This window comes from Dioscorea cayenensis, chromosome 10 (assembly GCF_009730915.1).
Source record: "Dioscorea cayenensis subsp. rotundata cultivar TDr96_F1 chromosome 10, TDr96_F1_v2_PseudoChromosome.rev07_lg8_w22 25.fasta, whole genome shotgun sequence".
Classification (NCBI taxonomy): Eukaryota; Viridiplantae; Streptophyta; class Magnoliopsida; order Dioscoreales; family Dioscoreaceae; genus Dioscorea; species Dioscorea cayenensis.
In genome coordinates this window covers 272,542-410,523 of record NC_052480.1, presented here as the reverse complement: position 1 = coordinate 410,523, position 137,982 = coordinate 272,542, and the positions used below count along the sequence as shown (strand labels likewise).

At 36.8% G+C, this 137,982-nt stretch overlaps 19 protein-coding genes across 23 annotated transcripts in view; 10 read left to right on the top strand and 9 right to left on the bottom strand.

Moving 5' to 3' along the window:
- Positions 1-1,340: 1,340 nt before the first annotated feature.
- LOC120269964 (protein LITTLE ZIPPER 4-like) lies at positions 1,341-2,597 on the bottom strand. Its single transcript, XM_039276947.1, has 2 exons — positions 2,465-2,597; positions 1,341-1,831 (listed from the first exon to the last, which is right to left on the bottom strand). Exons 1-2 carry the CDS (start codon positions 2,546-2,548, stop codon positions 1,583-1,585), a joined length of 333 nt encoding a protein of 110 aa, XP_039132881.1. The 5' UTR covers positions 2,549-2,597; the 3' UTR covers positions 1,341-1,582.
- Positions 2,598-8,437: 5,840 nt separating this feature from the next.
- On the top strand, positions 8,438-18,236 carry LOC120270713. The gene is made up of 29 exons (XM_039277787.1): positions 8,438-8,698; positions 8,809-8,920; positions 9,179-9,291; positions 9,380-9,502; positions 9,586-9,755; positions 9,936-10,011; positions 10,186-10,272; positions 10,479-10,559; positions 10,658-10,690; positions 10,760-10,813; positions 10,972-11,013; positions 11,165-11,243; positions 11,333-11,403; positions 11,488-11,597; positions 13,426-13,459; positions 15,060-15,254; positions 15,366-15,477; positions 15,717-15,829; positions 15,924-16,046; positions 16,124-16,296; positions 16,482-16,557; positions 16,713-16,799; positions 16,966-17,046; positions 17,133-17,165; positions 17,236-17,289; positions 17,452-17,493; positions 17,643-17,721; positions 17,804-17,874; positions 17,959-18,236. The coding sequence occupies exons 1-29, from the start codon at positions 8,519-8,521 to the stop codon at positions 18,073-18,075; spliced, it is 2,721 nt and encodes a 906-aa protein (XP_039133721.1). The 5' UTR covers positions 8,438-8,518; the 3' UTR covers positions 18,076-18,236.
- A 381-nt stretch (positions 18,237-18,617) lies between these two features.
- LOC120270172 (probable purple acid phosphatase 20) lies at positions 18,618-21,314 on the bottom strand. The gene is made up of 3 exons (XM_039277199.1): positions 21,174-21,314; positions 19,059-19,925; positions 18,618-18,964 (listed from the first exon to the last, which is right to left on the bottom strand). Exons 1-3 carry the CDS (start codon positions 21,306-21,308, stop codon positions 18,692-18,694), a joined length of 1,275 nt encoding a protein of 424 aa, XP_039133133.1. The 5' UTR covers positions 21,309-21,314; the 3' UTR covers positions 18,618-18,691.
- A 4,488-nt stretch (positions 21,315-25,802) lies between these two features.
- LOC120270013 (zinc finger A20 and AN1 domain-containing stress-associated protein 4-like) lies at positions 25,803-26,994 on the bottom strand. The gene is made up of 2 exons (XM_039277021.1): positions 26,788-26,994; positions 25,803-26,575 (listed from the first exon to the last, which is right to left on the bottom strand). Exon 2 carries the CDS (start codon positions 26,564-26,566, stop codon positions 26,084-26,086), a length of 483 nt encoding a protein of 160 aa, XP_039132955.1. The 5' UTR covers positions 26,567-26,575; positions 26,788-26,994; the 3' UTR covers positions 25,803-26,083.
- A 1,113-nt stretch (positions 26,995-28,107) lies between these two features.
- On the bottom strand, positions 28,108-32,326 carry LOC120270045 (proteinaceous RNase P 2). Of its 2 annotated transcripts, XM_039277045.1 has the most exons (7): positions 31,273-32,326; positions 30,879-30,980; positions 30,594-30,769; positions 29,913-30,033; positions 29,793-29,810; positions 29,475-29,543; positions 28,108-28,751 (listed from the first exon to the last, which is right to left on the bottom strand). In XM_039277045.1, the coding sequence occupies exons 1-7, from the start codon at positions 32,197-32,199 to the stop codon at positions 28,491-28,493; spliced, it is 1,674 nt and encodes a 557-aa protein (XP_039132979.1). In that variant the 5' UTR covers positions 32,200-32,326; the 3' UTR covers positions 28,108-28,490. The 2 variants fall into 2 exon arrangements, with proteins under 2 accessions (XP_039132979.1, XP_039132981.1); XM_039277047.1 differs by lacking the exon at positions 29,793-29,810.
- An 18,045-nt stretch (positions 32,327-50,371) lies between these two features.
- On the top strand, positions 50,372-52,279 carry LOC120270920 (cytochrome P450 94C1). Its single transcript, XM_039278000.1, has one exon. The coding sequence runs from the start codon at positions 50,529-50,531 to the stop codon at positions 52,071-52,073; it is 1,545 nt and encodes a 514-aa protein (XP_039133934.1). The 5' UTR covers positions 50,372-50,528; the 3' UTR covers positions 52,074-52,279.
- Positions 52,280-58,933: 6,654 nt separating this feature from the next.
- On the bottom strand, positions 58,934-60,371 carry LOC120270711. The gene is made up of 2 exons (XM_039277785.1): positions 59,975-60,371; positions 58,934-59,820 (listed from the first exon to the last, which is right to left on the bottom strand). The coding sequence occupies exons 1-2, from the start codon at positions 60,369-60,371 to the stop codon at positions 59,045-59,047; spliced, it is 1,173 nt and encodes a 390-aa protein (XP_039133719.1). The 3' UTR covers positions 58,934-59,044.
- Positions 60,372-64,244: 3,873 nt separating this feature from the next.
- Positions 64,245-65,493, bottom strand: LOC120270970. The gene is made up of 2 exons (XM_039278062.1): positions 65,276-65,493; positions 64,245-65,150 (listed from the first exon to the last, which is right to left on the bottom strand). Exons 1-2 carry the CDS (start codon positions 65,475-65,477, stop codon positions 64,384-64,386), a joined length of 969 nt encoding a protein of 322 aa, XP_039133996.1. The 5' UTR covers positions 65,478-65,493; the 3' UTR covers positions 64,245-64,383.
- Positions 65,494-70,335: 4,842 nt separating this feature from the next.
- On the top strand, positions 70,336-73,907 carry LOC120269945 (histidine-containing phosphotransfer protein 2-like). 2 transcript variants are annotated; one of them, XM_039276930.1, is made up of 7 exons: positions 70,336-70,674; positions 70,816-70,946; positions 71,049-71,117; positions 71,913-71,984; positions 72,878-72,950; positions 73,334-73,386; positions 73,641-73,907. In XM_039276930.1, the coding sequence occupies exons 1-6, from the start codon at positions 70,615-70,617 to the stop codon at positions 73,373-73,375; spliced, it is 447 nt and encodes a 148-aa protein (XP_039132864.1). In that variant the 5' UTR covers positions 70,336-70,614; the 3' UTR covers positions 73,376-73,386; positions 73,641-73,907. The 2 variants fall into 2 exon arrangements, with proteins under 2 accessions (XP_039132864.1, XP_039132863.1); XM_039276929.1 differs by lacking the exon at positions 73,641-73,907 and having other exon boundaries at positions 70,338-70,674; positions 73,334-73,621.
- Positions 73,623-91,350, bottom strand: LOC120269944 (DNA polymerase epsilon catalytic subunit A-like). Its single transcript, XM_039276928.1, is given in 50 exon segments — positions 73,623-74,511; positions 74,735-74,841; positions 74,956-75,168; positions 75,249-75,419; positions 75,538-75,663; positions 75,839-75,905; positions 75,992-76,152; positions 76,494-76,542; positions 76,615-76,871; positions 76,968-77,027; positions 77,148-77,222; positions 77,340-77,423; positions 77,512-77,613; positions 77,715-77,847; positions 78,227-78,291; positions 78,366-78,549; positions 79,078-79,268; positions 79,685-79,759; positions 79,863-80,060; positions 80,156-80,303; positions 80,393-80,469; positions 80,471-80,842; positions 80,928-81,070; positions 81,213-81,267; positions 81,817-82,017; positions 82,113-82,208; positions 82,559-82,702; positions 82,787-82,867; positions 82,951-83,038; positions 83,738-83,914; positions 84,041-84,120; positions 84,200-84,305; positions 84,516-84,610; positions 84,684-84,825; positions 84,911-85,029; positions 85,704-85,808; positions 86,091-86,204; positions 86,424-86,600; positions 86,721-86,885; positions 87,156-87,239; positions 88,121-88,243; positions 89,125-89,259; positions 89,355-89,441; positions 89,654-89,871; positions 89,963-90,051; positions 90,299-90,459; positions 90,574-90,669; positions 90,776-90,835; positions 90,930-90,995; positions 91,095-91,350. Coding segments are annotated over 50 exon segments (6,639 nt in total). The 5' UTR covers positions 91,254-91,350; the 3' UTR covers positions 73,623-74,153.
- Positions 91,351-91,585: 235 nt separating this feature from the next.
- On the top strand, positions 91,586-93,343 carry LOC120270627 (60S acidic ribosomal protein P2-2-like). The gene is made up of 4 exons (XM_039277682.1): positions 91,586-91,667; positions 91,824-91,912; positions 92,653-92,888; positions 93,091-93,343. The coding sequence occupies exons 2-4, from the start codon at positions 91,825-91,827 to the stop codon at positions 93,115-93,117; spliced, it is 351 nt and encodes a 116-aa protein (XP_039133616.1). The 5' UTR covers positions 91,586-91,667; position 91,824; the 3' UTR covers positions 93,118-93,343.
- Positions 93,344-94,465: 1,122 nt separating this feature from the next.
- Positions 94,466-98,018, bottom strand: LOC120270625 (serine/threonine-protein kinase D6PKL2). The gene is made up of 2 exons (XM_039277679.1): positions 97,102-98,018; positions 94,466-95,598 (listed from the first exon to the last, which is right to left on the bottom strand). Exons 1-2 carry the CDS (start codon positions 97,767-97,769, stop codon positions 94,785-94,787), a joined length of 1,482 nt encoding a protein of 493 aa, XP_039133613.1. The 5' UTR covers positions 97,770-98,018; the 3' UTR covers positions 94,466-94,784.
- Positions 98,019-100,553: 2,535 nt separating this feature from the next.
- Positions 100,554-107,741, top strand: LOC120270624 (BTB/POZ domain-containing protein FBL11). Of its 2 annotated transcripts, none has more exons than XM_039277678.1 (19): positions 100,554-100,787; positions 100,871-100,921; positions 101,154-101,274; positions 101,645-101,786; positions 101,898-101,947; positions 102,350-102,438; positions 102,524-102,632; positions 102,870-102,906; positions 103,012-103,157; positions 103,348-103,885; positions 104,186-104,464; positions 104,704-104,849; positions 105,247-105,585; positions 105,661-105,904; positions 106,005-106,060; positions 106,954-107,035; positions 107,128-107,172; positions 107,249-107,317; positions 107,393-107,741. In XM_039277678.1, the coding sequence occupies exons 1-18, from the start codon at positions 100,579-100,581 to the stop codon at positions 107,263-107,265; spliced, it is 2,700 nt and encodes an 899-aa protein (XP_039133612.1). In that variant the 5' UTR covers positions 100,554-100,578; the 3' UTR covers positions 107,266-107,317; positions 107,393-107,741. The 2 variants fall into 2 exon arrangements, with proteins under 2 accessions (XP_039133612.1, XP_039133610.1); XM_039277676.1 differs by having other exon boundaries at positions 105,658-105,904.
- Positions 107,742-108,025: 284 nt separating this feature from the next.
- LOC120270626 (tyrosine-protein phosphatase RLPH2-like) lies at positions 108,026-112,909 on the top strand. Of its 2 annotated transcripts, none has more exons than XM_039277681.1 (5): positions 108,026-108,136; positions 111,031-111,538; positions 112,075-112,142; positions 112,246-112,425; positions 112,609-112,909. In XM_039277681.1, the coding sequence occupies exons 1-5, from the start codon at positions 108,113-108,115 to the stop codon at positions 112,789-112,791; spliced, it is 963 nt and encodes a 320-aa protein (XP_039133615.1). In that variant the 5' UTR covers positions 108,026-108,112; the 3' UTR covers positions 112,792-112,909. The 2 variants fall into 2 exon arrangements, with proteins under 2 accessions (XP_039133615.1, XP_039133614.1); XM_039277680.1 differs by having other exon boundaries at positions 108,072-108,112; positions 111,007-111,538.
- Positions 112,910-113,191: 282 nt separating this feature from the next.
- On the bottom strand, positions 113,192-118,349 carry LOC120270623. Its single transcript, XM_039277675.1, has 3 exons — positions 115,863-118,349; positions 114,114-114,409; positions 113,192-113,700 (listed from the first exon to the last, which is right to left on the bottom strand). The coding sequence occupies exons 1-3, from the start codon at positions 117,929-117,931 to the stop codon at positions 113,345-113,347; spliced, it is 2,721 nt and encodes a 906-aa protein (XP_039133609.1). The 5' UTR covers positions 117,932-118,349; the 3' UTR covers positions 113,192-113,344.
- Positions 118,350-119,870: 1,521 nt separating this feature from the next.
- On the top strand, positions 119,871-120,955 carry LOC120270073. Its single transcript, XM_039277071.1, has 4 exons — positions 119,871-120,267; positions 120,384-120,494; positions 120,610-120,690; positions 120,804-120,955. Exons 1-4 carry the CDS (start codon positions 120,028-120,030, stop codon positions 120,876-120,878), a joined length of 507 nt encoding a protein of 168 aa, XP_039133005.1. The 5' UTR covers positions 119,871-120,027; the 3' UTR covers positions 120,879-120,955.
- Positions 120,956-122,155: 1,200 nt separating this feature from the next.
- On the top strand, positions 122,156-124,427 carry LOC120270170. Its single transcript, XM_039277197.1, has 3 exons — positions 122,156-123,208; positions 123,605-123,755; positions 123,920-124,427. Exons 1-3 carry the CDS (start codon positions 122,552-122,554, stop codon positions 124,300-124,302), a joined length of 1,191 nt encoding a protein of 396 aa, XP_039133131.1. The 5' UTR covers positions 122,156-122,551; the 3' UTR covers positions 124,303-124,427.
- Positions 124,428-132,881: 8,454 nt separating this feature from the next.
- Positions 132,882-136,026, top strand: LOC120270892 (tRNA dimethylallyltransferase 2). Its single transcript, XM_039277964.1, has 10 exons — positions 132,882-133,223; positions 133,307-133,386; positions 133,476-133,544; positions 133,660-133,732; positions 133,852-133,946; positions 134,017-134,091; positions 134,634-135,071; positions 135,201-135,276; positions 135,382-135,551; positions 135,798-136,026. The coding sequence occupies exons 1-10, from the start codon at positions 133,043-133,045 to the stop codon at positions 135,963-135,965; spliced, it is 1,425 nt and encodes a 474-aa protein (XP_039133898.1). The 5' UTR covers positions 132,882-133,042; the 3' UTR covers positions 135,966-136,026.
- Positions 136,027-137,825: 1,799 nt separating this feature from the next.
- Positions 137,826-137,982, top strand: part of LOC120270752 (dehydration-responsive element-binding protein 1F-like) — a 1,026-nt gene continuing 869 nt past the window's right edge. The window contains exon 1 of the mRNA XM_039277826.1: positions 137,826-137,982. This exon is cut by the window's right edge and continues 869 nt beyond it. Within this exon, the coding sequence (XP_039133760.1) occupies positions 137,900-137,982 (83 nt within the window). The 5' untranslated portion in view covers positions 137,826-137,899.

Sequence of the window (137,982 nt, the reverse complement as noted above, 5' to 3'; positions counted from 1 at the left end):
TAGTATCCATATCAAAACTCATTAACATATTTTTAGTTCAAGGTGATTACCCTTGGTTCAACATACAGAAGATGAACCAGGTCATATATAAAAGCCCATTAACTTTATTTGAGTATGAGTAGTGTGGAATCTTAAGACCATTTCATTCTCAGTATCCAAGTATCTGGGCATGGTATCTAGTGTGGTTGTATTTTATTTAGTTGCTTAGTTGTTGAATATGAAGCGATGGGATAAGGAATTCTCAACCTTATATATATATATATATATATGAGCTAATAATGTACATTCTGAGCTTTTTGGTCCAGAAATTATGACCCTTGTGCTTGAATCTTATCCGTTTTCTTTGGGGATATGGTTTTTTAGTTGTCTGGTTCTCCACTCCTATTTGACTAGTTTTACTGGATTTCCAGTGACACTTAAATATAACTAGTATAAGGACACATTGGTCTTAGATAATATGATGAGATTATGACAAATGGGGCTGAAAAGAGACATTGATTGGACTTCTAACTCAAGAGCACATGACGTATGTTGTCTTCTGGTCAACCACTATGTACTACAGAGCAGATGTCTTGTCTGATTGATATTATAGATTTCTAGTTGGACCCTTTGTTTCTCTTCTTTACAATCCTTCCTCTCTGTACCCCACCTCAAGACTCTAGTCCTTCTTCCATTTATAAATCCCATTGACTTACACCAAGTGCCTGACATGTTTCTTTGACCCTACATCCCTGCCATCAAGTATAACCCCTTTTAAACTCGGACATAATAATCTCATCAAAGCTTCCATATTCTTTTAGGATCAATATTAAAAGGCTATGATCATAACTTTGGAAGCTTTAGGAGCATATAAGTATTCTTTTTGTATTTCGCAAATACTCTGCTTTCTGTGTCACACTGTTAGTCTATTACTCCTTTCCAAACGTTGTATATAGCTCAGGTCTAAAGCTTGGGACGTTTCTCTCGTGACTTTGATTTGGTACCCTTTTTGTGGAATTACATGCAGCTGGTCTATTATATATATATATATATATATATTTATTTATTTTAAGACTTTTTCTCTCTTGTATTTTTCAATAAAAATAGTTTAATTGCGTTTGTTAATTGGCTGGGTTACCTTTTTCCCAAAGGCTTTTTCTGTCTTTTTCAACGCTTAATTAACATCTTGTGTAAGCTGTGTTTTAGGCAGGGAAACACTTAATCGTTATGAGTTTCAAGTTATGATATCAGGCAGAAGATAAATATGGACACATTGCACGCCTGGGTTTCTTATGATACGCCTCATGTGTAAAAGTCTTAGATTTTCTAGCTTCACAGATTGTAAGTTTTTCTCTTGCTATATTTATTCTGAAGACCAAGACCAAGACCAGTAGAATTTTAGTCTAGTCGGTGTGGTCCAGTTATAAGAAGACAGAATAGTCTCTTCTGAAAGATATCAGATATACTAAATTAACTGGCCTCCAGAGCCAAATACATAAGAGTCAAGACTGACATTGAAAGTCGAGACTCAAACTATTACACCTGAACATTCAAAACGAGTGCGATAAAGACATCATTCCTTGAAACATATATCAGTGCATGCCTATTTGTTTGCATTCGGAGCCTTGTTTGCAGCTGGGCTGAGGTTGAGGTCTGGGATTGAATTTGGGTTGGGACTGGCACTAGACTTGGTCAGTTTCTGTTTGAGCTCGGACAGAAGAGCCTGGTTCTCCTGGTTTAGTAGTTGTGCCTTCTTCCTAAGCCTTTCATTCTCCTTCATTATGTAACAGTTCTGCAAGTACAGCTTGGAGTTGAGCCTTTCCATGACTTGCTGGCAGGAATATATAGTACCCTGGAAACAAATATACTAAATATCAGACAAAGAGGGGGTATCTTGGGAATAATATTAAAAGGTCAAAAGACCTGATAACTGGTAGATAGACAATACATGAGTTAAGACTGGAAGTGATGGTGTAGTGGTTACAACTTACAACACAAAGTTCTATGTGAGAGCCGGATAGAAACCTTGGTTTTCCCAAAATCCAGAAAAGATAATTAGAATGATCTGAAACCTCGAAAGTGTCTGTAACTAACTAAAACCAAGGGACTTTAAAATCAAAACGTCAAAAACACAAGCTTAATTAATAGACTACCCAAAACAACATGCATGACTGGGTCAAAGTTGTGGGCTCAAAGGCTGGGTCCACTACAAGTTGCAGCCTTTGTTATTTGAATCGAGTTCGTCTTTCTACCCTATAAAAACCATGAAAACAGAAAACTATAAGGAAGAAGAGATAACCAGCTATAAGAATTAATATACCACCTTCCAGTATGCTATCTTCAAAGAAACTTCCAGCTAGAAATGAGGATAAATTAAAGAGGCTTAAGTAGGAAAAATAAATAAAGCAACTATTTATGAACCAAAGAGGAAGAACAACAAACACTCTTATCTTTATTCAAAAAAAAAACAAACACTCTTATCCACCTTGGCACATTCAAACAATGTGGAAACCCAAACAAGCACAAACATGATAGAGAAGAAAACAAGTACACGACACCCTCCCTTCATACTTAATTCTAAAGTAGCAGTCAAAAGAGGAAGCTACAAGAGTTTATTTCTCTTTGCAAAGTATATCACCTTTTAGTTGGTTGGCCCTCTTAGAAGAAAGCAAGGAAGATATGGATAGAGAGAGAGAGAGAGAGAGAGAGAGAGAGAGAGAGAGAGAGAGAGTTAATTGAAGGAGATGAGATGGTTGTGGCCTGTGGGTAGGGGGGGATGCATATATAGAGAGAAGAAAGGAAGTGAAGGTGGGGTTATAGTTTGTACTAGGGGTTTTGAAGAAGGGGGTGGGGGGGACATGCACCCTCATGGCGCTGCCACAGGAATCATGCATGTGTTGGGTGTAAGCAAGGCGGCCGGTAGGGGGCGGGTTTTTGGTGTGTGTGAGCACATGATGATGCGAGAGAGGAGGGTTGGAAAGATGTGATGCCGTCACGTGATGATGGGGCTTCAAGGGGGTATTCTTGGTATTCTAATAATGCCCAGTTAACACCCCCCTTCCCTTTCTTTGGGGCCCCTCAAATGATGATGAGTTTCGGCCGGCCCAAGATTCGCAATGATGGCCCTTCCATCCTCCATCATCACCCCACCCACATCGATGCTCTTTTGTTTTTTCTTATTATTACCATTATTCTTTTTACTCCACTTCTCATTAAATGGTCTTAATTTTCATTCAAATCCCTCCGCTCTAATTTCTCCTTTCTATCACTATGTATGTTTGTTTTTTTTTTTTAATAGTATACTATTCTTTTCTCTCCCACGCTGCGCATACAGTGTATTTCAATTATTTCTGTATTAAATGTTTGAAATGACTTATTTACCCCTCTTTTTTTTCTTTTCCCCTAAACTGAAGAATTAGATGGAGAAATATATATAGCAGTTAATTATGAAGAATTGGTGACAATTTCTATTTGTTGAGGATTGGGCCTAGTGCCAGGGTGGCAACGAATGCTCAACGGCCCAACATAAAATTTTTACAGTTTAGACCAAGTTGGTTAACGGTACCGTGGACAATGTTCTTTCCTGGGGCTCCAAACTCGTGGGGCTCGTTGGCTTTTGCTCTTAATTTGGTTTTTGGTAAGGCACCAGCTAGGACATGGCTTTCCTTAACCCATGGGTTTTGATACCAGTTAGGTTCTAAGTGAAAAGTATACTCATCCGAATTCATGCATGTGTGGTGTGTTGTTAGTGTAGACTCAGTTTAATGATAGCAAGTGTAGTAAGTAGTGGGCACTGTAGTCACAGGATGGATGAATAGAAAGGATGATGAATTAGAGTGAGATAGAATCAATGGAGTGTAGACTTGAGGCAGCACTCTTCACTCATTCCGTCCGAACTATTATAACTACGCTGGTTTTGGTCTGCAATAACATGATGGCAAAAACCTAGCATGTAATGATATTTGCTTCTCTCTCTCTCTTTCTCTTTCATATTCACTCTCACGAAGGAATCCTTACATTGCTCTGAGGGACATTATTTGCTGGGTAGGGTGCAGTAATGTCTGCTGAGCATATTTGGCTGGATGGGTGTGTGTTCATGACCATCTACCACAACAAGGATGGTGTTAGCGTTTCAATCAATGTGGCCTTCTCCTTATTCCACCGAAGGATTTTTGCATGGATCCGGGAACATAATGAATAGCATTCAATTCACCTCTTTATTTGACGAATTTGTCCCCTCCTCTATTTAGCAACTACTCTTTGTTTTTCCCTTTTAATTTATTTATTTATTGCAATGGTTATTATCTTCGGAAATATGCCTATAAAAATTCTAACAACTGTGTTTGTTTTTTTATTGATGTTTTCTTCCGAGAGTAAGGTTTGTACATACAGGCTTCAGGGTTTGCAGAGGCATATATGCACAATTTGTATTATTACCAAATGCCTTAGTTTTGAAATTTTTTATTTTTTTTTTACTTTATCCCACAGAAATCATATTATATTCTGATTTTATATATGCGTTGGAAGATGTATGTTTTTTTTTTGTTAGCTGCTGCGTGACTAGGCAATACTTTCAGTGGTGGACCTTATTCGAAAAGGCAAGTGAAGAGTTCATATGAAATGTCTGATCTGATAATAAAAGAAAAGGAACTAGTGATGAGTAATTTAATTTCCCTTTATTCTATGTTTCCTTCCTTGTACCTTGTCATGCTCATGATAACAGGGTAAAATTTGATTGGTCTGGTTTCCAATGCAAGTACATGGATTTGGTAACACAGCAAGGAAAGTAAGGGAGCAATATGTTATTTTTTGGATGGGTTTGAGAGAAGGTGGCCATCCCTAGATTTGGCAGGGTTTAGAAAATAGAAAGTGCAGATAGATCTCCACCTCTGCAAACTTTGCTTGCAAAGGAACTACATCTCTATCTGAAACTCTCCTATGCTATGATGATACTTTAGTGCAAGAAACTTCATTAGTGGAAACTCTTTAAAAGACGGAATATAATCATCTTAACTCATAGAGGTAAGATTGCATGGTCAGGTGTCAATGGGTTCAGATCACTAAATGCTTCCACATGCCTTGTCCATTATGAGCTTCATACAGGTCCTCTTCCTAGCTGTGCTTGTTTCTGCTCACTGTCCTTGGGTTTTTCATGATTTTGTGGGTAATGGCCCACTTGGTGAGTCCATTGGGCTGAAGGGAATATTCCAGCCCATTCCTTGTTTACGCAAACGAAATATTATTTAGAAGTGCAATTGTTTCTGGTTTTACACATGGTCAGGAAGATGTTCTTTGATGCATGTCTGACTATACATGGATATGATGGAGAGCCATTCATGGGTTTAGTAACGTCTATGAGAAATAGAAATGCATTAAATACTATTTTAGATTACAAAATCCGGAAAAAAGGTATTTTTGCTATATATGAAGGATGTTGAATCGATTTGTCTTGTATTGGGTTAAGGTCAGCAGATTGTTGTAGGAATGGGTTATGTGAAACAGACAACCAGTCATAATAAAATATCTCTGTGAATGTGGGGTATCTACTTTCATTGAAAACAAATTATATATTAAGATGTTTTAGAAAGTGATTGTCTTTTTTCTTGGCAGGGTTCAGGGGAAAGAATAAGAAAGAAGATTTAAAAGATTTGCGGCAAGGAGAGGGATACACCACAAGAATATTTTATTTTACTTGAGGTACTTTCTTGATTGTTTAATTGAACTGAATTGAAGCATCACATTTATTTAGACTTGTATTGATATTTGTTGAATAGATTTACCTTGTTTGCATTCGGTAGATATGTTATACCTGAAAATATTGTTGCCTTATTTAGATCACACACCACTAGAATGAATTGACTGGCTTGTGAGATTTTTGAAAAAAATGGATAAACCAATTCAATTAAAAAGACAACAGTACAACAATACTTTACTGAAAAGGAGTAGAGCAGGGAACTATAATGATTGCAAATGAATTAACCCCTTTAGTCCCACATCGGTTATGAGATGAACCCATTGTGTGCATATAAATGGGGGGCAACCTTCCCTACTAGGCCGGTCTTTTGGGGTCAACTCTCTCCTCCACTTGTGTGCATTACATTGGTGCTTTCATTGAGAGTCGATGTGGGGCACGACTCGTCAGGTTTGGTCGGGTGCGTTTGCCACAGAGGGTTCTGACCAGGCTAGCTGGCTGCGCGCTGGGGTCTGAGTGAAGTGCCCTGAGTGAAGTACTGTTGGTCAGGCGCCCAGATTAACCGGACTGACGAGGGCGTCAGTGTCTTGATCGGTGGGGTAATGTAATGATTGCAAATGAACTAACCCCTTTAGTCCCACATCGGCTATGAGATGAACCCATTGTGTGCATATAAGTGGGGGGCAACTTTTCCTACTAGGCCGGTTTTTTGGGGTCAATTCTCCCCTCTACTTGTGTGCATTACAAGAACAAAGAGAGAATAAAGCCCACAAGCTGTGAGAATTGAGAAAAAGGTAATGGACCTTACGAACTGCTATTGAGAAAATGGTAGTCTTGAACTAACTAAAGTGACTTGGGACATCACCACAAATTTCAATCCCTGTATTCTGCTTCTCTCTGCTCTCACATCTTGCTGAAAAATTCTCTTAACTCTGAGCTCTCTAAACTCCATAAGACTTTGTAAGACGTTAGAATTTGTGAAATCATCATTGTCCCAGCTCTCTTCTTCCACTCATAATATTATTCTAGCATTCATATCATATGTTACTAAATTGAACTAGTGATCCAGTGATCTGGTCAAGATCGTTGAATTTCAGTTGACATGGTTCACTTCCTTCCGACAGCCATAAGAACAACATTTATGAAAGATGGCATTCTGGCTATTGTACTAACAATGCTAGACGTCCGCTTACAAACTCACTAACTTGGTCACAGATCCCACTGCAGAGTTAAGGTGGATGATGAGGCCGTGGCAATCGATAATAAGCACACCATGGTTGGAGTTCGGTAAAATGCATGGTGCTAGGATATAGCTGAACTTGTGGTTTGACATTGGGCTTGATGACGTGGACCAGATCGAACATGATACTTGGGATGTTAGAGGTTGTCATTGCCCGTGTAGATGAATGGTGACAATGTTGACGAGATGAGTAGAGTGGTTTCTCTCGAAGACGGCTTTCCTAATACAAGGTTTTTGAATCAATTTTCTAACAATGAGACTCGGGATACCCACATGTAGTTCTACGATTTAAGGAGAGAAATGAACTTGATCAAGAAGTTTTTGTGTAAATTAGTGAAATACACATATAGGTAGGCAGTAGGCAGTAGGCAGTAGGCAGTAGAATCCTACGAAGACTAGTTAGCCATTAACTATTGAAGTATTCCATTCAATGATGATTCCCTCGTAAGATCCCTTAGCCATGATATGGAGGAAATTATCAAGTCAGGCTCCTCCAATAGACCTTCAACTAGACTGGGAGGCATCCGAAAGTATAAATTCCTTCATGCATCATATGGCCACCTGGAAGCTTGCCAAGAGATCCTAGCTAAGAATCTCGTCTAACTACCGTACACGGTACACCTTAACATTCCATGATGAGATCTTCAAAAGAAATGGGTTCAAGGCAGATTATGAAGTTATGAAGAGATCTCCACTGCTCCTTATGGGCCTCCTACTCTCTTGGATTTGATCCAACAAGAATGTTAGTAAAGCATGTTTGTAATCTTTGTTATCCTCAAACTCCATATCATATGTCAGATAGTATTTATAGATTTTTTTTTTCAATAAAGTGGACAAGTCATTTATTTTAATTAATATTATGAGAGGGAGTTGATCTTTCAATCTCTCATTTGGTAAGGGAAAGAGATATCATCTTTCTTATTTGAAGATGGTTATTAAGTTTAATTACTTTTTGAAAAATATATCTATTTTTAATGTCATCAATGTTATGAGAGGGAGTTAATCTTTTAATCTCTCATTTGGTGAGGAAAAAATTATCATCTTTCATATTTGAAAATAGTAATTAAATTTAATTATCTTTTAAAAAAATATATCTATTTAATGTCAGAGGGAATTGATCTTTCAGTCTTTCAATGTAGATAAGTCATTAATTTAATGTCATCACGGCAATAGCCTAATAATTAAGATATTTGACTTAAGAAAATTTGCCTCATTACTATGTAGAAAGAATACAATTCCGTGGACCATCAACCCTTTAGCATTGAAACTTTGAAAGGCAAGAGACGATGGAAAGGTTTGTGTAGCGACATCACGCCAGAAATTCTCCCACGGCCAAACGTGGTTTAATGAACACCCTCCATTCATCCTCAGATCCGAGTCGTTCATTATCAAGATCTCACTCCCACGATGCTCCACGTCAGCATAACAAATCGGTCCAGATCACTGCCACCGCGTGCTCACTGTCGGGCCCGCGCGTTTTGTCGTCAGCCGCATAATGTCTTCCGGCAACCAACTACTCTCAGGACTAAAATAAATAAACAAGAATGATAGATTTCTTTTTTATATTTTTTTGAGTGATTTTGTGATCGATAGAGCAAAAGGGAGCTATGAAGGTTACCGATCTTAGAGTTCTAAGGCCACTGGTTCACTTGCTAGTGCCTCTTTCCTTGCACTGGATTGGCTATGACATGGCTTTGCCAGTGCTTGTTGATGTCATCACTGGAGCTCTCTGCCCTGGCCAGAATTCTTGCCCGGAAGCCATTTATCTCACTGGTATCCGCCAGACGGTATGTTATGTGTGTTTACTATACTGTTGTTGTTCTTTCTTTGAGTGCTGAGAAGAATTCAGTGGTCTTGGCTGGCTGTATACTTACTTGTTACCATCTTCTGGTTTTAGATCGTTGGGATTTTCAAAATTGTGGTGGATATTTTGTTGGGTCAGCTTGCAGATGAATATGGGCGCAAACCTTTGCTTCTACTAACTCTATCTGCACACGTAGTGCCATTTGGTATCACTCTTCTCTGATTAATTTCAGTAATTGACTAGCGCGGGTGACATTGCCATGTCTGAAAATTAATCACTGTCTACTGTCATTAATTCCTGTCTGACTAGTGTAATGTGTTTGAAAAAAATTCATCATTTGGTTTCTATTTTGTTTTTGGTATAAGTGGGCTTGCAACAAAATGAGAATTTACATCATATTGTAAGGCTGAAGTTGAGTTCTATTAGTTCTGAAAATTTGCTCCTTGTGTGGTTTATTTTTCAGCGGTACTTGCATGGGATCAGTCCAGGCCATTTGTTTATGCTTATTTCATTCTTCACACAATTACAATGATTATTAGCCAAGGAAGCATATTTACCATAGCTGTTGCTTATGCTGTGAGTTTCATTTCTTTTTAATTTTTTAGTTTTGTTCCTGGTGGCGAAAATGGCATGCATCAATGTTGTATACTATGATTTCTTTCAGGCTGATGTTGTGGAAACTAATAAAAGAGCAGCAGCTTTTGGGTTAATGACAGGACTTTTTTCTGCTACTCATGTTCTAGCAAATCTATTGGCGCGTTTTCTCCCAGCGGAATGGATTTTTGGGGCATGTTTTCCATAGCTTTAGTTTGCAATTTTGGCAAGATTTTGCTTTTGCTACTTGTATTGTTTTCTTATCTGCATTTCCAGGTTTCTATAACTTTGTTGATCTGCTGCGCAATTTACGCTAAAATATTACTGCCTGAGACGCTAAGTGGATCTCCAAGACCACAGCATTTTGGTCCTTCAACTGTGTTTTTTAAGATACTCCAGGAGAGATGGTATTCAATGAAGGACACTCTAACTCTGATCAGGAGTAGGTATGTCATACTCTTTGAAATTACCCTTTTGGAGTACATTCCTGCCATTCTCTTGGTGCATTTTGGAAGTTTATCTCTAATCTAATAGGTGAAGCTTATTTACCTACATATTTCTGCCAATATTATTAGTTGTGTTGAACGCTCTTTTTCCTAGCTGAATCACCATTGTTTACTTTGCAGTGTAACACTGAGAGGCATCACATACATTACATTCTTCTACAAATTGGGAATGACAGGTATCAGCAGTGTCTTGCTGGTACGCCACTCTCTTTTATCATCATATTGGATGGTTTCCAGTCAGGGGTTATCTGGTCCTATGTTTGAATGGTTACACTTTACATTATAAAATATGCAGATTCATGTCATCTTACTAATTTTATTTGCAGTATTACCTACACAAATAACTTGACACATGTATTTTTATTTGCAGTATTACCTAAAGGCAGTTTTCGGTTTCAACAAAAACCAATTCTCTGAAATTCAATTGGTGGTTGACATAGGTTCCACATTCTCCCAGGTTGCTAATTCTAATTGAACGTGATAAATTTCTGTGGATTTTTCCTTGTTCTGATTTTTTTTTTTTTTTGAAAAAGTGGATGAACTACACTTTTGATGTTGATTTTTCCTATTTGATGGAGCTATTTGTTTATTTAAGATCATGCAATCTAGGTGGTATGCAAGGATATGATTTATTAAAGTGTTGTAATTTTGGTATTATATCAGGCTTTACTGTTCCCACTTATCAATCCTTTGGTTGGAGAAAAATTGATACTATGCCTGGCTTTGCTGGCTTCCATTGCTTACGTAAGTGCATCACTTAGAATTTTTTTCTTTCACACTGTACTTTTACATTTGTGACTTTTATTCATGGGAAAATTTTCTTGTACTCATTTCCCTTGCAGGCTTTGTTTTATGGATTAGCATGGGCGCCTTGGGTATGCATTTTTCACCAAAAGAGAAAGAATGAAAAAAACATTTTTAAGTGAATGGCCTCTCTTTTGCAGGTTCCTTATCTTAGTGCCTCATTTGGAGTCATATACATCCTTGAGAAAGCATCTGTAAGTAGTTCCCAACTGCTGATTTAGTTGGGGAGATAATTTTCGCGCTTTTATTAAGTGGAACTTAAGCTGAAAACATGAATTGAATTTCTCAATTATTGATGTTTGTTCCTTTTATAATGAGCATTGAGCCAAAACTAATATCTCAACCTCCACAGACTTATGCAATTATTTCGAAAGCTTCAAGTTCGAATAGTCAGGTGCTCTTCTTAAGCTGAGTAACTATTGTTCATCACATATTACATTACAATGTTAGGCTATAGAAACTTTCATATGAAAGAGAGCAAAAGCATGATTATTTTTTCATTATCTACAACCATTTCATATCTCATCAAATGAAGGATTTTGCAGGGAAAAGTACAAGGCTTTTTTGCAGGTGTTGATGCGTTGGCCACCTTTTTATCACCACTTGTAATGAGCCCACTCACATGTTAGTGACTAAATCCACCTCTAGTTACACAATCACTCTTCATTATTATCTTATGAGTTTCATCTTGCAATTGACCCTTTTCGTTTCAGCCGTCTTTATTTCAAGCGAGGCACCTTTCAACTGCAAAGGCTTCAGCATATTATTAGCTTCTGTTTCTTTGGTATTCCTCTTTGTTTATTATATATATTTATACATGTTTAACATTCAATAATTATCTAAGCAATTATTACTATTTTAATTTTAGATGATCGCTTTGGGACATGCTTTCTTGCTGAATTCTGAAGATAATGAGAGAAATGGTGAAAATGGAGATGCCACGGATGAATCCCTTGAGGCACCACTGGTCACCCCACAGTCTTGATCATCCGGTGGATCTTTAACACTAGTTAGTGCCGGTTCCCTTGGATGCTGTTCCTTGGATATATAATGTGAAATCATGATGAATGATTATCCGAAATATCTCTCATTAATGATAATCATGTAAATGCGCCCCATTATTATATATTCTACTTAAATGAGCAATCAAACATCCATAGTTTGTATTTACATTCCTTCATACACTTATCCCCGACCAAGTTTTGAACTCTCAACTTTTGAGCATGAAAAGAAATGAATAAATTACAAATTATTTTATTGCAGGGTTAGTAAAAATTAACGGTTGGTCAAAATTAACGAGTCAATATATGTATTCTTTTTCTATGCGCCATTTCATCTTGCAGAAAAAACCTATATAAACTTCGATGTTTCTTAACTTCATTAATTAGACTTTAAAAAATGTTAGAATTTGTAAAATGATCATTTTTCCAAGCACTCTTAAACTAAAATCTTAGCCTAGCATTGATATATTTTTAAATTGATTTAGTGATCCAGTGATCCGGTCATGAGGTGGTTCACTTCGGCAGGCATAAGATCAATGTTTAGGAAAGATGATATTTTTAACCATAATAAAGCGAACCATCATGAATCTTTCTATTACCTATAATTCTCATGAGGCAAAAGAATCACGAGACTTTCAAGGTCAAGGCTATTAAAGAATATACTTGATATATAAATTCCACAGGCACAAAAATCAGGTTTTTTTTTTTTTTTTTACAAAGTTTATAGACGAAAAAACAAAGGATAAATGAGTTCAGATCCCTTAGTCATTATTTTGTTAACTAATATCTTCCGTATGCACTAACTCTCAAATATCTTCCATCATAATAAAATTACTAAACTTGGTTAATATTGTCGACTGTTTTAGGCGCTGCATCATATTCAATCATGAAAAGAAGAACGAGAGGTATTCTTTAGACAGAATTTTTTTTTTTACAGAGAACTCTCACAAGAAACCCAGAAAATGAATTATAATCTGAGAGACTCGAACTTAATACCTCTCAATCATAAACACGGATAGTTATTGTTAGACTAGTACACAGTTCTTAAAAAATAAAGTTACTCATATAAAAAAAAAAGATAAGAGGATGGTAGAACAGCATTAATTTCCAACTACAAAAACAAAGCGTCGAAAAAAATCACAGCATTTATTTCCACACTAGTCATAACCAAACAAGAAAGACGGAGAAGCTAATGGGAAATAGTATATATATATCTGTCTTGGTTGAAGGTTTTTTTTATCCCATTTTATTGTACATCCACTTTCTTTTCTACGCTTCTTTTCTCACCCTGCTTTAGTGATCACCCAGTAAAGCTGCAGGTACGTGATCTTCAAGCCCTGGTTTTGTTTTTGTTTATTTTAATGAGGGTAGTATTAATTATGCTTTGCTTAGTTGGTTCCCGTATATTATGATTTATTTATTTAGTTTATAAATTTTTATGTATCAACCCCACTCAGAGGGCATGAGTAAAGCATTAGCTTTACTCCATTTATATCCCGGTGAAGTTAAATTACTAATTAAATTACTGAAATAAAAAGTCAAGTACAAGATTAATAAGTTTGAGAATATAAAAGAAAGTGACACTACAAAAGAAGGGGTACAAAAGTCCACTAACAACAAAAGAGAGGATGAAAATAAATGAAATAGAAGAAGCTACAAAACTTATCTAAGGTGATCAAGCATCCTCAGTATCACTTGACTCGTTGAGATCGAAATTTTAATGTCGATTTATATTGTTGATCGGAAACAGTGGAACACTTGTTTCTTGATTGTAAATTTTCAAAGCGTATTTGGTTCTTTTTCAGACAAATTCTTGATATTGAGTCTTACCCATCCTCAGTATCCAATATTTGGACCAATTGGATCCCCTCTTTAACTTCTACTCTACGGAACCGGTTTGATATCTGTTCTAGAGCCATCATCTGAAATATCTGGCTCGAACGAAACAATCGCATTTTTAACTTTACTTGTTCACCTACTTTTTCAATATTATATAAATATGCTAATATGCTGCTCTCTTGACTTTCAACAAATTCTGAGTCTCATTAGTAGAAAACCTCTGAGACCTCTCAAAGGATTAAGCGTTCCCTCAACTTCCTGAGCACTAGACCTACAGACTTAATCGGCGATTCGGCGCACACTACTGATTCGGAGTAGTATTCTTCTTCTTGTTGCTGGGCAGGCCTGTGTCTCCAGACGGTAGCTTTCGCCAGTCCAGCTTGTTTTCTTTACTCTTTTATTTGTCTTGATGTTGTTCCGTATCACATATTGTTTTTCTCATCTCTTGTGAGGATTTCAGGCAATTCTTTCTTTCTTAGTTCTTCTTGTTCGCTGTCACTTCTCCGTTGTATTTCCCTGTACTTCTCTTATTTCAATAAATTTATGGTTTATCCACTTTATTCAAATATATATATATATATATATTGTTGATCGGTTCGCAAACAAATGGACTTATAAAATTAAGACTTCTTCTAATTATCAAAATTAACCCATTCATTTTGGTTTTTTTTTTCCACATTTGGAGATACAAGAATTGAAGAATGAAGCATATAATTAATTTTAATAATAACAAATGAAATATTACTATAATACAGATGAAAATACGGTTGTTTTATTCCAACAAAAAATTCTAACAAATAACCCAAATAAAAAATTCTTTGCGTTACGAAGGCTAGAGTTCTACTCCCATCTTTAGGAAGACCAAACAACAATCGCATGGCAAGGGAGATTAAAAATGAAGTGAAAATAATTCCAAATCAGAAAGACGAGGGGCACTTGAGGAACATGCTACTTTATGGTGAATATCACCGACTCACTACGTCTTAGTTATTTTTATGCTATTTCTAGTGACTACTTTGTTCTTTTGTTTTATGTTTTGTTGTGTTTATGTTTTATATTTTTTTATTAGTATTATTTTAGTTCCTTTGCTATGGTTTTTTGTGATATTGTTTTTATTTTTTAATAAATTAATGGTTTATGTATTTCATTTAAAAAAATCTCGATTTTTTAAATTATTTTTTGAAAATATCTCCATTTTATAAAACTATTGAATATCGACACATGACAACGTCAATTGAGTAAACCATCCAAAGACTAACATCCAAAAGCAAGATACTGTGGAAAAGGTTGTATGGGGAGGACATCACGCCAAATAAAAAGTAAAAAAAAAAAAAACTCTCTCTTTCTCTTCGAAAAGCGGGTCACAACGGTCACCATCCTTGGATCTCAGTCGTTCACTATATCAAGATCTCACTCCCACGATGCTCCACATCATCAGTTCCATATCAAAGCCACGCGCGTGCTCACCCTGCAACCTCACGTGCTCATTGTCGGACCCGCGCGTTTTGGCCTTAACCGCATACCAACTCCCCCCGCCACCAAAAACAACAGAGCAAGAAGCAGAGACCATAATTCCAGTGATTTTCTCATATATCGATAGAGAAAAATGGCAGCTATGAAGGTCACCGATCTTAGAGTTCTAAGGCCATTGGTTCACTTGCTAGTCCCCCTTTCCATGCACTGGATTGCCTATGAGATGACTGTGCCAGTCCTTGTCGATGTCATCACTGGAGCTCTCTGCCCCGGCCAGAAGTCTTGCCCGGAAGCCATCTATCTCACCGGTGTCCGGCAGACGGTATGTTATGTGTGTTTACTATACAGTTGTTGTTCTTTCTTTGAATGTTGAGAATTAATTCAGTGGTTTTGTCTGCCTGTGTACTTACTTGTTACCATCTTCTGGTTTTAGATTGTTGGGATTTTCAAAATTGTGGTGGATATTTTGTTGGGTCAGCTTGCAGATGAATATGGGCGCAAACCTTTGCTTCTACTAACTCTACCTGCATCCATAGTACCATTTGGTATTGCTCTTCTCTCTGATTTATTTATTTCTGTGATTACCACTTCTGGCTTGTTATACTTATATCTGAAAAGTAATCATGTTGTTGCATGTTGGTTAAATTATACCATCTTTTCTGCTGTCATTAATTACAGTAATATGCTGAAGAATGTTCATCATTTGGTCCCTATTTTGTTTTAGTATAATAAGTCAGAGTTCTTTTAGTTCTGAAAATTTTCTTCTTCTGTGGTTTATTTTCAGCGGTACTGGCATGGGATCAGTCCAGGCCATTTGTTTATGCTTATTTCATTCTTCACACGATTTCAATGATCATTAGCCAAGGAAGTATATTTTCAATAGCTGTTGCTTATGCTGTGAGTTTCATTTATTTATAATTTATTTGTGTTTTTTTTTCCTGGTCTGAGACAATGGCATGCCATAAATTTTGTATACTATGCTTTCTATCAGGCTGATGTTGTGGAACGCAGTCAAAGAGCAGCTGCATTTGGATTAATAACAGGACTGTTTTCTGCTGCTCATGTTTTAGGAAATGCATTAGCGCGGTTTCTCCCAGTAGAATGGATTTTCGAGGTATGGTTTTAGTTTGCAATTTTGTCAAGATTTTTGCTTTTGTTCCTTGTATTATTTGCTGATCTTTGCATTTCCAGGTTTCTATAACTTTGTTGATCTGCTGTGCAATTTATGTTAAAGTGTTGCTGCCCGAGACACTAAAAGGATCTCCAAGACCACAGCAGCTTGGGCCTTCTTCAACTATGCTTTTTAAAATTCTCCAGGAGAGATGGTACTCAATGAAGGATACTGTAACTCTGATCACCAGTAGGTATGTCATTGCTATCTGAAATTACCATTTCAGAGTACATTCTTGACTTGTCATTCTCTCTGGCATTTCGAAAGTTCTTCTGTTATCTAGTTGGTTAAGCTTATTGAACTGCGTATATCTACCAATATTGTCAGTTATGTTGAGCACTGTTTTTCCCAGCTGAATCACCATTATTTACTTTGCAGTGGAACACTGAGAAGTATCACATACATTACATTCTTCTACAAATTGGGAATGACAGGTATCGGCAGTGTCTTGCTGGTATGCTACTCTCTTTTATCGTTGTATTAGATGGTTTGTATTAGCTGGGGTTTATCTGGTGCCATATTCGAATGGCTACAATCTACATAATGAAAGATGCATATTCATTTAAATATCATTAAGAACAAACTTGACACTTGTATTTTTATTTGCAGTATTACCTTAAGACAGTCTTTGGTTTCAACAAAAACCAATTCTCTGAAATTCTCTTGGTGGTCGGCATAGGGTCCACATTCTCCCAGGTTGCTAATTCTAATTGAACACGATAAATTCCTTTATAGACTTTTCCTTGTTTTGATGTTGATTTTCCCTGTTTGATGGATATATTTGTTTAATTAAAATCATGCAATCTGGATCGTAGGCAAGGATATGATTTATCAAAGGGTTGTAATTTTGGTATTATATCAGGCTCTACTTTTCCCACTTATCAATCCTTTAGTTGGAGAAAGAGTGATACTATGCTTGGCTTTGCTAGCTTCCATTGTTTATGTAAGTTCATCAACTTAAAATCCTTTCTTTCACTCGATACATACTTTTCGATCTGTAACTTTTTTCATGGGAAATTTTTCTTGCAGGCTTTGTTTTATGGATTAGCATGGGCACCTTGGGTACGCATTTTTCACCAAAAGAGAAAAGAAAGAAAAAAACATTTTTGAGTGAATGGCTTCTCTTTTGCAGGTTCCTTACCTAAGTGCCTCATTTGGAGCCATATACATCCTTGAGAAAGCATCTGTAAGTAGTTCCCAACTGCTGATTTCGTTAGGGAAATAATTTTCTTGCTTTTATTTAGTGGAATTTAAGCTGAAAACATGAATGGATTTTCTTAATTATTGATTTTTGTTCATTTTATAATGAACATTGATTGAACCAAAAATAATATCTCAACCTCCACAGACTTATGCAATTATTTCAAAGGCGTCAAGCTTGCGTGATCAGGTGCTTCTCTTAAGACAAATAACTGTTGTTCATCGCATATTACTCAATAATGTTAAGCTATATAATTTTCTGTATGAAAGAGAACAAAACATGATTATTTTTTCATTATCGTCAAAGCTTTCATATTTCATAAAATAAGGATTTTGCAGGGAAAGGTTCAAGGCTTTTTTGCAGGTATTAGAGCAATTGCCAGCTTGTTATCACCACTTGTAATGAGCCCACTGACATGTTAGTGACTAAATTCACATCTGATTACACGGTTACTCTTCATTATTATCTTATGAGTTTCATCTCAACTATTTCGGTTCAGCCTTCTTTCTTTCAAGCAAAGCACCTTTCAATTGCAAAGGCTTCAGCATATTATTAGCTTCTGTTTCTATGGTATCTCTCTTTGTTTATAATATATATTTATATATGTTTAACATTCAATAATTATCTAAGCGATTATTACTATTTTAATTTTAGATGATTGCTTTGGGGCATGCTTTGCTGCTGAATTCCGAAGATAATGAAAGAAATTGTGACAATGGAAATGCCATAGATGAATCCATTGAGGCACCCCTCATCATCTCACAGTCCTGATCACCATCCCAGGACTCCCAGCGGACTTATTTGATGTAAATTCTTTAGTTAGTGCCGGCCCTCTTACTTTTGCAAAATATAATGTGAAACAATGATGAATGATTATTAGAAATGCCTCATTAATAATGATTGTCATGTACCTGCTCCCCATTGTTATTCCACTTAATTGAGCAATCAAACGTCCACTGCTTGAATTCCCATTGTTTCATTCATTTATCCTGCTTTTTCAAACTGTTCTATTCTCTTAAAGTAATATATTTTTACGGATATAATTTTAGAAATTAACAAGTTTTTTTTTAAAAAAATTCAAGTACATTTATCTCCTTTTGTTGCTCTATTTTATTTACTGTATTTTGTTCTCTCTCATCGCTGATGAGAGGATTTTCTACTTTGTACTGTCTTCTCTTCTTACTTCTCAATAAATCAGTGGTTGGTAAATTCGAAAAGAGGAGAATTAACTTAATTCTCAAGAGCCGACAGTGGCATATTACCAATTACGTTTCATATATATTAACACTAAAAATACAAAATTAAAAAATAAATTGAGAAAGAAAAAAAAAACTTATTTTATAATTCATCATCTAAATTTGTTTTGAGCAACAACAGAAAAATTAGTTCAACCACAGGCTGCAGATTGGGAAACCAAACTGGTTAACCAAATCTGATCAGCAATAACCTGCTCATCATCATCATTCCGATGCCAACTCCACTGCGCATGAGTCGCATTCACCACCGAGAACTGACCATGCCCAAAGCTCGCTTCTCTGAACAAAGATATCACTGGCTGGGGATCCAAATACTCGGTCGCCAATCCTTCCCTATTGCCCCCATCCCCAATAGTTATATACACAGGTCCACAACCATCCTTCTTATTGTTGTAAACCCGATCCTAAACAATAACAATAAAGTCATAAATTAAGAACACAAAAATTAAAGATTAATTAGATGAAAACAAATCTTATACTGATAATTAATTAACTTACAAAACGTTCATATGCATGAACATGACCAGCAAAGACGACATCAACCTTGGCCTTGTAAAGCAAGTCCTCCATAGACTTCCTCATGTCCTCTCCCTCACCTTGATGATCATCATTAGAGTTATACCACGGCGCGTGCACAAGAGCCAGCAACCACGGCGTCTTCTTCCTGTTAACCTTCGCCAAATCCCCCACCAACCACTTGTACTGCGCCGAGCCAGAATCAAAGTCAGTGTAAGACCCAAGCATGAGTACATGCACGGCACCACCAGCAACATCAAACGAGTAGTAAAGGTTGGAGTCGGATGAGCTCATGTCGTAAGGCATGCGCCAGCGCGCGTTGTAGGCTTTGAAAGAACTGGGTTCGAGAATGGGTATCTTTTCGATCTCGTGATTCCCTTGAGTTACCATCCACGGCCGTGTGCTGGCTAATGGCTCGACCAAACGCCCGAATGAGTCCCAAAGTGGCTGGTAAAAGTCAGCGTAGGATAAGTCACCGGGAAGGAGTAGTGTGTCGTAGTTGGATTCGGTCAAATGCTGGAGTGTTGAGTTGGTCCAGCCGGTCTGACCCAAGTCACCGATGACGGCTAGTTTGATTGGGAGTTGGGCTGGTGGAGTCTTGAATGAGAACTCACGGGTCGGGTTGGAACCGCAACGGTAGTAGTAGATGGAGTTTGGATTTAAAGGACCGATGATGACGTCGTGAATGCGGCCCGAATCGTAAAGCAGGTAGGAGTAGGAGGATGTGGATCCTGAGGCTGTGTGTGAGTATGATCCGGATGATGTGCCGTAGTCTACTGTTGATGGAGCGTCGTCTTCTGTGATCCATGTCACTCTCATCTTGTCAGATCCAACCAGAGATATGTGTACCTGTTTATCAGAAGATTATTTGAATATTCGAAACAATAATACAAACTTTCTAGTTATATGTTTTTTTTTTTTTAATTTTATTTTGAAACTTATTAAATATTTAAAAATAATATATATTATTTAAAGAATTGTTTAATAGATTATATATTTGTGTTATAAAAGAGCCAAATAAATACTTTCGTGTATTTTTTTTTTATAAAAATAGATAAATCTCTATTTTATTAAAAAATATTTTTTGTTTGGAATTAAAATAAATGCATTTATATTTGTATAATTAAAAATAATTAAAATTCAAACTAATAGATTTTTTTTTTCTTAAATTTAAAACTCTAAAGAAAAGCCTTTAATGAACAATGTCTCTAAATTGAAATACTAAATATATAAGCAATGACTTCAAATTCAAATTCACAAATAAATCACCTTTAATGTCAATCTACAAAGCCATCCATCCATAAAGATTTTCACATTAAGCATTACACAGCTGGTTTCCTCTTCCATTCCGTTACCAATAATAATTAATTAAGACCAATTCAGGCTTTCATGTTCCAATTGAACACTTATAATAAAGGAATATTCTTTGTACTACATATATGCGGATCAAATCACAATCTTATTATAAATAATAATAAGAAGATGAGATCTTTCTCAGACCAATTAATCACGGACGTTCTGCCGTGTAAACAACAATTGGAGCAAACAGCTAGCTAGCGTGCATTCTTATTCTTTCTGTTCCTTTGTTTTCTTTGTTTCTTTTTGTTTTCATCCAAATGTTTTCTCAACTCTCTTGTCAAAAACAACGTGCATTCCGATGCAGGGTCACGACAGACATTTCCATGTTATTTGAGTCAAATCTCTTTAAAGTTTAAACCACTAGTTCAGAACTGCTCATTGGTCACTTGTGTTAATTTGGTTAAACAACTAAAAAGGCACAGTAGAGATTAAAAAAAATAAAAAATAACAGCATTAATTAATTTCCACACTAGGCCTGACCAAATATAAAGGCGACAAAGCCAAACTTTTTGCGTCATAGAAAGAATTAAAACCAATAAGCAGAAATATTTATTTCCACCGTTAGTTGAGCTACCATATATTATCTCTTTCTTCTCTAAATGACTACTAAATCTTAGCATTACTAGAATGCTACTTTTGTTCATGCAATGCAACGTGGATCCAAATCCAAATTAACTAATTATAAAACATGAATTAATGCATTATCAAACGTCAATAAAAAAGAGAGAAGGGATGTACCTGTTGAGGGGTGAGGCCATCAGCGTCATCAGAGAGAGGAACGGAGAGGATCTCTCTCGCCGGCGGCCGTTGATACGAGACCGACCAGCCGACCGAGGAAAAGATGAGGACAAGAAGAAGCCCATGCGTCGCCATTTGGGTCTTTTTGATTAATTTAGAGAAATAAGTAATAAGAAGAGAGGAATGGGCCTCTTTTTATAGATTTCACTCTTAACTAAAACGGATGTGGACACGTGGTGGAAGGATCATATGCCACGTTTCCTTCAGCTCTCTGTATTCACGGTCCAGTGTTGCCGTTATCTATAATATATATATATATATAATATTACACTAATTTTTCATTTCACACACAAATCACAAATGAGCCGAGATTTTGGGAGGCGGATATTCATTTGAAGCTCACGTCTTTCAGTTAATTTATACAAGGTGCATGTTCAAGTGTGAATGAGGATGATGAGTTGGTTATTTATTAGAGTTTTCATGCTTATGGGTTTTGTTTTGCTAGCTGTTTGACTTTTTGAAGAGGCATGCATTGAGGTGGTTGAAATGAACTATTCTACAGCGACATTAATTTTCTTCTGTCAATCTGGTTCTTGATAAGCAGCTGCTTGTCATATTTGACTTGAAACCTTCTTCTTTGTTGGGCTATTTATATAATTGCAATTGTTATCAATAATGTTATTTGTACAAGAATTCAGTAAGTACCAAAGAGTAACTAATAACTATTGCATGCATGCAGATGACCGGGTATAAAACATTATAAATTAACCTTAATTAGCTTGTTTCTGGGAATTGAAGATGTTCTATCAAGCTATGGTTAATTTTTAATGTTATATATTTGTTCAAAATAGTTGAGACTGCGTGAATCGTTTAAATATTAAGAAAACAATTAAAATAAAAAATTTAAATAATTATTTAGAATCCTCAATGTGATCTTAATCGGTGTAAACTCAACATGGAGATTTTTGTTTTTATTAATGAAAAATAAAATAAAGAAACAAATCCCCTTAGGTTTCGTGCCCGTTTTCTTCTCCTCTCTATTTTTTTTGTTATTTAACTATTCGACAATCCAACAAAAAACACATGATCTTCACACTTAAATTTTATGCAATATGTGGAACAAACTCAACAAATTTTTGTGTCTTCCCTTTAAGTGTGTTTTAATATTCTATCTCTAGTTTTCCATAAACCAATATCCTACCCAAAAACTAGATACCAATTTATGATTTTAATTATTTTTTTATAAATAATTAAAATATATTTGTTTATGAATTCATTGCACTGCTTTTCTTTAAATTTATTTTATAGATTTTTATTAAACCAGTTATAATTATTTTCTCCATGATAAAACCAGGGTGTGAAATTCATGTTTCATGAGTTTCTTGATTTATCTTTTTTTAAAAAAACCAACATAATCATGATTCGTAATCCAATTAACATTTCAAACATCAATTTACCTCCATACTCAAGCAAAATTAAATTACTAATTAAATTTTAAAGGTCAGAATCATTTTTTTTTTAATTACCCTCTAATAAATTTTTTTCTTTAATTATCAAATAAATTTGTTTCAGTAAATTTTATATATATATATATATTAATATAAAAAACTACAAACTCCACCACCAATGAAAGAAACAAAAGAAAAAAAAACAACATAATATACAAACTATCCGGTAGAAAACAAGTAAAATGATCAACCAAAACCTAATTGGGTCCATATCTTCTCTTGCTTTGGATTCCATGAAATTAAGACTAAACTTTGTAATGTATGAATGGCTCTAAACAAAACAAAATTTAACCGAGCAAAAAAAAAATTTATACATGCAATCATTTTACTGTAGCATTTTACTCTAGCCAGATAATCCAAAAGAAAGTCTCAAAATCTTAAGTTTCCACGAGCCCAAATTAAGGTCATCAAAGGAGTTTCGGTACTAATCAGCGAGCCAGAACACATGGCCAAAGTGATTCCACTCACCCACGAAACCTCATAAACAAATCAAGAAACAGAGGGTAAAAAAAAAGGTGTGGAGGCGAGACATCCAGCCATCCATCCTCATATCCCAGCGCCATTCATTATCAAGATCAAACTCAACTCCCATGATGCTCCACATGTTCATACGTAACCGTGCACGCTATCGGCGAAGCTAGTTAGCTGGCGAGGAGTCTTGCCCAGAAGCCATCCATCTCACAGTTATCCAGCAGACTCTATATGTTTGCACGTTTATGTTTGTTATTTGAACATGAAGAATTAATTCTATCCGTGGTCTTGTCTCCCTGCATCTTTAATTGTTATCATCTTTTTACCTTTAGATTGCTTGCTGAAATTGGTATCACTCTTCTCTGATTAATTTCGGTAATTAGCACTGGTAACTTTGCCATATCTGAAAATTAATTAATCATGTTGCAAGTTGGGTAAATAATCATTTTTTTTTTTTGAATAAAATGGATAAATCACGAATTTATTAGAAATAAAAAGATAGCAAAGTACAAGAGAGAACAGAAATAAAAGACAACAAACAAGCGAAACAACCATCTTCCTACTGGCTGTTGTGCTTGATGTGGTAATTTATATGTGAAAAAGGAAAAAATTCTGTGTTTTATTTTTAGCTGTAATTGCATGGAATCAGTCGAAGCCATTCGTTTATGCTTATTTCATTCGTCACAGTAAACACAATTACATTGATCATAATTAACTTGGGAAGTATATTTTGCATATCTGTTGCCTTTGCTGTGAGTTTGATTTATTTGTAATTTTTTTTTTTTCAGGATTGGGACAATGGCATACATAAATGTTGTTTAATATGATTGCTATCAGGTTGATGGTATGAAGGAAAGCAGTAAAAGAGCGATAGCATTGGCTCTATTTCTTCCAGTAATATGGAATTTTGAGGCATGTTTTCCATAATTTTAGTTTTCAATCATGTCAAGATTATGCTTTTATTTATTGTATTGTTTTCTGATCTGCATTTCCAAGACCACAATAAGTTCAAGTCTTACTAAAGGGCTTGTAGCCTAGCAGTACCCTGGGTCCCCTCGTTGGAGGAGATGTGAGTTCAATTTCCCCTGACCGCGCTCCCCAGTTTCAAGAGAGTGAGGACGTTGTGGTAATTCCCCGCTCGCGTACTCCCCTGAGGGTTGGCGCTTGTCGCCCTACCTCAAAAAAAAAAAAGAGGTTCAGGGCTTCTTCAACAATGCTTTTCAAGATTCTCCGGTAGAGATGGTACGTATTCAGTGAAGGATACTGTAACTCTTTGATTACCATTTCAGAGTACATTTATTCTTGTATTCTCTTGGAGCACTGTAAACGTTGCTCTGTTATATATCTATTTGATTAAGCATAAGTTTATGCACATATACAAATTTCTACCAACATTATCAATTATAATTCAACAGTGTGTTGCTGGGGTGCCACTTGCACTCTATATAATGAAAAAAAATATGTAGTTTCATTTTATTTTATCAAGAACAAACTTGAGACAATCACTCTTCATAATTGTTTCCGTAGTATCTCTCTTTGTTTAATATATATTTATATGTGTTTAAGATTCAATTGATTATCTAAGCAATTATTGATATTTTAATTTAGATGATAGCTTTGGGTCGTTGCTGAATTGTAAAGATAATGAGAGGAATTATGAAAATGGAGAGGCAATAATAGATGCATCCATCCATTGAGGCTTTCCTTATCATCTCACAGTGGAGTCATTTCATGTAAATTCTTTTTAGGTATAATCACCAAAATAGTCCATGTACTTTTCTCTCTCTTCTTTTTTGGTCCCTCTACTTAGAAATGCTCCCGACTAGTCCCTCTACTTTTGAAAATGTGCCTACTTAATTAAAAATGCTTCCAATCAGTCCCTCTACTTTCAAAAATATGCCCACTTAGAGGGACTAAGTGGCCACATTTTTAAAAGTAGAGAGACTGGTTGGGAGCATTTTTAACTAAGTGGGCACATTTTCAAAAGTAGAGGGACTAATCGGGAGCATTTCTGAGTAGAGGGACCAAAAGGGAAGAGAGAGAAAAGTAGAGGGACCAACTAGGGTATTATACCTTTTTTTTAACACTAGTTATGAGATGCCCTGTCTTGGAAATGCCACACTTTTGCAATATATTAGACTAGTACTATAATGTGAAACCATGATGAATGGTTAATTGGTTATTAGAAAATAGAAATGCCTCCCATTCATAATATTATATGTATTGAAGAATGATTGTTTTGTACATGCTCCCCATTTACCATTATTCTACTTAATAATTGAGTAATCAAGCTTTAATGTATCCGTAGATTATTTTTCTCTTTTTAATATATTTTGTAATTTACCTTCTCGGGGAAATTAAATGTTTACATAAAACCATCTTTTACTAGTATTTATCCCTTCTACAAATGAAATAAAAAAAAATTATTAATTTAATTTAAGAATGCTAAATTAATGAGAATACTTTAATTAAATGAAACTTTTGATCACGTAAGCCATTAGTTAGGAATCAAAGATGCGTGTCCTTTACACCTTCACATTAAATCGCAAAAAATAATAATATTATTATTATTGTCTTTTGATAACTAAGAATCCGCCGGCCAACCATTTAAATATTTAAATAAATAAATAAGAAATATTTAAAAAGCATGAGAGAGAAGTAATAATCCGTCAAATTTACGCGTTTTAAAAGAAATTTCATGAAAAACTAACAACATTTTTTAAATTTTTTTCTTCTTTTTTTTCATAAATAACAGAAAGCGACGACACAACCGCCATTAGTCCCGGCACGAGCTCACAATCTCCGGCGAGAGTTCCGGGAACCGCCAGTAGAGCGATCCGAGCCGTTGATCAATGGCTAGAGAGCGAGGTGAAGCAACAATAAGAACGGTCCAGATGGAATCAACATCAGCGTCATCGTCGTCATCGCCGTTTAGATCTTGTCGAGCTTGGGAGCGAGGACGATGGGGTTGGCTTTGGCGATGGCCTCACGCCCCGCCGCCTTGAAGTCGAAGGAGCACCCGTGCTTCTCCGGGTACCGATGGGTCCCACAGTAGGTGGCCCCACACCGGCAAGGGAACCCCGTGAGCCCTACCCTCTTTCGGCAAGACGCGCACCGACTCGCCTGAGGCCGCTCCGGCAGCGCCGCAGGCGCAGGCACGTCGGACACGGTCGTGGCGGTTGCGGGGATAGATAGATCAGCATGAACAGTGGATGAGATTGAGGAGGAGGAGGCGGTGGAGGACGGAAGGAGAGATTTTTCGACAGCTATCTTGGCCGATGAGGCTTGATCTTCTTTGAGGCGGTAGTCACTGTAGCACTTGGAGCAGAGGTTGAGGGTGGCGGGGCTACCGAAGAAGCCACAGTTGTTGGCACAGAGGCGATGGCCTTCTTGGCATCTCTGCTCTTCAGCCATGATCGATCTCTGCAATGAAAACCCCAAAGGTTGGTGGTGAATATGAGATTCAATAGATCTATAAAGAAGACGTGTTTCCCAAGTCAATCCAAAAATCGGGAAAAACGGAAACCAATTCTAGAAGCATCGTACTAATTAAGCAATCCATTTCTAAAGCCTAAATATATATTTTTTTTTAAAAGAAAAAAAAGAGAGAGAGAGAGAGAAATGGATTGAATTACCGATTGAGAGAAGTTTGGGGATTTGGGATTTCTCTGCTGCTTCTCTTATTGGGGGTTGTTGTTAATTGAATCAAATGATTGAAGATGAAGGAAAGCAAGAGGAGGAAAAGGGGGGGAATATAAGGAGGAAAAGGAGAAAGGAAGTCGGTTGTTGAATTTGGTATGCTAGAAAACAGATCACCAGCCTGGAATTTGGAAAGAAATAGAGAGATAGACAGAGAGGTTAAATACAACAAGCATTTGGATGTTTTTAACCTCGGCCGGTACGTTTCTTCGCGACCCTAGAGTCTTATGCTATACCACGCTGACGTGGAGGCTTCGGTGTCGTTTACATGTGTTGAAACAGACAAACAAAAGTGGTTTTCGAAGATTCAAGGTGCGTCGTCGGTATTATTTTATCATCGATTAGCGAAAAGAACTTTGTTTTTGGGGTTTATTACAAGAAAACCAAAGGTCTTGTCGGGTTTGTTGTCAGGCGCAAACAGTCGGCAGGGTACTTGTCTGGAAGTGAATGCTTGCGTGCGAGATTATCCTCCGTAGAGAAATGGATCGAGTCATGTGGCATTTTGGTAGTTTTGATGAAAGCCCAGGGTGATTTTTAATTAGTGTCTCGGAAACGGGTCAATAAGGGTGGCCAAAAATCACCACGAATCCCCCTATCACGTTAGAGCACACCAGTAGTATGTTGCCACCTAAGCTTAATTCGGGCCCCACAACTTGAAAACATAATTAAACGTCATTTTCCTCCTATCATTTTCAGCCAAGTTTATTTAGGAGACGAGTGCTAGGACAACATTGTTTTTTTTTTTTTAATTTAATTTTTAATAGAAGTTGAAATAGATCTTGATTTTTCCTAACTAGAGTTGAAAAAATAAGTATCCGTGAACGCGGTTTGATTGAGGGGTAACGGTCCACACGGACGTTGGCAAGTCATTTCCAATAAGAGACATGGTAGTAAAAGGCCAGCTCGTAATGGGGCATTAGAACTCCATCCAACCCGGGAAAAGAATGGGTCGTTTGTGACGGTCACCGTTGCTTGCCCAGAAAGGCATGCATCTTCGGTGCAATTAATCTAAGACATTAAGAAATGGTGATCATCTGGTGCTTTCTAAGCTCGAACCATTCTAAAGTTCAATCACGTGGGAGTTCTTTGTATTCCTTGTATTAATACATATGTGTAATGAATGGAGTACTAATATAAGCCAGTCCAAAAAACAAAGGAAATAATATAATTTAGCCCAAAAAGAGACCTATCTGCGGAAGAAAAACAAGACCAAAACAACCAAAAACGTCACATTTTTGCGATTCAAGCATGTTCAGTTGTAAATTGTTCATATAAAACCCATGTTTTTTATTTATTTATTTATTTCCACTACTTATATCACTCTTTACAGCTGCTTGTTTTGCCATAGAAACAACACAGCCTTACCACTACTTATTGGAATTTCCATAGTTTTTGAAAACAAAGAAGAAAAAATCCGTAGACGCTTACAAGTTACAAGCCTCAAGGCAGTAAAGAATATAAGATAAGGTCAACAGATAAAAGAGGTTTACCTGGCAACACACGGCCCCTCTTTTAAGGCGTTTGGTGGTTGGAATCCGTGGCAAATTGCTTGTCTGAATTGGCTTTCCATCATCTCAAACGGGTCGGTTACAACAAGCCTACTAATAATAATAAATATCATGGGAATCTAATGGTGGCATCAATTATCACCTGGTTGATCAGTTGATTTATTATCTGACTGATCTGGTGACCCGGATCGCTGCGCACCATTGGCATGTTTCACTGCAGCAACACTCTGCATTTCAGGCAGGCTCCGTAGTATCTGGCAACTGCCACCAGGCAGATTATCATCACAGCCATTGTCACATGCCCCACATCGTGTTGCACACAACCAAAGTCTCCGTCCCTCCTCGGCGTTCTTGTCCTCTATGGGAATGTGCCATGACCCTGTTTCTGACTCCTGCAAGCCATGCACATAATACAAATATATGATGCAGTGTAAGGTATAAACACAAAGAAACATGGAAGAGAATCAGACTATGGTGAACAATAGCCAACTATCCATGACTCGTAAACATTCCATAGCATTAACGTTCTGTGGCTCAGAAATCTTCAAAAAGGATGGTTGCCATTCAGTTCTATCAAAACTGTTCATATAGGTTTAATGTGAGGAAAACTGTAAGAGACGAACTAGGTGTGGGCGACAATAGAGATGCCACTTTAAAATCTTCAGCTGCTTCTTTTTCTTAATAAAGAAGAGACTCAACTGCCCAGTGCCCGGAGCTGCAGCAGAAAAATCACTACAGATCCAGACTAATGGATAAGGGAACCCAAAAATGCGATGCAAATACTGCCTTAAATGCTTTGCCCAAAATCAGTCCAACAGTTTTTTGTTAGGGTTGCCAAACAGCAGGTTGTTGCTTTTGAATCAGTAAAAACTGAGGATTTAACCAAATGACAGAACCAGCAGCTGTAAGAATGCCGCTAACTCCAGCCACAGCTGCCACCTTCCAACATATATGATTTTCAGCTGAATAAAAATTTCACAGATAGAGCGCTAGATTGGGTAGTGCCTACACTAAAGGGTTCTATTACTTCTATATGCTGTATAATCTACTGCAGCAAATAATATTGTGACGAAAGAAACAGATGACAATGCACCAAAATACTTTAAAAGCTATACCTGAATGACTGAGGAATATGTGGGTGGCATATGTAGCACCAAAACCCCTTTTGCAAATGTATATTTAACCTGCAAATTCACAAAAAAGAAAACAAAGAAAGGTCAATTATGTGCTATTTCACCCGATCAGATCCACAAAAAATATGTCGGTCAGCTCTCCTAATTAACTTAAATTACACATTGCAGGCTGGATGCAGCACTCTATCATGAAGTGATGCCCTTGAGACTCATAAAGACATAGCACCATAATCAGAAGGACCAACATAACAACCTTAACATTGGCAAAACTAGGAAACCATCTGGTAAAGTGGTATTCACCTTTCTGGGGAATAATAACTACAAAGACAAGGTGTACAATATGTCACAGGAGAAAGCATTCCCAAAATTTTCATCGACACAATAAACTCCCAATAATAAGGATGGGTTTGCAGTACACACCTGATGTCGCTCTTTCCACTTGGGGAAAAAGTTACTCCCGAGGAGCTCAAATATGTGATCTCTCATTTCATCATTAGTCACGAGCAAACACTTGAGCCTAACTGCTGCATAGAGCCAATACCTAAAACACAACCAGATAACAGGAAAGATGAACACTTCCAATAATTTGTAAAAGTAATTCAGCAACTGGCAGGAAAGACGAAATTTATGACACAATCACAGACAATACGTAAATTTCTAAGCTCCCCCGAAAATCTCCATATGGGCCTATTAAAACGAAGATGAGTAAAGAAATGTTTCAAAGGCCATTATTAATATCTTTTACCACACTATGTTATTAGTGATTAACAAAGAATCATTTGACGACAATGATACAGTTACATGATAGCTCAGAAAAGCTGACCCTCCTTTGTCTTTTATAAATTATGGATTTATGAAGAAATCATTCAATTCAGTGAAATCTTGTTAGACTAATAATATGAGCTCAGATCTCCACAGATGCACCCACTAATCTCAATCCTCAAGCAGTGATGCATCTTTCATAGATTATCTTTTTGGATTCAACACTTTCGCTTAGTAACTTACATTTTGGATGCTAATAACTACATAGCGCGAAAGCTCAACAAATAATCAGAAACTAATATATCGAGACATCACAAATGCTTAAACAGAAAATCCTACCAATCATCATTTGATCCACTTGGCGTCGTATATAATATTCCCTTAGCTCTCCAAGTCTCAATCAACTCCTTTGCTGAGGGATTTTCCATGAACACACGCACCCGCTTATTATGTAATATAACAAGTGGCCATTTCCCATGGCTTCTTTTATATAGCTCATTAACAACGGCATCAAGCTGCTCCATTCAAAAAAGCATCAATATCTGCACATAAATGTTCCATATAAAAATGACAGCAATCCACACCTAGCAAGCATAAAGAGCCAGCACAGCTCAAAACTCAGACCTGAGACAAACTGAATCCACCGTCAGCAAAATTTTGTTGATAAAGCCCAACATTAGCCCCATCCACAATAGCTTCATAGGCAGCATGTTTGCCCAACCAATCCTAAACAAATAATGTCAGGGTAACAGAGCTAATCCAAAAGTACCAACCAGAAAGCTTGGAAAATCTCTAACAGCCTGTAACATTTTAGTGCAGGAATGAAAATTTTCAACAAGGTTTTCTTTTTTATCAGGTTATATGTTGATCAATCACATTCAGCTAAAATAAACAGTGGTTATCAGAAGGTGAAACTCCACATGGTATTCATGTCACTCAGGTCACATTTTCAACAATCCCAATCAGCTAAAACTAAGAAAGATGATTTTTTTAATTAAAGAAGTTTAACCACCATTACCTGAAAATTTGTAAAATTCGACCATGTCTCCCTTGACATAGCAAGAGAGGCCACTGAGTCAGAAAACATCTCGGTCTCTTTCTGAGTGATATCCACACAAGCCAGTGTCTCTGAGCAACAAGAACACCTGCCGTCGAATCCCACACTTCCCCAAGAAACTCTCCACTTCCCCTTTCCCAGCCACCCCAGTCCATGCCAACCTCCTCCATTCACTGTGATCGCATCCCTTACAGCACTCACATCCCATCCCAACCTCCCGACCTCCCTTGCGCTCTCACTCCCAAACCATCTCTCCAATACTTCCGCAGTTGATCTCGAGACACATGCCACGGAACCCCTCAACTTCAGCAGATACTCATAAACCTTCTCCTCTCTTCCCAACCTCGCGCTTACATCCAACAATGCAGCAATCTCCGGCTCCTCGGGAGAAATTCCATTCAGAACCATATGATTCTCCACATCATAAGCCTTATCCGCATCCAAATTTTTGCAAAACCAGAAGAGCGCCGGGCCGTAGGTTCTCAGTTTCGGCGAAGCACCGTACTTTTCTTTCAGTGTTTTCACGAGGTCGAAAGCGAGATCCCCACCACCTTCGATTCGGTGGGCAGCGATCCGGGCCATGGAGGTGATGGTGGCCTCGGTGGGGAGTGTGCCATGAGCGATCATGCAGTTGAAGATCTCGAAACCGGAACTAATGGCGGAAGGCTTATCAGGGGAAGGTAGGGTTTCAAGGGAGGAAGAGCAGAGATGGAGGATGTTGTTGAAATGGTATGAGATGAGATGTGTACCATTGGAGATAGCAGCTCGATAGAGATCAAGAGCGCCACTGAGGTCGCCGTTGCGGGAGCATGTGTCGAGAGCTCGCCGGAATTGAGCTTCCGGAGCGTGACCTTTCTTCTTCTTTTTCGATGGCGGTTCCATCGCCATTACCGAAGATTGCGAAACCCTTGAAAAGCCCTAAAGCGGTGATCAAATTAATAATATCATCCCATCTGATCGTTTTATCGGATCGAACGGCTACACTTTCTCATTCTTTGATCAACGTCTAAAAGGCCCGCCACGTCATACCTCGAGATTGACAATACTACTTATCTCAAGATAAACAATGGCGCGAATCTTTGCCACGTGTCATTTTTCTTTTGGGTTGCCTTGTTAGTTAAATCAAGCAAGCAACCAAGCATTCTCGAGCGTTCGTCTTCTCGATGAGTGCTCTCTTCTCTTTGGATCGGCAGCCATTGAAGCGCTATGTGGGCAATCTGGAGATAGAGATCGTTCGTAGCGTTGAAGAGAGGATTAATCGCTGTCAACGAAAATGATGATGATGATGATGATTGAATGGTGTAAGTGAGATTAATTTGCTTCAATTTGTGTTAGTTATGACAGATTGAATTCTAGTTTTTCGTATTGTTGTTTTTGAATTGATTCCACGCAGTGATCGATCATTGATCTTCGTAGTTGAATAAGGAGCAATGAGATAGATGAATAGCATAAATAGGAAGCTTTCCGCCCCATGAAGCAATAGTAAATGGTCTCGAACTTATATAGAATGTGATGCAGGATTTGGTTGTGAATCGAGAGAATTTTAGAGAGGAAGGGAGTAGAGGCTCAGGAGAAGGAGAAGAGAAAAAGATGGAGAATTTTCAGGCCAAAGATGCCCTTTCTTTCCTTTTCCATTCAGTTATATAACAAATCCCTCATTTTGTAACAGATTGTCCACCTAGGTATTTCATCAAATACCTCCTATGCCAGGACATTACCATTTATTGTAACAACCTTGTAATGACTATAATTATTAGAATTTACAATTCATTCATTCACTATAATTATTAGAATTTACAATTCATTCATTCAGATTCTATTAATTGAGATTGGTATTAATTGCACCCATAGCGAAGTCATTAAACTTGGTGTTTTGCCTCCCTTGATTCCTCTTTGACCTTCTCCTCAACATCATCACAACCTGATTGTTCCTTCTAGAGAAGCACCCTGTAATAATTGCCCCTTCTTTTGAATCAACCTTGTCATCAAGGAGAAAGTTTGGAAATGTAGTACAAAAGTCTTCTTTATCCTCCCACATGGCGTCCTTCGGTGATTGACCTTTCCACTGAATCAGGACTTCCCAAAAAAATTTCCTAGATTTCAGAACATCCCATTGTTTCAATGCTGACACTGGAGTCCGCAACAGATGCTGATTTATAAAGTCATATGATAATGACTGAGTCACAGGATTCGGGTCTCCTATAAACCTCTTCAATTTCGAAACATGAAAGACTTTATGTAACTTAGCGGTTGGTGGAAATTTCAACCGATACGTCACATCACCAATTTTATTAGTGATATGGAAGGGTCCATAAAAACGCCTAGCGAGCTTGTGAGAACTTCGCAGCTCTAACGATGTCTGGTGATATGGCTGCAACCTCAATAAAACCCAGTCTCCTTCCTGAAATTGAACATCTATTCTTTTAGCATTGCCTTGGTTGCACATTCGCACTTGTGCTCTTTTTAAATTCTCCCGCAAGGGCAAAAGGATCTCCGTGCGCTCAGAGAGGATCTTATCGACCGTTGCCACGGAGGAGGTCCCGACCAGGTAATACTAACATGACGGTGGAGCTCGACCGAATACAGCCTCAAATAGAGTCATTTCGATAGCTGAATGCCAGGTAGTATTATAGTGCCACTCCGCCCAATGTAAGTATTTGGTCCACTGGCGAGGATGATCGGAGGTGATTCAGGTGAAGCATCGTAAGTAGTCTTCGAGATATCTATTTAAAACCTCGGTATAGCCATCGGTTTGCAGGTGGTAAGCTCTGCTTTGGCCAGCATCGTTCCCTGATGCTTGAATAGCTCGTGCCAAAATCCACTCATGAAGATCGGATCACGGACAGTCAGAGATGATTTGTGCTGGCGGACCATAAAGCTTGATCACATCTCGCAATATTTGCTCAGCGACCTGGGGAGCTGTAAAGGTTGGTCCTAATGCTAAAAAAGACCCTATTTAGACAATCGATCGACAACCACCATGATTGTCGTCTTCCCCCAGATAAAGGTAATCCGGTGATGAAGTCTATGGACACGGAATGCCAAATTTTCCAGGGAATTGGCAATGGTTGCAGCAATCCTTGAGGGGCTTGATTGACGGGTTTAACTGCTTAACACTCCACACAATTGGAGACTATTTTGCGCACTGTTTTACGAAGCTCCAACCAGTAAAATATACTTGTCCACGGACATGGAATGCCAAATTTTCCCAGAAATTGGCAATGGTTGCAGCAATCCTTAAGGGGTTTGGTTGACGTGTTTAACTTCTTGTCACTCCACACACTTGGAGACTATTTCGCACACTGTTTTGCGAAGCTCCGGCCAGTAAAATATGCTTGCTACATGAGCCAATGTTCTCTGTATTCTTGCATGACTGCTAGTGGGTGTGTAATGGAATTCAGCTACTATAATAGGTTGTAGAGCTGAGTTTGAAGGAATCCATATCCTCCCTTTAAACAGTAACAATCCATCTCTAATCCGGAAATTGGGATATTGTCCGAGGTCTTGAGTGACAGAGGCAATCGGGGAAATTCTGCCTGGCTGATTGTTGTAAGCTTTCCTGATGGCTTCCCATATGACAGGTTGTGGATGTGATTCAAAGAACAGGGCATGACAGGATACTCTGGTCACTCAAGATATAGCATCGGCCGGCCCATTAAGAATGCCGGGTTTGTGCTCAATATCAAAGTCATAGCCCACCAATTTGCAGAGCCATCATTACTGTTATGGCATTTGAATTGTTTGATACATCAATGCGTGGAGGCTCTGATGGTCCGTTTGTATCTTAAATCGGTGTCCCAAAAAATACTGTCGCCATTTCTTCACAACTTCGGTGATGGTGAACATCTCCCACGCATAGGTAGACGCAACCGGTATTGAAAATTCCAGCAGTTGCAGTACTGGCGTCACTGAGAAAGCTTATGGAAAGCTTAGGTTTCCGTCTCCGACCACAAAAATGCATCTTTCCTCAGTAATGCTGCTAATTTGGAATATTGGGCGACGAATCACTTGTAATAACCGCAGAGTCCCTAGAAACTTCTTAGAGCTTTGATGGTCCTGGGAATTGGCCATTTTTTAATTGCTTGGGTATTGTCGGGGTCGACGGTCACCCCTTCGCCGGAGACGATATGACCCAAATATACAATTGTCGTGCAGCCAAATTCGCACTTGGAGAGTTTCGCACATAGGCGATGAAGTCGAAGTCGGTGGAAGACCAAGCGAAGGTGAAGCAAGTAGACGAGGATGTCATCAAAAAATATAAGGACAAATTTTCGAAGAACTTGCCTGAACATCGAGTTCATTAGTGATTGGAAAATCGACGGAGAATTGGTTAATTTGTACGGCATGACTAGGAACTCAAAATGGCAGTCGTGCGATCAGAATGTTGTCTTCTCCACATCGTCCAGGTGTATTCTGATTTGGTGTTACTTGGCACGAAGGTCTAATTTGGAGAAAATCTTGGCGCCGTTCACCTCATCTAGTAGTTCCTCCACTGTAAGAATGGGAAATCGGTCCTTCACCGTCACTGCATTCAACGCCCTGTAATGGACGCTGAAACATTAGGTTCCGTCCTTCTTCACAAGGAGCACTGGTGACGAGAAAAGGGCTGGTGCTCGGCCTGATGATACCATCCGTCAGCATCTCTCCTACCAGTTTCTCAATCTCAGACTTCTGGAAGGGCGGGAATCGATACAACTTGACGTTTACGGGGTTAGTTCCGGGAAGCAGTGGAATACGGTGATCATGAGAGGCCATTGAGGAGACGACTGGGGCATCGGATCCAAACTTTGGATGTGGGTCCCTGTGAGTTAATTCAACTATAAGTTGAAAGAATTGAGCTGGGTCCATACCTGATTGACTGAGTGAAGCTGGTCTCACTGCATTGTATTAAAATTGACCAGCCCCTGAAGGTAAACTCGCTGGCCCATGTGACCGAATTCCATGTAAAGCTCGTTGTAATCAAATACAATATGTCCGAATTAGCGCAGCCATTGCAACCCGAGTACAATATTCGCCCCATAAATCGGCTATAAAATCAAGTCTACAGTAAAAGTGGTCTTGCTCAACCGCACAGGCTCTCGTACTTGATACGGCCTCACCATTTCCCATTGTAACCCGTAAATCGGGTAAAGGTTGAATGACCAATCCAAGATGATTAGCCAATTGCTTCTGCACAAAATTATTTGTTAATCCGCCATCTACGAGGACGATGACGTCTTTTCCATGGACGGAGCCCGCAATCTTCAAGGTCGAGGGAACAACTTGCCCCGTGAGGGCGTGGAATGAAATACAGGGCACATCTAATAGCCCTTGTGTTTCTAGTGCATCCACCGCCGACGTCGGTTGTAATTCCGTCGGTGGGTCCTCCGAGGATGACGAATCCTCCTGCTCGACCATTAAACATAGAAACTGCGCCTGTTTACAGCGGTGGCCCGGAGTAAACTTTGTGTCACAATTGAAACAAAGCCCCTTTTCACGACGGGCCGCCATCTCCATGTGTGTGAGACACTTGATGGGTAATAGTTCGAGGCGAGGAGCCTGGACATTGGTTGCCGGTGTCTCAGTTTGATGTGTGATTGCTGGCGTCTGTGTACGATGAAACGGAGGCCAACTCACTCCGGATCTGCTCGCCTGGAGCTTATCTTCCACCAATTTGCCATGCCTACAGCGTCATGAAGGTTGCTAAGTTTCAGCAAGTAGATTTCTCGTTGGGTCTCATCTCGGAGACCCGATATAAAACAATTTAAGAGGCTTTGTTGACTCATTTCGGTGATTTTTGTAGAAAGACACTCAAAGTCCTGCAAATACCCAGTGGGGGTGGAGGATTGTTTGAGCTTGAAAAGGTTGATTCTTGATTAACAAAGGAGGATGGACCAAAACGAAGCTCAATTTTGCGAACAAAATCATTCCAATCTGTGAGTTGATTTGTGGAATTGAGCCATTGAAACCACTGAAGAGCTGGTCCTGCCATATAGAACGCCGCGATCGCGAGGTGCTGATCATTGGGGATTTGGTGGAAAGTAAAGAAATGGTTAATTTGGAATAACCTCCCAAGAACGTTCTCACCGGAGAAGAACGAAACCTCAATTGCTGGTGACCTTGTTGTCGGCATGCCTGTTGGCAACCGCACTAATGCTTGAATGAGTGGTGAGAATGGTTGAAGAGTATTACCTATATTGTGAATTGGTAGTGGAAGGAGGGGTGGTTGTGCAGTAGGTGAGGTTGCTTACCTGTCGATCGATTGTAGCTTAAGGATCATCTCCGCCATGACCTTTTGCTGAGCAATCAGTGAGTTATGGAGGATGTCGACGGATTCCTCATGGTTCTTTTTCCTGGTCACAAACGACTTTGAGTGTTGCTGGACTGTCGAACAGAGGGACTCAAGCTGGGGAAAAACAGAATCGAAACTGGAGAGATGCTCCGCCATCGATGCAAGTTGTTCTTCCATAGCCCTCGTCCTGGTCTTCATGCCATCCGTTATAGTTCGCTCTCAACGAAAACACTAAATTGATGCAGGATTTGGTTGTGAATCGAGAGACTTTCAGAGAGGAAGGGCGTAGAGGCTCAGGAGAAGGAGAAAAAGGAGAAGAAGAAGAAGGAGAAGAGAAGAAGATAGAGAATTTCCAGGCCAATGATGCCCTTCCTTTCTTTTTCCATTCAATTATATAGCAAATCCCTGAGAATCATTAAATTTTGTAATAGATTGTGCACCATGGTATTTCATCAAATACCTCCTATGCGAGGACACTGCCCCCTATTGTAACGACCTTGTAATGACTACAATTACTAGAATTTATAATTCATATTCTATTAATTGAGATTGGTATTAATTGCTCCCATAACAAAGTCATTAAACTTGGTGTTGTGTCTCCCTTAATTCCTCCTTGAACTTTTCCTCGACATCGTCACAACCTGATTGTTCCTTCTGGAGCACTCTAAATCAGAATGAGACAGAGTAATCAAGGTAGTAGGTTGTTCACACGATGAACTGACTCTAATGGCATTGTTAGGATCTTTTGATGTAATGCTTTGTGGTTTCAGGTTTGCCAATGTAGCAGTTTATTTATATTGAGAGCCTTTGATTAAAAGACTTGAGCTTATATCATCATGTAATGCAAACTAATTGCATATCTTGGTTTCAAGAGATACTGATGATTTCCATGAGGCATTGAGATTAAGAGAATACCATCATTAAGTTATGTTATGTGAATTTTTGTTGACCTCTTTTGTATCTAACTTTAAATTGACTTTCACACGGAACATGTCTATGTTTTATCTCATAGTAATCTTTTAAGGGAATTATCTATATATATATATATATATATAGTAACAATTAACAAAGGGAAGACTTGGTGCTTTCACTTTTTGGTTTTTTCCACTCGTTATTGGTGTGGTTAAACCACCATTAATATCGATCAATGTGATCATTGGAAAAGCATATTTGACTAAATTGGCACCTTTTTGGAATTGTCTACAATTAACTATCCTTGCTCACAAACCACCAACCTTTTCATTAGCGCAGTTGGATGGTACCAAATAAGACTGCTAACTGTACTAATTTTGAAGAATTTTGCACTACCATGTTCATAGTAAAGGTTAAAATTTTAATTTTAAACACACCTAGACCCTCTAGATTTTTCTTTTCCACTTATCTGGCAATACCCTTTTTCTCACTACACAGAGAACCTTTTCAAACTTTGCCCAAATTGTAGTGACAGATCACTGAGCAAAACTTAGTAACCCTTATACACGCATAGGAATTTAGAAAAGCATCAACAAAGATTATTTTTCTATCAAAATAGACAAGGTAATGTTGTATTTGCTCTATGATAATTTAATACTCTTAGGCTTGCTGATTGTGGACCTAAAATCATCACAATGAAGCAGGGCAGATTCACTGAACATAAGCTCATCCAAGTGCTACCATTTCTTCTCCAGTCCAGATTTATGGGTTAACCAATTGGGCTGCAGTTTGCCTGGTGTGATACCTCTCTAGCGCTAGTCTACAAACTGCCAATCATGGTCTTGGAACTTTGTCTAATTTAACAGAGAACATTCATCTTTCATATATCATGTGGTATTAATTATAACCTTTTGATAGTTCTGTTTTCCTCATAATGCTGTTTCTGTGTAAACTAAAGAAGTATTTGAAGAGCCATAGTTTTTGTAACCTTAGTTGTCAATTTTTATTCAACGTTTCATGAACCGGTGGGATTATTTGTGGTTTTTTTTTTCTTCAAAAGAAGACTTCACTGATGTCTTTTTTGTTCTTATTTTTCGCTTTATTATAAGGTTGAAATGGGTTTCAATTCTGACTTGGTTAGGATCACTAATGTCTATTTACTGTTTCCCAATGCAGTAGTACACATTCATGGCTAATCTGCTTGAACTAGAGAATGCGTAAAGTTGCAGAATTTGGTCTATAGGATAAGGTTTTGCACACTCTAGCAAGTGTTGCGGCCATATCAAGTTTGTATCAATTTCATCTGTGTTGCAGTGACCTTTGCGTTTGGCTTGTCACAGTAGATGAAACATCTCATTCTGCTTTCATAGTTCCCAATCACTTGTGTCAGTATTCAAAAATCTTTATCGTACAGGCCCATCTGACTAATGTGATGGTATCATGTGGCCTTTCCCAATGTTAATTCATGGAAACCCAGTGCCTATATGAAATCCAGACTGATGAATACATTGCCTTCATATAATTGTGCTCAAGCTGTTTTAGTGTTCCCCGTTTATATATATATACATATATAAATGTGTGTGTGTGTGTGTGTGTTGTTGTTGTTGAATTGGTAATTTCCTTAGCTTGCTTGAAGGCTTTGCATTTGGATTTCAAGTCCCTTTTTGACATTTTTTTTAATATGGATTTACTTATCATATAGGGATCAGAATTAAAGATTACCTAATCCTTGGGCAAGATAATTGTCAGGCTTCTCCTGTATAAAATATGCTGATCTTACAACAGTTTGCTGTACTTCTGCATAATTCATTGTAGATAGAGGACCTGGTGTAGCTTTAAAGATATAAAGATTATCCTGGATATCTTGCACATAGTTTTATATTTCTCTTAATAATAAGATTTTGCTGGTGAAGTTGCATTTAAAAAGGGAGCTATATTGGTAGGGAGACAATGTTATCCAAATGTTTAATGGATATAACATCAGACCATGTAGCATGTGCTGCCTAATCATCTGATTAGTGCATTCAAATAATGCTATATAATTTTTTTGTTAGTTTAGAGCATGTGCTTTATTAAGTCATGTCTCTTGAATTCACAAAGATCATGCACATTTGTGCTATTCTATTTGTTTTAGATCAAAGACTGATTGCTGGTTTGCTGTTGAGGGGCAACATCATTATTTCTTTCTTGTGAATCATTTTAGGCTGCATCTTATGTTTTTTATACTCGAGTCTTTTATTCTTATAATTAAAGATGGAAAGTCCATCATCTCTGACGTGGGTGTTCTGGAGCATTTATCCTCATCTACTTCATGTTATTTTGTTTTTATTTAAGTCTGCTGTTCATCTTTCCACGGAGGGCATATTTTAACTCAGGAATAGTCCAAATCCTTTGTCTCCTTGCTTTTTTTTTTTTTTTCTCTTGTCATATATGCTTTCCTGATTTTAAAAGAAATTGATGAACCACTTTACGTAATTTCTCAATTTTATTATCATTTAGGAATTATCTCATTCTATATTCAGAATATGTTATGTATCTCATAAACAATTTTCCTGCTTTTCAGTTTTCTTTTCTGAATGATGACTTATATCATTTGGAGTTTCTTGATAATTTGTCAATAATTTCTGTCTTACAACCATGTTGTGAACATCAAAGTTGTGTGGGTTCTGTAATCTATTATTTCCATGTTTTGTTTAAGAATTACATGAGCTTATATATCAAAGTTTTACTCTACAAGTGCATTAACAATATAAAGGATGCTGCCCATTGTTTAGCCTTTGGCTATTGATCCAAGTTGACTTCTATAATGACAATCAACTTTCAAGATTCATCTTAATCATATATTTTGTGTATGATTGCCATCCACCACTTAAAGCGGTTAGGTATGTGTAAGTGTCATGGTGTTTCCTTTTTGCTATTTTTTTATTTTTTTCTTCAGTTTGTCTTAGTGCAATTTGATTGTTTGACAAACAACATCTAAATTCAATGATTGTGGTTTAATAAAATTGTTGTTTCTTGATAGTTAGACTGTACTGGCTCTTCATGCTCCAGAATCATTTTTGTTTCTTTCTTGGAAAATAATTGATAAATCTTCAATGAATTAAAGATTACTTGAGGACTAATTAACATGACAATTTTCATGTATTCTGTCAGTAATTGATGTTCTAGTCACTAACAAAATGATCTCTGTTGTTTTCTCTGTTCTTTTATTGAGATTCCAATGCATTCAAGCACATGCAAGCACCACTATCCAGTCATGCTTATGTGGCAACAGATAGACTTTGTTTTGCTTGTTTGCCTTTTATGCAGTTATAACATTACAGAATCATTTATCAAGTCATTGAAGCCTTTCTCACGATTCTTTTTTTAGGTGTTGTTTGGCTCAGCTTATGGCTGAACCAAAAACACTTAGCTTATAAGTTAAGTGTTTTTGAGGTTTATATTTGCGTTTGGATGGATTTTTTTGGATAAGCTCAAGCGGTGAAATAAGCCCAAATACAACTTATTTTATAAGCTGCAAAAGAACAACTTATGAAAATAAGCAGTTTTTGATAAGCTAATTGGTTAAGTGCAATTATTAAAATGCCCTCAGCCAATCCAAAAAAATTACATGCTTTTATATTTCCCCAAATTCTCTCATCAATGTAATAAGAAGAAAAACAACAAAAAGACCAATAATAATAATAATAATAATAATGATAATAATACATTTAATTGTAATATTAACAATAGTGACAAATATTATTTATTTGTTAAGTCAGATATGTGAGTAATATATAATTATTGAGTTATTATCATAATTTAGTAAATGGGTATTTTAGTAATTTATCGCTATAAAAGTACTTTTGAAATCAACATCTAAACAATTTCACAACTGCAAAAGTGTTTCTGAATCTAATACATCTAAACAAAAAAATATACATAGGCACTTAACTTACTCTAAAAGTATTTTTTCCAAAAGTGCTTCTACAAAACTTTTAAAAAGTACTCTTTTTTTTTTTTTTAAGCCAATCCAAACAAGCACTTAGTGCAGTTGATGTTTGGTTAGTTGCAATTACACTAAAATATATTTTATGGTCTTGTTTAATTTGTAGTTATGAGATTAACTCAAGTTTAAATCATGGCGGACTTGTTGTTGTGGGACATTGATAATGGAATTTATTGGAGTTAATGGTGTATATTTGGACGTGATATGAGATATCGAATCCATTTATAATTTTCACATAAATGATATATAGATGATTAGAGTGGCCCAGCGCACCTCAATAGCATCATGCTTAACATGCTCATAATGCTGGATTTCCATTGGACCAAAATTGTTCAATGTACACATTCAACGTAAAAAAGCTTCCTAGCTTTAGATACTACTGTGTGGAATCACTATAGACTATTAGAGGACTCTTTATCATTGTGTGGAATTACTAGTCTAGACTACTAGATTAGGACTCTTTATCATCTGACCGCAAACTAAAAGTTTGACAAGGTTGTTTGGTGTGTGTCCACTGTTATGGCTTGAGTCTTGCTTATCTGTAAATGAAAAATGACTATTCAGTTCTCCGTAGAAGTGTTTGTCTAGAAATGATGTGGCAATAACAAGAAAATGAAAACATTGCAATATTAAATGTCAAATGTGGGCACAAGCATACCATCTTTTTGAAGCTTCCACACAAAACTTTCAACAATTGAAATGCGGAAAACTAGTCTCAAGTGACAAGGATCTTATCCTCTCCTTAACAATTCACTTGTGTTTTTTATTGTTTTATCCATCAGAAGGGCTGCTATATATCTTGTTATTTTTGCAGTGTTATAGATTATTTTTGTTTGAATGCAACAAAAGAAGATGTTTAACTAAGAATATTATTGACATTAATTACATCTTGATTAGCACAAGATAGATTTATATGATTTTTTTTTTTCTTTTACTATTTTAACAATGGCTGTTTTTTCCTCATCAATACAAGATGCTTATGTCTATCAAATATTGAGAAATATTATCTTTGTATCTAAAAATTAAATGTATATATTTATATCAGTAGCGGAAAGGCAAAGGCAACACTGTTAGTGTTAGCTACATTGCTACCTTACTGCGATTGGATTGGTGGGTAATGATTGATTTGGGATTTCACACACGAGCCAATGCCGACAAGCGATAGTGACCGATGCTAGAGTGCAAACATGAGTGGGCCCCTGACAATTTGGGCAAATGGGCCTGCGCTTTGTTGGGTTTCACAAAGTCCCATGTGACTTTGAGCCCACTGTTTTCATGTTGTGTTTCGACACGTGTCCGATCGTGTTTGTTGATTTGGTTGGATGGCTGCGCGGTTCTTGTCGGCCAAACCACACGTAGGCACCGCTGTGTACGAGCTCAACCTCCACCCATGTTCTCTGTCTGGCAAAAAGTGAAATTAAAAAGGATCCGATTTGCATTGCGAGCCTAAGAAGTGGCGCCCCACTTACCAATTTTAAATAACCTCCCAGTTATTATTATTATTATTATTATTATTATTATTATTATTATTAATTTAAGTGGCTCCCCACTGCCCCAAGGCCCCCAAATCTCTCTATCTCTCTATCGACTCTCTATCTCTCTATCTCATTCATTTATCCATTATTTATGATGTCATTTCAAACGTCACCTTGCAATTTTCTTACCTTTTTTTAATATTAAAAATAAAAATAGTACTATATAAGCTGTATTTTTCTGATTGTGTCACTTCACCTTGGATTGATGATATTTTTCCTTATTATTTCTAGTGTCATTAGATAATCAATTTTTCACCTAATTATTTTCAACGTGTCACCTCTCAACGCTATGTCTTTTTAAAACACTTATAAGTATATCACATGCCAAGTATATGCACATATGTGAAAAGTTTGTGTAAGCTTCACATTATTTGTGTTTTAATTTTGCCCATGAATTAAAATTTAAGTTCGTTTTAAACACTTTATACAAGGGATTGTTAGTAAACCAAAAAGTTAATTAATATGTTATCATTATTTTTTATTTCAATAGCTCTATTAAATTTTGTAAAATATATTATTTTATATGTGTGGGTCATGCTAGTAGATATTATCTGCTTGATTAACACACATTGATAATGAAGTATTGTATTTATTCTATATTTAGAGTTATTTGGATTGTTAACTTTTGTTTATATTTATCTTGTGATCAAATTAATTCAATAAAAATAGTTTTTTTTAATCTAAAATTAAAATTATTTTATTTTATAAAACAGTATTTTGCGTGGATGCAAACCACGAAAGATGTATATTTCCACTCAAGTAAATCTGATCTGATATTTTATATGGGAGATTTTAATTTTTTAAAGGTGGAAATAAAATAGAAATAAAATGAGGAAAATAAGGTATAATGACTAAGACAAAATAAAATGACAATTGTGTCCACGTCAGTAGTGGACCTACAATCACATGTAAATTGGGCCTATTGATGTGATTCAAGATAACCATTGCTATTGGTACACAACTTAATGCCTTGAGTCATGACGAAAATAATATTTAGAAATAATAATCTTGTATTTTTCATTTAAACTCATCTTAAATCTATTAACTATTGTTCTCTAATATTAAAAAAAAGAAAAGAAAGAAGAACATTTTAATCCACTTGAAAATGTCACTTATGTTATCTGAAATTTGATTAGCCAAAGAAACAATTTAAAAGATGCCATCTTTCTTATGAAACTCATTAGGATATCGTGCTCGCTAACTTGTGTGTCATATTTTTTTTTTTAATAAATCTGTAATTTATCTATATTATTAAAAATAAATAAATAGGATGGCGTGTGTTACATCATTGTCATGTTACTTTTTTTTTAGCCTCCATTGATATCTTGTTCAGACAACAAGGTCACACATATATGTTTATTTTGAATCATCAATATATAACAATACTTTAAACAATGTCTTAAGTTTCTTGATTAAGGATATATTTATATTATACAATGAACTAATTACAACACCTAATTTTTTCAATTTATTATTACATAATTAACAATATTTAGTGAAATTCAACTTTAAATTTTTTTGTTTGTAACTATGTTTGATTGTTGCAATTTCTTTCCCAAGAATAATAATTAAACTTTGGACTTATTAAATAACGATATATAAATAAATTCATATGCACATTCAATTATAAAAATCTTTGATGAGATTTAAACTTGAAACTTTTGTTTAATATGATAAATTTTAAAAATAATTCAAATCAGTAATTCTATGTCCTATAGAATCCATAGATGAGAGTAATCAATAGTTAGTGTTTGTATTTATTTTTGGACATCAACTTAAGACAAGATTAGGTTTGGGGAAAATTCCACAACTAAACAACCAGACAAAGTTGTGTAGAAAACTATTTAATGTCACATCCCATTTAACTTTTAGCAAAGGTGGCATAAAAACAGGGTGGTCAAAACACTAGGGAGGAAATGTGAGGCTTTGCCATTCTTTCTTTCTTTCGGAGTGCTATGAACCATTGATATGTTTTAAGGTCAAATGGACATCTTATTCACATGTTCATATATTTATTTTGAGTACTTGAGGACATCTAGAAGATAATAATATGGCAAGTAAATAAACATACACACACGCACGCACAAAGGTTAAAAGTTTAATTAACTTGATTATGATTGGGTTGAGCATTGGTTGTGGTTTAATAATTGTATATATATATAAATACATGGGTTTCATTTCAAGCATGTTCTCTAGTTGGTGCTTGATACCCAACTTAATTTGATGTTTACTGGTCCCTGAATATGATTCCTTTAGTAATGTCTCTTCATGTATAGAGTCTTTGTTATTATCCTTCATTTTTTTTTTCACTTTTAAAGAAAAAATAAATAAATTATGGATGAGCTATATTTTATTTAATTGATAAAAAAATAAAACAATAAATCCATCTGTAAAAAAATTGTTTACAAAAATTGATATAAATAAAAGCTATTTTTTTTTTCAGTAAAACACATGCAAGTATGGTTTTGAATTAGAAAACAAGAGGAATAAATTCAGTACCATTTTCATTGGTTAATTTTAAAACTCTCACATTTTATAAAATATCGCATTATAGTTTTATGTTTGACGGGTTTCGTTTAAAGAAAAAAATAATTTAGAAAATTTTATTCGTTTGCAGCACATGCAGGCCAAACACATCCCACGAGCACTAGTTCTCATTGTCTCCCACCAAACTTTTATTTTTTGTATTTTTTTTTATAATATTTTTCTTTCTAAATTGATTTGATACGTATATATGTTCATTAAATAATGAAAATTCTATTTTTTGAAAAAAACAAAATGATTTGAATGACATAACCAGTCAACAAATATGTTTGATTTCTACAAACAAAAATTTAAACACATTATACATATGAATATATGTATTTAAAAAATATCACCATCAGCCACATAAGTGTGACCAATATTAGAGTTCTTTAGTGAAAATTTCCACTTTTCATACTTGTTTTAAAAATCTAATAGTTTTGATTCATTGAATATATATAAATGGTTGAATGAATTATATTAGATTAGGTGAAAATGTATGTTGAGCGTGCACATGCACATGCTTCTTAGTTCTTACCTTATCCAATCTTTTTAACTTTTTTTTTGTTTTCATGTAATTATTTTAATGCTTTGAGTTCACAGATTCCTTGTCGACAGCCAACAAGAGTGAGAATAAAAAAAGAAAACAAACAAATAGAAGGGAAAAAAAATAAACAAATTGACATCTCTTTGTTTTTTTGTTTTTTTGTCCTTTAATTTGATAGTCTCTGCATCTTTAATGTGTTCTTTCCCATTTATATGTCTCACTTTTTCTAAAATAAATAAACAAACAATCCTTGTCTTCAGTTTTGTATTTCCAAAGCACAACTTTTATCATTGGAAATGTGTATAAATTAAGTTTAACTACTCACATGAAAGAGCAAATGTCTTTTGAACTCTCCAAACTCCAAAGAATAGACCATGTTTGTGCTAGTTAATGATTTAAGTAATGAGATTATATATATGTAACAAATTAAACTAGAACTAGTTGCATGATTTGCGTTGAATATACCATGCATTATATAGTATATAACCTCTGGTTTAATGGAGAGCAATAGGCCACATCTCACCGCCAAATAAATAAATAAATAAATAAATAAAATGTTCAAACACATGTTCTACATATCTCATTGCTTGCTACCATTAAAGTTTAATAACAAGTACAGTAATTAAGAATTAAAAATAAGGGAATAAAATTATCGAAACAAGGTCACATGGATCATTATTGCACTGATTTGCACCATAATTCCTAATGGAATGCGCTTAATTAATTAATTCCAAAACAACATCCTTCGCTCCTTTCTCTTTCTTTGCACATCATAATCACGGCAAATTAATTAATTAATTATTTCAGTCCAAAGTCATAGAATTTTTTTTCTTTGAATAAATCAATGAATTTTTTGTACATAACAAAGTACTTTTTAAATTGAGTTGTTTATACTTTTTTTTCAATGGTCAGAATTTTACTAATCTTTTAAAGCATGGTATATTTCAAATTCAATGTATCCACTCTGACTACTTCTTTTACATATTATTATTATTATTATTATTTTAACTTCTGTACATTTTATTCGTTGCAAATATTAATAATGAGAGTTTTTATAAATCTGTAATTTTTTTTTTAATAATAAACGACAAGCGCTCTTTTTATATAAATATAACAATACCAAACATATTAATAGAAGTGGTTTATCCACCTTTTCAAAAAGTACCAAACAAACCCGGCTGTAAATTATTGATATAGCACATTTTAATTAAAATACAAATAAATTCATAACATGGCATCCAAAACAAGAAACAAAACAATAAAGTGGACTATGAGTCTATGATCAAATGGCAACTTAGGCCAAAGTATGTAATTTTTTTTTCACTTTATTGTAAAAAAATAAATAAATCACATGCGTTAAATATAAGATTTTTTGGGCTCCCACCATAAGCATAGTGAATGCATTTAAAAAAAAAAACCGAAGGTAGAGAGGTAGGAAGTCAACCATTACCAAAGAAAGTTGAACCCATTAAACACATTATGAAATCAAGTGCGTGGGAGAAGTAAATTATATATTTCTAAAATAGTTGCTTATCTTTTTTTTTAATTTTTTAGTTTTTTTTTTCTGTCAAAAGTGATAAGATTTGTAAAAAAGACAAGCATGTAAAAAATTTATTAGCTACAGTAGTTTAGTATATCTTTTGGGATAAATTCCCCTATCATAATATAATCACATAGAGGAAAAAACACTGTTTCTCCCAAATAAGACACATATTATGACCAATTAACAAAATTGATCAATAGTCCTTGACCCTATTGTATAATTTGTAAACAGTATTGATGAACATCATTGCGAGAGCAAAGTTTCAACCACACCCTCCTTATGTGTTTTATGGTGAGTTATTATTGGACTACTGGTAACTTCTTGTTACTTATCTCTTTTTGTTGAGTAGAAGTGGTTATTAGCCTCTTTTATCAAGTGAAAAGAGCCAATACCAGTATGATTTAGTGGCAAAAACACTTTGACTGTGTATGGATAGGTGCGGGTTCAAAACCCCCTACAATACTGTAAAGTATTGTCCATCTTTTTACATTGGGTCCCAAAGTGGGTCTCATGTGAAAGAAATCTTATTCACACACCTCCACGTTTGCATAATATAAGGATTTACCTTAATGGGGTTAATAGTCTCTAATATATCATCTTGGATACATAGGATAGGTCCTCATTTCCCTTGTGTTAATCTGTCTCACATGGTAAATCTTTAGAGCCTGTTAAGTTATCATAATTAGTACATTTACATTTTTTTTTTTTTTTGAAACCTCTTGAATGGGAGTGCTCCTCCTGTTGCTATTTGTCCAAAAATAAATAAATAAAATAAATATTCTCTTTACAAAACCGTCTTTGAAATTGTTTTTTAATAATTATGGATAGACCTAAACCTTATAACTTTTTAGGAGAGAGGGATGAAATACTAACTATTATAATATAGGGATAGTTATGTTAGAAACATTTGATCAATGAAGATAATTATAAATTAAAAAACGAGTAATAATGTCATTAACGTCTATGTAGAAAATTGAGGGTTTAGATTTTTTAAAAAAATATGGTTAAAGAATTAAATGGTGTATGTGGAATGCTTCCACGGTATTGTAAAAAAAAAAACACTTTACTCACTGATTTATTTAAAAATAAAAATAAAAATATGTAAATGATGAACAGAACACATACCATGTTCAAATGTTTACTTTTGAATGACTGCTAATTATTTTCCCTGTTTACTATTTACTTTTCGCTTTAATGATTATTCTCGTTCGCTTATTACGTTGAGAGTCGTTGCAACAGCAGCCGTATTTCACTTGAATTTTTTTTGTTAATTGAAAATGAGAAATCCTCATATGCATGTTTAACTCGATCAAAGCTTATTAAAAAGAAAAAAAAAGTATGGAGAGATTCACACGAATTTAAGAGTAAAAAATAAAGGAGAAAACCATAAGCGAGTAAATATTAATCAATCTCTTGTGGACGAAGCAAGCGTTGTTAACCGAAGAAGTAAAAGAACACGTGACAGTGAGTAGAAACAGAGAAGTTACTATACAGAGTGCAAAGAGATGGGGAGGAGAGATATAGTTGGTACTTGATCATGACGTTGGGGTTGAAATCGTCTGGCGCACACACACAAACACAGATATATATATATATATATATAATAAGAAAAGTCATTTAACGCACGAGTTATACGTGCTACTCTTCTCCTTTTCGCATCATGTGTGGCTGACAATGGTGGCAAACAAAGCATAGCTGGTGACACTCTATAAAACAACTAGCAAAACCCAGCAAGGTCCCAACCCCCCTCCCTCCCAGTCCTTATCCATCATCTCCCTCCCTCTTATTACTTTGTGTTTGCATATATATATATATATATATATAAAGGAAGCGGTGCTAGATAGATTATATATAGTCAGTCGACTCCCAAGGGTGGGTGGTGTGTTTGTTGGTTATTCATGGATTCAATGGAAAGCATGGTCTCAAGTCTTCAGACATACATGTCCTTGGCCTTCTTCTTATTCACTGGTGTTTTTCTCATATTTGCTCTAGCGCTGAAGATCTTGAGGTCGAGCCCATGGTGCAGCTGCGACGTGTGCCGAGCCTACGCGTCGTCGTCGTGGACGGCGGAGTTTGACAATCTCTGTGACTGGTACACGCACTTGCTGCGGCTCTCTCCGACACGCACCATTCACATCCATATCCTCGGAAACACCATCACGGCCAACCCAGACAACGTTGAGTACATGCTCAAGACTCGGTTTGATAACTTCCCCAAAGGCAAGCACTTCTCCACCATCCTCGGTGATCTCCTTGGCCATGGTATCTTTAATGTTGACGGTGATTCATGGCGGTTTCAGAGAAAGATGGCTAGTCTTGAGCTGGGTAGCAACTCCGTCCGATCTTACGCTGCTCGGATTGTGTCCGATGAGGTGCACGACAGGCTTCTTCCTTTTCTTTCCTCCGTCGCCGGCACCGGAGGAGTCATTGACCTTCAAGACGTTTTCCGCCGGTTCGCCTTCGATAGCATAAGCAAGATCTCATTCGGACTCGACCGGGGATGTCTCGAGCTGCCGGTTCCGATGTCGGAGTTCGCTGCGGCATTTGACCTTGCCACGAGACTCTCCGCACAGCGGGCGACAGCAACGTGGACGGCAACGTGGAAAATCAAACGGTTGTTCAACTGGGGATCTGAGAAGGAGCTCCAGCGTGCTATCCGACTTGTTAACGTCTTAGCGGAAGAGGTGATAAGACAGAGGAGAAAACTCGGGTTCACAGAGAACCATGATCTACTATCCAGATTCATGGGCTCGGTCAACGAGGCCAAATACCTCCGTGACATAGTCATCAGCTTCTTACTCGCCGGGCGCGACACGGTCGCATCAGTTTTGACCAGCTTCTTCTTGGAACTATCAAAGAACACGCGCGTTCAGCGCGCGATACAGGACGAGATCAACCGTGTTTTGAGGAACTCGAGCTCGAGCTGCGAGTTCGACCAGGTGGTGAACTACGAGCAAATCAAGGAGATGCACTACGTGCACGCGGCGCTTTACGAGACCTTAAGGCTTTACCCACCCGTGCAGCTCGATTCCAAGTTCTGCTTGGAGGACGATGTGCTCCCAGATGGCACGTTCGTCAGCAAGAACACGAGGGTCACGTACCACCCCTACGCGATGGGCCGGATGGAAGACGCGTGGGGTCCCGATTGTGAGGTGTTCCGTCCCGAGCGTTGGCTTTGTGACGGTGTTTTCAATCCCGAGAACCCGTTCAAGTTCCCTGTTTTCCAGGCCGGGCTTCGAGTGTGCCTAGGCAAAGAGATGGCTATCATGCAGATGAAGACAGTGATCGTGTCCATTGTTCGAGCATTTGACATCAATGCCATTAATGAAACCAGCAGCAGCCGACCCCCCAAGTTCGCACCAGGCCTTACAGCATCCTTTGCCTCCGGTCTTATGGCCCGCGTGAGCCGTAGAACCTCCAACGATGGCACTTGCTCATGCTAGCTATTCCAATGTAGAGGATGTTTGATAAAATTCACACCATCATCATCATCATCATCATCATCATCATCATCCTCCTCCTCCTAAACGGATGTAACATATATTCTTGTGATTGGGATAGGATACATGGCTGATTGTACATATATATATATTTATATATTTATATATTTCACTATTGGAAGCTTGATCGAAAATCAAGAAATTATTAATTATGCGTTGATTGGCTACATCTCTGGTGTGCTTGATCTGTTTTTGTTCTTCTTCCTCTCCACCAATCTTTTGTAGGAGAAGGTACACCTGGGAAGATACCTTGGACTGAAATTAAGACTTGCAGTTAAGCATCGGATTCTTTGAACTTGAGGTTCTTAAGAACTCTAGTCATTACCACACTTTTTTCTCAATATATGTATATATATATATATTCATGGTTCAGTGCCTCTCGACGTTCAGCATCACTCTGTTTGGCTTAATAATGAAGCTACGAGCTAGTTAATTATTATATGTGTATATATATATATATACATAATAGTGTATTAATTTGTCCTTGTTATTGCAACAGATATATATGCTTTGCTTTTTCAATGTCCATTATTGTTGTGTGTTCAGACTAAATTTTGAGAGTGATCTTTAGCTTGATTAATTACCCTCAACCATAATAATAAAAGATTAATAGTCACTGTGACATGAGTGGTGGGTGTGTCACTCAGCAAAGTGGATAAGCTGAAGAGGTCATGGAGCAACATGGATGGGGGAGAAGCTTTATTTTATCTTTATCCATCCATTCTTGTTTCACGTTCTGTTCTGACATCATTTCAATTCAGAAAACCGCATGCCATGTTTCATGGCCTCTTCCTCACTGATGACGTCCCCTTGTCAGATATATCTGATCAGGATGTTATTTTTAACGCATGTTTTATTAACACTAAACTAGTTTCATTATATTGTTAATTATAAACATCTTTCTCTCCTGCAACTTATTATATTTAAACTAGAATTGAACTTCATTGATCACCCTCCACACATTTAATCAAAAAATCATGCATGTTGATGATGCAGCACTGCATTGATTGCCTTCAAAGACTGATAGCGCAAGTAAAATAGACTCCTCAGTGAACTACCTACCCTTGAGACCTCCTCTTTAATATTTTGTCTAAAACTAGAAAGTAGAGATTCTTACTCTATTCCATGCAGGATCTCCATCCGGATACCTTCTTTATATCTTCTGATTACTGCAAGGTCTAGATTACTCATCAATATATCTATTCTTGCACACCTTAAACATTTTCCTACTTTTTCTTTTGTAGTTTTCTTTAATCTCAGATATCATTAGAATCATGTTAATTTCCATTACCAAACACATGAATTTCCATTTCATTGTGTTCAATTCTTTCTATTTTTATTGGAAGCAACCAAAAATTAATAGACATATCAGCTGGGGATAGTTATGTCTTAATTTGTCCTCTCACAACATAATTAACATGTTAATTATGATTCCTTAATGATAGGTAGAAGACAAGGTTGTTCATCGATGTACATGTCCTTTAATTCCAATTTAATTAATTTATCTTGTTTGTTATCAATTATGATATACTACAGCCAATTAGCCAAACCATCTATGGTTTTGTGTTATTGATTGATTTAAGACTTTGTATTCTTTTGAGAAGTGTTAAATATTTTCTCATTTAAGATAAAACAAAAGCATGCCTGTTTGCCCTTTCCGCCACGTGATTTTCTTATCAATTCTCAGAATAATCAAGTTTGAGACATAGCCATTAGATTCCTTGTAAAACCAGGCACGATGCAGTGCCTCAAATAATTAAAAATTTTATTTCTTTAAAATATAAGGACGATTTCATATTAGCCCACTTGATAGAATGATTGCCTTGATGACAAATGGAAGCCATTATAGTAAGTTAGCAATCAGATTAATGGCCTTAATTAAGTCAATATTCAAATAAGTTATATGTATTTTCTAATTGACGGTGAATAAAATATTGATCACCACCAATTTAATCAAACCAAGGAAAACATAAAAAAATAAAAATAAAAAAAAAACAAAAAACATGCTTCATATTTATAGTGATATTCCATCTATATAGATACAGACATTTTGGGGTGTCTCGTGTATTGCAATGAAAAACCTACATTGCAAAATTTTTTCCTACAAATGTTTTTACTATAATAATTATTTTTTAAAAATAAAATTGTAATGTTTGTTATTTCCAATCGAAAGTTATAATTAAAATATATGCAAAGTTAATTTAACTATTTAGTAAAGATATATTTTCCCAGTAAGATCATTTTAATTGTCAGATTTGGTTTTAATTTACGTTTTTAAATTGCATACCCTTTGTCTTGTTTAATTTTTTGTTATTTAATTTCATTGGTTCTTGATGCTCTATTGTAGCATGTTTTGTCATGTTATGTTGATCTTGTGATATTAACATAGTTTCTTCTCGAATAAATAATGAAGTTCTTAATAATCTAAATAAATCAATACAAACCTCCATAAAAAAACTAACTAAATGAATAAACTCGTTTCAAGCGTCCATAATCTAAGAAAGCATGCAAAAACAATAAAGAATTGTTATACCTTGAATAGTTTAATGTGTGTGCATAGAGCCATATCAATTGCAAAAGTAAAACAAAATATGAGACAAGGAGAAACAAGGATAAAAGCATGCAGTGAAAACAAAGAAAAACAATAATAGTAAGGAAAAAGATATAATTAAAAAATAAAGCATAAAAAATAACAAAATTAAAAATTAACACTAAGTGAGCAAATCTTGAAAAAATAGATAATATTAAAGTTTTACATTTGTAGAACTTTTACGATCTACTTTACTATCCGTTCAAATAATCTTGCAGTTATAAATAATTTGTTATAGTAAATAAAAATGTAATTACAAAAAAGTCACTTATTTTACATATAATATATAACATACATGTGAAAGTATTCTATAAATTTTTTATATTATTTTAAAAAAATAATTAAATTGATATATACCAAAAAGTCTCATTCATCTTCTATCTGTCATGTCAATTTTTTTCAATAAATTCATGATTTATTTTTAAAAATAAAAATAAAAAGAATCCAAATAGATCCAATGGAGAAGATAACGACCGCAAGATCAATTGCAATTGTTTGTGAACTTAACAATAAATATGTATATCACAATAAAAAAAATGATATTTTTCTTGTGCATATGTTTGGCTGTTTTGTATGATTAAATCCAACACAGCCCACAAATTTTGGAGGTTGTAATGAAAGGAAAGGGAAGTGAAATGAAATGGGTACCACATTCATGAGATTGTACATTGTACCGGGACAAGTCTAATCACATGATATGATGTGGTTTCAGTGGTCTTACGTGGAAAATCAAGGGCGGAGAAAAATGTATTTCATCCTTTGGCTTCAATCCCAAAATGGCTTCTAGTTCAGATTACAAGTCAGCGATGAAGGGGAGGGGCATTTATATATTTATGTGTTTATAAAAAAATAATTTTTTTTTAATAAAAGTCATAAAACCACTGTTTATCTATTTTTATTTTAAAAAATAAGAATTAATTTTTTGAAAATATATCATGGTGTATCTACTTTTTTATTTTTTTTTTAAATTATTTAAATTGCTTTTTACAAAGGGAACAAATAACAGTCATCTCATTAAAAAATATTAAAAAATAAATAAATACAGTAGTATATTAATTATGAGGGTCTAACAATTACCTAAAGGTATAATTATTTAAATTATGGAAATAAGTATGGATGTTTATTATTATTATTATTTTTAATATTATGTATATCAATCTAGAAATAAAACGAGAGTGAAAAACTGGTGTTTTGCTTTTTATGGATGTGGGTCCTTGTGGACCTGGTCATAATGATTTGGTTTGATGGAACGTTTTGTTTTAATATATCATAATATAATAGGAGCAGTTCAATACCGAATTTAATGTATTTTATAATTTATTTTATTAAATTTAGAAAGAATAATGATTTTATTTTATTTTTTAACTTTAATTATGTCACAAAGGAGTGATATTGACTAAAATAATAAGATGGGGACCACAATCAATGAGAGGTTAGGATGATGCTTTTCAGTGAAATGGTTTTGTGTGGCTTAAATTGTTTATTAATTGATATTAAAAGCGGCTTTAGCTGATTTGAGTTTCATGAAATATGCTCACAAAGGAAATAAGTTTTTATTTATTTATTTATGGGTTCGAAAAAAAAAAAAACTTTTAAGTTTTGTCTATTTTTTTCCCTACAAGATTTTTTTAAATAAAACATGTATACCAATGCTTCATAATTAAAATACACACATATTTATATGAAATACAAAAATAAAAAAAATATAGTCAAACAAATAGAATAACAAAAGTATAAATAAATTATAGACATGAATGCTTCATTATAATTATAACTTGTTTAAAAGTAAAATTTTTATTCAATAAAAAAATAATTTATTTATGGTCCAATTTAAATAATATCATAAACAATATTTGAACTCTAATGACATTAATTAACAATATTATTTAAATACTTTATATCTAGCCCTATTGTTTTGCCGTAATACTTTGACCCTAATTTTTTTTATTATTATTTTTAAATAAAATGAATAAATTACTGTTTATTTTAGCTATTACTGTTTTGTAACAATACCTTTCTGAGCCATAATTATGAAAAGACATTCGTCAAAAAAAAAAATATTATGGAAAGACATCACCTTATATCTAACCCTCTTGAATGCCAAAATGTGGATCCAAAGCCATGAAGAAGTTGCAACAGCTATTGTTCACATATATGTATTTCGATGCAGATGTGAGAGCTCTCTAGTCAATTCATGTTTGTTTCCCCGGCTGTTTTGAAAGATCACCACTATAATATTTTGTAGTTTGGTTTTAAAGAAAAACAAACTATGAAACAAATGTTTACATCTCTTTACTAAAGATTTAATTAAATAGTTATGTTTATAATCATGCATGATAAGGTATTCAAGGACGGGTATTTTTTATTTCTTTATTTATTTTTATTTTGCAAGTGGTTTAAAACCTTTTAGAGGATATTTCTAGAAATATGTTTTTTTTTTTTTGAATTTGTGGTTTATTTTTTTAAAATATATATTTTTTGAGTTAACGAATTGCAAACAACTTGTTTTTGGATCATTTAAATCAATTAAAGTAGTAAATAATAATGGACTTATATATTATTCTTGTTTGGTGTTTCCAAATCCATGGTTTTACTTATCTATAAAAATTTATATTAATTTAATAAGCATTATTTATTCATTTTAATTATTATAGAGATAAACTACAACCACCCGCACATATTGTTCATGACATTATTTAATGGAGAGGAAAGATTCATCTTCCAGGCTATTCATTTACGTTGATTGGGTTTCGCCAAGAGCCACTAAATAATCCTCTCTAAGAACAAAGCCTACAATTAACTTGAGTTTCATTAGTAAGTAGTCCATTAAAGTGGTGGAAGTTTTCAAATAACACTTCAATTAAAAATTTTTAATTTTATGTGTTAAGTTATAAATAGAAAATGTCAAATCAGTGATCATTTTTTTAATAAAAGTAAAAAAATTTAAAAAACTGATGAAAATGAAGTTTTGCTCATTATTTCATGTAAGGGTGAGATTACTTTATATTTTATTGAGCTTATAATTATTTTACATTATAATTTTTTTTTAAAAAATTATAAACCATAAAAGAGAAAAAAAATTATATATTTAAATAATAATAATAATATAATATTAAAAAAATAAAAACATAAAACATAAAAACATTAAAAAAATAATAAATAAATAAAAATGGGGTTTCACGTTGTTGAAGTGAGACCGAAATTTTAAGTGGCCACTTTCGCACTTCAACCTTCACTTCAATGAACCAAATAAATAAAAATGTCATATCCACTCTTACTTTCGTCACTTGAGTCCTCTTCCGACCAACTAAACACGATCTTAATGTTCATAAATAGCTCCTCGAGTTGATGTTATAATTGTCCTTGCAAAACAAGTTTCAACAATGGCCATAATTTGAAGTCATACCTTAGTTTACTGTTGTTGTTGTTGTTTTTGGCTTTTTTAAATAACAGTTCTTTTAAGAAGTGCTTTAAAGTTAGTGTTGGCCACCAAAAATTAATCAGTAAATAAACAAATAAAATAAAATGCCGCTGGACGTGACATGTCACACACAACTGTTTGGTTGATTCACCACCATTCAAAATACCAAGGTTTGTGGACGTGCATGATTATCTTAGATACTCAAGCCTTGCCATCCGGGGCCCTCACTGGACCCTTTGTCCATGATTATTGGTTGAAGATAGTGAATAATTGTCCTCGCGTAGCTGCTGACCCTTAATTTCTTCGCTTAAAGATAAAAAAATTATTTTGAGGGCATCAAACCTTAATATATATACTATGACTGCAATGCTTTGTCTTTCTTTGGACAAGCCCATGTGAATTTCTCTTTCACCCTTTTTTAAGTGGTTGCTTGTGGCCAAACTGCAGTTGGACATATACATGTGATAATATTCCAAAGCATTTAATTACGCCAGGAAATACAACGTTGTTATCTTTCATTTAAATTTGCCCAGAAAGACACATAGAATAAATAAATAAATTAATTAACGAACAAACATAGGAGAAAATCTGGAGCATTGATCCACTGCTTTCTTTTGTTAGTTTATATGAACACCAAACTTAATGCTCTGAAGATTGCCAAGGCCCAATTCTGGAAGCCCACAAAAGTTGTTTATATACACAATATTTATAGTCCACTAAAATAAATTCCCTTTTTATTCATCAGTTGTGAATATATAATAATAACAATAATTAATATGGTGGCATCAATACTGATAATTAAAGTACATAATCAACAACATTGCAATTTGCAAACAAACAAAAGAGAAATTTTTATTTTATTAAACCAGACAATGAGGCAGGTTTTATTGTTGGTCTCTAGGCTTACTTCTTGCAAACGATCCCATGACCATTAATGTCACTCCCACACTTGATCACATTAGCCAGTTCTGTGGCCATGGCAATAATGCCCTCACCGCCACCATTGAACCTTGCAACAGCGCAGTCAGTGGTGTAAAGCCCGGAGGATGAGAACTTATCCACACCACCCATTAATGGCATGCTGGAACTCATCTTGACTCTGCTAACATAGTTGTCTTTGTAGGTCTGACCCAGCACACCATCCACTTCTTGAGTGAGTGAGTTGAACTTGAATGCAAGCTCAAGGTGGGCGAAGCAATCATCAGCAGTAACCCCATAGTGGTGCACTCGTGACTCCTCCTCGGTGATAGGTACCACGTTGGCCTGGACTTTGAACATCCCATCAACCTCCACTATAACTCCATTAGCATCAATTGAACGGGTTATGGTCACTGTTGGCTCAGTGGGTGCTTGCCATTTGGCACCTTCCTCTGTGGGTAATAAGACTTGCTCTCCATTCAAAGAGATGATGAGATGGTCCTCTGCACTGTTCCATATTGAGGTCTTTTTAGCTCCGACGTAGAGTTTGTGGCTGTGGAACAGGACGGCGATTGATTGCACCCAGGTGAAGTCACGCTTCATCTCAGCGTTCCGGCGTCCAATGAAGTGGCCATTGATGTGGAGGTGGGAGTCTGAGAGCAAGCAGAAGTCCTTGTCCTTCTCTCCGTGGAAGTAGAAGGTGATGCCATCACCACCTACGAAACGTGGGTCTTGGCATACACCACCTGGTTTGTCACAATCTGCGTTGTTTGATTGACATATATATATATATATATATATATATAATATTGTTATCAGTTAAATATTAATTATTGATCAATTAATTAATGCACGTAGTACTCCAACTATGGGATGGAAATATTGTTTGATCTTCAAAATTCAGGTAGTACTTACAGCAGACAGGCTTGCAGGCTTTGCAATCTATGAAACAGGATCCTGGGCAGGAAGGTGGGCAATGTTGTTGCCCGCTGCAGTAAGGGTACATCTTCCTGTCGCACTTCACTGTTTTCGTTCCACCGCCACCATTGTTGCCGCCCCCGTTATTACCACCACCATTGTTGCCACCTCCTGAGTTGCCTCCACCATTGTCGCCACCTCCTGAGTTGCCTCCACCATCATTGCCATTGCCATTTCCATTTCCATTTCCATTGCCATTGCCTTTGCCATTGCCATTTCCGTTGCCATTGTTATTGCCATTTCCATTCCCATTGCCTTTGCCATTATTGCCATTATTGCCATTGTTATTGCCATTCTTTCCTCCCTTATTCCCTCCATTACCATCTGCAGCCATAGCTACGACCAAGAGAAGAACGAAGAAGATCAAAGAAACCCACAATTGTGAAGATCTTGATCGTGCCATTGGTGTTTTGATAAGTTAAGACTGGTTTAATTTTTCATGTTGGAGACGACAGCCTCCCTAACCTTCTTATAGACTGATTTGCATGAACGAGGATAGAGCGTCATAGGTGGTGATGACTCTCACGTGGGACGGTGGCTTGGAGGAAAATTGGGATCATGTCTACTATTTTCAATCCTCTACGTAACTATGCAACGAAGCAAGTATTCCTTTACGTATCTTTCAGCTTGAGTACATGAATTAAAAGCATAGCCATCCCATCTAACAGGCACTTATAATCTACTTATCATTTGCTTTCCTGAGAAGAATAGAAGAGTAACATCGTCGAAGGTTTTCATTTTCTTACTTTTATTAATGGTTGTCCAAACACACACGAGGAGGAATATTTTATATATATTTTAATCCAAAGTCAGAGACTCAGAGTAAGTAAACAACTAATTGTTGAGTCGGCTGTTTAAAAAATCCAGATTTTAGACAATTTGGCCATGTGATCTGTGATTGAAAACGATCCCCAGCATGTGTGCGATCGCATACTCCGGAGGAATCTCTCCATCATTTCTTCTTTAATTGTTATATTGCTTCCTAGTACTCTTTTCCGTTGTTTTCGCATCTTTTATATAATAACTATTTTAAATTTTAAAATATAAATATAAATAACTAGAAATGAACAAAAAAAATTCCTCCAAAGTTCAGATATTCACAAAAAACCCCATGGCTTTGAATATTCCCAAAAGATCATTCCTTCTTCTGACAGATTTTTTTTCAGACCTTTCATATAAAAGTGATTGACGTTGACATAAATGTAACATATATTAACTGGTCTGACTCTCAGTTTTTAAGCGAAAATATCAAATTTTAAGCGGAAACCCATAATTTTAAGCGAAAAAGTCAAATTTTAAACGCAAATGTGTTATATGTTAAGTTAAAACTTATATAGTTAAGCAAAAACACCAAATTTTAAGCGGAAACTAATAATTTTAAGCGGGAAGTACATGTTGTAAAATAGAATAAACTAACAGAGTAAGCTGCATTAATTGAAAAGTACACTGTCAAAAAAAGGAGGGACTGTCTGGCAAATTCAAATGTTAGAGTGTCTGTCTGGGATGTTTTGAAACTTTCAGGAACTAAAAAATAATTTTCCCTATAAATAAATAAATAAATAATTTTTTGGACTAGTTTTATGGATTTTTTTCTCATTAAACTCGGGTTCTTTTTACCGGCCATCAATCAGTACCTTTTCCTTTTTTTTTTCTATTTTTTGAAAAAGTGAATAAATTATCAAAACCATAATTTGATCACCAGCGATGACACTGGCTAAAGAAAAACACAAAAATAATCGAAAAACCAAACAATCACACAAGAGGGAAACCCCAACAATAAAAGAAACAGAAAAAGAACAACAAATAGATAGAGGCCAAGAAGAAGGTACCCCTTAGAGGGGTGAGAAGAAACTGCCAGTTAGAGACACATGACGTAAAAGATGCGTATACTTGATGTTGTTGTTGGAGTCACCAGGAGCATTAGTGTTGGCGAGCTAGGATCCCGCAAATGAAAGACTGCGTTTGATGCAAGAATAGACTACTCCAGCTGAGCCTGAATTTGGTCAGGGGTTGCAAAAAAACCAGGCGAGAAGCATACGGTCAATTTTACAGATGATAGTAATGAAATCAGAGACAGTAAGTTACGACTTTTCTTTTCAGCCTAAATGGCCCAGTAAATAGAATAGATGAATAAATTTCCTAGAAGCATGTGCCTATACACCCTGTCCAGGACCCAAGAGCTCCACATGTCCCTCAGCGTGTTGGGAAGAGAATGAACTCCAAAGGCAACACAGAAGTATGCCCAAATCCGGAACGTGAGAGGACAACTAATCATAAGATAATCAACAATTTCACATGCCGAGTGGCAGAGAACACAAGTTGTAGTAGCGGTCTTGTTGCACCTTCTACGAGCTAGATTTTCTAGTGTGAGAATTTTATCATTTAAAGCTAGTCAGAAGAAAATCTTCACTTTCAGAAGAATTTTATCATTTTATTTTTAAAATTGTTAAATAAATCTAGTTGGATATATATATAATATGTGCTATCCACTGCTATTACTCTTAAAAATGAAAATATTATACCAAAATTAATAAATACCTACGGATTAAACAACTATATCTTTCAATTTCTATGATTTATGCAGCTGTTTTATTTTTTTTATTTTTAACAAAGGTGACGCATCACCCTTATCCACCTTTTAAAAAAAAAAAAAAAACATCACCCCATTAAAGGATTATCAAGGACCTAGTAACTAGCTGCCCACATGTAATTATTTTGAAACAATTTTTTTGCAATATATATATTGAAACAAATTCAACTCAATGAGATAAATAATATCATGTGAAATAAATAAAGTCCGATTTATTTTTTGAAAGCAAGAAGATATGAAGGGAAAACAAAATTAATATTATGACTTTATTCTGCTAGTAGGTCAGAGAAAACAAAATTCTTACTATTGATAATCTATTCAAAAAAGGTTGTAATCCTAATGTCATTGACACATGCATTCTTTGTCATAATAACTCAGAAACAGTGGAACATCTTTTTCTTGATTGCAAATATGCGGAGCGTATTTGGTCCTTCTTCAGACAAAACCTTGATATTGAGTCTTCCCCATCCTCAGTATCTAATATTTGGACCATTTGGATCCCCTCATTAATTTCCTCTCGTCGGAACCTGGGGGACCTATGTTCTAGAGCCATAATCTGGAATATTTGGCTTGAACGAAACAATCGCATTTTTAACCTTACTTGTCTACCTATTATTTCAATTTTATACAAGTCTGCTAATATTTTGCTTTCTTGGCTTTCAACAGATTTAGAGAACCTTCATCAGGATACCACGGAGGCCACTCAGAGGATCAAGCGCTCTCTCAACTTCCTGGGCACTAGACCCACTGATTTCATCGGCGATTCGGTGCACGACTAGCGATCGGGAGTAGTCCTCCTATCCTTATTCTTTGGGCGAGCCTGTGTCTCCGGGACGGTTGACTTCACCGTCCCAAACTTTGTCTCATTTTTATCTTTCTTTCTGTCTTGATTTTTGCTTCACTGCTTTTCCTCATCCCCGGTGAGAATTTCGGTTTATTATTTTATTTTTAGACTTTTTGTTCGCGACCTTTTCATCTGTACTTCGCTTTCCTTCTTTTTAATAAATTAGTGGTTTATCCACTTTTATTCATATGAAGGAAGCTTCTTTGAATAAACCAATATTTTAGTAACGTAGTAAATACGGTTAATTTAAATTTAATTCAGATTTAATTTATTTTAAGTTTAAAATTAACTCTAATTGTGTATAATTTGTTCAATTAAATTAATGTTAATATTAATTGATGTTTTAGATTCAAGTGTGAATTATATACTTATATATATATATATATATATATATATATATATATATATATATATATAAAGACAATTGATAACATAGGTTTTTAATCTATTGTTCTAACACATATCATGCACACTGACACAAAATACCAAATAGATTAAATGCCTTTTCATCAATTCATTTTGGTTTTTATTTTTTTTTATTTTTATTTTGCTGTGAACCGCCCTGCTTGTAATATATATGGATATAAATATTTTATGTTCATATTATATTTATGTGATTCAATGAAAATTCATAAATTCCACATTTACCACCTCAGGTGTATGTTTGTGTGGATTTATTCATAACTTCACAGTGATAAAGCTAAGAGGAAAAATATTGATAATCGAGCTTATAAATGAACAGTAAAACATTTAAACACTTTAATCAACAGATACAAATGCCACACTTATTCCATGTATCCTTATTCGAACACACATACATGCACACATGCATATGCATATATTATATATGCATGTGTTTTTGTTTGGACATATACTTTGATTGTTTTACATGCAGATCGAGCTTAATTTTCACTACTTCTTGCAAATAATCCCGCGGCCACTAACTCCGCTACTGCAAGTTATATCAGCCAGCTCCGACAACTGGCCGGCTGTCCCGGCCGGCGGGCCTCGCACGAACCGTGCAACAGCACAATCAGTGGCATAGAGACCGGACGCCAAGAACTTATGCTCACCGCTCATGATGGGCATATCAGATGACATCTTCACTCTGCTAACATACCCTTCTCTGTAAGTTTGACCAAGAACACCATGCACATGGCTGGTGAGAGAATAGAACTTGAACCCAAGCTCAAGATGGGCAAAACAGTCATCAGCCTTGATGCCATAGTTGTGCACTCTTGACTCTTCTTCAGTTACAGGAACCACACTGGCAGTGATCTTGAACTTTCCTTCAGCTTCCACTGTGATGGCATTGGCGCTGCTGGACCTAACAATGGACAGTGCTGATGTCTGCCACTTTGCATCTTCCTCCCTTGGGAGAACAATGGGCTCACTGTCAAAGGAAATGGCGAGGTGGTCCTCGGCATCATCCCAGGTTGAGGTCTTCTGAGCTCTGATGTAGAGCTGGTGGTCCTCAAAAAGAACCAAGATGGATTGAACCCAAGTGAAGTCTCTTTTCATCTCTGGGTTCCTTCGGCCAATGAAGTGAGCGTTGATGTGGAGGTTGGAGTCTGAGAGCAGGCAGAAATCCTTGTCTTTCCGGCCATGGAAGTAGAAGGTTATGCCATCACCACCGATGAAACGTGGGTCTTGGCACACCGCACCACCCTTGTCACAACCTGCGCGCATTAAAATTAATCATACATCTCTCTCTCTCTCTCTCTCTCTCTCTCTCTCAATATATATATATATATACTCATATGATAATAATAAAGATATATATGAATAATCCAATTCAACTTACTGCAGACTGCACGACAGAGTTCACAATCAGCCATGCAGGACCTGGGACAAGCAGCTGGGCAGGTGAACTTGCTGCCACGGCACATTGGATAACCATTCTTATCTTTGCACTTCACTTGCTTGGGCTTGTATGGTTGAGCCTCCACCATGACAAAGAGGAGGATGGCTATTGCCATAATTCTCCACAATGAAAACCTTGCCATAATTGGAGCTAATTGACTTGAGTTTATGAGTGGGGTGAAGAGAATGTTGAGGCTCAAGCTCCTTATATAGAGATCAAGGTTGAATATTATATATATGCTCTGGTTTGCGTTTTTCATTTCCAAGTAAATATAAATATAGAATTTGGTTGACTTGGCATGTGACATGTGATATATTTTTTAAGGTCAAAGTTGCATGTGATTTTTCCAAAGGGTACGGCGTAGACTTTGTTTGTATGAGTTTGGATCTGTTGAGCTTTTTCATACCTTCATGATGCTCGGATCTAGTTGGCTGTGATTCAGAAGCATATGCATGCATGGGAGGCCAGAGGTGGTGGAGATGGTTACGTAGAAGTGCAACAATGATCATGCATGTGATGGGCTTGCGCCTCGTTGAATCATGAGTACTTATCTTAATTTCTTTTTAATATTATATTACCGTCAAGCATAGTAAACGCCATTTTAAGAATATATATTCAAGAGCACCATGTGTTTTGCAGTTTCTTTAAGTCAACTAGTTGAGAATTAGTTTGTATAGCTGGCATACTTTTTTTTTAATAAATATGTATAAATCATAATTTTATTAAAAAAAATGAGCAACAAGAAATAAAATAAAATAAAAGATAAATCCTCTCATCAGAAGTGAGGAATAGAACTAAGAACAATAGAAAAATACAAAGAAAAAAAAGCTGAAAAGGCGGAAGACATCATCTGGTCCCTTAGACCTACCCAAACTATCAGAAGGAACAACTACTCCTGCGCAAGGTTAGGGTTAGAATTCGCATACTGTCTAAATTTTTCTTTTAATGAAAGAAGCATTGTTAATTTATCTCCAGCCATTAGCCATATATATACTTTTGTTTTAATATTCCTTCTAGATGTGTTGGCCGCATGCCTCTTCAATTTTCTTTGATGTAACCAAAGTAAGAGGACTTCTATATATGCTGTGGGTGAGCTTAATTAAATTCAGATTGAATGTAAAGTTTCAAATGGTGACATACAATATATATATATATATATTTATATGTTTGCGGCTCTGATTTAAAGTTTGGAATTTTTATCCTTGAGAGAATAAAGTGGATAAGTCTTATTCATTGAAAAATTTTAAAATAGTAAACACTAGTTAAAGAATATGTCGGGGTCTGCAATATTCTAGCTAGGATCAAATCTTCATCTTGTTGTTTGTTTTTGATAACAAGATTCTTGCCATGCATAACCTACAAAGAGAAATTGGAGAAGTAATGGGAGAATATTCTTTATATTTATATCCCATTCATAGCGACTCTATCAATCACGTTTAATTCGTTACTACTTTTGTATATATGAAAAGGTTTGCCATCATTTTTTTAAAAAACTTTTTTAAGCTCTTCTCATCATCAAACATAATACAAGGTCTAAGGTGTTCATAATAAGTTTTAGTGTCTGATTTCTTTAATTTCTTATATCTGAGTTTGCATTTAATTATGCTTTAGAATCATCTGTAAATATATATATATATATAATTTTTTTATAAATATGGATAAATCATAATTTATTAAAACTAAAAACCATAATTATATTTATAAATTTTAGTTTACGCAAATTGATCATATATGACAGTAATTCTCTTATGTAATGGTTTTTTCGTGAAATAATTATTTTTTCTAAAAATCAAGTAGAAATGTGGAAAAATTATGTAGTATTTAACTTTCTTAACTTTATTAATATTATCCCATAAATAAATTGAAAATGAGCATTATTCTTAGTGGGTTAATTTTGGTTATAAGGTGCAGAGACATGAAAAATGGACTTCATATATAAGAAATTCAAAGGGCTCTGCAATCTTTGACTATGCACTTATCACAACTCCAAAGGACTACTCTTTCAGTCTTTTTGACTTCTACATATTAAAAGAAAATATCATGCTAAAGTTTTATAGTTGTAGCTAGGATTGACTGAATAAAACTCTATAGTCTATATATGCTTATATGTATGCAAGAACTTTCTGCAAAGTTGATGTTCTATATATATATATAAAGTTTATATTAAAGCCAAAATACAAATATCTTTATCTCTACAAACATCTTTCAAGGCCTATCACATATATTCTCCAGCAAAATCTCTTGCAAATCTTTCTCTTTGTTCTCTAGTGCGCGCGCGGAATATCTCACCCCAGGATCAATGTAAACCATATATAAATATATATATATGTAGTATAAATATATTAAACAGTATCATTAGCTAGCTAGGCTGAAAGAATTTCCACACATTTTGCAAACACCACAAGTGATTAATTAAAATATTTTTGGCAAAAGGGATGAAATTAAAATTTAGCTGTCGCTATTCGGAAGATTTTATGAGATTTCAGTTGTCTGGAAGAAGACGAACACTGATCATAAAACACTAGTCATAGCTTTCATTCTTGTTGTCCATCCACTTTAACAGCACTTGGAAAAAAACCAACATTTTGTCACAATGTGATGAGATGACATGACATGACTGCTATATATATATATATATATATATGCTCTTATGCTTCATCATTTCATTATTATATTTGACAAAAAAAAGTATGCATTAAATATAATATTAATAGGTGCTATAAATTAACATATTCGCCGTTTGAGCATGAAGCCAATAAAAGCAGATTATAGAACATAATAAAAATATTTAATAATGGGGAAAATAATTTCTGCCATAAAAAGGCAAAAAAAATAAGTGGAGATTAGAAGAATACCACCATAATCATCTATGTAAATCATTTATTTTTATAAAATTCACCGATGCTGTAATTATTTTTTTATAAAAATAAATAAACTACAGTCTACAGAATTATTATAAAAAAAATAATAAATATAGAACCAAGCAGAATCTAAAATAAATTATTAAAAAAAATAAGACCAGAATATATGGTAATGTTCTCCTAATCTTTGTTTATTCTTTGTTTGTTTCTATATTCGTATACTGTAGATTTAGTAACAAGCTGACATTGTTGACGTGGTTTGTGGCAAAGCAATAGTTTGACTAAATTGACTATAATCTTTTTAAAGGAATAAAACAGTGAAACCTGCTACCATGACTATCAGCATAAGTCCTACTATCTAGTCTAGCGCCGCAAAAACCAAAAATTATCAACTTGGTCGGCTGATCGTGTCTCTAGGTGGGTTTGATTCCCTCCTTTCTGGGCCCCATTTACATTATCTTTTAAATTAACTTGTCCTTGTGCCTTAACTCAAATTATATATATACATATATGTAAAAGAAAAAAAAAATGATTGTATCTAAAAGTTAATATAAATATATATATATATATATATGTGGCCAGTTGTCTGAGCTGTTCTATATGACCAAGTCTAAGAGGGAAGATTCTGCTTTATCCGACTTCAGGGCACTATGGATAACTGTATGCTTTTGTCTTTTCTTTTTTATTTATTACATTTTTTTTATAAATGAATTATATTTTTAATTGTAGTTGTTGTTTTCTTTGTTTGTTTCTATTGCAATATTTAGTGTTTATTGTTGTTGTACTGTCGTTTATGTACCTTTTTCATGTAATCTATAAGGTTTATTCATCTAAAAAAAATGTTAATATATATTTCTTACTTAATATTTATATTTGAATTATGTCTATCAGACATGCTTGAGGTTATAAAATTTTTAAGGTATTTAAGTAATGAGGTAATTTTTTTCGTAAAAGAAAAAAAAAAAGTAAATAGCCTTAACTACACATGTAAAATTCTCAATTTTAACATTTCAAAAATTATATGCCTGACTTTAGGTTTTTCGCAGTGGTGTACAAGCTGAAAAAAAATAATAATAATTTGAATAAAAATAAAAAGTTAAATATAAAAATAAATTCTCTTTGTTCTATTAGTTAGCAAGGGATGACAAAATTTTTACTCTTCCAAACCTTTTCAAGAAAGGCTTTAACACGCATACTTGCCAGTTGCCACAAAAACTTATGTTTTTTGTCACAAAAATTTTTTAATCAGGTAAACACCTTTTTTTTAATTGTGAATTCTCGGAACGGATCTGATTTATTTTTTTCAATCAATGCTTAAACCTTCATTCTTCTCCTCCAACTGTTACTTCAATTTAGACCACTTGGCTACCTTCTCAAAACACCCGGTTCCACATCTTGTAGGATCTCGTCATAAAAGCTATCATGTGGAACATTTGGCTAGAACAGAATAATCGAATTTTTCAATTACTTGATCTACCTTACTTTATTGTGATTATTAAAATTGCTAATATGCTCATTTGATGGTTTTTCTGCAGAGTTACTGGGAGTCAACAAGTACTCCTAAACGAAGCATCTCAAAAGATAAAAGCAATCCCTTAACTTTATTAGTTCTTAAGCTACGGGGTTGTCCTGGTGGTACCTCTGCAATACCGGACACCACTCATGGATCCTATGCAGTTAGGGAGTGATTCACTTCCTATCCTTTTAGTTAGCTGATGAAGATCTTTGACACCTTCTGATGTTTTTCATCTTCTAGCTATCGAATTCTTTTTCGCTTCTTTCGTTTTTGTTTGATCCACTATAATTTCCTGGGAAGTATATCACTACTAGTGATGACTTTTCTAATTCACTTGGATTAGGGTAGATCCATTTTCTCTTCTTCAGTTTTCAATCTATACTCGTTTTTGTTTGTTAAATAAAATTATGATTTATCCACTTATGTTTTTTTTTTTAAAAAATTATTATGTCTGAAGCTGATATGCTAACAATCATTTATACAATTTCCACGCATGTCAGTCCATCCCATGGCTAATATAGTCAGACTTCTGAATCCAACGGTCAAAGTCATAAGACCAAGAGACGTACAAATGGAAATTCGTAGCGTATGAACATCCTTCAGTTAAAAAAAAAAAAAAAACAGAGATGTAGAAGAAGGATTGATTAAGTAGGAGTTACGAAAAAGGCACGAGATATTTAAAATCTCGGCATCAGAGCGAGGAATCACAGGCTTTCTTCTTTTTTTCTTTCTCAGAGTCCAAGAGCGAATAATAAAGAGCAGAGAAAGAGAGAGAAAGGTTTCATCTTTTGGATTTCCAGCAATAAATATTACTCTTATCTTCTTCGTCATTGCTTCTTCGTCTCCGAGCCACAAGAGAACTCCATATAGAACCCCCTTCTTCCCTTCCCTTTGGATCTCTCATGGCGGCTGTCGCACTGAAGGAACAACTAGCCTCGCTGATGGACTCCATGTACCAGGAGGTACTTTGGTCTCTTCTTTTGGCTTTTGATTTCGTGTTTTATATGGAGAATTTTGACTTTTTGGTTTGATCGTGTTAGGGTTTTGTGAGATGTTCTGGAATTGGGGGATTGTTGTTATTTGAGTGGTTTTTTTTGTTGCAGGGGTTGCTGGATGAGCAGTTTCAACAGTTGCAGAGTCTGCAGGATGAGACTAACCCTTGCTTTGTCATGGAAGTTGTCACTTTGTTCTGTGATGATGCTGAGAGGATTTTTGGCGAGTTGGATAAAATAATGTATGTTTTAATTTTTAATTTACTTCATCTTTTGAGTATGCGTGTTTATGATGAAATTGGGAAATTTTTTTATTTTTATTTTTTTGGTATTTGCTTTCTCAGGAATCAGCCGGTGATTGAATTCCAACAAGTGGATGCTTATATCCACCAGCTCAAAGGGAGTAGCTCGAGGTTTTGATCTAAATCCCTCTTTTTTTTAGTGTGTTTCTATGGATTCTAGACTTGATAGGATGAATTGTGTTTTCTGGTTAGTGCTTGGTGGTACTGAGCATTGGAAATGGTATTTCTGCTCATCTGTTTTAATTGATTAATTCTTCTTAGTATTTTTCTATGTTCACTATGTTTTTGAAGGAAAAGCATGTGCTGTTGATGTTTTTAACTTGGCTAGTTTTTTATTTTTTTTTCTCTGCATTTGGTGATCGAATTGCAGTTCATCATGATCTTCTCGTAGTACTTACAATGTTTGTGAAATTATGATTGAAGATATCCTCATTTGCAGTTTTATTAAAGTTGGAAAGCGGGATGTTCTTTTTGGTCATATTCATTCTAGTTATTTTTCAACCTACGGACAGACTGATTGCCGTGTCACAAGGACTGGATACAAAACAAGTTTTTCATTTCACACGGTTGACATTTATGATCACATGTGTTAATATAAATGAACTTACTGGCTTTTGACCTTCCCCAATACTTCTTTGTTTTGTACGCCTAGCGTGTGTCAGTTTTCCTTTTTGTACTTTTACTTGCCAGGGTAACAGCACTTATCTCACATAAATGGTACTCAGAGTTGAGGGTTATATTTTGGGCTTCATGGTCAAATACAAATTGAAATGATTATATCAACTCTTTATTAGCCTATTTCTTTCACTTCTTTATCTTCATCCACCAAGTGCTAATTTTTCACAGGCCATTGTGTTTGTCAAATTCATTTGCGCTCATATGTGCTACTGGTGTACTATTTTACAGTGTGGGTGCTCAGAATGTGAAATTGGCATGCATTCAGTTCCGTCATTCCCTTGAGGACAATGACAGAGAAGGGTATGAATTGATTCTCATGATCATATCATGGTTTTGTGAACAATTTTTTATTTAAACAACTTCCAGGACACTAATAGAATATTTTGTTATTTTACAATGGCTTTTTAGGTTATTAGTTTTACGGACTCTTTAAGATCTTTTGTTTGGTAGCTTATTGTTTCATTAGCCTACTACACTTTTGATATTATTTTTAGTTATTTGGTGGATTAATTTTACATATTATTTGAACGCCTTTTGTTAGATAATTAATTTTTTTTGGATGCCTTATAATACCATTTTGGATATTATCTTTGGAGAAAATGGAGTTTACCATAATCTTGTTTTTGGGGCAATAATCAAGAAAGTTTTTACCCTAAATTATTGAGTTTGGTTGGCTGAATGGTAGTCTTGTGGAATTTTATCTTTTTGATGTTTTTCAAGTAAACCAAGGAGGTGTCGATAGGATCTTGAGATGATAAGATAGATTTTACATACTAAACTGTGAGATTCTCACAGATGTAAAGATCTTTGTGGTTATCCAAGTTTATTTCATGAGTTGTAACGACAAGCTCCATTCTGTTTAGGATATAATGGCTAGTGCCTCAGCGCCGTGATTTATTGGCAATGGAAATTAAGTATCTGGTTGAAGGTTGGTGGGATAGTGATCTTCTAGGACTTGGGTTATTTATGAATCATCAATCATCTCCGATTTTCTTGGTAGATGCTGTTAAGAATATTCTGCCCCCAAGCTCCCCTGATCAATTTATGTTATCCTTTTTTTCGAATGCTTTCATATGTCTACTAATACTTATTAATTACTCAGTGGACGTTAAGATCAACGCCTTGCCCTTTAACCCTTGATATTTCCTCTTTAGCACAAGCACTGTTCTTTTAACATGGCTTTTTTCAAATAGGTGCCTCCGTGCTCTGAATGTTGTCAAGCGTGAATATCTGCATCTAAGAAGCAAGCTTGAAACTATGCTGCAGGTAATTGGAGCATTCTTCTTGAGTTTTCATTTTTCAGGTACACAATCGTAATGAATACTTAAGTCATACTCCAGTCAAAAAAAATGTTGCCTTGGTAACAGAGTTTAATATGTCAAAGGGGGTTTTCATCGCTTCCAATTTCCAATATTTTTGTTCTCTAATTATAACTTATGAAAAATAAATTCATCTACATTGTGAGTCTGAAACTTCTAAGCAGAAGGCTAAACTTTCGCTTGTTATTATGGACTGCATATGCAACCATTGTTATTTGTATGCTTAGAATTACTATGATTTAATTTGCGTATGCTCTGCAACTCTTAGGAATCTGTGTTGAAGTTTAGACTATATATGTTTGCTAATTTCTCGTGGATCTGTTGATGCAGCTGGAGCAGCGGATTCAAGCCTATGACAAACAGAAAAATTGAGGAGAAACTTTGTGAGCATGCCTGCTTTGGTTCCAGTGTCTGCTAGTTATTATGTTACATAGGACAGACTCTCATTTATAAGTATTGAATAAAATTTTGTGGTCGTAGATGTTATGAACTGAGTGTTAACGTATGAAGTTCTCTGTAGTTAAAGATTTCTATGCCGAGAGCAGGCCAATTTGTGATTGACAAGGCTGCTGTATATTTTGTATTTTGTTACAAATGAAGAATCATTGAGCAGGATCAGTTTTTTTTTTTGTTTCAGTTCCAAACTTATACAAAGGAGCCAAAGTGAAGGACTAAAGAATTACTCCAAAATTTTGGTCAGAGCTCCATCTAAATAATGAGCAGGATGCAATTTAGATTTACTTCATATTGTCTGTGAGTTAACCCAAATACGTAGAACATGGTGGCTCTACGTGCCACAATATATGTTTTTGTGAAAGATGTGTAAACATAAAACGTCGCAAACGCATTGTTCTTACATTTACAAATCATGCACAAGGTGCAAGGACAAGGGCTTATATTGCTACACAGACTCGGTTGAATTTAATTTGGTGACTATGAACATCTCTCTGCCATGGCACAACAAATGGTTTTAAAAGCCGAAATGAGTCTCCCATCTTTAACCGTTTTGTAGCCTACTCACCTATCTATCTATACACAGTGCATTCAATAACCGTTGAAAGGCCGCTGTTGATGGATGTGGTTTGATGATGTAAGCAACAAAAAAATGAAAAAGAAAAGAATTAAGCGAGGGGTGGGCCACCGTGCCTGTCTAACTTGAGAGAATCCAGGATGTGCAGTCTTGAAGCAATTGAAATTTCTGACGCCTGGCAATGTTTAAAAACACCTGCATTTTGTTATGGAATTCAGAGGAGTCTTCCTTGACCCTGAATATGCCACCACACACGCATTGCTCAGCCAAGTGAGCCGCTTTTATTTGCCTACAGCGCAAGCAAACCACATCCTGCAAATGAAAAAGCCTTTCCCGTTGACGAACTATTTGAAGCAGAGCGTTCTCCATTTGCTCTCGGTTGTATGGCTGACCGCACTGTGGTACAGCACACCGCCACTCATGCTCCATAAGAACCGAATCACGACAAAGGTCCAGGTCTCGGCAGTCATTGCAATAGCTGCAGCGCAGACAGTAGATAGTGCTCGGATTTGTTTTGAATAAGAATCATTCCTATGCCTCATCTATGTGTTCATATTTGTCTTCTCAAGTTTCTACTACTTAATCCTTGAACCCCAAAGCCCATTGGTACTTTTGTAAAATTTTCAGGAATTTTAAATTCAGATATAATAAGGCTTATCTAGTTATCTGATAAGAACTTGATAGGCAGGTTTTCAACATACCTGCAAATGACATTTGGTAGTGTGAACGTTGGGGATGGATCATGGAACTGTGCCTCTGGAGAGAATTCTTTTACCCGGACCAATTTCAACAAATTCTTCCTCATCCTCTGCAAATGACATGTGACATATACTCATTTGAGTGTGTGCTAGCAAATTATTGTGGTTTCTTTTATGAATTCAATTCCGGTTTAGCCATTTAGCAGTGTAAAGGGGATGCATACCAGGACATCATGCTGAACATTTAGGTCAAGGGCAAGAACAGCACAGACATGCTTAATAAACTCCAATGCTGCATCTCCTTTGTGTGGATGAGGAGCAGCTTGTTCTAATGCGTGACTTGTCTGGTCATCTGTTTCCATTTTATTTTTTCCCTTGAGGTGGTGAAGTGTATCACGCACTATCCTTAAAAGTTTCTCTGTAAAATAATTGCTGATCTACAAGATGCAAGGAGGCAATAAGAAGATGTTTTGCCAATCAATTTAACCCGATTTTCTAAAGATAACATTGCTCTTACCTGTTCTTTGAGATACTCTGTAATACATGCTTGAAAAGTCTCAGAAGCTGCTATTGTGATTGATGGAGTGCAAGTGTTCTCATCCCTTGCAGACATCCTACTTGCAACCTGTTCCCTCAAGTACTTCCATGGAATATACAAGAACTCGGAAACAACCAAAACAAAATGGTCCTGTGAGGCATTCAACATAATCCAGTAAGAGTAAGATTGTCAGACATATTATTGAAGATGCACAACAAATAGATGATACTACTGGATATAACAATGTGAATAGAAGATTGTGACTGACCTGAGTCATCTTTGGCAAGCATTCTGCTATATTCCAACTTGAAACGATGTCAACTTCAGATTCATCAATAACAGCTTCAGTCTGGGATCCAGGTAGAGACTTAGCCTGAATCCCCCCATAGTTATACTGCCACAATAATAAGAGTAGACTTTAAAATTCCCATGTGGTCTGAAAATTAACCGGCAAATGACACCCGGATTAAGTTATTAAAAAAAAACATAGATAAAAGGAAATAATATTCAAATGATCAATTTCTGAGCAGATTGAAGGGCACTATATATTCCTGGTGGCAGTAAAGAACCTGATCCATAAATAAGAATGAATGCCAGTAGTGCATTGGTTCAAGCTCAATCCACTCAAAAAGGTCCCTGTAATGGCAAAATATTAGCATATTAGTAAGCAAGATAGATTAGTGTAATTATAATCTAAATTTCATTAGTGGACAATGAAGCACCTTGTTTGTAGAGTTTTCAGTAAGCAATCACAATATGCATGGGCAGACGGCAAATCCATCTTTCCGGTGTCTATAATGATCTTTGAGAAGTTTGCAAAGATTATTGTGGCGCCTAACTTTCTAAGCTCCGCCAGAAGTAGTGCAAAAACCTTTTTCATGACCTATATAAATATTACAAGAAAACTTAATGGGCAATAGCATAACTACTAGAATAGAGACCTAATAAACATTTCACTGCCTCATAAATAAAAACAAAAAACCCTTTTTACATATATGTGAAATGTGAAGCGTAGATAGCACAACAGTTTCACAGATATCTTGCTTGCAAATACATTCATACATGGATTTGACTCAGTAAAGATGGTCTGTTAAAAGAGGATCACAACAAACAATCCTCTGTCAAACAAACTAGAAAAATTCAGTTCAATAGCATAATGTGAAAATCTTTAAACATGTTTGCTTTAAAGATCTTATCAGCAAGTGAATTCAACAAGCAACTGACCTTGTGCAGTAAACGATGAAGAGCTGGATCATGAAGTTTGGAGAGCGGACTGACATGCACAATTAGCAACTTGATCAAATGAGGCAAGAATATAGTTAATGATTTAGCCTAATAAACCAACCTGCAAAGCCAACGATATAGATGCTGCAAAATTGCATCTGCAAACACATTTCCAGATGTGACAGCATCGGCAATGCACCTCTGTATTAGTTGCTTGAGTACTCTAAATGCATGGACGCATGCGCTAGCTTCATCATAGTTCACATCACTGGCAAGCGATCCAGAATGCATGTCATGGTCATAACCAAACAATGATCCTCCTTCCATTTCATCCACCTGGCTACTCTTTAAAAGAGCATTGACAGCTAGATGATGGATCTGCCAAAGCATTAATTCACAAGTTGTGGTATGCACATGTAAAATTGATCTAGCATCTCATTTGGAATGTATGATTTCCAAAACACTTGTGATTACCTTAAGTTCAACAACTAATTTTCTGTATGCCCCTGGATAAGTGAGAGATGGTTGACTGACCTGCTTTACAAAAGTTTGTCACTTACAAATTATTGAAAGAAATAAAATAGATTTCAAGCAAACAGAATACCATTAGAAGCATCCCTCCTGTATACTAAATATGTAATTTCAAGTGCTTACTTCATCTGCAAAGCAAGAATCGCCTTCAAAGCTACCTCCTAGGTCAGGAATCCCATCATCAGATATCCACAGTATCTGTGCATAAAAAGGATCTTAACAATCAGAGTTAAGAACTAAGCAACAATACACCAACCAGTGATCACATGAGAAGTATAAGAAGATATTTTTATGCCGTTCAAGTTGAGAATTAACCTGCTGCTGATCCCGTAGTGCTCTGGAGAAGAAAACATCGGCGGTAAAAAGAAGCCAATCAAGCTCAAAGTTTCCCAAAGGGACCTGTCAAATAGTTTATAAAGAGAAAACTGTCACAAGTCACATCAGTTATTTAAAAACATGAACTTGCTAGTTATGCAAAGTACAATACATGCACATATCTCGAAAGGTGAATTCTTTCATTAAACCATTGTAATGAAGCAGCACATCTTTGCATGCCAATTTTACCAGCTGCAAGTTGCCATCCGAGTGCCTGTGAATCAGTCAAATAAATTTTAAGGACAACCTTCCGTGAAGTTAGACAAGGCATAAAGGAAAACATATGACAACTTTAGTGACATGAATAAAAAGTACCTGATAGTTATTATCCCTTGCATTGCAAGGAATCTTGATACAGGGAAAATCATCCAAAGTTCGTATTCCTAACTTCATAGCTTCAATGTTTGGGCATTCTATAATCCCAATGGCAGGACCAGGGTGATGATGCCTGTTAGAAAAACATTTAATCAAAAGTCTAAATTAAAACACCTAAATTATTTACAAAACATAGGAAAGAACAAAATCATAACCATACATAATCAAATGATACATTTTTCTAGCTCCAGGAATTTTAGTTATATTTAATTAGCCAATTTAATCAAAGAACTCAAGAGGAAGAAGACAGAAGGATTAAAAGATGCTCAAATGTCTTAGTATTAAATGCCGCAAATATCCAAGGTGAGTAATTCCCAAGGCTAGAAGGTTTAATCATGTTGAGAAACTAATATGTATAAATGCAGAAATATCAACTGCAGATTAAGATTAACAAAGCAATAAAATAGCATCAATATTATAAAAGGGCAGTGGAGATAGTAATATATCAACACCTGTATTCTATCAAAGCTCTTTGCAAAAGTTGCTCACCAGCTTCAATTGACCGAACATAATCTACCTGAGCATAATTAATCATCAAGAATTAGTTTGGATGTATTAAATGCCTCTTGACATAGGTCGAGCATACCATACCTTAAAGGTAGTATTGTTCTCCCGCAAAGGAGATTTGTTGGACAAGCCTTGGCAAGCTTCTCGGAATTGTCTTTCAAGAAGGGATGATGACAATTCCCTATTTTGAAAAGGATTAACAACCACGACCAGTACTGTACAAGATACTGGAAAATATATGGCATATAATGCCCTTCCGTCGGACAAGCTGAGGAAAAAATAATCTTAGTATATGACTTCCGAAAATTCACCACACGATTTAGCTTTATTTTTAGCTTAACAACTGTCCCGACCTCAGGCAACATCTTGAATGATTCATTGCAACTTCCAAGATATTGAGTAAATCAAAAAAGATAAGTTTGCTATACTTTAATATAACAAGAAAGTGAGACAAAAGCAAATAAACAAGGCCGTAGGTAGCATGGCATCAAGAAACTCAAAAGGAAGACCTACATGTGTGTCTCTGGGAAAGACTAGATATAAATGAAGATTGGTTCAGGAATAATGAAGTTCTTACAATTTACAGTTAGATTGAAGATGATATGATCTATAAGATCAGTTAAAATATAAAGAAAAAAAAGAAAGAAAAGAAACATGCCTGTGAATGCATATCAAAGCAGCAAAAGATAATATTATCATAAATAACTAGTACTAGAATTTAAATTTTAAACTATGATGTGGAATCAACCATTAAAGAAAAAAGCAAAATATAGCAACATTAGCAATTGTTACTTACCTATGATACAAATAGAAGAACGAAACATTGCGCTCTAAATAAGAGCATTCTGCAGTAGTTTTCATATGCAACTCATTCAGTGCCCAGCCTTCCTGGGTATTACGAAACTTGGCAGTTTTGTCTACTTTGCAAACACAACCAATATGAAGGATAGCATTAAACTCCAATGACAGCTTTGTCTCATATATCCCCTGGCAAGAGTTGAACTATAATTATTAGCATATATACCCAACATGAAATATAAAAAACATTTGATAACTGATTGCATTTAAAAAAAAAAAAGCTTCCAATATATGTCCCTGGAATTTGAAGATAATATTATATGTATAAGGATAGTCACAACATGTGACATGCAATAGTAACATATAGCGGGCTGAAGTAACATTTTCCAATCTATAATAACAGAAAATACTGAAACAGAACAAGAAATCCTGGGTTCCAGAATGTAGAAGTTAGCCCTTCTTGTAGGCAATATTAAAAGATGCTTGCAACTCCAGCCTCACAAGGTCGCACAATAACCAAAATGCACTGGAAGTAAGAGCCAAAGGAGGCTAGGTTGAATAATTCATTTCTCAGCAATGGATTTGACAAGTTGACAAAGTTTTACCTCAACTTCTGGATCTGCTAGGTGAATTGCGAGCTTCTTGCTTTCAGCCCTAAACTGGTCTTCATCAATAGCAACCTACATACAAAAAACAGATACCACAGGTTTGATAACATAGTGCAATCAAAGCTCAATCATTTGTTATTCTAAACATATTACATTCTTGATGAAAATTGGGCACCTCAATGAGATTGAAGTTGGGTTTGTTATGAGGTAGAATTTTGTTCACAAGCCTTCCAGGAAATTCTTCAGTAATTGGTGCTTTGGAATTGAGATAGAAAACTCTTGGCACTTTGATGGGGACTTTAAACATGCTTCCATCTGCAACAACCCAAGCAAAATAGCACCCAAGTTGCGTGCTTGAAAGGATTTGAATTATCTGTCCCATAAAAAATTTGAGTTTAAGTGATCATTGTCGTGGACAGTAAAGTATAGTCAGATTCACAAGGCAAAGTGTGCCTTTATAGTTACTACCTGCCAGTGTGATCGAATAAGGGCCATCTCGTGCTTTCTGAAGAGTGTAACAAGCCCACTGCTATCTTGGCCATGTCTGGAACTTAGCTTAGAACTGACCAATTTAATGCTGTCATTGGACTGATGTGGTTGCTTAATGCTACCTAATCTGAATACCAATGAACTGTCAGGAAACAATATAAAGGCAAATATCTAAGTCACAACTATGAAGAAGGTTAAACAAGCAAAATCACTTACTTTCGCCTCTTTCTTTCTTCACGGATTGTTTTCCATTTCCTCTTCTTAGCTTCAAGCCACCCTTGATAATCAACTTTTCCTGTCAATGAATTCACTCGATGTGCCATTTTGACTCACTGATATAAGAGGCTTGTGCAACCTCTTCATAGCAGCATTGTGTTGTTGGTCTTCAGGAAGAACCCCATCCACTACACAAGATGGTTTGCCCATTAAGTTTTCTTTATTAAGCTCATAGCTGTGGGCTATGGGCTGCTTTCTGATTCTGGAAGTACGCCCTTCATGTATGGCATCCTCCAGATCTTGGACATGTGACTCCTCTAGCATGGCCTCATCTTTGCTGATTGGAGCAAAGAGATCAATTAGTTTGCGTTGCCGAAAACGTTCCTCTTTTTCCCGGACCTTTCTGTGAAGCCAATCGGGATGAACTACTCTTGGAACTGGGTTAGAAACCTGATAGTGCACAGCTTTGGAATTAGAAGAAATGTATAGGAACATCTATACACAAAAAAATTGCTCTGAATTTCACAGCTCAAACCTTCTGCATAGCAGCAGGAATGGTTATAATCTTTTGAATAGCAGAACTTAGACGTTGCCTGTAATAGGACCAGTCAATAATAGACCGGATTCCAACACTAGATGAGATCTTGCACCACTTGCGAAGATAAAATTTTGCAATTTCTGGATAAAGAGAAACAACAAAATGAGATTTTTATAAATCAGATTTTTCTGTTAAATACCCAATTCAACCCAAAGCATATGAATATATAATAATCAACAATGCAAAATTAATATCTTGATGATGAAATAAGATAGACCATACCTGAATCAGTTTCAAAAATGGCAACAGGGACAGCACGCTCACTTACAGGAGTGCCCTGTAAGCATTAGGGGCACATTAGGTCGAAGATTTGGGAAAGATGAAAGATTCAAGAAATCTCAGTTAGAAAAAATTGATACCAATATTGTATGTACAGCTCAGAAAGAAGAATAACTATACAAGCTCAGAAAGAAGCATAAAATTTTTGTCGTGATCGCTCTTGTTGGATAAAATTTATGGTTGCATAAAAAACTACCCTTTCTAAGCACACCTATCCAGGAAAAGAACACTAGCAACAAAGCTTGCTTTCCTCATGTGCTTGAATGCAAACCACCCTACCCAAGCCCATGTCACCCAGCTGGATAAGATGTAGAAACCACCATTTTAACATTCTTATTTTTAGTTACACAATATCTGAAAAACAGAAAAAAATAATATGCAAAAAAAAAAAGGGGCTATTGAGATTAGCATACTTCAGAGGAAAAACACTGGATGTAATTTACACGTGGATGAGATATTGAAATCAATAGTTGTAAAAGTAACACACAATCTAGCATCACAAGCACCTCTGCAAATGCAGATCTCAAATAAAGAGTTGGCTAGTTACCCGCGGTTCACATGCAACTATGTATTGGCAGCGAAGTCCTTTGTCTTTGACCATAGTGTCTCCAAGAAAATCAGCAAGTCGTCTTGCTGTTGTCACAGAACATGACTTCTGCTCTCCATAATCAACTAAAGATTTACTCATTGTGCTTGATTCAGATATGTAATCAAGCAACTCACTGTCAGCTATATCAATTCCTTGGTTCTGGCAAAAGCATATAAACAAAAGATCACTAAGATAACGAAGGTAAAAGTTAACCAACAGTGTCAAGCTGATCAAACTATGCTTCCACAACTTACATCTAAAAGATCAAGCCACCGGTTTGCAACAGCTGCAACAGCTGCATAGCACTCTTCCAAGGTTGACCCATAAAGAAACTTGTCAAAAACCTCTGCCTATTGAGCAGAAAACCAATCAATATCACTCCCACATGGCTCACCATGAAGTGAAGAGCAGCATAAATTCTAGCAAATGGTGGTCAATCATGTATTCAGAAAATGAAAAATAGAAACATAGAAGCCTTGGTATGCCAAAAAATTAAGCACAACAGATGCCTAATTCATGGGAGTAAGATGATGGAGATTTCCAGGTTTCAATAGAAAATGTGGATTGCAACCTCATAGCAACAGACAAAACTAAACGCTTGACAGAGAACTTTCACAAGCATATGGAACATAAACCAAAGGATGTGATGATCACACACACGCACAAAGGTATGAATAATACAAGAAGCAAAGCAACATACCTGGAAAACTTTTATTAGCTTCAGCTCACCTCTCCTCTTGATCTCAAAACCTTTAAGCTCAGCCAAGGTTCCATCATGATTAAAAACAGCATAACGCTTCTTGATCAAAATACCTTCTTCCTTTGAAGCTGGAAGGATCATTGCCTGTTATGACGAAATAAATACTCAATATGAGATGCATTGCCATTGACTTTAAACCAAAAGGAGACATACAATTCACCATTTCACCTTATATGGTCCATCCACTTCAAATTCAATGGAGCATTCACTATGTGTAGTATATGTCTTGGTAATAGGATCTTTAAGAGTCTGTTTGAAGAGAGGAAAGAGAATTTTATAAACAAACATGTAATTTGTGAGATTTTCACGAATCTTGTCTGCCAGTTCCCCACCTGGTATTGATCATTAGTGTTGTTTTGGGCAACATCAACATTAAGCATAACACACGGATAAGAGATTGTCAGCTTTCTCTTTGCCTGTCTGCAAGGCAATTTAAAAATGATAAGCACCTTAAAAGAAAGGAAATTAAAAAACAAACAATGACCACACAAGAAGTTAGTCTTCTACATAAATCACTTTACATAACTAAATCTTATAGTTAACTTCACTCAAAGAATATCTCACAACTGACAAGTGATGATATGAGGAAATATTGTGGAAGGTATCAAGGTCTTCCCAAGATTATCAGTCTTGAGCAGGTTGGCAACCCTCATTTAGCATATTCCTGATAGTACCAAGACTTCATTAACCTTCTGCATCAAAATGGATACACATTGTGGACTTGGAGGCCTCTAGATTTACCTAATATAGCTTTTTTCAGACAGGAGAGGAGAAAATTTACTAAATAGAAGATTTAATATGACAAATAATTATCTAGTTTTTTTTTATAGGATATTATAGTTTAGATTTTATCTGCAAGATTTTCCTATTGATTTATCTCATATACTTCTATACCTTTAAACTTCTTTTTTAAGGCCTAAAGACAATATTAACGTGGTTGGAATAGATAAGTACAACAATATGGAAAATAGCAAGAGAAAAGCCTTGGTTTATTATGGTAAGTATATGTAAGAACAGGACTCAAATTAAATCCAGATTATTGCATGGTGCATATAGAAATACTAAAAAACAATATAAGTGGCAATCTTGATGTGATTTTCGACAATCAAACAAACTTACTTTGTTTCAAAAGTAAAGTTCTCGGGGAAAGATCCTGGAAGAGCACACCAGATACCGTCAGTGTCCAATTCCAATGGCCTCCCAATTTTTTCAACAAGTAAACGAGCATTCTGGATGATCTTTGCACCTGTGTAAGTGACAACTCCAGCCATTTCCATTGAGTACCATCTTGCACCTCTTTAGGAACCAATCATGTAGAAGAAAAAGAAAGTCATGGAAAGTATAAAATAAACCATGAAGAAAATATAGTGAAAGCAAATGACTCTAAATCACCAAGCATAAAAAGTATAGAATGCAACTCACTTGCGCATGACATATCCATAGAATGAATTAAGTATGCATTTATGAGCAAGTTGTAGTGAATCATAAAGCACAACCATATCCTGCAAACTCAAAAGAGGAGCCAGTGAAAACAAGCATTCTAAAGCTGATCATAGCCAACACTCAAGAAATACAGCCAACCTGTGCTTCTTGGATCATCATGGAATTCCCACTTGCCTTTGCTTCAGCTAATTTTCCCTTCCAAATCTTATTAAGACCTTTATACTCATACCTTCTATCTCGAAAACTGAAATTAGATCATGGCGGATATCAATTAGAATTAACATAGCCAGGAGGTCCACTGCAACTACTTATCAAAAAATATAAAACTAAAAACCCAAAACCTCTCACTATGAAAGAAAGTAGAGACAGCCATATCCAAATATGCAAGTAAAATAAATGACAGTAACAAACTGTTGCCAAATATCATGAATAGTAGGAGTTGATGTCTGCTAACCTTCGCACAGTATCAACATAAAAAGGATTTTCACGCATGCAGATAGCAGCTTCTCGAAGCTCAGTAATGGGCTTGTCAAGAACCCTTTTATAAGCCTGTTAAATATTAGGAAAACATTCATTACATGTTTTTCCAGAAGCAAGCCTGCGCTAAAGTACTTGTATTAACCTTTTGGCAATATTTCCTCAACCTATCTTTAAGCTTTGCCAGCTGTTCTGTTTTTGGAAGGTCAAGAAAGGGTCTTGAGGACTGCCCATCAACATTTTCAATGATTTCAGACTCTATCTGATTCCTCAGGTGAAAATAATCACTGAAAAAATATGATGATTTATTCATATAAGATTATTTGGACATACTAATTTAACAACATATGTATGAGTATGAAAAGAGAAAACCTTTTCTTTGCCATGAAGGTCTCCCCTCGCCAGACCCATTCAAGCTTGCGGAGACAATTTTTGCCAGGGCGATTGAAATCACATGCAGTGCAAACAACATCTGATACTATTGATGGTGGCTGAAACAATATATTTATCTCAATAATCAGTACATTAGCGTAGATATGTCTAAGAACAAGATCAGAAATAATAAACATATTTAAGGTAAATGAAAATGGAATTAGAAATAAAAGTAACTCAAAAGCTACTCATATAAAAGCACAACAGGTACTATAGTGCAAAACATGTAAAACAACCTAGTTGCTTAGAAATATTTTAGTCAGCAAGAAAAATATAAACAAAAGCTAACCTTAGCTAATTAGGGCAAATAGGAGAAGAACATGATCAAGATGTGTCTATAACCTAAGCATGAATCATGCTGATACTGCACAAATCAATCTAACGAACCATTCATAAATGGCAAAGAAAATAATGAGATCACAAAACTGGCTGGTACATGCAATCTATATCAGCATAAACCATTTTATTCTAAGATGCCCAAATCCATTTTCTTCTCTAGGTTAGGCCAGGTTTATTTCTCTCTTATTATGGGAGAAGTGTTCCTATGTGAAAGAGTTTTTGATTATCAGTTGCATGCTATATAGAATCATCATGAAGCAATTCACCATTCTCTCCAAATAAATTACTCGATCAGCTAATTGGTAACATGAGTTTTTCAAAAGCATAAATGAAGAACTTTGTAAAGGAACGTTCTTTTCCATGTAATTAGCACAATACCATCACAAGCAAGTACCTGAAGCCTGTTTGTGAGAATGATATTTGGATACATTGCTGCAACGTCCAAATGATAAATAAGAGGGCACTCTTCACGTGTTGGATGATCTCTCAATAGTGTAAGCTGCAATAAGCCAAATGATTACTGAAACCTCGAGGTGAATAGATATTCTGGAAAAAATAAAATAAAATAAAATAAAGCATGCATACATATATGCGACTAACAAAGAAAGTTGCAAATCAATCAAGGTTTAATAAAGATTTAGGAACAAAGTGGAACAGGAATTACCCCTGAAAAATGAATTTTTTTTGAAAAATAAATTATTGAGCAGACTAGCAATTTAAGAATAGGAACACCTGCGAAAATTATGAACAAGAAAATCTGCAGTACTAAATTTGATGGCACCTTATCTAATATCGCCTTCTTCACATCTTCATAGTTTGATATAGAGTCAACATCCATTTTCCCCTCTGTGCTTATGGCATATTGCAAATCACGATCAAGATTCCTGATTAATTGCTGCAGATAAAAAAAATCATAATAATTTCATGTTGGAAAAACTTTTACGTGAAGGAATACTCATAGTTTCATGCATATATGAAAATATCAATGTACGAAACAAGAATTAAAAGCTTTAAGTTTTATTTCTAAATATCATTTTTCGTCCAATTTAAATACATTATTTTTAACATAGCTGTGTGAAAATTAAAGACCTTCGATGTTTACAGAAATGATTACCTCAAATGCCGATGGATCAAGTTGAAACTTTGTGGGAAGATCAGATCTAAATACCCCACTTTCTAGGCATTCAACATGCCCTCCTATGTAAGTTTCACTTTCTAGAAGGCGATTGTTGTAGAACTTCTCTGGATCTGCCTGATGTTTGTTGGGACAGATGACATTCGCTTTATGCGCCTGAATGTAAATTAAATCAATCAATTCAAGAGTCAAGTGGGGATCATCCAGCTAACATAAACAATATCATACAGGTACGTTGCTTGAAAAAAAAAAAAGGAAGTTCTCTGACAACCCCACCTGAACCATGAGAAGCATTTCACAAAGGGTACCACTTCCCTTGCGCAAGACTTCATCAGGTGGCATGGGAATTATAGTTGCAAGAGAGAAAATAAACGGATGCACATATGTCATGTAAAGATAGTAAGTTGCCACAGCATCTGATACAGAATAGGACGCCATAATCTGAAACAATGAAAAACCAAAACCATCCTCAGCAGTTCAAACAACGCACATAGCAATCATCTGATTTGAGAAATCTAAATAGGTCTGATAACCGACCCAGGAGCAAAAGATTCAACTGAAAATAAAAAAGTCAGAGCAGTTACATTTATTCTCCGGGCATAAGGCATATATGCGGTGTCATTTATATGACATACCATAAACCATCACATCATGTATGATTAATTATAACAGCACTTCATCAGTTAAATTTTGCAGTTTGAAAGGACATACCTGAGGTTGTTCCATTGCAAATCGAACCATGTCTTCAGGATTTACCTCTAATGGATCATAACCCAACTTGGCCTTTGTAACAGCCTATAGACAACAGGAGAAAATAAAGTTACCAGAACATGAAAAAAAAATGATCAAACAATAACGGGAAAAGCAAATTATCCATAAATAAAAGAAAAAATCCACATTTGCATAAGAAAGCGTCAACAATAGTCAACACCAAATAGATTGATAAGGCCAATTCATACTATATAAAATACTATATAGACACAAAATCATACAAATAGCAAAACTGCAAATGAAATGAAACTATCTAAGCTTGGTCCACAGACTAGAGTAGAAAACCCATCCATAGCAATAACTGCCCGCCCTAACCATCAAAGAACATCCATCAATATTTAAAAGATGAATGCCCCTCAATGTCAAAGATTTTAGTGTTATCATTATTGACAGCATTAGATGATGAGAGGGCTCTGGATCATTCAAACAAAATGTTAGCTAAACCACTAAAAGAAACTAAATATTTTTGATGAAAAAATCATGGCCCAGGATATGTAATTACCCACAAGATATTTGTATTCATGTCTGCGATAAGTGATAAATTTGGAATCCTAGAAAGTTGCATTCAAAGCAAGAAATTTGAACCTGCATGATCTTTTGAGAATTTTGCATGAGAAATATATAGCGAAGGACGAAACAAATAGCCCAAATTTCCAGATTGACATAATTTAAGGAATGATAATCAACAAAACTTGGCATGCAATATGGTTCTACCTAATCTTCTAGGACAATGAAAAGACTACCAAGAACTACACATCTAGAGAGACAAAACAAGTCAATGAATTCAAATCAAAGAAATCAAAGAGACAATTTAACTGAAGTTCCCCTGTTTGTGTCAGAAAACATTGTAAATCCCAGAAAATTTGCGACCAATAATACTTTTCATTTCCCAAAACATGGTTCACCTTGAGGCCTTGGCTTCCTTGGGGAAGATAGCTGTCACGTTTAACCCAAGCAAAACAGTCTAAATGGCAAGAAAATTTAGCACGGCATTCTCCTTGATTCTGGTCACATTGGAGGCCTATTTCCTGAAAGATCAAATCTAGGTATCATAAGAAATCAGTGAACTTATATGAAGATCACCAGCAATGAAAACTCTATTTTTATGGCATGAATTAAACCTCAGATATCAAAAAAACATGTAAGCAAATTACATTTGCTTCTCCTAACCAACTGCAGAAAAGACAAATTTGGCCTTCTCAATAAGTAACTAAACAAAACTGCAACAAACATATCTCTTCTCACTTCATAAATGTAAATTCCATAGCAAAAGAAGTTAATAGAATACTACGGATATAGATAATTTCACAGCTACTTTTACAATCAACAACTTTGCAGCAACAGTTGCATAAGTTCTAACACCTTACATTATAATGCAGGGGATTCTTATAGGTAAAAGCATTTGGAAAGGCAGACCAGCATGACATGCATGGACAACATCATATCCATACAGGACAGGAATCAGATGCTGGTAAAGTTTTTCTCAGAACCTTAACAAGGCTTAGCATCAGAAAAACTTCAAACTGCATACACTCTTTGAAATGTAAATAGGCATGAAAGCGCATCAGACGCCATGCTTTATTTTATAACCAATCGCAATACATCAAGGAACCCTCCAAGAGTCAAAAGCATAGCTTTGAAGAAACTGACAATTCAAAGAGCATGCACTTAATGAAGACCCAGCCTCAAGTGTTGCAAAGAAATATTCAATATGACAATTGGTCTTAGCACCGGATCAAGTTAAAACAATGAGCAGCAACAACAACATATTTCAGAGAAGAAATTAAACTTTGGCCACCTTCACAATGGCATCTGTGAAGTGTGAACTACTGTGCCATCAAATATAAATGCCAATACAAACCACAGAAACATTGTATGGAAGAAATTAAAAATTTGGTCCCCTCCATACCTCACTCATTATAATCCCATGATGAGCAGCTCTTTTCTCTAAGAATGGCCAATCAAAAAAATCACCGTTATAAGTAACATAAATTCCAGGTTTCACCTTTTTCATGTGGTCAAACCATACCCTGAGAAGCTCTTTCTGCAATGAGCATGACAAGAAGAAAATTTGAAAATATAAAACACAAAGCATATACACCACCAAAGAACAACTTAAATGTGTTGAGGACAGAATACCTCATCTTTGACATTTTGAACTTTGAACAAACCTTCAAATTCAGGTTTTGGGGTATATTCCAGATCCTCGATATCATTCCCCACACACTACATTATAAGAAAGAAGCAAGTCAAAGTATATGTAGCCAAGGAATCAGAAGAGCAATGATGTAATGTGCATGAAGGGCAGCTCCAGGCATGGCATATAAAAGTACTCTAATCATTCTAACCACAAACAATTAGTTTTTTTAGAATTATTGGTAGACAAAGCTTTGATTAAACAAATTGACATCTGAGGAGTATTTGAAACTAAATCTCACCTCTCGATTGATTATAAGGTGCCCTTGCCCATCTATCATGTATGATATCATCATAATGATGTCATATTCAGCATCAGGAAATTTCAAAGGTAGTTTCGTTGTCTCTATATCAAATGCACAAACATGAACTTCAGCACGTTGAAGAAGATCAGCTCTTTTCTTTAACTCAACACCCTCAACGGAAACACTAACATCATACCACTGTCCACACCTAACATCTGCACAATATTTCAATAGTAAGAACGGTATGACGATGAATGGAGTCAAAAAGGATGAGGCAGAATGAGATGCATGACAAGTACCCCTTACCCATATCAATCGCAAAGCGAACATGATATGGAACATCATATTCACGTAAATCAATAATGCAGTCCAAATAATCTTGTGGTCTTTCCACTCTGCTGAAAATAAGAGCATAATAGCCATTACAAACAAAGAAAGAGTAAAGTTATACAACACAACCATGAAAAAGAAAGATATACAGACAAAGTGAAGTATGCTCAGGCAAACAGATGACTAGTGATAAAGAACAATGCACAGAATGGAAACTTCCACCTATTGATGCATCAGATGGGGAAAAAATTAAAAGTAAAAGTAAATCTACCAAGGTGATTATAGAGAAGATGTATTTAAATGCACATCTACCTCTTATCACTGTATATGGACTCAAATGCTTCAGAAGTATCCAGTTTTGATTGGTTCCTTTCAACAACATGCAGCAGATCATTCTTTACATGCATTAATTGCTGTACAGTATCAAAGCATATCTTCAAATATGACCTACATAAACCAGACAGATGATTTCTCTGCCATATCAAAAGAAACCATTTAGAAAAAGCCAAAAATTACATCTTTCACAGAAGAATTCGCTGCTAAGGCTAATGTACAATCAGTAAACTAAAAACCTGTTAGCAGCTTACCAAAGATAAATCTTCTTTATCTATGATATCTATGTTGGCAATGTATGATTCATAGCGTCTCTTGAGATACGCCTCAACCTCAGACTCCATTTTGTCCTACAGCATCACAAGTGATAACAAATGATCACCCAAGAATACAGGCATGAGACAATCGAAAAAGGATGCAACTTCGCCACTCTCTCCAAATCAGACCCATACTTACCTTGGCAGCAGCATAGAAATAAGGCCGAAACTTGTGTTTTGCTTTGAATGTGGATCCATCCTGTACCAAAACATCATATGCAGATCCAGCTTCAGCTGAACATCGGATAATTCTATTTTACATGAAAAGAGGAAAAGAATTTCAAAATCCTTACCTGCGTAACAAAGTAAAGGTCAACACAGCTGTAGATCTTGCTTGTATCTTGATCCTCCCAAGATGACTGCAAATCAGAAGACATCCAAAAATTTAGCGGAATTATAATCACAAAAGGCCAAATGAAACAATAATCAAAACCAGATTAAGGGAATGAATTTCTCACAGAGGCTACAGTGAGAAGCCAACCGAGCCGCTTCTCGCCTTCGGTGAAAGGACTGAAACCTAGCTTCGATTCAAGCTCCTCTTCAGCCGAGATCCGGAGCTTCTGCTTCGATATGCCTCGGGAGTCACCCCTAACTCTCCTCCGAGCATCGCCATTCATGGCCGATGATCTCCAGCCCGGATCGATAGAGTAGATCAGAAACCCTAGATCGAAACCCTGAACCTTTCTCAAGGGCGGGATGAAGCCCTTTCATAAAGGATATTTTCCCGCGCTGCCGCCATTTTCATAAAGGCGAAAATAACCCTGGCTTAGTTTCAATATTTCCGAACCATGGCCGTGACGTCATCAGATCCAGAAACTGGACAACATCCACCGTTGAATCAATCAGACCAGGAGAAGTCATCAACCATTCGATCGTTAACAAACGGTCAAGATCTATTCAACGCATGGTATTCATCGTAGTATTTTATTTATTATAAGAAAGCGCTGGTTTGGTCCCATCGAGGAAACCCTAGAAAAACCTCTCTGCGGCCGAAGAAGCTCAAACGAGAACTTCATCACCAGCCGTTTCAGGTGAGCAATCATCTCTCTTGTTGATTTTTTTCTCTTGTTCATGCATGAATGTATCATCTTCATACTTGTTTGATTATGATGAGAGTGTTGATGTTCATATGTTTGATTATTAAGTGTTAGTGTTCAGTTGTATACGTGATTTTGTTCTGTTTATAGAATGAAGGTCATTGCTGCCTATTTGCTTGCTTTGCTTGGTGGGAACTTGAGCCCTTCTGCTGATGATCTGAAGAATATCCTTGGATCAGGTGCTATACAATGTCCTGCAACTCCAAGGTTTCAAATTTTTGTCATGTTAAGATTGTATAATGCTATGCTATTCTACTTGAATTTCTGCATGAATGTGATAGTTCCTTGTGGTGATCACTGATGGGAGTATTTGTTATCTGGAGATTGTCTTCTTTGCTTCCATTTGACTGATGATTGTTAAAGGGAATTTGGAAAGTTTAATGTGGCAACTTTTTGTCTTGTTGAATTATATAATGTTGTGCTACTTCAGTTTGTAATTTGATTTTTTAAATTAAACAAGAAAATAGTTGTAGTTTGAAGTTGTTAATCAATAAATCCTTTTTAGAGATTCGATCAATATGATCAGTATTATGATTTCCTTGTTAATATCTTTTCTTTTGTGTAGCATATGTCTTTTTAAGGTATATATTGTGTGATTTAAAAAAGCTTATGCATGCCAATAGAAATGTTTATGGTCCTAAAAGCCTACTTAGGAAGTACTTCACCAATGCACTTGAGAAAATAGAAAGTGAAATAACATCACCCCCTAAAGTGACAGCTTAACTATCATTTTATGAGAATCAACATTGCATGAAAATTCCATCTGTGGAATTGCTAAATCTTTTCACATCAGTTTATATAATCAAACATGCCAGTCACTAACCAATGACATTTTAAACATTGTATCAATGCTACTTGTTGTTTTTCCAATGCTTGAGTTTTCTTTGCTAGTAAATATGACTTTTCTCTTATGTGACAGTTGGAGCTGAAACTGATGAAGATAAGTTTGAGTTCTTCTTATCTGAAGTTAAGGGCAAAGACATAACTGAGCTTATCGCTTTGGGTAAGGAGAAATTGGCATCAGTGCCTGCTGGTGGTGGTGGTGGTGGTGCCCTTGTGGTGGCAACTCCTGCCGGAGGGGCTTCCACTGCTGGCCCCGCTGCAGCTGAGCCAAAGAAGGAAGAGAAGGTTGAGGAGAAGGAAGAGTCAGATGATGTAAGCTCTTTAATAATTGTGTATTATTTTGCTTTGATATTTCAAAGTTTGCTAGTTTGCCCTTTTATATTTGTCAGAAGCAGAGGAAGCTGACCTAGATTTTTTTTTTTTTGCTTGCTTAAATATTTGAATAGTAGCACACTCTTCTTCTCTCTCTGAGTCATGAAATTAAAGTTTTTTTTATTGTTCATGGTCTCTGCAGGATATGGGCTTCAGCTTGTTTGATTAATTGTTTCTTGGGAATCACCTTTCGGTGGATTGTCAATTTATGCACTCTGGCAAGGATGTTAACTTCTGGTACTATAGGGCTTTATCTTTATTTCTAGAACATAGGCCATTTCAAGCCAACCTCTTTTTGTGTTCAATGAACAAACAAGTTTGGAATAGGTACAGTGACAGTGAAGGGTTTTCTTTTTCATTCTCTTTTAATGCAACATTTTGTTTCGGCAGATTAACCTGTGCATCTTTTCATTGTTGATTTCTAATTAATTTCTATGTACTTGAGATTTCTCTATATTGTCAAAGCTGTGATTCAAGGTCAACGAGGAGCTAGAATGAAATGCATGAGATGTTTTTGGTTAAAATGCATTTAAAAAAGTCAGACATGCATGATTCGTGGAAACATCTCACGCTTAACCTGCATTGCAGGGATGCTGTTTGTCTGGCCGCGATGCTATAGTTTATCATGATAGAGGCTATAGTTTATCATGATAGAAATTGCTGATACCCTTATGTTGGGCTTGATAATGTTGGAAACTATGCTTGAGAAAAATATCTAAAGCCTTGGGACATGTACACAATCCACTTGCATGAATTATATCAGGCGATGTTGGGGTCATTCAGCTGTTTTGAAAACCCACCATATCCTCTTGTCTCTGCCTAAATAGTAGCCATACGTTCATGAGACCAGTTTGAAGTTTGAACATTAAAGAAGAAAATATCAGCCCATAATCCTTTTCCATGCTTCTATTTATCCGGACAAGGACTTTGAACAGACTGGCCCATACCATTCACACTCTTCAATCAATATTAGCAAAAGGCATCCATTGTAGAACACAGAAAATCAAACTTTTATGCTTGTTAAGGTCCATCTCATTTGACATTCAGAAAAACTAACGATCACGTAAACTAAATCCACCAAGTTACTGCCATTGCCGTGTTGTGTTACTGTGTTAGTCACCTGATGGAACTGGGGACCATGATGTCCCAGTCAAACTCAGTCCCTTCACAATCATAAGCAGACCGGCAAAGGAGCAGGGGAAAGAAGATGAGGATGTGTGAGCCACTGGACAATCCTTAACACAAAGGTTTACATACTTACTACTTTTTATCAAAGGATGGAGTCATGGAGAGATCAAGAAGCAAGGGGTCACTTTCTATGTTATTGTCTCGTCTTGCCTCTCATCAAACTCTGAAAGTCCCGGAGCATATCCAGACAATACTTATACCAGCACTTGCCCCCCAAAGATCCCACAACCACAAACAGACACAATTATTGAGACACCCCCCAAAACTCATCATCATCATCATGAATAAAAGAAACCCACCAATATGACCTATATGTATAGACTTTTCAGTGTGGCAAGAATCCATTTAGATAAATAAATGAGAAGCAGCAAAGAAGAAAGACCTCTATCCCCATGCATTGCATACATCCATCCATCATGTGAGCGGCTATACCAATAGAAAAAAAAAATGTAAACTAATGGCCCGGGCGGCCCCGCGACAGCGCACGCGGGTTGGGTCCACGGCCGGCGCGAACCAACAACGCCTCTCAGCTTATCGTGTCCCTCCCGCCCCCACACCTTACCTCCTCACCTCACCTCACGTGCCAGCCCCACGTTTTACTTTTTTTTTTTTCCCCCTCAATAAAATTATTATTAATTATTATAAAATTTAATAATAATCCACAAGACTATCATCGGGCCCGCTATCGTCCGAGACGTCGTGACTGTTACTACTGCTACTGAAACTTGGGGGGATGTAAGGCGGGGAGGTGCAGCGAAGCAAAGCCCAGTTGACAGAGTTGAAGAAGGGGTGGCGTTTGAGGGCGGTGGCGCCCATGGTGGAGCCCAGTCGCTTAGATGGGTCTTTGGATAATAGACCGGTGATGAGATCCTTGGTAGTAACCGAGACCGGGGGATCTTTAGGAAAATCTAGAGCGCGGGCCACGATGTTAGCAAGGGTGAGCTCGTTGTCGCCACCCTTGAACGGCGTAAACCCGTAAAGAAGCTCGTAGATGAGGATACCAAGTGTCCACCAATCGACGGTGGAACCGTGGCCCTCGCCGGAGACAATTTCAGGGGCTAAGTACTCATGTGTACCGACGAAGGACATAGAGCGGAGGTCGACAGGTTCGGCAACGAACTCGAGTTCAGGGCCACGGCGGCCGGGCCGCTTCTTACGGCGGCGTTTGGGGTGGAGGCATGAGACGGCGGGGACCATGCAGGCGGGGAGGATGCAAGAAGCGGCGGCGAAAGGGGGAGGATCGGTGGCGGCGGAATGGCTGGAGAGGATGAGCGGGTTCTTGTCTGTGATGATCTGGGCGGGGGTGTTGGTGGGACCCTCGCATTTGAGAGAGAGGTCGAAGTCTGTGAGCATGATGTGGCCGTCGGAACGGACCAGCACGTTTTCGGGCTTTAGATCCCGGTACACGATCCCCAGCATGTGGATGTATTCTAGGGCCACCATCACTTCCGAAGCGTAGAACCTGCAAAACTAACGCCAGCTTTTCTTAATTTAATAACCACGAGGCCCAGATTCACAGTTACTTTTTTTATTTTATTATTATAATTATTATATTGATGTCCACCCGCAAAGTCAAATGCTAAAGCTGAAACTATTCACGTTACACACAAAGGTTGTGAAAACTCTAATCAAATATTATTATTTTTTTTATTGTAGTTTTGGTCTTTCAATTTCATCGTTAATAATGTAATAATCTATTATTCTACTTTCAAATTTAATTAAAAATTTTTTTTTTTTTAAAAAAAAAAAGTAAATATGTTTGTGTATAATTTGAAAATTAAATACAAACATAAATATAAAAATCAAAATAACTAATCATGGACTATACAGTATATACCAAGAGCAAGACTATCACTGTTTGAAATGAAGAAACCGTGTCTAAGTATCAAACAGTTGATCAGTAGTCGGTGAGAGATGGGAAACGGTGGACCCATCTGGAGAGTTGGACAACTAGTCCCAGCTAACTTAAAAACTCTATTGATTCAGATAGAAACATCAATTATGTGGCACATCTCCATCGGGGAGCTATTGCACATTAATTCAGATGCGATCGTGTGTGGTCTTATCGCACAGGAATGTTGGTTTCAGTCAGATTTGTTGAGATGGATGAGTTCCAACAATTGTGACTGTTATGGAGGCTGATTGTCCCACTCCGGGACCAACAGTAACCGAATGGCTGCTGCTATTAGGTCCTATGGGATTGGTCCTTTTGTTTTTGGATTCATTCCGGTGCCCTTCGAGTGGCCCCGGCGGTCTGGTCAATTGGAATGTAGGCAATAAATGAATGCATGTCAGTGTACATCTTACAGCCAACCAGTTGCTGCCAACACTGCCAGGGTCTAGAAAAAACAGCGTCTGTGCAGTGCAGATGCTTTTGGACTCCCAAAATAAATTACTCAAAATATATATATATATATATATATAGTAATAAAAGTTTATAACTTTATACCCTCCCCTCCTCAGAATGGTTAAATTCGGTGTGGGGCCCAACCATTTTTTTCTTTTAAATTTTTTATTTACATTAAACTACAGTATAACCGTAATTGAACTAAACTGCTACAGTGAGTTGTGTTTTTCACGTGAGGCATCAATGAATCATCCGTCAAGTCAAGCCATTATAGGCAAAAACAAAAAAAGATCATGAAATTAGTAGTGGTTGGTTCTACTGCACATCAGAGGAGCCCTCATCTAATTATAGTCAAGCCCAATAACTAGACGCAACAGTCCAATCAGTGCCTTGCTTTAACACCTAATAATTTAGGATTAATAAAATTCATAAACAATTACGCCAAAAATAGAGCGAATGGTTCTAAAATGCCCATTTTTTAAAAAAATAAAAAAAAAAAATAACAAAATAACAAAAAAATAAATGGAGAAATATAATTATTATTCCTATTAAAAAAAAAATAGAAAAAATGGCAACACGAAGGAAGGAACGAGCCAAGCTAACATGATGAGCACGCACCTGACAGCGGACTCGTCGAAGCGCTTCGCAGGTTGCCGCTGGCGAAGCACATGGAGATCGCCGCCGGGGCAGAACTCGGTCAGCAGACAAGACCACCGCTCATTCTCAGCGCATCCATAGAGCCTGGGGAGGAACGGGTGGTCTAATAACTCCAGGATCTCCTTCTCCGTCCTCGCCCTGCCCTCCTTGTTCCGCCCTTCTAGCTCCTTCTTATCCATCACCTTCGCCGCCATTAAACACCTCTCCCTCCCTTCCCCACCCTTCAGCTCCGCCAGGTACACACTCCCTATGTCCCCGCTCCCCAATCTCTTCAAGAATCTCAGATCATTGAACGAGATCGAATCATTTCCAGTGTCTGCGGATCTCTGCCGCCGGATCGCCTTCAGGCTTGGATCATCGGGCTTATGGGGCTTTGCGGTGCTGATACTCGATCCCGAACCGGAGGAGGAGCCAGCCGACATCGTCCCGGAGCCGGACCGGTCCGAAGAGTCGAAGCTCATGCTTTTCAAGTCATCGGCGAGGTCGTCAGGCATGGCTGGAAGGCGCGGGCGAGAGGGAGAGATGGAATTTGGGGGCTGTGATTCGGTGGAGAGAGAGAGCAAGGGGGGTGGTGGGGGTTTTGAAGGGATGGCGCGGGGACTTGGGCCGGCAACCAGTGGTTGGGCCATGTGGCGGGCCTGGAGATAACCTCAAGCGATGAGCACGGGCCCATCCCATCCCCAAATTCATGCTTACCCCTGGACCACACCATCCTTATCATACTCCGCGGGTATAATTTATCTAGCAAAATTCGGTTTAGTAACTAGTAAGTAACATTGCTCACATTGGCACGATTCATTCAAACCATCGTTTTCTACTAATAAGTAATAACGCTATTTGTTAGTTTGTTTATTTAGGAGAATATCTATCACCACCTGGTGTCTGCTGGGGTATGTCACAGTCATAATGAATTAAATGAGTTTTTTTGAATTATATGATATGATAATATATATATATGTGTGTGTATACTGAATAAATCACTTATTTATTGAAATAAAAAAAATAAAATACTAGTACATTAAATCTACTAATAAAGATGAAACAGAAAATAAAAAGAAAGAAAAAAACATAATTCATTCAATGAACAAAACTGTACCATTGTTCTTATAATTAAGAAGAGTTATCCATAGCTGAAATTTGAAAGTTTTCAAATTTTGGGTATCCTTGAAGAAGAGCAGGTTATAGAAGTATTACTTTGAAGAACATTATATTAAACCAGTTCTAGAGAAAAGGAATTAATGATATTTTGCGTATGGCATCTGATTAGCAAATTATACAATTAACGTGTTCAGGGTCATGCAGTACAACAGAGATACTAATAAGTGGAAAAACAATGGTCATAATGTCAAACCAAGATAGATAGATATATATATAGCTGTAGCCTGTAGGTTTGACTATGTACTAGAGTTAAACCATTATTCACAAGGTCCCATTTTGATCCTCTGCATTTTTGCTTTATTTTCATCAATGCCTCTGCAATCTAGTGTTCGTAGAGCATTGAAGATGCTATGTGTCTTGACTAAAATGCACAAAGAGTAAAAGCCAGAGAGCTTCACAAATAACAATAAAATCTTAGGCTTAATAATACAAATGCTTGTTTGGTTTTTGTCAGGAACTCTTTTAATGCTTGTTGGACAACATAATTATTAACGATTTTTTACGGATAGTGGGGGAAATCCGTCACTATTTGGACTATAAAAGAGTAAACCAAACCAAAGCCAACCAAGCCAATCATTTGATATGAAAAGCTTTAAACATGTTGATTAAATAACAATCAGGATAAATAAATGTATATAATTTTTTTAAAAATATATATTATTATTTTCCCATTTTGTTTTTATTTTGAGCCAGAATCCATGCGGTGCTTCCACGTGGAGCCTTAAAATGGGCCTTTAAATCCACTAAATAGAAAAAGGATGCAGATTTTTAATCCATTTTGGAGAGCTTATGTTATAATATAATGAAGGTTGCCGTTGGGCATGGAGACCAAGCTCTTATCTTTCCTTGTTTTGGTGATGAAAGCCATTTCGTGTCGGTTTTCCGTTGAACTTTCAGAGTAATAACTAATAAGACGTGCATGACGGCTTTGTTCCATTTGGATGCTAATCCTTGGTGTTCCCTAACCCACACCCTTTCTTTTAACTTTCTTTAGTGCCTGTGATTCATAAGACACTGGATTTGTGGGAATTGTTTTTAAAACATATATTTTCTTATAAAACTAGCAATTATATAACTTCAATTCCTTTGAAGTAGCATCTTAAAGGTCATGTTATGACATATATATATATCGGAGAGAACTAAAATGGTTTTGCCTTTCAAAGTTTTTATTTTTTTTTTAATCTTCATTATTTAAAGTAATTCTTTTGACATACAAGTCTATTACCAACACAAAATTGAATCAAAAAATCCCTCATAAAATTTATTTATTTTTTTTTATATATTATAAAAAGTAGATAAATCATCATCTATTGATAGAGAAGCAGAACTTTGCCAATGACGATTTGATCTATTAACATCGGGTCTCTTGCGTAGGGTGTTCACCTCGAGTGTCGAGCGTGGCTCCCCGAGTTCGATCCCCATTTTGCGCAAGATGAGGGCACGGTTCGGTGGTAAGTACTGCTCCCCATTGAAGCAGAACTTTTGAGATGACACGAGTATATTGGTTGATGTCATGATTATCAAGTAAAAATTGGATTTAGCATGCAATAATACATGACAATTATAAATAAATGCATGGAGTGAATAAGGCTCAAGGGTTGATAACATCGCTCTCTTTTTTGAGGATAGTATTTGGGAACTTTTTATATATATATATATATATATATATTCCCTTTTGATTAAAAGTTGAAAGTTTGGATCCATCATTTGTCCACATTTAAATTTTTTTTTTATTAAATCTTAAATAATTAAAGGGGCATTATCATGAGGCAGTGCGGTTTATAATTGTACAAGCCATAATTTCTAAATGGATTTTTAATAATGAGTGCTAGACATCACTTTTCCCTAAAAAATGTATAAAATCACATAAACTTATTATGCTAATTAGTCTGGTTTATAAGAATAATATTATTCCTACTCGTATATTTATTTTTTGAGTCATAAGTTTCACATATATGTTCTCATTTGGTTTCTCATGGCATCTCATTTTAATCAAGAAATTAAAGTAATATATCAGAAAATTAGAATAAAAATACCTATTACATATATATATATATATATATATATATATATATATATAACATAATGAGGTGAATTTATGAAAATAATACATTTTTGAGCTCAGGAATCAGAATAGGTATCTCCTGGGATATAGTTACATCTTGGATCATTTGGGCTGTGGATCAAGTTTCATGGGCCGGGCCATTATATAATTACCTTGCCGCGGCCGGCCACGACAGTGATCAACCTCGAGAGTCGAGAACTCGAGTGAGCTAAAGGATGATGATGGCTTCGGAAATGGCGGACATGGCTTGCGCTTCAGATGAAGATCTCGTTCTTCTGGTGCTATCCGATCCTTCTACTTCCCAAGAAGAAGAAGAGGAACTCATGCAGCTCGAGACATCAATCTCGGCCTCGGATATCCGCAACTGGAACCTTCCTCTGATTTTGTCCTCCTCGATCATCAAAGTCGAGGCCAATCGAAGCAGGCAAATCACTTATTTTTCTTGAAATTCAATATTAGTATTACCACAATCACTGCTAAATTTTTCATTGTAATTCGCTCTTTCAGGCTCATGAAGCAATCCTCGTACTTTCGTGGCCTTCTCGGTGGAAGTTTCAGGTAATTCCGAGCTGGAGTTATTGATATCTGAATTGTTTATATCAACCTCAAATCGTCGCCTTTCTCATTAGGTAGATCAAAGGTGTTTGCTTTTTTTTTTGCTCAATCTTTAGGTGTGTTGCTAGTAGAGGTAGGGAGCAGCAGCCAACAGCTAACTGGACTATATATTTGCTGTAGCTTTACCATTTACTCGCTTTTCATTTTCTAGTTTCTCTGTTTTGCTATTTTGCAGTGAATCCAGTCTTCGTCATGTAGTGGTGCAGTCGAACCTTGAAATTATTGTCAGGATTCTGCAGTTCATATATGGTTTATCAATCAACGTGACTCATGATAGCTTACTCCCCCTTCTTGAGGTAATATTACCTTTTTTTTTTATCTTTTAAATACTATTGTTTGGTGTCCCTTGCTTGTTCCGCGTCTAGCTTATTATTCACCATGAGACAAACTTACAATTTGTGTTCTTTATGGATGCTTGGAGTAATTGCGAGCTTGACATCATTTATAAGCTCAACTATGAAAAACTTGCGAACAACCAGTCAAACAAACACAATATTTGATACATGAGTACTCCACTCCAAGTGTAAAGCCGCATGGAATGCTCAGCTTATATATTAATTTTGCTAGCAGATATTTGGCAGACACTTACCTATGTTGCTCCTTGAGATTTATGTATTTTTTCTAGATGCATAGGATGGTATCTAATCATGTTTATGCTGAGTTCAGGGTGCATTATTTTTTGGCGTGGAGGGCCTTCTCTTGGAGTGTGAGAGCTGGTTCCATAAGTCTACTTCATCAACAGGCATTGATGCACTGGAAATGCCATTAGATGCATTAGTTGAGATTTGGAATTTTGGCTCAGATCATGGTGAGTGCTTCACTGTTTCTTAATGACAAAAGAATATCTTTTTGGAGTTCCCATAAACAATCTCAATTCTCAAGTGTATCCCCATGATTTCAAGAGCGCTGTTGGTTGCAGGAATTGGTTTTATTCAAGAAACATGCAAAGATTATTTAGCACGGAATTTTGTAGGTAACTATACTATATGTTGTTTGCACATTCCGTTTATTGTTAATGAATTTGGCAGCTGTGATTTGGGTTGATTTAACTTGTAGCTGTGGGATTTGTCATAGTTTTCAGTGAATCATGCATGTGACCTGGAGGGTACAAGTTATTTTAGTCACCAAGCTATTACTTATTTGTTTTCAAAATTAAGGTTCTTTGTAGGTGCATCGGCCTATCGTATTGGGCACATACACATAATTATCTATTAATGCTTGTTTATGGTTGTCAATTTCAGCCATTGGCTGCATCTCATGAATATTGAAATTAAATGTCTCTGTTGCTGAGGTTCACGTGCATGTTCTTGTTTCTTTAGGCTTCTGTATTAATTATTTAAAGCCTTGAACCTAAAATGTATTTTATGGCAGACGTGGACCATGTTGAGTAGCTCTTTTGCTAAAATCCCATATGATTTACTGCAGTCTATCATAGAACATTCTTATCTAACTGTAGAGAGGTTAGTTCTTTCAAGGTTTGCAAGACTCGTTTAATTAGTATCTGATTTCTTTTTTTAATAATTATTATTATCTTTATGCATGTAGTGAGATGCAATTATGTGACGCCCTTCTAAATTGGCTTTCCATTAATTCAAGCTTCTCTGATTGCTTGTCTGTGGACTGTGGGAACCATTACTTTCACATTCTTAAGAAGGTAAAGTTCAGAATTTGATAATGGATTTCTGGTTCTGTGTTACATTCCTTCTGAATTGTATCTCACCAGACATTAAATGTTGAGTGTCATGGAATTTCTTTTTCATGTCTTTTCCTGTTATCACGAATGCATTTTGTCCATCATTACTGCATGCTTATTATTTCTTTCTATTAACCTACCTTGTGCTGGTACTTCAATTATGTTTTTGGTCAATCATTGCTCTATTTTACTTGCCAGGTTCGAATCTGCCTTCTTCCGTTATGGTTTGCTGCTGGTATGTACAACTCCTCTGGGAGATGATTAGGGATACAGATTTAATGTACTTTTGCTGCAAAGATCTCTACTATGCTTATAACTGACAAAATAGATCTTTTTCTAGCTAAAAAAAGATGCTTCTTCGAATATGCTGACAAGTGTGTTACTGCAATCCTTTATTTGATGGAAAATTATCACACAAGCCTACTAAGTGCTGTTCCCAATGGTGTCCTTGATAATTACAGAGTTCGCCTAACGAAGTATTCCAAGGTAATATGCTTATCCTTCTACTTAACAATGACTGCTTGCATGCTAGTCATTTGTCTTTGTTGTTCTGTACTCTTCTCTTTATGCTTCATTTGTTATGATATGAAACTTCCACTTTTGGAATTTAGAAGGTTGGAATTTAGGGAGCATTTGCCATCAGTTTGACATCTTTAATTTCTTTTTTTACCTTCAGAAAGTAGCACTTTCAGGCTGCCCCCAAATAACAGTGGCCTTTCTGATCTTGGCAACATTACCTCTTGAAAATGATGCTGTGTTGATGATGAGAATAATTAATTCCCTTATCGAGCTTGATAATGGGAGGGAAGATTGTCAGCTCTTCAAGAAATCACTTCATATATTGTCTTTTGAATCTGTACATGAGCTAGACATATCCAAGTGCCCAAAAGTGCAATTTGGTGCTGCTGTCAAATGGTTACACTTGGCATTCCCGTCATTGAGAATTTTGAAGGCATCTCACAGTGTGGATTTTGAAATAGACCACTTATTTTACTTATCACGGAACTGCTGTCATATCCATGAGGTTGACTTAACTGTTGATGTTAGTCCTGTCATAATTATGAAGGTATCAATCTTGTCCGCTTCAACTGATGAATATGGGCGCTCAAAGAACACAGGATATAAATTGTCGAAAGAATATTTTGCCACTACGGAAAACCCCATCCTCTCAAGTGTTACAAAATTGTCTTTGGAAGGACGGAATAACATTAACGGTAAGACATGTTTCTGCTGCCATCGTGGTATGGTTGATATGTAGATATGTATTCTCATTTATATTGTAAAATTTGTTTAGTGAGGCATTACTTTTTATTGCTTGGTATTTTTTTTTGAACAAGTCATGGTAGAATTATCATGGTTTTCATTTATAGGACAGTAGATGTGTATATTGTCCATGATGTATAAAACAAACAATAGCGTTTTATTTTGAAATTCTATAATTCATTTACCATATGTGTTTGTCCACTTATACCAGAAAATATTGAACTTCTGATTACTGTTATCATTGTTGTCAGATCTGGACCTCTTGAGCATATCTTCACTCTTTGGTTCCCTGTGTTATCTAAACATTAAGGGATGTGCCTTGGTGACTGATATTGGAATATCTAAGCTCTTATGCAAGTGTCCCAACATTAAATCATTGATACTGTCATACACATCTTTTGGAAGAAATTCAGTTCTGGCTCTTTGTTCTGATAATATGACATCGGCTGTCTCCTCTGGTGATTGTGACCACAGAAAGTCAGGCACAATGGCTTATCATCTCCACCAATTGCAAATAAATGGCTGCAAGGGTTAGAAGATTCATTTCCTTGTGTTATCACTTGAACAGAAATAGAAATCTGCCTTAGCATCGAATATTCATTCTTCAAACTAATATAAACTGCTTTCTGACTTTGGCTTTTGAACTCCATGAAAACTTCACCAACTGGTTTTACTTGGCTGGATTTGACCTTTTGTCTCTGTGTTTCCAGTTTTGAGCTGCCCAGCTTATATTTGATTATCTTAACCGCACATTTTTGGTGTTTCACAGATGTTGATCAAGGTTCTATGATAAAGCTTATGAGCCATGCTTACATGCTGAAGGTTTTGTGTATGAATGAGACTTCCCTTGTGGATGATGCTCTATTTGGCTTCCAGGGTTGTTCTTTAGAAGAACTAGATGTTTCTGAGACCAAGGTATAATTCATGTAATTCCTAATTTGCTATTCTTTAATATTCCTTTACATCATTAACATTGATTAATTATGATATCATTCCAACTGTGTGCGCAGACTTGCTAATTGTGGTGCATTCATGTTTTTCCCGCTTTCATTTGCAATTTCTATTACATCTTCCTGATGTTTTATCAACTAATTAGATAACCTGCATTGAACTTCTCAAACTTAAAAATTAGAATTTTAGTCATTCCTTAGATTTATTGGATGAATGCCTTACAAGTTATAGAAGGGATTTAATCAATTTTCTTTGGCTCGTATAATGGTCCGCGTAACTCTGTCATAGTATTAGAACTTTTTGTAGCATCTATTTGTTATATATTTCAGTTTTTCCTAAGGGCTCTTCTGATTAAGTTTAGGTTTCTATGCAAGCTTTGGCTTTCATTATGAGAAGGAATTCAAATGTGAAGTGTTTAAAAGCAACCGGTTGCCAAAATCTACACCAGCATGGTAGTAGTTGGACACATGGTGCCGCGAAAAGTCATCATGTGCTTTCTGCTGAGTTAGGCAGGATCCCCGCTCTAGAAGAAGTGGCGTTAGGATGGGGATTTTCCACTACGTCCCTGGACAAGCTAGAAACTGCAATCGGGAAACTAAGAGCCATATCGTTGGGCCTTGGTGCATCACTGGACCATGATTCACTCTCTGTGCTACCTAGGATTTGTCCATTGTTGGAACGTGTGATTCTTACTTTTCAGGTAATTCATGATGACAATCCATAGGCATTAGACCTATTAAGTTTATCTGTTTTAGCTGATTGCTGAATTCAGCAGGTGGTTTCGGATGGCACTGTAAGAAGTTTACTGGGATCTTTGAAGTATTTGCAAGAGTTGCAGTTAGTCTGCTGTCTCGGTGAGTTGACATCATATAGCTTTGAGATAGGTATGCCAATGCTGAGGATACTAAGGCTAGAGTGGGTAACTCCGTGGATGACAAATCGTGATTTGGTTATTCTGACACAAAACTGTTCCAACTTAGTTGAACTTTCGCTTTCTGGTTGTAAACTTCTTGATTCAGGTCAGAGGCACTTCAATGACTAAAAATCTGTTGTCATTTCCTTTTAATAGCACATTGTCTATATTCACAAGTTGGTGGTTCTCCATTCATTTCTTTGCAGATTCACAAGAAATTATCTCATCAGGATGGCCAGGTTTGACAGTTATCCATTTGGAGGTAAGTTACATTTACAAGATTTTAATGCACACCTTGAATGTTGACACTGAATATCTAGCTTTAATGAATTTGGATCATAAGCGTTGAAAGAAAATTGTTATTTTACTTGATACAGGCTAACATTTGTTGTTTTGTTAGAGATAAGTTTATGTTTTAGATAGGACTTAGCATCCCTTAATAGAGTTAATTAGATTAGGAGGTTGGTTGTTTCCCTTTTTTTTTGTTTGTGATAAAGTCTTTAGTTTTTCTATGGTGATTTTTTGTTAGTGAGAGACAACTAAGGCTAGTTAAAGGCTATCCATTTTTTGTTTTAATTGATTTCCGTGATAAATTCTCAAACTCTTCCTCCTGTTATTTTCCTGATGGGGAAAATTCAGCGTGCTTAATTCACGGTTTTCTCAATTATGTGAATTGGGCTGCATCATTGCTGGTGTATTGTTTAGCTGTGAATTTTAAATTTTTACCCATTTTAATGCTATTTCTACAGCAAATGATGCTGATCATTTGAATAGCCCTTGATTGTAATGGGTTGAGATCATCCTATAACGTCATTTTTTCTTTGTTTATTGTTTCTATTTATAACTTTTGTTAATGATCTTGTAGAAGAGAACTAACAGCCATGTTGTTGTGAGGAGTTTTATCTAGGTGTCCCCGTGACAAGGACATTGTTTCGGCAATGCCTTTTTGTTAGCAATAAGAGGCTTTTATGTTAATCTGAAAAAGTTAAACGGGCACCTAAAAGTAGAGTTCCATTGTATCTGTACTGAAATTAGTAACTCATTTAATTATTTATTGTAAAATTTTACTAAATTCTCCAGTACTCGATCCTGAATAACTATCATGCATATAACTTTTTAGTTGAAATAAGCTTTGACTTGCTTCTGTTTTACCAGGACTGCGGAAAAGTCACGGCGAATGGTGTTTCTTCCTTTTTTAATTGCAAGGCTGTTGAAGATCTGTTATTAAAGGCACAACGTGAGAGTTTAAGCTTGACCCCCAAGTTAAACACAAAACTTTCTGATACACATATATATTGGAATCCTTATGTGCATTTATTCATGATGCAGGGTCAAGGCATTGGGAGGAACTTTATAGTCCATGCTGCTTCACAGGTACTCATATTATCTAATGATAACCTCACAACCAAGACTTGTGTTCTGATCTTGACTAGTGTTGCAACAACTGCAGCTTCCACTGCTCCGTAAACTGGCTTTGGATTTGTGTGACGCATGCGATGGCGGGTTTGAGAGCCCAAGTGTAAGTACTTCACACCAAACATCAAAACAGCTGCACTTTCAATGCTCTGACTTGGCATTTGATATTTTGCTGCAGCATGCTGAGAGGTTCTTCCTGAGCAATGTGAGAATTAGTTGCTGCAAGTCTCAGAGGTGTGGGTTTGTGTTTATGGAGAAGAAGGCCTTCAAGCCAGTGCACAAGGAGACCATAGTTTTGGAGTGGAATCAGAAAGAGCTAAGAACTACACTAGTTAAAGAAAGAATATAAGAGTTGAACACAACAAACAGAGGCAATGTCATGTGGGCAGCACGCCAATGATCTTATTCACGGTGAAACAAGCCAATGAAGCTTTATTATTGAACAAACAAAAAATAAAACAATGGTGTCCGTGCAAAGAACAAAAACAAACAAGTTTGTTGAGATGGAACAAGTTTGAATGAGTACAAAGACTTTCTTTTTCATATAAAATTTTGCTTCATAGCTATTTTTGAAGGTATATAAATAATCACGTACTTTAATCAAGCTCCTCTTGTTACATATCCGTGTAATTGAAGTAAGGAATTTAACTTTAACTTGGATCAAATATCATAAATAACCCCCAACAAGAAAAATGAGAAATTAAAAATGCAGTTAAAAAAAATAATGACAATAATTCCACACCTAAAAAAAAAAAGAAGAAATCAAATTGTCAATGATTTTGGGATAATGATTACGTATTAAAAAAAAAGAAAACCTCTCTTTGATAGTTTTGCATTATGCGTGTTCTTGGTGAGCGAGAACCGTGAGCTATCCATATCGAACGCAACGCAGCAGGAGATGGAAAATAGCGGAGGAGAAGTGGTAGAGAAGGATCGCACCGTGGTGTGCATCGGCGACATCCATGGCTACTTCTCCAAGCTCCAAGCACTCTGGTCCAACCTTGAGATTCATCTCGGTCCCTCTAGCTTTGCCTCCGCCCTCGTCATTTTCCTCGGAGACTACTGCGATCGAGGCCCGCAAACCCTAGAGGTCCTTGACTTCCTCATCTCATTGCCGGCTCGATACCCTGCCCAAACCCACGTCTTTCTATGTGGAAATCATGAGTTCGCCTTCGCGGCTTTCGTCGGGGCTCTTCCGGCGCCGCCGGATGGGTCACCCTTCTCCAGCACGTGGTCGGAGTATGACTGCAACGAGGAGCGGGAGGGGTGGTTCAAAGGGTCGGGTTATGAAGAGATGCATTTGCAGGGGAGGAGATGGGCAGGTACTATCGAGGCGAAGTGGAATTCCCAGAAGGGCATGGGGTGTAAGGGCTCCATTTATGATGCTGCTCCAACCTTTCAATCTTATGGAGTGCCACATGGATCTGCTGGTGAGTGAAAGTAATCTATATATATATATATATATATATATATATATATGTTTTTTTCTTTATCTTGATTTTTTTCCCCCTTTATGTTTTTTTTTATCTCATTCAATTGATTTGATTCGTGTATGACATAGTGTTTGTTTGTTTTTTTCTCATGATTTTGAAATCTTCAAGGGACAAGGTGTTCTTTTTAATCCACTAAATAATTTCTTCCTGGGAATTTAATCATCTGATCTAGAAATGGGTCATTCGGATCTCTCAATCAGATCTTTTTTTAATCTTTTGTAGCTATGAAACATACTGTTAATTTTTTTTAATCATTTTCATGGCATATCACTTGTTGTATGAACATATATATTATGCATCATTGGCCATGTATGTCATATGTGTAACTAGATGAAGAACTGAAGGGGAAAATAACACAATTGTCCTAATTGATAAACTAGAAATACACTTTATGCATCTCTAAAGTATGCTTCTTTTTTGTTTTGGTTCTCTTTTATTTGTTTAACCATCAATGTATTATAATATATAAATGTTTCCTGATGTAGATCTATTAATATTGTTTGGTTAGTTATTTAATTGCTGTTTTATATAGTTGAAGACAAAAGAGAGAAGTGTCTTTCATTCAATCAAATACAATTACTTAAAATCTCTCTGTTGGTGTTCATTTTTTTCTAGACTTAATTAAAGCTGTCCCTGATGCTCATAAGAAGTTTCTTGCGAACTTGGTTTGGGTGCATGAGGAGGTAAGCTTTTATTTTCTTGTTATAATATAATCTTTAAAGTTTGTAGTAGTGTGGGAGTGGAGATGTTGTTTGGAGGTGGCTCTTCAAGCTCATTGTAATTGATGGCAGGATAATGTCTGGATTGATAGCCCAGATGGAAGGCTTTGTTGCAAATTGATTGCTGTCCATGCGGGTTTAGAGAAATCAAAGAACGTTGATGAACAGATGAAACAATTGAGAGCCAAAGACACAAGTCTGCCAAAAGTCACAGCTCTTAATGGGAGGCGTGATGTTTGGGAGATACCAAAGGTTGTGTTTGTTTTTCACTGGTTCTCTGAAATGGTTGATCATATGGGGATTGCAATGCTTACAGATAACAAACCATTATGTTTATTTATTTATTTTTCCCTTCTCTACATCGGAATGAGAAAATGCACTCTGGTTTGCTTTTTTAGCTCATGCTAGACAGTTTGATTTCAGGAATTAACTGAGAAGCCAACAATATTGCTGAGTGGTCACCATGGGAAACTCTTTATTGAAGGTCTCCGTCTTGTGATTGATGAGGGTGGTGGAAAGCAAGATTTACCAATTGCTGCTATTGTGCTCCCTCAAATGGTGATAATCCGAGATACAGATAAAATTTCAGCCATGGTTTTGGGATAATGATTACTCAGGTCATCTTCAATCTACAACTTCAAATTTTTACCTCAAATATCAAATTTGGTTTTATTTTAGTAAATTATATTTCAACCACAAATATCAAATTTTACTCCAAAAAAAACATATTTGCAAAATATTTTTTTCACATCTTTTTTATATTATTATTGCTATTCAATAAAAAAATACTTGAAATTAATCATTTTTAACAATAATTAATTAAATATTTATTACAATTTAATAATTTACTAATAAAAATAAATTAAAAAAATTACAACTAATTTTTTTTAAAATTTATGATTTAATTTATTTAAAAATTGAATTATGAATTTTTTAATTATCTTAAAAATTAATAAAATTATTTTTTCATATAGTAGGAAAATATTTGAAACTTAAACACGCATTGATTATAATTTTCACAATATGAAAATTATTTTAATTAGATATTTTACATTGAAAATTATAGACAAACATACAACAAATATTTAATATTGCAACATAATATTATACAGAAACATAGTCTCATTAGTTTTAATATAATATAGGCGGAAGTACTACTGATTTACCATAATATTAGTTTTAATATAATTAGTTTTTGCTACTAATTAATTAAATTAATAATTTTATTATAAATTAATTAATTAATTGTACATAAATTAATATTGTAGGTATATAATGACTACTTATAATTAAATTAATATATTCTTAACTTTATAATTTTAATTACAATAATTATAAAAATAAAAGAAAATTGATTAAAAAATTAACATTTATACAGAACCCCAAATTTGGGATCACAGCCAAACCTCAAATTTGGGGTTAAATTTAGGGATGGGTTGAAGCAATTCAAACTTAAATTTGACCCCAAATTTGAGATTTAGGTTATACATTGGAGATGGCCTTATTAAAAAAACCCTCACTTTGATAATTTTGCATTATTATGCGTGTTCTTGTGAGGTCCATATCGAACGCAGTAGGAGATGGAAAATAGCGGAGGAGAAGTGGTAGAGAAGGATCGCACCGTGGTGTGCATCGGCGACATCCATGGCTACTTCTCCAAGCTCCAAGCACTCTGGTCCAACCTTGAGATTCATCTCGGTCCCTCCGCCTTTGCCTCCGCCCTCGTCATTTTCCTCGGAGACTACTGCGACCGAGGCCCGCAAACCCTAGAGGTCCTTGACTTCCTCATCTCATTGCCGGCTCGATACCCTGCCCAAACCCACGTCTTTCTGTGTGGAAACCATGATTTCGCTTTCGCGGCTTTCGTTGGTGCTCTTCCAGCGCCGCCGGATGGATCGCATTTCTCTAGCACTTGGTCAGAGTACGAGTGTAACGAGGAGCGGGAGGGGTGGTTCAAAGGGTTGGGTTTTGAGGAGATGCATTTGCAGGGGAGGAGATGGGCAGGTACTATCAAGGTGAAGTGGAATTCCGAGAAGGGCATGGAGTATAAGGGCTCCATTTATGATGCTGCTCCAACCTTTCAATCTTATGGAGTGCCACATGGATCTGCTGGTGAGTGAAAGTAGTCTATATATATATATATATATATGTTTTTTGTTTTATCTTGATTTTCCCCCTTTCTGTTTTTTTATCTCATTCAATTGATTTGATTCGTGTATGACATAGTGTTTGTTTTTTTTTTCCCTCATGATTTTGAAATCATCAAGGGACAAGGTGTTCTTTTTTTTCTCATTCATATATATGTTGTTTGCAAATATATATTATGCATCATTGGCCATGTATGTCATATGTGTAACTAGGCGAAGAACTGAGGGGAAAAGACACCATTTTCCTAATTGATAAACTAGAAATACACGTTATCCATCTTTAAAGTTTGCTTCTTTTTTGTTTTGGTTCTCTTTCATTTGTTTAACCATCAGTGTATTATAATATACAAATGTTGCATGATGTAGATTTATTAATATTGTTTGGTTAGTTATTTATAATTGCTGTTTTGTATAGTTGCAGACCAATGAGAGAAGTGTCTTTCATTCAATCAAATATAATTACTTAAAATTTCTTTGTTGGTTTTCAATTTTTGTTCCTAGACTTGATTAAAGCTGTCCCTAATGCTCATAAGAAGTTTCTTGCGAACTTGGTTTGGGTGCATGAGGAGGTAAGCTTTTATTTGCTTGTTATAATCTGAAGAGTTTGTGATAGTCTGGGAATGGAGATGTTGTCTAAAGGTGGCTCTTCAAGCTCATGGTAATTGATGGCAGGATAATGTCTGGATTGATAGCCCAGATGGAAGGCTTTGTTGCGAACTGATTGCTGTCCATGCGGGTTTAGAGAAATCGAAGAACGTTGATGCACAGATGAAACGATTGAGAGCCAAAGACACAAGTCAGCCAAAAGTCACAGCTCTTAGTGGGAGGCATGATGTTTGGGAGATACCAAAGGTTGTGTTTGTTTTTCGCTGTTTCTCTGAAATGGTTGATGATCATATGGGAATTGCAATGCATACAGACAACAAACTACTATGTTTATTATTATTATTTTTTATTTATCCTTTCTTTACATCGGAATCAGAAAAAGCACTTTGGTTTGCTTTTTTATCTCATGCTAGAAAGTTTGATTTTCAGGAATTAACTGAGAAGCCAACAATAGTGCTGAGTGGTCACCATGGGAAACTCTTTATTGAAGGTCTCCGTCTTGTTATTGATGAAGGTGGTGGAATGCAAGATTTACCAGTAGCTGCTATTGTGCTCCCTCAAATGGTGATAATCCGGGATACAGATAAAATTTCAGCCATGGAGCAAATGTGAACAAATTGAAGAGTGACTCTTTTTATTTATGCTGGAAGTCAAGAGAGGAACAATGTATGATATACGAGACAGTGGATGAAATGCATTTATTGAAATAAAAAGTGAATGTTACAACAAATGAGGCAACGGTGAATACCTTTCCTTTATTAGCATTGTTAATAACATTTTATGCCTAATAAACATGAGGCATCCACCTAAATTGATTGGATTTCCCCTTCTTCAAAATAAAACATGGAAAGCAACCATCCACAAAACACTAAACGTTGCCCAGACTACGTGCAATGCTCAAAAGGCTCAAGCCAACCAGAATACACATCTTCCATTAACTACTCAGCAAGTTCCGATTCAACTGGATTGTACCTGGAAATATCATTCATAAAGCTAAAAAAAGGCTACAAGATGATAACAGCCTTTATTTCAAAATAAGAAATTATAAACTTTTGTAATTGACTGTATACTTAAACAGCACATTAAACAGTTGTTGGCAATTTTTTTTTTTTAAAGCCAGCATGTTGCACAAAACAAATTCCTATAGGAAATAGATATAACCATATCAATCTGCATTAATTGGGGCATCAGCAATGGCTTTAATCTCTTTTTTACTCCTAACCAAACACCGTTTCTTGGTTTCTTGGTCAAGTTTAACCAAATCCTCGGCAATTGCCATGTACCCATGAAGAAGCTCCTCAGACTTGTCAAGTTGGCCAGCTCCTCTGCTCTCACCATCAGTGTTCTTCAATAAAACATCTAGAAATCCTTTCCGTCCTCGTTTGTTATCTGCATAGTGATTATGAAGCCTTTCTGCTTCCCGCAATCCTGAGAGAGTAGGCATAAATTTCACCAGAAAAATACTTTCATCAGGAGGATTCACACAAGAAACCCTGATCTTCCCTGTCTCAAAACTCATTTCTGCAGCCACACGAAAAAAATTTATGAAGTCAATAAAGTTATCAGAAAAACATAAAGAACATGCGAACACTTCCACAAATGACCTACATGGAATGAGGACCAAGTGGACCTAACTTGGGTACATAATTTCTCAATCATAGTTTTTACATGAAAATATATAGAATAACAGCAGAAAGAAAAGACAAAGTTGACTTTTCTTGGGAAGAAATGTAGAAGCAAAACATAAGTGAAAAATAACCAAAAACAGAAGAGTTTGCAGGTGGTAATATAAAAAAATTTTGAGAGCCCATAAACATTCATCAAATAATTTTCTTTACTGACAGCCCATAAACCTAAGAAAACTTCCAGATGAACATCAATCAAATGGTTAAAAAAAAAGTTCGATGTCAATAGTTTCCACAAGACAAACAAACCTTTGAGTATCTCCTCCATTCTTTTAATGGTTATAATCTTATTCTTGGCCCCAATAGAACTGTTATGAACAACGATGATTGGAGGCCAAAGGATAAGGTCCTCCTTCAATGCTTTAGCTTCAGTGGCAGGCCTTGTCTGGTATGCCCTTGAAGAATCAGGAGTCATGTGCCAATTCCAGCCCATAAGAAGACAAAGAGCTTTGTGCAAACCCAGATGTTCGGTTCTTAAGCCCACCTTGGGGAAGTAGTAAGAGTGGCTCACCAGGCCATGCACATGTGGAAAGTACTTTTTTTGGCTGAAAAATCACAAATGGGTCAGAAAAATGCTACTCTCCAGTTAGTATCAACAGGAATCACAATCAATAAGTACTTGAATCTAAAAGATCACTCTAAAGATAATGTCATGACTGCCATTCTCACCAGTTTTTTATGGAAGGTTCAAATGTACAATGAAAGATACAGACATAAGCTCAAAGCAGCACATATGAGATAGAAAACTCATGATATGCGCCAGGTATGCCACAAAAAAAATAAGGCATTTGGATTAGATAGAATAGGGCTGGCAAACCAAACACGAGAAGCTTTTAAATAGACAGGGAATAGCTAATAAGCAACTAGAACAATGAAGCACTTAAAAAAATGAGCAAACATACACATCATCAGCAAATAATAGGCCACAATGGAGGCATCTTAAAGAAAGAAAAAAAAAAAAATCAAACACGGAATTTGCCCATTAATAAATTGTCAAATATGCATAATCTCATTATCAGCAGAATTTCAATTAAACAAAAGCATTCTGCAAGTTACTACAGATTAGATAGAAATAACAATAGCTTAAAACTTAAAAAAATCAAGACTTTGCATTAATTACACAAACCTCAGCTCGTAATTAAAACTAACCTAAGTTCCAGTTTTTGTCATAAAAAAGTGAAAACTAAACATAGCCTTCAAATGGTGAAAGCAGCCCTCAGCCCAGAGACCTAGACTGAAGGTGGATGGGTCAATGCCATTGGGAATCTAACACAACAAAAGTGAATGAGAACAACAACTAAAGGACACAGAGATCAACTGTGGTAATGATAGCAATTTACCCCGACATTGAAATTCAAATACTTCTGCTACTTGTTTATGAAACTGGTGGTGCAATTTTGATAGTCAAATGAGTTCACTGGCTTCAAGAGAGGAACTAAAACATACTGAAAAAGAAGTGCATGGATGCTGGCCTTTGAAAGCGATGGTAGTTCTGCTTAGTGTTTCAGGTCATAAACTTAGTAGGCAGAAAAGGTGTTGACCCCCACCTTTCCTTATTATTCCAACAATTACTTTCAAACAGCAGCTGCCATAATAGAAAAGGAAAGAAATATGACAATTGTTTGCCACAACCAGAAGCACTTGCCAAAATATTTAAAGATTCCTCATTTGTATCCTGTGAACTTCCAATCTAACACCAACTTAATATATGCAAGCCTTCTTTCAGGTTCTCTATAAATGTCCTATAGTCCAAGACTGTCCGAGGACAACAAACTATTCTCTTGAAAACAGGTAGCCAAGAGCAATCTTTTCGAATTATCCTATGTATAGAACTAAATTCACGGTTAGCATGATCCTAATCAATTAAAAAAATAAAACCCTAACATGTTCACTTGATGCAGTAGAAAATTGTATCTTCCCTGATATATAAGCGTCACATAACTCATGAGGGGCCAGTTTTCCACTGCCAAGTACTTATCACAAATAAAGAAGACAGACCTGCGACACGCGCAACAAAGCAGGTTGCTGGCTTTTCCTGTCTCCTGATATCTTTCCCGATGTTGTGGGCTTTCATTCAACATCTTAGTATACCGAAGGAAGGCCTTATGAACTAGCTGTTTAAACTCCTCTGAACCTTCTGGTGGTTCAGTCTTCTTAAGCAGATTATTACCACTAGAAAAGTCTCTAGTTTGCACTTCACTGCCACCATTGCGATTTTCAATGCTTCTTTTTAAGAATTTCAATGGCCTCAATGACGAATGTCTTCTCTCTGAAGAAAATGATCCATTGAAATCTGAAGGGCCTGGTCGAAGCCGCCTCTTCAAGGTCTGACCACGGCCAACATCTATATGTCTAGTAGAATTACCAGAATACAAGCCATCATCAGGGGCAAGCATCTGATGTGAGGCCATTCTATGCTGAGAACGTCCCAAAGCAGATCTTTTAGAATGCCTCGTTCGTATTCTATCCTCATTCAACCATATGCCATCATCACCAACGGGTGGCTGAATCCTTTTAAAGGCATTTCGATTATCTACCATTCTTGTCAAATCACCTCGGATTATATCCTCCTCCATACTATAATATTGGTTTCTAATCATTCTTTCTGAAGATGGTTCATACACATCTAAATCATCCCTGTAATACTCCGTCGGTGGTGGGCTTATATCATGCTTATAAATACTCACATGATGGTCTAACAACATTGGACTCTTAACTCTTCCCCTATAATCGATAGGACCAGAATCTCTTCCAAAAGCATGGTTTTCTTCATAAAGTTCAGGCTCATGATCTCTTGATACTTTCATTCTGAAGTCATATTGCTTACTCTCAGAAGAATCCAAAAAGTCCTCACACGCCTCCCTATGGATCCTACATTCTGGAAGGACCTCTCGAGGCAACACACGCCGCTGGTCCCAAAGCCCAGTCTCATGTACAGTCTTCCAAGATGCATCTCCTGCCTCATTAACCGTGTCTTCAGCAGCATCCATAAACAATGAACTCAGTGGATCTTGATATTCACCAGAATATTCCAACGGTGCCTTTAGGCGCATGTTATCTGCAACCACATAGCCATGGTCATCCCTCTCTCGCTGGCCCATCTCACGATAAGCATATTCCCACGGCTCATCCCTTGCCAGTGGGCTAACTGGTGCTCGTCTCAGTGTATCAGCTGAACCAAAGACTTCTCGATGCAAAGGATTCTCCAATAGCTTACTGGAAGTTCCCCTACCAAACTCATCAGATGGCTGATGAAGGTGGTCATGATACATGTTCACATAGTCATTGTTGACAAAGCTGGCAGAAGAACCAGGAAAAGATGACATCCTATGTGAAGGAGGCACAAAGGGAAAAGACCTATCTCGAGAGTAGACCTTCTCCCTCTCTACCTCAACATGTGTATCACTCGGGTGGTTATGATACCGAATACCCTCATTGTCTCGGATTCCCCTGGTAAGAGTTCCAGTGCCGCCTCCATGATCTTCAGTGCTCTTCATAACAGTAGAATCCTTTGGATAGGTGCCATCAGAGGGGTGTCCGAGGAAGGGCCGCATAGGAACATTATCTGAAAACACTGATTTGTGAGATAGCATGTCCTGGATGTCCAGCCCAGATGACGAGTGAGGAGCAACAATGCCATGGTGATAAATCTCCGAATCATTAATGGGCCGTGGAAGCTTTGATTCAGACGGATGGTCAGGTAACATGTACTTGGGCGGGTATTGGTAGCCCTCTACCAGGTCCCCAAAGGCTGCCCCACGGCTGCGAGGGGGCGGCACTGTTGGAGAAGGACGGTGCACCCGCTGGAGTTGCTGTTTCTCCTGGTACTGGTGACGAAGAGCATGCTCTCTTCGGTCTATGGTTGTGTTCCCGCGGCTTGGAGAAAGTTGGGGCCGTGGAGGGCTGAGGCTGCGGCGCGAGCGACGTGGAACGGTGGCATGGCGCCAATCAGAGAGTCTCTCCTTGTTCTTGGTGCTGGCTGTCGGCCCTGTCGGGGTACTGGGGGGAGAAGCCCTAGCTCCTCTGCCCTCTCGTCCTCCGCCACGGGATCTTGTCGAACCCCGCATCTTCTCTTCTTCAAAAAGTTACAACTAAGAAACTAGAAGAACAGGAATCAGCGGAAAAGATCTCAACCCTCTCACGGAATCTCAAGAACCGCCTCCGATCATCAAAACCCTAGCAATTAGCCTCACATACATACCGATATCATTGCATACAAATCAAGACAAGAGAAACAGAAGAAGAAGAAGAAGTAGGAAACCCTAACCCTAAACGAACAATCAATGGGTACAACGTTGTTCAGTGGCAGACAGGGAGATGGAGATCAGATTCGGACCTTCGTCATCGAGGGAGGACGCCGATCAAGATTCGGAGAGGATGCTACCATCGATGCCGCCATGCGCGAGGGTATCCGAAGCCAAGGTTTCCTCGAATCGTGGAGATGTTAGGTTTCGCTTTTGACGCCGATGAACTTTGGGATCCCGTTCTATCCTGAACCAAAAATATATATATATATATATAATAATAATAATTTGTGTGGACAATCTTAACCGTTGATGATTCTCAAGCGTTGCGGAGATGTTTACCAGAATAACTTGGACAATATTAACTTTTATTAAAATATAATTAATATTCATATATTTAGTTAAAAATGTTATTAACTATTTTTTCTATTCTTAATTATTAGTAAAAATCAAAGGTTTTTCTAAACAGGCTTCCAGCACAATTCTATTTGGCCCAAATGGTCCAAACTTATGAGCAACGATTGAATTTTAAGGATAAACAGGAAAACCAGCTCTTTTTTTTAAAAAAAAATTATATATTATTTTTTTGTACTGTTACGTATTTCTTTCTTATAATCTTAAGAGATGACTTAATTGTATTTTAAATAATTTGTTGTTTTCATAATGAATGATGATTAGGTGGTTAATAATCCACTTTTCTTAAAAATATGATGATTTATTGGCATTATTATTAAACAGAAAACAATATATAAAAGAAAATTGGTTGATTCCATAGTAATTATCAGCAATAATGGGAATAGTACTGCCATCCAATATAAACATAATGAATTTAGGATTGAAGTAACAGCAAAGCGGATGTCCAATTAACACCATCACGAACGGTAGAATGCTGGGAATATGATTTTACAATTATGCTGATGAATGCTCATGACCATTGTCTGTCATGGTGACAGAATGTATATTCATGTCAATAAAAAACATCAAATATATCACTCTCAGACCTTCCCATTTATCTCTTTCAGTCTATATTTGATTAAAATTAAACTAAAACAGTAGATACCTTGTGTTGAGTATATGGCTTGAGTGGGGAACAACAAGGCAAGGCAAGGCAAGGCAAAGCAAAGCAAAAGCAAAGAGAAGAAACCAAAGCAAGCCATGTTGGAAAGCTAATCTGAAGTGATCAAAAGGTTGCTCTGACATGCCATCCTTGTACTTCTTTGTCTTTGTCTTTGTCTTCCTCAACTGAGTCCTCTTTCTGACTAGTGACTACAAGACTTGAACTCTAAGCACCCTCCCACTTCTTCATGGACAAGGGTATGCACATCTACTCCTTAGGACCTTCCAACAGAAAAAATAGGCCAAAAACAGATAGATCATCAATTTTTGTTTCCACTAGAATGGCAGTAATAAAATACATAACCAATAATAATAAAAAAAATATATATGATAAAGAACAATGTTACTTATGCACATGACTCTTCCATTGTGAGAAATATTTTAGTGTCCACCAACTTGGGAAATGACACAAGTTACCAACTCAGGAAAATACTCATCTCACCTAATGGAGAATCAATTTTATTTGATCCACTAGCTACGTATGCTTCATCAAAACCATGTTCCAGTAATCATGTTGTTAGATGTATATGTACCTACATACTGTCATACTCACACAGAAACACACACATACATGAGAACTTATACATATAGAGGTGTGTTTTTGTCATTTCACCAATCACCAGAAAGCCTTTTTCTTTTCATCAACAAGGGAACACCAACTTGTTTGACACCCTACGCATTAAGATAGAACTAGAAGAGAGCAGCTTTATATAAATAATAAGGTGAAGAGAGAAAAGAGAAGGTTGATAGGACAGTACTCCCTCAATTGAAATAGAAGGTAACAAGGTTTTGGAGAGGCAGAGATGCAGACACCGGCAATGGAGCAGCAGCACATTCAACGAGTGAAGAACTTGGGCCAGAGCTACAGAGAGAGCCCTGCGCAAGAAGACAGGGAGGATGAAGAAATGACAAGGTCTGCTCTTAGTGCATTCCGAGCAAAAGAAGAACAGATTGAAAGGAAGAAGATGGAGGTCAGAGACAAAGTCTTTGCTCACCTGGGCAGGGTGGAAGAGGAAACCAAGCGTTTGGCTGAGATTAAAGAGGTTGCTTGCATGTTCATTAAACTTTTATTTATTTATTTATTTATTTATTTATTGTTCCTGCAATGGATCAATATAAATCATACACATCAGAAGTTGCTAATTTTATATAATTGTAGGAGCTTGAAGCGATGGCAGATCCAACAAGGAAGGAAGTTGCAGCTATACGGAAGAGGATTGATGTAGTGAACCGTGAAATAAAGCCTCTTGGACAGAGCTGTCTGAAAAAGGTAGAGTAACTCATCTGTTATTTGGCTCAAGTGATTGATTGTTATTTTGTTATAGTCTGTCATTAATATAAAACATTTACAAGTATAAGCAAATATATTGCTGACAAAACTGAAGGAGAAGGAATATAAAGAAGCTCTCGAGGCATTCAATGAGAAGAATAAGGAGAAAGCTCAACTGATCAACAAACTAGTAGAGGTATCTCTCTGTTTGTTTTAATTTTTGCTCTAATGGTTCTTATTCTTTTAATTACAAGCATTGCAGTTTTCATTAAATTACTGATATGATACGCATGATTGATGGTTGAGCAGCTAGTAGGCGAAAGTGAAAGGTTGAGGATGAAAAAGCTGGAGGAGCTGAGCAAGACGATAGATTCCCTACACTGAAATTATTCATGTTCAAGACTATTATGATTCCTGTATTGGTTGTTCTTCATTTGTGTTTGAAATGCTTCTTCTGTTTCTGCGTGTCTGTGTGTGAATGTTAAAACTTATATGGTGAACAGTTGAAAAGGAAATGCTAGCTCTCTAGCCAGGCTTGGTGAGGCATAAGAAACCATCATTCTTTTTTTATATGGAACAAAATAATGTATGCTTTGAAGGAGTTGCAACAGGGGACCAAATGGTAATGTGTGCTTGGGTAGATTTCACGTCAAATCACAAACAGTGGTGACATGAGAACCACCACCACTCTGTACTTTGAAGCCAGTCCACCTGACTTCCTTAATTATATATAACACTGGGGTATATATTTATATTGCGGAGAAATGAAAGAACAGCTATGATTAACTAAAATCACAGTCTCTTAACAGGGAAGAGATGAATGGAAAGGAACCCCTCAACCAGTGGCTCCACCATGTCCAGTGCGCATGAGATAATGATGTTGCTGTCATCAAAAGGCCACCTAGAAAGCCATGCCATAGAATTTATGAGTGGTTCTGGTGTGCCATCTTAATTAGTCTCTCATATCATGGAGAGTAATAAATGTGCAATGGTTTCAGTTTCTTTTTGTCATTCCTTTTTCCTTTCATGTTTTCATGAAACGTTTTGTGATCTGGGAAGGGGAAGAAGAAGCCAAACCAAAGAAAGACAAGTGTTTGAATCATTGCCTGAAAGTGGTATTGGCACGAATTTATTTCACCTGCCTTTTTTTTTATCTATTATTCATTGTACATGATGCTGAAAAGCTGGCCAGCAGAATGAACCAGTGGGGAAGACATGATAGGGACCATACATACGATGCCTAATTATGTAGCGTCAAATCCGGATATTGAATTACATTACGTTGTATTTTTTTATTTTTTTCAAGTGGAGAGATTATATGGAGTATTATGCAACGGAGTCAATCATATTATAATCAAGTGAAATGAATGAATGAATGAAAACTTTATTTGAGTTTACCATACTTTTGAGCAGGGATGCATCGGAGCATTCGCCAAAGCGTAAAACTCCATAAAAAGTCCAAAAAAGCCACCAATTCTCGCAACTCTCGTTCCTTCCCTAGATAAAAAAAAACATTTGACTAATAAATAAACACACGATAAAAAAGAAAAGGCAGAAATATCGAACGGTTGAAATCGAATCAGAGAACACACGGATTCTGACATCTCAGAGATCAACACTTGGAGGTCAGGCCGGTTTCAATCTTGTCGGGTTCCACCGCTTTCTTCGCCACGCTGCTGCTGCTGCTGCTGCTGCCGCCGAGACGATAGTTTCAAAAGGCATGGCCCACCACGTCATCAGGTGGGATCCGACCTGGCTATCCGCTGCCCTCTTGCCTTGGAAACGGAAGAATGCATCGATCTTGAGGCAATTATCAGTGATTTATGCCCGTCCGTCCATTGTCCTTGTCTTTTGCTAGCGGATCTAGAGACGCAGCGGGTCGGATCAGCGCGTAAACCCGTTTGTGATTCGTTAATCCTCGTGTTCCCTTGCTTTTATATTCCAACGTTTTGGCTCGATTCTCTAAACTAGAGATTCAAAACACACACACACACACATCCACACTTCTTCTTCTCTTGTGGCTTTTTTTGTTTGTGGTTGGTCTTTTGGTTGGTTTTATGATGGCGCAAAGGCATCTTCGGCAGCTGTTGAGAGAGAAGCAGGAACCGTTCGTTCTCCAGAGCTTCATTGAAGAGCGGCGTGGCCAGCTCCGGCAGAGCTCAGTGCTGAACAAACAAGTTTTGTTCTCTAAAAATCCCACATTTTCTTCAAATCCATCACAAAGTCCCTCCTTTACACCAACTCATACAAAGAGATCTCCTGTTTTCGATTTAGACGTGAAGTGTCCGTCTTTTGGGTTAAAACCAGTGGCTTACTTGATACTTGATGCTGCTCTGAGAGTTGAGGAGAAGCAGAGCAAGAGCAGGCGTGGAAACTCCATTAAAGGTCTCAGCTTTGGGTTCTTTGGGTCAATTTTGAAGAGATTAGCGTTGCGGAAACGGGGACGTGAGATTGACGGGGAAGAGATGAAGGTATCGGTGAAGGATATATTAGGATGGGATTCCTCTTATCCGAGAATTCGCCGGAGAAAATTTCAAGTTGCTAACCGCCCAGGTTACTCTAGCTTTCGAGGCAAAGTTGATGAACTGGAGAAGAACGTGTTCAGAGCAATGACATCTAGTAATCTTCAAGGACGATGTTCGTTGGTCGACGTGAAGGACATGCTTTGCTTGACCAGTTCACCGGAGTGCTCTCCGGGAAGCCGGAAAACAGAGGTATGCCTCAGTGAATTATTCTTTTTTATTATTTACATTACCATTTGCAGTTTTTTTTTTTAAAAAAAAAATTATTTGAAAAAAAAAAAGTTGTAGAAATGTATGTACCTTTCAACATGTTTGGGATGTACCTGGAGGTTAAAAGTTTTCAAAAGTTAAAATGGTTAAAGATGACAGTATCTTACTTGAAGTTTCTGATGCATTTCCTGTTAGATTCTCTCTGTTTAGATTACATTAAACCTGGTATTTGACTTGATTAATCAATAGTAATACAAGATCCAAAGCAAACAACTTTATATACATATATATCTTCTTAATTACTAATCAAGTATTTAAGCATCCACTGTGACTTTTATCTGAATTCAAAGTCTTTTATGATTCTTATTCTTATTAAAGGTGTTTGGTGGCACGAGGCCAGAGAGGAAAGAGCAGAGTGAGGTGGAGCATGAGGAGAAAGAGCCACAGTTGAGCCCTGTCTCCGTGTTGGACCCCAGCTTTGCTGAGGAGGATGAAGAGGACCACAGCCCTGAGTGCTCTAATGCAGAAAGTACACAACCACCACTACCATCACTCTATCTTTCTTCTTTTTAATTCCACACTCACACTCGTGTCACTGTCCTGATTACACACTGTGTGTGCCTTCAGCTATTCCTGTTATTTTGAATTCAAATACACGCATCTTATTATTGTCTCTTGTTGCTCTTCATATAGGTACGAGACAGGCTGGCAGGCTTGAAAGGTTGGCTGCCAGTTTACTTCCCATAGAGCTGGACCAGCTTTTGGCATTGGAACAAGATGATGAGATTGAGGATATGAAGCTCATTGCAGACATAACTGATGAAGAGAGACAGTTTCTGTTATTGAAATCCTGCAAATTGGATGAAAGAGGATTGTTGGAGAGAGTGTGTAAGAGATTTGAGGCATGGAAGGAAGCTGGGCATTGCACTATTGACATGATGGTGGAGTTGGATTTTGGACTTGATAGTGCAATGTGGAAGAGGTGTGAGGAACAGATGCCTGAGATTGCAACTGGGATTGAGATTTCTATTTTTGACTTGTTAGTCTATGAGCTCTTTGACGAACTTGTTTTCTGATTTAATTTTATGTACATTTATCATTTATGCGCCACGTTTAGCTGTTTTTTTTTTCCTTGTAGTGAAGGATGGTGAGGACACCTTGTTTTCTCATCTCTTATGATATCTTTATTGTATTTCTTTTTTATCTGACTTTGTATTTGAATTTTTAAGTCTTAATAATAATAATAGTAATAATAATAATTAGTATTATTATTATTATAATAAATAGTAATATCATCATCACTACAACTCATACAAGAAAGAAGTAAAGGTTGGACGTCTATTTTATTGTTGTGAGGAGAAAAAGCAACAGTTCCTAGGTTATCCTTCGGAAGAGGAGCTACTATTATGGGTGTTAACTACCTCCACTCGTAATGGACTATAAAGCTATTTTCCAATTTCAGTATTGGAATTTCCCTTGTTTTTTTTTTCAAAACAGTGGTTTTATACTTATGTGTTGTTTTCCTAATTTTTAATAAATCAATAATTTATCCATATATATCAATAATTTTTAAGAAAGGTTATAATCTAAATGCAACAAACACCTGCGTTCTCTGCCACAAAGGTTTTGAAATGGTGGAACATTTATTTTTGGGTTGATAATTTTCGGAGTGAATTTGGTCTTTCTTACAAATTATACTCCAAGTTCTTTCCCATCCTCAATTTCCAATATTTGGACCTACGGGATTCCACTTCTAAATTCTAATCTTCAGAACCTTTGGGATCTCAGTTCCTGAGCAATTATTTGAAATATTTAGCTAGAACGGAATAACCACATATTTTCCTTAAAATTTCTACCCCCTCATTCTGTATTATCTAATACAATTAATATGCTCGATTCATGGCTTTCTGCAGATTCGGGGGCTCATCAACAAGCTAATCTAGAAGCCTCTCTGAGGATCAAGCGCTCTCTCAACTTCATAAGTGCAAGAGTTGCAGAGCATTCCAGCAATATAGCGCATGCCTCAGATTGGGAGTAGTCTTCTGTTTGCTACAATTTGGGCAGGCCTATGACTCTTTTTGGAAGTCTTAGTCGGCCCAGTCTCTTCTACCTATATGTTTTGTCTCTTCTTTTCTTTTTTTTTCCTCACCCATGGCGATGACCTTAGTCTGTTTTCTTTTTCTGTATTGTTGTTTTATTTTCCTTATGTTCGTTTTGTTCTCATGTTATTTATTCAATAAAGTTATAGCATATATATATATATATATATATCAATGCCACTGAATTTGTGCACAATCAGCAAATCATCCTCATCTAGTTGCTTTTCTTCCCATCAAATGTGCTCATACTTAAGTATAAATCTTCTTTAGTTATTTTTATTTTTTTGGATAAAGTGGATAAATCTCAAATTTATTAGAAAAAAGAGAGGAGCAAAGAGAACAAAGTACAGAAGCAAGATAAACCAAACTGATCAAACAATATTTGAGATTATATCAAAATAGAAAAGTTCTTTATGAAGGTTTGTTTTGTTGTCTTTATTTTATTTTTTTAGTTATACTGATTTTTTTTTCATTAAACAAGTGATTTATTTATTTTACTTTAAAAGAAAAAAAAAATCAAAAGCCCTATGCGTGTCTTCACAGCAAATTTTTTTTTACAACAATTGATAATTTTTTTTATTTACAACAATTGACAAAAGCATATATATATATATATTTGATTAAAAAGTGGATAAACCACTGATTTATTAAAAGAGGAGAAATAGTACAAAGAAAATAAGACCCTCACCAGAAGTGAGGGGGTACAAGTGCAAGAAAGAAAAAGGGAAAAAGAAAAGAGTGCGAGAAAAAGGATCTAATCGAGTGAAGGCACCATCCGCGCCTCGGGCCCCGACTAGAAGAACAGTGGGTCGACTAATCCTCGGGGGCGTTGCGATCCGGGATCGCTCGCAGAGGTGGAGGCCCTAGCGCTGAAGAAGTCAAGAGAGCGCTTGATTTTTTGAGAAGCTTCAGTAAGAGGTTGTTGATGTCTATCTGCTGCAGTTGGGAACCAGGATATAAGCATATTAGCAGTTTTAAAAATGATATTTAAATGCGGCAACGCAAGTAATTGAAAGATGCGAGAATTCCTTTCGAGCCAAATGTTCCACAAAATTGCACGGGAGGTAAGGTCCCAGAGAGGTTGCGATTGAGGAGCGAGGGACGAAATCCAGGAAGTCCATAAATAGGGAATGGATTGTGGAAGAGAAGGCGGGCCTAAGGAGTGAGAGAAGAACTCCCAAATACGTTTAGAAAATTCACAGTCAATGAAGAGGTGATGAAGCGTCTCTGAAGAATTGTGACAGAGAACACAGGTATCAGTGGAGTATTGAGAGTTGTAGCCCTTCTTGAAGATGTTGGATAAAGTGAGGATTTTGTCCTCGCCCGCCAGCCAGGAGAAGAGAGTGATTTTGCTGGCGCAACGGATTTTCCAGAAGAGAGGATACAAAGGACTGCGGGTTCCTCCATCAATAAGGAATTTATAAAAGGATTTAACAGTGAAAGTGCCACAATTTTCCAGATTCCAAGTGTAGGTATCACTTTGCTCAAGGGAACAGTCAGGAATAATATCTATGATAGGAGATAACATGTCAGCGTGATAAAGGCGGAAAATTTGCTCAATGTTGGTAAGGAGTCGGGAAAAATTGCCGAATGGTAATCCAAGGATCGACAGACCATATCAAGAGGTCAGGCCAGCGATCTTTAAGTAGGATTCCATCATGCCAGCGGTCAAACCAAAGAGAGGTGTTGGAGCCACATTTGATCAATTTCGAGATACAAGAACGGAAGGAGTGGAGGATAGGAGTCACACCAGCCCAGAAGAAGGATTTGTTCCTAGGGGGAATGTGAAATAAGATTCCGTTTGTATCTATGAGAGTGTAGTTAGCATGAATGGTTTTGGCCCAACCACCAGTTGGATTGCTGATAATTTCCACCACCACTTACTTAGTAAAGCGATGTTGAAGTTTTGGAGGTTAAGGATACCCCAACCACCCATGTCTTTAGGTCTAGTGATCCTGTTCCAGGCAATTAGTCTGATTCCCTTAGGTCCCGCACTGTGGCCTCTCCAAAGGAAGTCTCTTCGGATTTTATCAATTTCCTTGATCACCCAAGCAGGAAGCTTGAAAACCGACATCCAAAGAAATGTGCATGGAGGAGAGGACAGAGTTGACGAGGGTCAAGCGACCGCCAAGAGATAAATAACTAGCTTTCCGGTAGTGAGCCCCGAACGAACCATACCAATGAGTTTCTCCCAATCGAGTCTTCTGGGACGACGACCAGAGAGAGGGACTCCTAAGTAAGTGATAGGGAGGCTGCTACGAGAGCAGTTAAGGATTCTGGCAGAGGAGTGATGAGGTTGGAAGCCATAGTTGAAGGAATATAGGCAACTCTTGGAAAAATTTATAGATAAGCCAGAAGACCCCTCATATAGATACAAAATTAGTTTGATTATTTGAAGGTCTTCATGTCCTCCGGTGGAAAAGATTAGGAGATCGTCAGCGTATTGGAAGTGACAGATGCTATCGGAAGAATTAAGGGGAACGCCGATTAAAACTTTAGAGTTTAGAGCGTGAAAGAACATAGCGCTTAAGACATCAGTGGCAAGGGCGAAGAGCGGGGAGAAAGAGGATCACCTTGTCTCGCACTCCTTTGCAACGGATGTAACCCTGGGAAGTTCCATTGATAAGGAACTGCACCTTAGCGGAACAGAGGATGGAGTTGACCCGTGAGAGCCATTTAGGGCCAAAGCCTCTAGCGGCAAGGATTTCAAGCAGAAAGTTCCAATCAATGGAGTCAAAGGCTTTTGCAAAGTCCACTTTGAAAATGTGACCCAGACGTTTTGTTTTTTGAAGGTTAAAAATGACTTCTTGAGCGCCAACAATGTTCTCAGCGATACACCTGCCCTTGATGAATCCAGATTGTGAGTCATCAATAAGCAAACTGATAACCGAACTTAAACGGTTGGCAAGAATTTTGGAGATGATTTTACATGTGGAATTGATAAGACCGATGGGAGCGAAAGTCCCGAAACAAGTGTAGGCGAGTTGTTTTTTTAGCGATGAGGGCAATGTGAATCCAGTTAATACGCTCGAGGTTAATGGTTCCCTCATAAAAGTCCTCGCAAAGTTTGACAATTGAGGGTTGAAGAATGGTCCAATGTTTTTGAAAGAAAAAAATAGGGAAGCCGTCCGGACCAGGGGATTTGTCGGGATGAAGACCAAAGACGGCAAGTTTGATCTCGTCAGGGGAGAAAGGTAATTCAAGATGGGAAAGAACAATTCTTTCCTTGTAGCCGAAGAGGTAGTGCCAGTCTAGGAGAAATCTGTTTGACAAAGCAGTACCGAAAACCGAGCGGTAGTGATTGGAAAAAAATCTTCCAATTTGTTCGTTACCAGAGATCCAACTGCTATCCTGAAGAATACGAGGGATAAAATTTTTATTTCTCCTGCCATTAGCAACCTGGTGGAAGAATTTGGTATTGGAGTCTCCTTCCTTAAGCCAGGTAATTCTGGATCGTTGTTTCCAATAAATCTCTTCCTGATTTAAAATGTTATATAATTCAGAACGAATTTGAGAAAGGCGGAAAGACTCTTCCTCAGAAAGAGGTCTCGATTCACCAATGATATCAATGGAGTGAAGTTCAGCGAGGAGATTGCATTTAAGGATCTTAGGGGCTTGAAAAAGTGTTCTCGGACCATGTTCGGAGTTTGGATTTAAGTAGAGCCAATTTTTTTGATATGACAACGCCTCAGCACCCAACCGGGTTTAGTTCTAGCCACCAATCACGAATGAGGCTGGTAAGGTGGTGATTGGTGTACCAGAACTTCTCGAATTTGAATGTACGGGGCGCTTAAAGTGGTTTCCAAATTCGAGGCAGATAGGAGAGTGATCTGAGCCGAATCTAGGAAGGTCAAATTGATTGGTTCTGGGAAATAAGGAAGTCCAATCATGCGAGTAGAGAAATCTGTCAAGTCGGACCCATATAGGGTTAGCTTGTCCATTGGTCCAAGTGAATTTTCTCCCATTTATAGGGGGATCGATTAGGTCAAGATCGCGAAGGAGGTTCTGGGAGGAGGTGATATCTCTAGGGTTAGAAATACCAAGGTTTTTTTATCTTCAAAGGAAAAAGATAGTATTAAAGTCGCCACAGTATAATCCAGGGTGAAGTAATGAGGTTTCTTAATATTCGGAGTTCATTCCAGAAGTTGGGTCTTAAGGATCTAGGATTAGGTCCGTAGACGCTAGAATGTATCCGTGAGGAGTTATCGGAGCGATTTGTGAAGTTGATGGAGATGGAAAAGGATCCTTTATGAAAGAGATTACCGACTAGAAGCGAGCTATTCCAGGCGATAATAATTCCACCAGCGGAGCCATGGGCTGGTAAGAAATCAAAAGAATCAATTCTGGAGCCTCCGATTGTTCTCCAAAGAGAGCAATGGATGTTTTGGAGTTTGGATTCTTGGAGGCAGACGATGTCTGCTTTGGAGTTAGAGATAACATCTTTCACTAAATGGCGTTTAGAAGGTCTGCCAAGACCTCTGACATTCCAGCATAAAATTATCATGAAAACAGGGAATGTCTAAATAGGTCTCGGAGGAGACCCAAGGGCTGTAAGGCATTTGGAGTTCCTATCAGCTTCGGTAGACCTGATTTTGTCTATGCATTTTTGTGATTAGGGGACCCAAGAAAATTAATGCCACGAGAATTCATCGTAATTAATAATTTGAGCATCCGACCGTGATGAAAAATGTAATTAATGATTGAGGGCGTACCTTCTCGTGGATCTTCGTGGGGTTTTCTTCTTGGAAGATCGAGGGGATGGGGAACGAACCCAGTCCTTCATTCCATCGTCCTGATGATTTCTTGGGTCTCTCGCTTCTTCTGAGTTGTTTGGGACTGATATGGATATGTTTTGAGAAATCTTTAGGGAGCTCAGGAATTACTGGTGCAGAGTCAAAGTGTGAGGAGATATGATCCTCCTGATCGATGCAGTTGTCTTCGTGGAGGAAATCGGGATCAGCCATGTCCTGGTCAAGAAAGGTCTCATCTTCCCCCCAGTCGAGAAGTTCTTCATCAGAATGGATATCTTCTGGGGAAATCTGTGGAATGGGATCAAGATCATAGAATTTCTCAGAGTTGATGCAGGGCACCGGTGGTCCATCCTCCATAAAAGAAGATCCATTTATAACCCTCGTGGGATAGGTATAATTGAGGGTTATCTTGCGGTGAGAAGGGGTAATTCCTTGTATAGCAGATTCAAGAGAGGGGCCCTGACCACAATCAGGGTAAGGTTGTGAAGTGTGAAAATCACTTGGTAGTGGTGCCTTGTCAGATAAATTGTTAAGTGATTTAGAATGTTGCTTATTTTGAAAGGATAAATCTGTGTCAGAGAGAAGATCCGGTGTGCTCTTATCACGAGGCAAGGAAAGCTTTAAAGAGGTGAGAGAGTTGTGATCAAGGCTAGATAAATCTCGAGGCATCTCATCAGATTGGAGAGTGGGATTTTGATCAGAGTGCTGATTACGAAGCGCTGGCCGATCGGAGGGAATATCATCTCGGAGCTTCTCTGGAGAATCAGAGACACAATCACGTGGAGTCGCAGGGAATCTCGGGGGCCCGATCACGAGGCGAGAGGGACGAGGGCAAGGTTCCAAATCGGATGGATGGGAGATCATCACGAGGCGGATGGACGGGTCAGAAGGCACCTCCATCACGTCTCCACCGCATGGCGACGAGGCAAGCTGTCCCCCGCGCACTCGCGAGATGCCGATGGGAGCTCAGGGGTTCCGGCAATCGGCCGGTCACCGGAAGGAAGCAAAGAACCTCCCTGAGATCCGCTAACGGTGCTCCCAGTAGAGAGGCCGAGGCTGGAGCAGTGCTCAACGGCCTTGCCAGTAGGGGATATCTCACGGGAGGTTGCACCAAAGGTGCTTTGCCCTTATCGGATTTGGGCACATAGGTGGGGTTGCTGGAGGGCTGAGCAGATCGGAGATGAGCCGGAGGGTGAGACGTCGGGCCTTGCACAAGCTTGGAACGGAGAGTATGAACGCCGTCATCTTCAAGTTTTACGATGAAACTCCTAACTCCGACGTCCACAGTGATCTCCAGCGGGAAGGAGATCGAGGATTTAAGTCTCACGAGAGTTCGGAGATGCTCTAAGGTAACGTGCTCCTTCTTCTGAACATAAATTAAATCTCCAATTGGTTTGAGAATGTCAACGATGGAATCCCAGTTCCAGCAGTGGAGGGGGAGGTTCGTGATCCTGATCCAGTTATAGTTACCGGCGGCCACCGCGTGGGAGCCGAATTCGGCGGTCCAGTGTGAAAGAGTTATGCAGCAAGGACCATGGGTAGTGATAAGAGTTATAGGGCTTCTCTTCACGGCCGTTGCTGCATCTTTGGAGGAAGATAAAGTGAGGATAAAATCGTTGTTGAAGGGGGTGATGTGCTCGCAGAGATCGGTGTTCAAGCACTGAGGGAGCGAGTCATGAAGAGAGCGGACGCTGGCATTACCGGATAAAACCCTGATGATCACCATCTTCTTCAGATCTTCCTTCGACTTTAGAATTGCTTCAGTGATAGGTAGTGAGACTCGGAGAGAGGTCTTGTTAGGTCTCGCAGGAATATGGAGGAGAGGTTTGAGCTCAGAGGTTGAACTCCGAGGTTTGGGGTTCGAGTGGGAGGTTTCTAGAGAGAAGTTTTTAGAGCGGATTCTGGGCTTCTTGGAGTCGGGGACGAAGAGGAGGAGAACTGAGAGGGCAGCGGATGGCAATGTGGTCGGCCACGAGCAACGCTTGCGTGTGAGTCGGTGACTACATTCATCACCCTCATGACCAGCTCTCAAGCATTTAGAGCATCGCCTCCGCAGTCCGATGAACGCCTTCTCTGTGGGAGAGGGGTGGGAGGTGGCTAAAGGTTCCAACGGGCGGGATCGAGTAGCATCAAGATAGGTGGTGCCCTCTCTCACCGGAGAGTTCTTGGGGAATTGAGAGTTCTGTGGAGCTAGAATGTGCTGAGAAGAGAGGTTTCTGTAGGGTGGGAGGGGGTGTGAGGTCTGAGGGCGAGAGTTCCTGCGGTGTTTGCCGGAGAAGCCCCCGCGAGATCCGCTACGAGGAGGCCGAGCGTTGCGTGGTTCTGCATGCGAGTCAGAGTAGTTCTCACGAGAATTGCAGAGGAATCTCATGGTCGGGAACACTGTTTAGACGGGGCTACGAGGAACACTGTTTGGCTTCATCCTTCTTACCTATTCCCTTGGTCTCCTTACAAAGCATTTTTCTTTCACGTCCAACATATATACAATTAGTTTTAAAAAAATAAGATTATAAATGAATCGAGCCGAGTATCACTAGGTTCAAGCTTGGCTCAAATATATATATATATATATATATATATATATATATATATATATATATATATATATATATATATATATGTCAATTTACCAGTAGCCCTGAATCCCTAATGATGCTGAACATTTGGGTAGTAAATATAAATAGTAATGTAAGGAATTAAAATGACTTTTGCCCTTTGCTTTACTCACGCACTATCACCATCTTATTATTGGATGCACTATATAATCAGTTGCATCATCGCTCAATGCATCCATTGTGACCCTTATCGGATCCACCAACTCTCGAACCCGATAATATCAATGGGCTTCCCCGCGACGCGATCCGGTTGGTTACTCTTGGAGTTCAGAGTGTGCAGACTGGAGATGGGCGACGGAAAGAGCAGCCCAAACCCCTATCTCCGATGGCGAAGAAGAGGTTAGGAGAGACATGCCGGCGAAGAAGAAGGTGGTGGTGGTGATGGGTGCCACTGGTGCGGGGAAATCAAAGCTGGCGATCGACCTGGCCTCCCACCTCCCATGCCCCATCGAGATTGTCAACGCCGACTCCATGCAGGTCTATCAAGGCCTCGATGTCCTCACCAATAAAGTTCCCCTCTCTGAACGACAAGGTCCTTGCCTCTTCCCTCTACTTTGTTTACCTTTGATCTCGAAATCACGCAGCTTGATGATTTGAACCAATAACGGCGTGTAGGTGTTCCGCATCATCTCCTTGGAACCGTCGCTGCTTCGGAGGAGTTCACTTCAAAGGACTTCCGGGATCTCGCCATTGCAGTATATCACCAAAACACCAATTTTTACTTGTTTGTTTGTTGTTTATTTTAGAAGTTCTTAAAGGTATTTTTCTTCCTCTTTTTTTATAGATCATTGATGACATATTGGCTCGTGATAGAGTTCCGGTTATCGTTGGGGGTACCAATTACTATATACAGGTTCACTCCCTTGTTGAATTTTGGAAGTACTCTTTTTGATGTTTTTTTTTTTACTAGTTCAATTGTATATTTTTATCCATCCTTTCGTTTTCTTTCTTTCCTTATTGCTTCATAGGCTCTCGTGAGTCCATTCCTTGTAGATGATGTTGTGGATGACATAACTGCCTGCTCTTTTAATTCATCTAGAGGTAAAAAGAGAATGCAGTTTCCTAAATACATAGTGTATGGCATGCAATATCTTCACTGAAATTCGTAGCTTTATTTTACATTGAAAAACCAACATTCGTTAGTTGCATCTGGCTCTCAGAATTGAAGAGTGTTGATCCTTGTGCTGTCTATGAGAGGCTGAAGGAGATTGACCCTGTGGCCGCAAATAGGATCCACCAGAATGATCACAGAAAGGTGGGGCACCCTGTAAAAACTCTATCTTGCCTTTAATTTTCCATTCATCCTGAGAATACTCTGTTTGCAGATAAATCGTTACCTCAGCTTGTATGAATCTTCTGGTGTTCCACCTAGCAGTTTGTTTCAAGGGGAGGCAGCCAAGGTCAGTGTCCTCGCTGATTGAGCTGAAGCTTTTGCATTTACATTATTTATTTATTTTAAATGAAATTCTGTGTTTTGAAGTTTCAGTTATCCTATGCTAGATTCCCCCCTTTGCTTACATGATATAATGCTTGAGATTATCTTAAAGATTGTTCTTGGATTGAAGGGGAATTTTTATGCATTTCACGATTATTGTTGTTTCTTGCTGCATTCACGTCTTTCTAAAAATGGTTATTTCGTAGTTTATTATACAGCTGCTGCAATATCTCACTTTACTGTACAACTTTTTCGACTAAGTTATTCTTTATACGCATGTGCAAAATACCAATTTTTAGATTTCAACAACCTTTCTTAGACATTCCTCTTGAACTATATGACAGGTCCTTCTCTGTTAGGCCTTACCCTCCTAATCTATAGAAAATTAAGAAATTCAAGAAATAGGCTGAGCAATGATTATCCGTGCTGATCTATTAAGCTAGCCATGCCGATATTTGGGGAATGAACTTCGATTTATTTCATTTATGTAGTTCTGTGACAAGACAGAAGTGGGGCCGAGCAGATTGTCTTAGATATGATTGTTGTTTTATATGGGTGGATGCTGCTCTGCCTGTTCTCGATAGATTTGTTGACCAACGGGTTGATTGCATGATTGCTGGTGGTTTATTAAATGAAGTACATGAAATTTACAAACCAAATGCAGATTATACACGAGGTTTGCGGCAGGCCATTGGTGTTCGGGAATTTGAGGATTTCTTCAGATACTATTTTAGCAACACGATGACAGGTGGCACATGTGTCTGTGGTAATGGTAGCGCATATAATTCTGAAGATGGCACTCCAAGTTCAATAAATGAATATGAGGAGGTCCTGGAGCCCAACTTCTTGGAAATTCTAAATTCTAATGATAACAACCTTAAGGTTCTGTTGTGTGAATCAATTGACAAGCTAAAAGCAAACACACGTAAGCTTGTCCGTCGGCAAGTAAGTATCCTTTAACTTATCCCATGTAATATGGTTGGAAGCTTAGCCTTTTATTCTAACATTTAAGACTAAGATATAAAAGTTGCTGCAAATGCTATACTTATCCAATGAGAACTTCTTTATCTGTAGAAACGGAGGCTTAATCAGTTGAAAAAGTATTTTGGTTGGGACTTGCATAACGTTGATGCTACGGTAGCCTTGTTTAGTATGCCTTGCTGTCTCCTCTGGTTGCCAATTGAACTAATTTGTAATCCACAATATTGTAGTTTGCTCGACTTTAATTGAACTAAAACAAATTCTTAATTTGCAGATACTTCTAATGATTCCTGGTCTGTGGCAGTTGTTCAACCTTGTGTTGATCTTGTGAAAACTTTTTTATTTGATCATGAATTGGACCCTTTGATATGTAAGCGTGCACCATTTAACACCAATAATGAAGCTCTAATCTCAAGGGACTTGTGGAATCAGCATATCTGTGAGGTTAGTATCCTGTTTGCGGCACTTTTATATTTAAATTTCAAGATACATTGAAGATCACTATCAGGTTTCCTAGTTATGTGGTTTGTAGACAGGATTCTGTTACATAGCAATCTGTGATCCAGATTTCTTTTCATTGTTTTCTTGATGATTTGATCCTCATTGTTTCAATAAATTGAAAAGAATAAGATATACCCTGTGTGGCTGACCTCCCTTTTATGGTGGCATGTTGGTGTTGCGTTGTTACAGGCATGCGGAAATCAGATTCTCAGAGGAGCGCATGAATGGGAACAACACAAAAAAGGGCGAAGGCACAGAAAGCAAATACTCAGGTTGAAAAAGAAGAAAGCAAGTTCCTCCATGATAGATTGTTCAGGTCATCCTTCAGATGAAAATTATTCAGTGTGTTTTACATGAGTCCACGAGTCATTTTGTTTGGAAACTAAACTAGTTCATCACAGTGGTATATTTACCAGGGCTTTTTTTCCTGGGAAGTAACTTGTGAAGTGTGACAAGTGTCAGATAATTTAATGTCAGAAAATGTACTATAGATCTATTTCTATCTGAGATTGGAAATTGTTCCGCTACTGGCAATATCTAATGAGGTGGTACCTGGTCTCCGTTTTGTCCTTCTGGTTTATTTGCCGGGTGTTTAGCGAAATGAGTTACGTGAGCGTGATGAACCATCATGGGTGATGGATGTGCTTACGTAAAAGAAAGAAAGTTCTTTTCATACTGTAAAATCACAAGCAAACTTTACTTCAAGAACCCCACTGGTTATCTAATATTTTCTTGTCAACGTGCAAGTATGTAACCAGTTTTGCATATATATGTAAAGCATGCATGTCGTGTCTCTTGTTGCATATATATGTAAAGCATGCATATATATATATATATATATATATATGTAACCAATAATTATTAGGGAAAATTGTGTGGTCGATGAAAAATGACATGAATCAGTTCATTCACTTCATTGGTTGATTGTGTCGGCTCTAATCATCTCCTATTGGTGGCAATTGGTAAACCTTTTTAATCCAAAGCTTTAGTTGACTCCTTCACCAAAGTCCTGTTAGGGTTTTCAAATGGAAAAGTGTGGAAGGTACTGGTATCTCCTATTCTTTTGTCGGCTGAAGCCCATGCCTATCCTGCCAATGATCATTTTAAATGAAAAACGTTACTTGCACACCTCTCAAAACCAACCTTTATGTTTTATACATGTACTATATGTTCTTTCTAAAATCCTTTTATTTGTGTGTTCCCAATTTGCTTCATATCCACCAATTCTTCACTACCGTATGCGATTTTTAAATTTATTTTTTTAAAATATACGCTAAAAAGATGATTATGATGTATAATAGTAAAAATAATTTTAAAAAATAAATAAAACAAATTTGAAGTGTATATATATATTATAAAGTAATACTATATTTACTTAACATATTGATCTAAATAATGTCAATAGTTATTTAGAGTTAATGTTATCATCGCATTACGTAATTCTTTTATTCATAAATTTTAAATTCAAACCATGTAAATGACTAAACATTAAAAACTATAAAACATAAAAAATTCTAAATCTAAAAATATTAAATCCAAATATAATAAAATCTTATACCTAATATTTTAAAACCATAAATCCTAAATATTAAACATGAAATTTTAAATCCTAAATATTAAACATTAAATCTTGAATCATAAATCCTATATTCTAAATCCTAAACTTTAAATGGTAATTTACAGACATAATTTAAGGTTTAGGAAAAGTTTTGATTTTACTGTTTATGATTTAAAATTTTGATGGCAAAAAAAAAATTTAAAATAAAAATAAAAATAAATAAATAAATAACATGAATGCTGATGTACAGTATATCTGTATATGTCAATTTCATATCTAGTCATTCAAAAAAAATTATAAAAAAAAAACTATTATATAAAAATATTCACGGACCAAATCCACCCGTCAACTTCAGGGAGTTCCAAAATTTATAAGAAGAGCACATGCATTCAAGGCTTACGAGTTATGAGGTAGGGACCCGGCAGGTCTTCCTTAGCAGTTAGCAATGACTATTATATTTATATACCACAAAGCGCGCATGAGACACTGATAGGCCACGGTGAAGGATATAGGACTCCCACGTCCACGTGCGCCTCAGTCTTTCACCGCTTGCTTTGATGCTTTCAACAAAAAAACAATAAACACGTTTTTTTCTGTTCTCACTACCATTTCACAACGTGCCCAAATCTGATCACTAAACAGAACCCTTTCATATCCCCCATACTTCAACCTCTCTTTCCCTTAATTTGCTTCTCCTCCTCTTCCAACTCGATAGTCTTCCTTTCAAGACGCAATGGGTCACCAGGATTCCCCATCCTCCAGCTCCTCCTCATCCTCTTCATCCTCTGATCACTTTCCAATATTCCACACAAACTC

Excerpts from the sequence above, each read along its gene's own strand:
- LOC120269964 (XM_039276947.1), bottom strand. The coding sequence starts at position 2,548 with ATGAAGGGAGGGTGTCGTGTACTTGTTTTCTTCTCTATCATGTTTGTG. Across the intron at positions 1,832-2,464 it reads CATTGTTTGAATGTGCCAAG|GGTACTATATATTCCTGCCA; the intron begins GTGGATAAGAGT and ends ATTTGTTTCCAG.
- LOC120270713 (XM_039277787.1), top strand. The coding sequence starts at position 8,519 with ATGAAGGTTACCGATCTTAGAGTTCTAAGGCCACTGGTTCACTTGCTA. Across the intron at positions 10,814-10,971 it reads ACATCCTTGAGAAAGCATCT|ACTTATGCAATTATTTCGAA; the intron begins GTAAGTAGTTCC and ends CAACCTCCACAG. Across the intron at positions 16,558-16,712 it reads GTATCGGCAGTGTCTTGCTG|TATTACCTTAAGACAGTCTT; the intron begins GTATGCTACTCT and ends TTTTATTTGCAG.
- LOC120270172 (XM_039277199.1), bottom strand. The coding sequence starts at position 21,308 with ATGGCGACGCATGGGCTTCTTCTTGTCCTCATCTTTTCCTCGGTCGGC. Across the intron at positions 19,926-21,173 it reads ATGGCCTCACCCCTCAACAG|GTACACATATCTCTGGTTGG; the intron begins GTACATCCCTTC and ends TCTGATAAACAG. Across the intron at positions 18,965-19,058 it reads TTCATGCATATGAACGTTTT|GATCGGGTTTACAACAATAA; the intron begins GTAAGTTAATTA and ends GTTATTGTTTAG.
- LOC120270013 (XM_039277021.1), bottom strand. The coding sequence starts at position 26,566 with ATGGCTGAAGAGCAGAGATGCCAAGAAGGCCATCGCCTCTGTGCCAAC.
- LOC120270045 (XM_039277045.1), bottom strand. The coding sequence starts at position 32,199 with ATGGCGATGGAACCGCCATCGAAAAAGAAGAAGAAAGGTCACGCTCCG. Across the intron at positions 30,034-30,593 it reads AGTGGATCAAATGATGATTG|GTATTGGCTCTATGCAGCAG; the intron begins GTAGGATTTTCT and ends GTTGTGTTTTAG. Across the intron at positions 28,752-29,474 it reads CATATTCCTCAGTCATTCAG|GAGTCAGAAACAGGGTCATG; the intron begins GTATAGCTTTTA and ends CATGGCTTGCAG.
- LOC120270920 (XM_039278000.1), top strand. The coding sequence starts at position 50,529 with ATGGATTCAATGGAAAGCATGGTCTCAAGTCTTCAGACATACATGTCC.
- LOC120270711 (XM_039277785.1), bottom strand. The coding sequence starts at position 60,371 with ATGGCTGCAGATGGTAATGGAGGGAATAAGGGAGGAAAGAATGGCAAT. Across the intron at positions 59,821-59,974 it reads AGCCTGCAAGCCTGTCTGCT|ATTGTGACAAACCAGGTGGT; the intron begins GTAAGTACTACC and ends CAAACAACGCAG.
- LOC120270970 (XM_039278062.1), bottom strand. The coding sequence starts at position 65,477 with ATGGCAAGGTTTTCATTGTGGAGAATTATGGCAATAGCCATCCTCCTC. Across the intron at positions 65,151-65,275 it reads ACTCTGTCGTGCAGTCTGCA|GTTGTGACAAGGGTGGTGCG; the intron begins GTAAGTTGAATT and ends TAATGCGCGCAG.
- LOC120269945 (XM_039276930.1), top strand. The coding sequence starts at position 70,615 with ATGGCGGCTGTCGCACTGAAGGAACAACTAGCCTCGCTGATGGACTCC. Across the intron at positions 70,675-70,815 it reads TGGACTCCATGTACCAGGAG|GGGTTGCTGGATGAGCAGTT; the intron begins GTACTTTGGTCT and ends TTTTTGTTGCAG. Across the intron at positions 71,118-71,912 it reads CTCAAAGGGAGTAGCTCGAG|TGTGGGTGCTCAGAATGTGA; the intron begins GTTTTGATCTAA and ends ACTATTTTACAG.
- LOC120270627 (XM_039277682.1), top strand. The coding sequence starts at position 91,825 with ATGAAGGTCATTGCTGCCTATTTGCTTGCTTTGCTTGGTGGGAACTTG. Across the intron at positions 91,913-92,652 it reads GAAGAATATCCTTGGATCAG|TTGGAGCTGAAACTGATGAA; the intron begins GTGCTATACAAT and ends CTTATGTGACAG. Across the intron at positions 92,889-93,090 it reads AGAAGGAAGAGTCAGATGAT|GATATGGGCTTCAGCTTGTT; the intron begins GTAAGCTCTTTA and ends TGGTCTCTGCAG.
- LOC120270625 (XM_039277679.1), bottom strand. The coding sequence starts at position 97,769 with ATGGCCCAACCACTGGTTGCCGGCCCAAGTCCCCGCGCCATCCCTTCA. Across the intron at positions 95,599-97,101 it reads TTCGACGAGTCCGCTGTCAG|GTTCTACGCTTCGGAAGTGA; the intron begins GTGCGTGCTCAT and ends TTAGTTTTGCAG.
- LOC120270624 (XM_039277676.1), top strand. The coding sequence starts at position 100,579 with ATGATGATGGCTTCGGAAATGGCGGACATGGCTTGCGCTTCAGATGAA. Across the intron at positions 100,788-100,870 it reads GTCGAGGCCAATCGAAGCAG|GCTCATGAAGCAATCCTCGT; the intron begins GCAAATCACTTA and ends TCGCTCTTTCAG. Across the intron at positions 102,907-103,011 it reads TCCGTTATGGTTTGCTGCTG|CTAAAAAAAGATGCTTCTTC; the intron begins GTATGTACAACT and ends ATCTTTTTCTAG.
- LOC120270626 (XM_039277681.1), top strand. The coding sequence starts at position 108,113 with ATGGAAAATAGCGGAGGAGAAGTG. Across the intron at positions 111,539-112,074 it reads AGTGCCACATGGATCTGCTG|ACTTGATTAAAGCTGTCCCT; the intron begins GTGAGTGAAAGT and ends TTTTGTTCCTAG. Across the intron at positions 112,143-112,245 it reads TGGTTTGGGTGCATGAGGAG|GATAATGTCTGGATTGATAG; the intron begins GTAAGCTTTTAT and ends AATTGATGGCAG.
- LOC120270623 (XM_039277675.1), bottom strand. The coding sequence starts at position 117,931 with ATGCGGGGTTCGACAAGATCCCGTGGCGGAGGACGAGAGGGCAGAGGA. Across the intron at positions 114,410-115,862 it reads CTTTGTTGCGCGTGTCGCAG|CCAAAAAAAGTACTTTCCAC; the intron begins GTCTGTCTTCTT and ends GTGATTTTTCAG. Across the intron at positions 113,701-114,113 it reads AATGGAGGAGATACTCAAAG|AAATGAGTTTTGAGACAGGG; the intron begins GTTTGTTTGTCT and ends GTGTGGCTGCAG.
- LOC120270073 (XM_039277071.1), top strand. The coding sequence starts at position 120,028 with ATGCAGACACCGGCAATGGAGCAGCAGCACATTCAACGAGTGAAGAAC. Across the intron at positions 120,268-120,383 it reads GTTTGGCTGAGATTAAAGAG|GAGCTTGAAGCGATGGCAGA; the intron begins GTTGCTTGCATG and ends ATATAATTGTAG. Across the intron at positions 120,495-120,609 it reads GACAGAGCTGTCTGAAAAAG|GAGAAGGAATATAAAGAAGC; the intron begins GTAGAGTAACTC and ends ACAAAACTGAAG.
- LOC120270170 (XM_039277197.1), top strand. The coding sequence starts at position 122,552 with ATGATGGCGCAAAGGCATCTTCGGCAGCTGTTGAGAGAGAAGCAGGAA. Across the intron at positions 123,209-123,604 it reads CGGGAAGCCGGAAAACAGAG|GTGTTTGGTGGCACGAGGCC; the intron begins GTATGCCTCAGT and ends TTCTTATTAAAG. Across the intron at positions 123,756-123,919 it reads TGAGTGCTCTAATGCAGAAA|GTACGAGACAGGCTGGCAGG; the intron begins GTACACAACCAC and ends CTCTTCATATAG.
- LOC120270892 (XM_039277964.1), top strand. The coding sequence starts at position 133,043 with ATGCCGGCGAAGAAGAAGGTGGTGGTGGTGATGGGTGCCACTGGTGCG. Across the intron at positions 133,545-133,659 it reads GTACCAATTACTATATACAG|GCTCTCGTGAGTCCATTCCT; the intron begins GTTCACTCCCTT and ends ATTGCTTCATAG. Across the intron at positions 135,277-135,381 it reads TGCTACGGTAGCCTTGTTTA|ATACTTCTAATGATTCCTGG; the intron begins GTATGCCTTGCT and ends CTTAATTTGCAG.